At 40.3% G+C, this 124,171-nt stretch overlaps 2 protein-coding genes and 1 pseudogene across 2 annotated transcripts in view; 2 read left to right on the top strand and 1 right to left on the bottom strand.

The window, feature by feature from the left end:
- Positions 1 to 9,769: 9,769 nt before the first annotated feature.
- LOC114887517 (centrosomal protein of 78 kDa-like) lies at positions 9,770 to 71,833 on the top strand. The gene is given in 9 exon segments (XM_029209338.1): positions 9,770 to 9,828; positions 12,540 to 12,613; positions 13,671 to 14,042; positions 14,045 to 14,098; positions 17,189 to 17,367; positions 20,709 to 20,878; positions 23,089 to 23,206; positions 25,292 to 25,403; positions 71,612 to 71,833. Coding segments are annotated over 6 exon segments (855 nt in total). The 3' UTR covers positions 20,826 to 20,878; positions 23,089 to 23,206; positions 25,292 to 25,403; positions 71,612 to 71,833.
- LOC114887516 lies at positions 70,496 to 102,171 on the bottom strand (annotated as a pseudogene).
- Positions 102,172 to 119,086: 16,915 nt separating this feature from the next.
- Positions 119,087 to 124,171, top strand: part of CUL5 (cullin 5) — a 95,937-nt gene continuing 90,852 nt past the window's right edge. The window contains exon 1 of the mRNA XM_029208005.1: positions 119,087 to 119,609. Coding sequence (XP_029063838.1) covers positions 119,586 to 119,609 — 24 coding nt within the window. The 5' untranslated portion in view covers positions 119,087 to 119,585. The remainder of the gene's footprint in view (positions 119,610 to 124,171) is intronic.

Genomic DNA, 124,171 nt, shown 5'->3' with positions numbered 1-124,171 from the left:
AAATCTAAAACAACAGTTGTTTTACCAAAAAAAAAAAAAAAAAAGCAGCTAATTAGTGTCTTTCCTGTTTGAAAGAAGGGGGTAGGAAGTGGGCAGAAGACCTGATAGGACAGATAAAAAGAAAAGGAAAAGGAAAATAAAAGTTTCCAGTTTGACAATCAAGCTGTCTTCTGCATCCATTTCATCTCAAGACCACCAAGCCAATGTGGAGGCTTTTTCCTCCTTTCCTTTTCTTTTCATGAGACTGATCACAACCAGCACTGCAGTGTCCATAGAGTTAAGGAATGCTGTTGCCTACATGTGTGAATGAGCTGTGAGTAAAGTACTGAAGTAGAGGAGGCCTAAATGGAAACGTCCTCATGAATGTCCATGTGGCTGAGCAGGAAGGTAACCTGTCACAGATGTGCTAAAGAATAGTTGGGTTTTATTTTATTTACTTCTCCCTGGACTGTGTTGAATGACTGTCATCTACAAGTTCAGGCTACTTTCTGCTGAGGATTAATGCACTGGGAGAGCTGTGAGAAAAATGAATAATAGAGCTGTCTTTTTCTTGCCCATTTCACCTTACTTTCCCAAACTCAAAGTTTTTCCCTCTTTCTCCTTTTTATTGTAGTAAAATGAACATAACACAAAATTCACAATTTTGATCATTTTACAACTCACTGTACCATTCAGTGGAATTTAGCACTGTCACAATGTTGTGCAACTATCACCACTGTCCAACTACAAAACATTTTCATCACCCCAAAAGGAAACCTACACCCATTTTAAGCAGTCATTCCCTATTTACCTCTCTTCCAAACCCCTGGCAACCACTAATATATAATATTTTCTGTTTCTATGGATTTGCCACTGCTGGAGATTTCATACAAATGGAACAATACAATATGAGGCCTTTCGTGTCTGACTTCTTTCACTTACTTGCATCCACGATGTAGCATGTATCAGTAATCCATTCACTTTTATGGCTGAATTCCCTGATCCTGTTTTCTTCATACTGTTTGAATACAAACTTAAAAATATGTTGAGAATGAAGCTCTGTTTTAACGGCACATCTATTAGGCCAATTCTTTAAAGAAGGTGAAAATGGAGAGATTGTTGTGAAATGATAGTCGTTGAGAAGCCTCAGCCAATTTGATAATGGAAAGTTTGGGAAATGTTGCAAAAAATTATCTGCTTTATATTAAAAGCCTTTTAAACCAGGATTCAGGAGGTCGTCTTTTTCTTGCAGGTAACGTAAATGAGTCAGAAGAAAATAACTGCCCTTTAAAACAGATTTTGAAAGGATTCTATTTATTCTTAATAGACAAATGGGAGTACAGGTTGTTCATATCCAATATGGACTCCCTGTCCAAACACTGTTTATCATTCTAGCCACCACTATCGAATTATATTTCTTGAGAGTAATGCAGCTTAATTCCTGCATATTACTTTTTAAAATTCATCTATTAAATCCATTAATACAGTATGAACAAGAGAAGTTCATGTTTCAGTGCAGTTCAAATATCAGGTATAAAGAACCCCCCAGTAAGGAAAAGAATCCTATATTTCTTGCCAGAATGTGGTCAGCTCTGGGGTGCTTTGCTAGCTGAAAAACACTTTTATTGTTAAAAGGATAGAACTTGTTTAAGAGGGATGAGAGCCAAAACATTTTAAGTACTTGTATGTGTTTAGAACAGTGCTAGGCTATCTCATACACTGTATCAGTCAAGGCTCACTATTTTACATATCTGAAAAGCGAAGTTAAAAGTGTTGTAGTAACTTACTAAAAGGCACAGAACCAGTAAATTCGAGCAAGAATTCAATCCCCAAACTGTCACACTGAACTTTGAGCTAATACTTGAGATTAATAAAAATAGCACTAAATTAAAAGTTCAGAGATATTTTTTATTTCATACTCTTTCACTAACGCTCTTTGGAAATCAATCATTTCATTTATATGGGCCTTAGTTTTCACAACTATAATAGTTGCAAGCTTGACTAGATGATCTCTACGTAGTCTTCCAGTTCTAAAATGTTCCACTAACTTGGATTCCTAAAATAATTGCCCTTGCAATATATGCATGCTGCCACCAAGTAATGGAAGAGAGTACTAGTTCCCTTTTTATCCCTAGTAGGGAGTGCATTTTGACATCAGACATCCGTCAATCGTACAGCCTGTTAATATAACTATAAAATAACAAAATAATCTGGTATTATTTCCTGTAAAGCAGAAGCTTTACATTGTGTCTGTGAATCGTATCAGAATCACCTGTAGGTTTTTAAACATAGAGGAAATGCAGAACCCATTGAAAGAGAATCTTCAGAGATGGGACTTGGGCATCTGGATTTTGGGGCTCTCATCATTTGTGTATTTTATTTTTTGCCTATGTACTATATTTGTCACATCCTCTTGAATCTTTAACAATTTATTTTTGTTTTAAAATTTTAGAATATTCCATAATCTTCATGGACATTTCATAAGGCATTATCTGTTATGTTTATTCAATCTTGTGCTTCTCCTGGTTAAGACTTCTTATTTTCTTTCTTTCTTTCTTTCTTTCTTTCTTTCTTTTTGGGCCCTGCCTCATGGCTTGCAGCTTCTTAGTTCCTGACCGGGGATTGAACCCCAGGCCCCAAGCAGTGAAAGCGCCGAGTCCTAACCACTGAACCACCAGGGAATTCCCAAGACTTCTTTTTTAAATGACTTTTTTTCCCATTCTAATTCATTCCTGGGATCACTTTCATGTTTGAGCATTAAGCCAACCTTGCATTACTAGAATACAGCCACTTTGATTGTGATATATTACTCTTTTGCATACCATGGATACAGTTTGTGCTTTTGTTTACACATTTTGCATGCATGTTCAAAGGAGAAACTGGCCTGTGATTCTATTCTTGTAATATTCTTTTTAGTTTTCATCTGAAGCTTATGTTGGGCTTACAAAAATTTGGAGCAATATATTCTTTTCTGTTTCCCGGAAGATTTTTATGTAAGATTACCGCTATTTCTTCCCTAAATATTTGGAAGAACTTACTTGGAGAGCCATTTATCCCTGGAAATCATTTTATGTAAAGGTACTTAAGTATACAAACAACTTTCTGAGTAGATATAGATTTTTTAGATATTTTTTCTTCTTGGGTTAGTCTTGTTAGGTTGCATGTTTTAAGAATGTGTAATTTTGGATAAATTTTCAAATTTATAAACATAAAATTATCATAATTTTAACAGCTTTATTGGGATGTAATTTACATACCATAATTTCAACACTTTAATGTATACAATTCAGTGGTTCTTAGTGTAACCACTAAAAGACGTGTGTAACCATCACAACAATCCAATTGTAGATTTTTGTCCCCCCACAAAAAAATCCACTAAACATTAACAAGGTTTTTTCATTCTCCTCAACCCTCTCAGCCCTAGGCAACCACTCATCTCCTTTATGTCTCTACAGATTTGCTATTCTGGGCATTTCATATAAATGGGACCATATAATATGTGATCTTTTGTGAGTGGCTGCTTTTACTTTACATAATGCTTTCATGGTTCATCCATGTTGTAACATGGATCAATATTTCATTCCTTTTTATAGCTGAAAGCTATTCTATTGTACGGGTATTCCACATTTCGTTTATTCATTTGTCAGATTGACATTTGAATTTTTTCCACCTTTTGTTTTTAGAAATATGCTTCTGTGAGCATTCACGTACAAGCCTTTGTGCAGACAGAAGTTTTTATTTCTCTTAGGTATATATTTAGTAGTGAAACTGCTGGGTCATAGGGTAACTCTATGTGTAACACTTGGAGGGACTGTCAAGCTGTTTTGTAAAATGGCCACACCATTTGATATTCCCACCAGCAATGTATGTGGGTTTCAATCTCTTGTCTTATAGCCTAGCATGTCATCTATGCTGGAAAACGTTTCACATGTAGTTGAGAAGGATGAGTATTTTACTGTTCGGTTGAGTGCTCTGTAGACATTTATTAGGTCTTGATAATTCATAGTGTTGTCCAATTCTTCTAAATCCTTATTGATCTTCTGCCTAATTGTTCTATCCATAATTGACCGTGGAGCACTGAAGCCTCTACCTAATGTGGAATTATCTATTTCTTCCTTCAATTCTTCATGTATTTTGGTATTTTCTTCTTCATGTATTTTGGTTTTATCTTATTCAGGGCACATATAATTTTTGTGTCTTCCCTTTTTTATCATAAAATGTCCCTTTTCATATCTAGTAATTTTTTGTTTGTTTTAAAGTCTATTTTTTCTGGTATTAGTAGAGCCACTTCAGCATTCTTATGGTTGCTATTTGCATGATGTATGTTTTTTCATCCTTTTACTTTGTTCACATTAGACCTTTGAATCCAAGGAGTGTCTCCTGTAGAAAACATTTTTTTAAACCCAGTTTGACAATATATGCCTTTTGATTGTATTGTTTAATTCATTACATTTAGTTTTTATTATTGATATGGTAGAATTTATTTACGTCTAACATTTTACCTTTGGTTTTCTACATGTCTCATTTTTTTTTTGTTACTCTTGTTGTTCCTCCATTTTCCTTTTATATTAAGTGGATATTTTCTACTGTAACATTTAATTCCTTTAATGATTTTTAACCACATTTTCTGAGTAATGGCTGCTCTAGGGATTATGTAATACATCTTCTCACAATCTCTTCAGCTTTATACTAGCTTTATTCCAGTGAGAAACAGAAACTGTATTTTATAGAGCTGTATTACTTTCCCTCTTTTTTGTTTTTATTACATTTATATATGTTACATACTTAACAAAATATAATTATTACTTCACACAAGCTTATCTTTTAAAGGAGCTTAGAGAAGAAAGTAGAGCAAATAAATATTCATAGAGTTTGTTGGGTTAATCTATTTATTTACCATTTATGGCTCTCTTTCTGTCTTTCTGCGGATTCAGGTTATCATGCAGTGTCATTTTTATTCTAATACAGCTTTGTTCTCACTGCCTTCTTTGTGCCATATCATCAAATATATGATATTTCTTTATGTTATATACAGGGCAATCCAAATATAGTCATATTGTTTATGCACTTACTTTTTAAATTAGTTAAGAGGAGAAAGGAGAAGAAATTTGAAATTACATTATCTTTTATAATTCCCTACACAACTGCTCTAGTCAGCATTGTTTTGTTTTTATGGCTTGAGTTACTGCTTGCTATCATTTGAAGAACTTCCACTAGTATATCTTGTGATGCCCATCGGCTAACAATGAATTCATTCAGTTTCTGTTTCTGTGTTATGGTACAGTATTGATAATAAGTTGTGGACTGGTAGGAAAAACTAAAATGTGATGTACTGTACGATGTATGTTTTACTGAGGTGGCTTTGTCAAATTCTAATGATTTATGATAGAAATCACCTAAAGCTAGCATCACAATTCTCCAGGAATGTTCTGTAGAATGCTGATGTTAATGATGAATATGTGAATCCTAAATCTTTCATTTGTATTGACCTTATCATCATTAACTCTTCTCCCAACAATGCCATAACCAGAGTTGACTTCTAAAGTGTACCTTCCTCTTTTCCCATAGAAATTGTCCCACAATTTCAAAAAGTGCTCAAAGGTGAAAAAGTGCACACAACGTTTATCACATTTGCAAATGCCAATGAAAATGCTAAGGTAACACTGTCCAAAATGCAATATTCTTCTGTGAGAGCACCCAACTTTAAACAAATACACATATTCTAAATACAACTTAGATCTGTGACATGTTTTGACCAATGAAGTCTGAGCAGACATGATGGCCTTAAATGAGCAGCAGAGGGCTTAAATGGGCTTGTGTGGTTGGGCTCACCTCTTATGTTTCACTGGGAGTTGTGGCCTCACAGTTGGGCTCCAGAGGAAGATGTGTGGGACAGACCTCAAACTGACCCAAAACACAGAGCAAAAGCAGCCATCTAGAGGTCTAAAAGAAAGCCACTGCAGCTAGCCCATAGGTCCAAGAAAAACAAATTCTTGTTTATGTAACTGAGTTTTGGGGCAATTTGTTCCAACGCATTATCACAGCAAGAGCTGACTAATACAACATCCTCCAAAGCTTTGTTATGTACATGGCTGCCACCATGCCTATATGTAAGGCAACTGTGTACTCAAATTTTGAGAATTCTTGAACTGTTGGTGCCTCTCCAACACAATGTACATGGCTAAAGTTTCCCCAAATAACGTCACTAATATACCACAAAGATCTCTCTAAACTTTTATTAAATGTAATGCAAAGTTCTTTCTATTCATTTTCTGCTTCTACATAGTTAAAATGCTTTTTATGAATCTAAAGGGTGGAAAATTCGAACGAAACATCTTTGTGGATAGATGTTATTCACAAAGGAAAATTAAAAGCAAAATAGGCATTTCACTGAGTATAGAGCACTGATACCCCTAGTGCCTCTAAATGTCAGGTGGACAAAGGCACTTAATAAATATTGAATCCTGCTCTCTCCACTTGAGAGGGAGAGCAAGCTATTCTAAAGTGGTGGAAGGATGCTCTTAGCAGCTATTTGCAACACTCTTTGAGCCTGGACACTGTGTAGCTACGAAGAAACCTTTTGTCTAAGGAAACCAACTAAAGAAACTTGAAAGTGGAAAGAGAAAGAATGAGAGAATAAATCCCCTTCTCATGGTGACTCATTCACTTATTCATTCATTTACCAAACATTTACTATGTGTATAATAATATGCTAAGAACTGCACAGAACACAGAGATGTACCCCTGTTCTCAGGGAGGTTAGATACCACAGAGGGAGATAAGATGTAGATGCCTTATGGCAGTTCCACATACGTCTTGTTAAACTGTTACAAGTTAAGGGGAGAGAAGGGATCCATACCTTGCTTGGATTCTCAGTGAAGTTTTCCCAGAGAAAACTGGGAAGATAGATTGACTAGGAAAAAAAAACTAACGTCATAGGTAGATATGAAAGGGAGCAAAGATGCAGAGACAATTAGACCCAGTTATTTCCTAAAAAGTCTAGAAAGTGAAAATAAAGCCAAATTATGGAGGGACTTGAAGGTCAATCTTAAGAGTCTGGCTGTATTGTGATGACAATGGGTGTCATGGATGGTTTGGAAGAGGGCAATGGCATAATCCAAGAACCTTGGGAGGTGTAATAGAGGTTGTAGGGAGGAACATAGGAAGACATGCTATTCTCCGAAGCAATCATCGTAACCCAGGTGTAAAATAATAAATGGTAGAATCGGAGTAATGGCAACACAGATTGAAGGGAGGAGTAAAGAGACACTATAAAGAAAAACTGTCAGGACTTGGTCATTGACTGGATACATTCATTTCTCCATTTAACAAAGGTTATCAGTAACTTTGCTAGCCGCTGGGGATGCAAGAGTAAGCAAAACAGACATGATCTCTTTCTTACGGACCATATGGTAAACACCTATCTAAAACTGAATGTGAAATGTAATGAAGGCTATAAGCGAGAGGTACCTGGTGTTATGTGAGCTATGGTAGGGGGATGTGATGAGTTGAGTTGGTAAGGGGATACTTTTTTGACAAAGTGACACAGGAGAAGAGATGAGAAGGATGAGGAGGCATTAATCAGTTGCAAACTAAACAGAAGGACATTTCATGCAGAGGGCCAGCATGGGCAATGTGCCGTTGTAAGTATGCAGGCCTGAAAGGAGGCCACTGTGGGCTGGATGATTGAGAATGAAAGGAAGGAGGTGCAAGACGAGGCTGCAGAGATCATGCTCCATCCTGCCCAGGGGATGCCCTGCCCTGCAGACTAGCGCACCCAGAGTGCCAGTGCACAACAAGATAAGAAGCTTGCTCTAGAATGCAAGTCAACACCCTGCTTCGTTCATCAAGAAAGTCTTGCCTGTTAAACCAAACAGTATATCTAGTGGACATATGATTTACATTGTGAAGCAAGCACCTTATCTTACAGAATGGCAACAGTTCTCCACCGGCAGCCAGGCTGTGACTCCACATTTTAGACCACTGTAAAGAGGTGTGTCTTTATCCTAAGAGCAATGGACAGTCACAGAAGGATTTGAAGAGGAGGTGGTGGTGCCTGTGTCATGGAACATGGATTGGAAGGCAGCCAGAGTCAGCAGAAAGATGACGAGGAAGTGTGTGTCTGAACCCTTACTTTCCTAGAGAAAGAAGTGGTATCCTCTTCAGGTGAGAGAGCAAGGACACAGAACAGAGTCTAGTGGGACATGAAAAGAGTGGAGAGAGTCATTGTTAACAGCCATAAGTAAGCGAGTAGAAAAAAGAAATGGGCACCACATGTCAGTTAAAATAAGACAGCCTATGTTGTTGACATAGCTCTGTGACCGCATCTAACAAAACGCATTGCTCTGAAAGCAGGTCCAGAGAAGACGAATGTTAGAGATGAGCAAAAAACATCTCCACTGAGGTTCCATGGGAAGGTAAAATGGCTTGGCAGTCTAGGTATAATGTTGTCATGATGGACCAGCAGTCAAGTACAGGGAATCAGAGGTAAAATGATAAACTGTATTCTAGTCAAACTTACACTCACCAGAGCCTGGAAGGAGGAGAGCCCGTGTCTTGTACTGCCATGTCCCTCCCAGGTCAGGTACCTGCAGTGAAGCCCAGGCATCTTGTCTTGGGCCAGGCATGCACCTGGCTTGTCAGAGGGTCCCAGAGGTGCTGTGGGGAGGCAGCTTTTGCTCACTATGTTCAGGGAAGCTAGAACACACCAGATAATGAAAGGAGAACCAAAGCCACTATTAAGACATAATTCAATATAAGGAGGGAAGAGATGATCAGGCAAGCCTTGAGTGCCAGACAGAAAATAGGGAAGCTCGAGGAAAGCACATTTTATGTTAATCTGTTACATGATTAATTAATATGACAAAGCTTCCCTGAGCTTCATCTGTGGGCAGTAGCCACAAGGTGCTAGTAATGACTTATATGGAGAATAGACGAGAAAGTTCCAGGAGTCATTAATCAGCACTTCCTCTGTACCAACACTGTGCTAGGCATAGGGAATATAAGGATGAATGAGACACGGTGCCTGCCTTCAAAAGGCTTAGAGTCTATGGAAGGAAAACTATCTAAAAGGATGCTTATCATTGGAGACACTAAGTATTATGATACAGGGATGTCAGGGAGCAGAGTAGTGAGGCACTAAAGAAGCAGCAGAGGGGCTTCCCTGGTGGCGCAGTGGTTGAGAGTCCGCCTGCCGATGCAGGGGACACGGGTTCGTGCCCCGGTCCGGGAAGATCCCACATGCCGCGGAGCAGCTGGGCCCGTGAGCCATGGCCGCTGAGCCTGCACGTCCGGAGCCTGTGCTCCGGGAGAGGCCACAACAGTGAGAGGCCCACGTACCGCAAAAAAAAAAAAAAGAAGCAGGGGAGGAGAGATGAGGGTTAGGGAAAGAAGGGCTCCTAGGGAAGCTGGCCCCCAACCTGAGGCTGGGAAAGAAGCAGATGTCAGCTTACTGAAGAGCAAGCAGAAGAGGAGGGTCTTAAGTAAAGAAGCAGCATCTGTAAAGGCCCAGGCAGGAATGATAGAACATCAAAAACTACAAGCTGGTCCACATGTCTAGAGAAGACATTCAGGAAGGAATGCAGCCAGAAGGCAGACAAAAGAGGTAGTCCAATCGTGAAGGAGCTCATATGCCAAGCTGAGGAACACAGATCCGAGGACAATGAGAAATATGCAGCTTTCCAGGAGGCAGTTTGATATATGGAGACAGCTATCTTTTTTAGAAGACATCACCCTGGAGGCGGGAAGTTAAGCCTGAACAGGAAATAAGATCACCCAGAGAAACTGTGAAATGTCCGAAGGGGTGGACGCTGAGGATGGGAAACTAAAGAACATCTACATTGAAACTGGGTAAGCAAGAGACACCCAAGAGTGAGACTGAGAAGGAGGAAGTAGAGAGGGATAAAAACAATAACTTACTTGATGGAAAACACAGAAGAGGGAGCTTTAAGAAGACAGGAGACAACTACATTAAGTGATGCTGGAGACTAAAACAAATGGATACAGCAACACAGGAATCATACTCAGAAGGATTACCACTCTCACCACTTACATTCAACATAGTTTTGGAGGTCCTAGCTGCAGCAATCAGAGAAGAAAAAGAAATAAAAGGAATCCAAATTGGAAAGGAAGAAGTAAAACTGTCCCTATTTGCAGATGACATGATACTACTCAAAGAAAATCCCAAAGAGCCACCAGAAAACTACTAGAGCTCATCAATGAATTTGGTAAAGTTGCAGAATACAAAATTAATACTTAGAAATCTGTTGAATTTCTATACACTAACAATGAACTATCAGAAAGAGAAATTAAGGAAACAATCCCACTTACCATTGCATCAAAAACAATAAAACACCTAGGAATAAACCTACCTAAGGAGGCAAAAGACCTGAACTCCAAAAACTATAAGACACTAATAAAAGAAATTGAAGGTAACACAAACAGATGGAAAGATATTCCATGTTCTTGGATTGGAAGAATCAATATTGTTAACATGACCGTACTTCCCAAGGCAATCTATAGATTCAATGCAATCCTTATCAAAATGCCAATGGCATTTTTCACAGAACTACAACGAAAAATTTTTTGAATTTGTATGGAAGCACCAAAGACCCCGAATAGCCAAAACAATCTTGAGAAAGAAGAACAGAGCTGGAGGAACCATGCTCTGGTTTCAGACTATACTACAAAGTTACAGTTATCAAAACAGTATGGTCCTGGCACAAAAACAGACATATAGATCAATGGAACAGGATAGAAAGCCCAGAAATAAACCCACACACTTATGCCAATATACGACAAAGAGGGCAAAATTATGCAATGAAGAAAAGACAGTCTCTTCAATAAGTGGTGCTGGGAAAACTGGACAGCTACACGTACAAGAATGAAATTAGAACATTCTCTAACACCATATACAAAAATAAACTCAAAATGGATTAAAGAGCTAAACGTAGGACTGGGTATGATAAAACTCCTAGAAGATAACATAGGTAGAACACTCTTTGATATAAATCACAGCAATATTTTTTTGGATCCATCTCCTCAAGTAAAGGAAATGAAAGCAAAAATAAACAAATGGGACCTAATTAAAGTTAAAAGCTTTTGCAAGCAAAGGAAATTATCAACAAAATGAAAAGACAACCTACTGAATGGGAGAAAATATTTGCAATGGATAGGATCAATAAGGGATTAATATCCAACGTATATAAACAGCTCATAAAACTCAACATCAAAAAAACTAACAACCCAATTAAAAAATGGGCAGAAGAACTGAATTGACATTTTTCCAAAGAGGAAATGCAGATGGCCAACAGGCACATGAAAAGATGCTCAACACTGCTAATCATCAGGGAAATGTAAATCAAAACTACACTGAGGTATCACCTCACTCCTGTCAGAATGGCTATCATCAAGAAGAGCACAAACAACAAATGTGGGCAAGGATGTAGAGAAAAGGGAACCCTGGTACAGTGTTGGTGGGAATGTAAGTTGGTGTAGCCACTGTGGAAAACAGTATGGAGGGTTCTCAAAAAACTAAAAATAGAACTACCACATGACCCCGCAAGTCCACTCCTGGGTATATATCCGAAAAAAACAAAAACACTAATTTGAAAAGATACATGCACCCCAATGTTTGCAGCAGCAGTATTTACAATTGCCAAGATATGGAAGCAACCTAAGTTTCATCAAGAGATGAACGGATAAAGAAAATGTGGTACATGTAACCAATGGCATACTACGCAGCCATAAAAAAGAATGAAATTTTGCCACTTGCAGCGACATAGATGGACTTGGAAGGCATTATGCTAAGTGAAATAAGTCAAAGATAAACAAATACTGTAGGATATCACCTACATATGGAATCTAAAAAATACAACAAACTACTGAATATAATAAAAAAGGAGACTCACAGATATAGACAACAAACTAATGGTTGCCAGTGTGGAGGGGGAGGGGGGGCAATATAGGGGTGGGGAAGTGAGAGATGTAAACTACTGGGTATATGATAGGCTCAAGGATGTATTGTAGAACACAGGGAATATAGCCAAAATTTTGCAATAAATGTAAAGTAACCTTTAAAAATTATATAAAATTTTTTTCAAACAGAAATCATACTGATAATTGGAAACAATTTAAATGTCCATCAACAGGAAAATACACATATAAATTATTGTATTTCCCTACATGGGACTCCTACATAGCAAGGAAAGTACATGAACTACACAGATCTTTAGGTGTCAGCATGGATGAACCGAGCAAAGATAACACTAAATAAAGCAAGTAACAAGAGAAAACGTAGTAGAATACTATATGCTGTTTAAGAATACTTAAAAATGTTGTCTAAATATAAAGACATCCATGGCAGTGATGGAGACCAAGTTCAGAAGAGTAGTTACCCAGGGTCAGCTGGGGAGTAGCTGTGTTTGGGAAAGTTGTCACACCAGGCTCTTCAACAGGAATGGTAATGGTTCACTTCACACGCTGGCTGGAGGACGGAGGAGTGTCTGCGATATTATAATGTGACCACGCTGCATGTAAAAGCCATTGCTGACCACATCTAGGGGATCTGATGCGGGGGAGCTGGTAGTGGGTGGAGGCATCCAGAAGGTGGCGGTAGAAGAGGAACGTTGTACATGTAACGCCTAAGGCCTGACCAGAGGACGACCACTGTTCTAGAAACTGGACACAAGTCCAACTTCTACAGCCAATGTTAAAAGACAAACTGAGGCATATTTAAAATTTTAAGTGTTTATTTGAGCAAAAATAGATTCAATTCAGGCACCACCAAAGCGGAAGTGGTGAGGAGCACTCCAGCCACAGGAGCTGCAGAGATTTTTATTTTAAAAGGGCAGAAGCAAAGCAAGGAAATTACTGACTTGCTATAGCTTTAAAGCCTAGTTGGTGGTTTGTGACTGGTTGTCCTCAGCGGTGTTCGTCACCCTGAGGCGTTGACAGGCTTAGATTTTGGTTGGTTTACGTAGGTGGCTGCATCACTAGAGCTACCACAGGCTAACGGCTTCCTTGCAGGGTTAATTTACTAACACCAGTCGTCTGAGTCCTTCCTCTTACTCAGTCACTTCACTTCCTATGCCTCAGTTTCTCTTCTGTAAAGTGGATATTCAGTAGTAAATTCTCTGTGGAGGTGTCAGTACAAAACAAAGTGATTATTAGTAACCACGATCATGTCCTGAATGCATGGAACACGTCACCATTTGCCAACCACCGTGTCAAGTCAGTGGAAACTACAGAAATTAAGAGCTCTCCGCAGAAATTCACACAGCCGTGCACCAGGTAACTGACCATAGGCAGACTTTCACTCAACTTTTCACGTGTCCCTCACAGAGTGCACGCTCTCTCCTGGGCGGGGCGAGCACAGACACTTATCGGGAGTTTACTTTTAAAATGCGCTGATACAACCATGTCTCACTTTTGTTTGGATGAGTCAGCAAACGCTTTTTGGAAACCCCAAATTCTCCACACCTCCTACCTGTCGCACCGCCCTAGTCTCGGAGCTCCCGCCCCTGCTCCTCAGGCCGCGTCCCCTTGGGAGGCGGGGCTGCGTGGTGACGCACGGCGGGTTCGCTGACGTCCTCGAGCCCCGCCCCCACGGGGCCGCACGCAGGCTTCAATTTCAGCCCGGCGGCGTGGAGGCAGTTGAGGTCGGCGTCGACTGCAGAAGTTACGGGCTGTAGGCGGAGCTGGAGCGCGGCATCAAGGGGCGGGCCTAGCTGGGGCCGGTGGAACTGCGTCTTCTGGCTGCGACGCCGTTCCTGCGCATGCTTCTGGGCCGCAGCCGCCGGGCGGTGGGCGCCCAAGGGGCTGGGAGGCGAGCCGTGGCCCCCAGGCAGATGTGGGCATCGTATCCACAGCCAGGCCGCGTTCGGGCCATGATCACTCGGTGAAGCTGCGCCGCGACAGCGCGGCCAACTTCTGGCGCTGTGAGGACCTGTGCGCGTTGCAGGATTCGGTGCCTCTGCCCGCCGTGCGCGCCTCCGTGCGGGAGAGCCTGCTGGACTTCAACGCCGACAGCCTCCGCGGGGTTGACTGGGCGCCGCTCCTGAGCACCGTCTGCCCCTGATCTGTATCCAGAGCTTCTTCCAACCACGGCTTGGCGAGACAGGTTTGTAGTTCCCGCTTCCGTGGTCTCTCGTGTGGGCGCTGTGAAGCGGGGTTTTAGATGGTGCAAGGTGGAGGGTGGTCACTAGAACCGGCGACCAGTGCCCGGGTTTGCGTGCACTAGACAGGGCGTGCGGCCTAGGACTCCTACCAGCTCCGTGACCCCGGCCGAGTGCCCTAAAGCTTCTAGGTCTCAGTGTTGTCATCTGTATCATGGGCTTAACAGGACCCGCTCTCTGTGGCGGTTGCATGGACTCACTGTTAATGCTTGTAGACTCTACAGTGTAGAACACTTAGCACAGTTTGGAGCATCGTTAATTGTTCCACAGATGTTACCTGGTCTGTTGAATGACTTTGTCTGGTACAGACCAAAGAGATTAGGAAATGGATATATCCCAGCTTCATTTCCTGTCCGTTAGAACAGGGCTCGGGAAAAAAAATCTTTTTTTCAATAGTCTTATCATATAGTGGAAAGAGCACCGGTGTGAAGGCAGCTTAGGGTTTAAATTCCAGGGTTTATGCTCTCTGTGGCCTGGGCAGGTTACTTTTGCACTACAATCCCCACACTTGTAAAATGACATTAAAAACCACGCTTTCTGTGGGTTCTTAGAATTAATTAAGCAGGTTATGTGTGTAAAGTATCCTGGCACTTGAATGAGTTGTCAGAACCAAGGGCTGCTGGAGACGATGCTTCTGCCCTAGGTAATCTCCCCTTCTACTGGGCGGCAGGTAAACACAAGCACAGTAGTCAGTGCTCTGGAAGAAGTGAGTTCTGGTGCTACAGAGCACAGAATCTTTTTTTTTTTAATTTAATTTTTATTTTATCTTGGAGTATAGTTGATTTACAATATTGTGTTAGTTTCAGGTGTACAGAAAAGTGATTCACTTATACATATATCCATTCTTTTAAAGATTCTTTTCCCGTACAGGTTGTTACAGGATACGCAGTAGAGTTCCCTGTGTTATGCAGTAGGTCCTTGTTGATTATCTTTTTTATATATAGTCGTGTGTATATGTTAATCCCAAACTCCTAATTTATCCCTCCCCCCCACCTTTCCCCTTTGCAGAGCACAGAATCTTGGAAGGGAAAGTTCAGGGTAGGCTTCTTGGAGGAGGTGCCATCCTTTCTAAGGATATGTAGAAGCTCCTGGGGTGGCAGGAGGGAGCAGTGTGTGTCAAAGTTTGAGAAATTGTAAGAAAATACGGCAAAACTGAGGTACAGAACTGGAACTCAGGTTTTGGGACAGAAATGAGAGTTGATACTGGAAACCTAGTGGGGACAAACAGAAAGGGGCCTTGTTTGTCATGTCAGAACTTTGGATGTTTATCCTGAAGGCTGTGGGAAATACCAAAGAACAGTGAAATGGAATTCTGGTTTAGAGGCTCACTCGCACCTCCATGTGCAAGGCAGTTGATTGGGTGCAGGGTGAATTGTAAAGGTGGGACTGGATTTTGCAGATCTGAGAGAGAATGGGTGAGGCCTGGTGACCAGTTAGAAAAGGGAGGGCAGCAAGCGTGGGTGACAGTTTACAGCTGCATCTTTTTGTGAGATACAGAGCACAGTAGAAAGGGAATGGGGGTGGCGAGAGGATCTTACTTAATCTTCAGTGCTTTAGAGGGGCCTGATAGACAGGTCTGGACCCAAGGTACAGATCTGGGCTTTTGGGGAGGACAGGTGTTTGAAGGCATGGTAGAGACTTAGGTTATCCACAAGAAGGTCCAAAGAATCATAGGTCTGAGAGTTTTTTAAGTGGGTATATTTGAGGATGTTTATAAGGTGAGAGAAAGTAGCTAGCAGAGGAAGGTTGTGAAGATCTAGGAGAGGAAACGATTGTTCATTTGTTTTCAAAAAGCTGAATACTTATCGTGTGCCTGGCCCTTTTCTAGGATCCGGGGTTTACATCATCTGTTATCTCTTCTGCAAGGACAGTTCAACTCATCCCCTGGTGAAGAGAAGTCAGATTATTCTTTGCATCCCATTCAGGTGTAAGAACTGTTCTGTATCTCTGAAGGGACTTTACTTAACCAGAGTAATAAGTTAGAAATCAAAAGAAATTAGAGCTGGAAGGGACCTTAAAGGCCACTGTACTTAATTTTGCCTAATGTTTTACATTGAATGTAAGAAAAATTTATTGCAGAGCCCATTCTCTTCAGAGTTCCTTCACTGAACCTTCTTTATGTCTTGCATCCAGTGGGTCTAGCTTGTGATTTTGACCTCCTCCTAAATTTGCTTCTTCATCCATATTACATTTTGCCTGGCAGAAACTATGGCAGAAGCTCCTGGGTGGTTTCACAGCTCCTGGGCTCAGTTCCTCTAAGTTCATCTGCCTACTCGGGTTGAGCGATCTGCTAACATAAAAAGGTACGCCTAAAATAATGCTGCTAATGGCTTGCCCACACAGAGTTAGTGTATACTAGCCGCCCAGCGTGTGCTCTGCACGGAGGCGTGAGTCTGAACTGTGCTTGGCCCAGCCTCATGGGGCTTTTTGACCCTGAGGAAGGGGAGCTTTTTGTGATCACTCCCTTTATCTAATTGGTCCTTCAGCAGTGGGGCACCTTTTTCTAATCAGCGGAGGCACCCTTACTCAGCCAGTGGTAGCCCTAGGCCTCATCACCTGTGGGATACAAGCCATGCTCTCTCCCAGGCTTGCTTCGGCCAACATCTCTATTTTCATTTATGTCTCTTCTCACACTTGGACCCCTGGCCTTTAGTTATCCCCACCTGCAGTATTTACAGTGCGCAGCAGTTGTTAGGCTTGAGTGTCTTTGCACAGGTGCTCCCTCTGCAGTTAAGGCACCTCCTCCTCCAACTCTGCGTAGTCTCATCTTTCTAGATTGTACTTCAGGGTTATCATGAAGCCGTCACTTAATATAACTTTTTACCTCCATAGAAACCTCTGTGCATAAAGGTTATGGTTCTTTATCTCATGTGATTGAAATTTTTAGTTTATCCATGTCCCTCCTTAATGAAGGTGTTAAGGGCAGGAGTCATTTCTAATCCTTAGCAGAGCAGATGCTTTTTTTTTTTAGATGCTTTTTAATGATGATAAAATGTATGGTTTAAATCACTCATTTTACAATAATTTTGCTTTAGGTTCTGACAGAAATAAAGTTTACAGAAGTCGTGTTCCTGCGATAAGAAATAAAGATGTGACCTTCCAGTTGTGTAAAGCTCTTAAATGCTGTGTAAGTGTGTCGGGTGCGCTAAGGAACCTGGAGCTAAGTGGGCTAGTTCTGAGAGAGAGAGAGAGAGACTTAACTATGTTAACAAAGGTAAGCCTTCACTGTGTCCTGCCAACATTTGATAGTTGCTTTTGGGGCAAACTAAACCAGTAAAATTTTAAACTCTTCCTCCACATTAAAGGGATTGAATAGATTGGCCACTTTGGTGCACCTGTGTCCTGCGAACTGTCCAATTGGAGTTGGAGGTTTAGAAAGTGAGGTCCAATCTTGTTTAAGTCTCTTCCCATCAGGCTGGTTTCATGATTTCCTACACACCATGTTACTTCCTGTCTACCTTTTCTTGGTGGTGTTCATGCCTGGATTGTCTCCTATACCTGCTCAAACCTTGGTCCATTCTCACTTGTACCATGAAAGTTTGTCATGCTGGATACTGTCACAACTAATTTTACTTAAGTTTGTGTTAAGCCACAAACCACTCATTTTGTATATTTTCGGTTTTTTTGTGTTCATCTATATTTTTATGGTTTCTCTTCAAGAAGTATTATGGGAAGGAAAATAGCAAGATGTAAAGAGCAAAAAAGTCATCATCCTCTTTAAATTGTTAGAACATCTATCTGCAATCATAATTATGATGCACTGTGGTATGTGTTAAAATAGGAAATATATGTAACGTCCCATAGGAGCAGCATACTCAGTGGTGTTAGTAGGGGTGTATCATGGAAGTAATCACAAAGCAGGTGACTGTTGGTTAGGGTCCTGAAACATTAGTGTGTGTTCCCTGTGTCCAGTAGTGGTCTGGAGGGGTCAGGAAGCCTGCCTTTCAATTTGAGGGAACAGAGGGTTTGAGGTCCTCTCTCTTATATTGCTCTAGTATACTGCATAGCACCTAATAAAATACTGGGTTTATAGTTGACGTTTAAATCGCTGATTGATAATCAAGATTGGGGTGTATCTTTGGAAATGAAAATAGAAAGAATCTTATGCTTTTTCTTTTTATCTTTTTTTTCCTATATCTGAAAAGGTATGTAGTACTTTGCTGAGTGGTTGGGAATAAAGTTTGCAGTATTCAGTGTATTCAGTTTTAGTATCTAAATAGAATTAATCTGTTGCTGTAAACTGGAATAACACTTTGTTACTGACAAGTTTTAGAATGCATCTGTTCGTCAATTACCTGTTTGGGAAGATTGTAATGAATGATTTTAAGAATGTGGCTATAAACCTCCAATTGACTGAAGAAAAGCAAATAAGTCAAGATTGACAAATGTATAGGCTCTTCATCTTATTGTGTGTGTGGGTTTTTTTTCCCTTTAGTTATTTGTCAAGGTATAAAGAATTCTATCACACTTAAGTAAACTTCACGGGTTGTAATCTGACATGGCAGGGAGCAGATCACGTGGCCTAGATCTTAAAGGTGATTTTATGTTTAAACTTTCATGAAAACATATGTGATTGAAGCACATTAATATATTGATACAGATGGCAGTTAATTTTTGTCTTTTGATACATGTGAGTGCAGCTTTCATTTTGCTAAAAGAATATGACCAATTTTCAGTTTTGGATTCTACCATTTAGTAAAGATAGTCCACTTAATTTTAGAAATAAGAGATTTAATATATAATACATAATAATACTTTTATGTATTTTTAGTTACTGAAAACATTTATTGTAATACTGTGAAGAAGCTATGCCATTATAGTCTTCAAGACTTAAATGAATCAAGTGTTTATTAGCTGCTGTAGTTTTTAAACTAATAAAAATCAGTACATCAGCAACTTGTAAATATAGTTTTTAAAATAATGCCTTAACAACTTTACAGTGGTTATAATTACTATATTTCAGCCTAACGTTATTTAATAATTTGACATGAAGCCTTTTTAATAGTTTGCTGGTGCAGATCAGAGATAGGTAAACTATGGCTGGTGGGCCAGATCTAGCCTGTCGCCTGGTTTTGTAAAGAAAGTTTTTTTGGAACATAGTCGCACCCATTGTTTACATGGTAGTTATGGCTACTTTCACCCTACGCCGGTGGGGTAGAGTAGTTGCAACAGAAACTGTATAGCCCACAAATCTGGAAATGTTTAAATTTAGATTTTAAAAATTGAAAAATTCTTTGAACCTATACAGGGCAAGTCCATTGACCCCTGAGGTAGAAAACAGTCAAGAACTTGGGTGCCGAAGCCAAATGGCCTAGGTTCAAATTCCCTTTCTCCCATTTCATAGCTAGTGACCAGGGCAAATCACTTAACCTCTATGCCTCATTATGAGGTTTAAATGAACTCATTTGTATAAATAGTGCTTGGCACATACTAAGCACTGTGTAAGTGATTGCTGTTGATTCTGCTTGGAGCTTTTATAAGTTATTGTTAATAGAAAAATGACACTAATGATTTTCCTTTTAGAGTGTCAAAGGCACTTTGAGTCTTTTATTTTTTCAAGAATGTAATAAGACTTTTTTCATTTACAGTCAGTGTTCCCTGTTACCAAAATTTACTTTATGAATATAAAGAATTGAATGTCTTTAAGACAGTATTTGTGCTTAGATGTCAAACCATTATCTTCCCAAGGCACATCAAACTGGCTCTGCATAGTCCAGGCCTCTAAAGCTTGTGTGCATACCCTAGGTAGCATGTGAAATCCATTTTGTAAATATAGTTTTTAAAATAATGCTTGGGACTTCCCTGGCGGTCCAGCAGTTAAGACTATGCACTCCCAATGCAGGGGGCTTGGGTTCGATCCCTGCTCAAGGAACTAGATGCCACATGCATGCCGTAACTAAGAGCCCACATGCCACAACTAAAAGGTCCGGCATGCAGCAACTAAAGACCCGGCACAGCCAAACAAACAAACAAACAAATAAATAAATAATTTTTTAAAAAAATAAGTAAAATAAAATAATGCCTTAGGAGTTAGGAAAAGAAAATATTAGAACGTTTTTACCTTTGTATTATTTTCAAAAAATCTGTGTAGTTTATAATGTACATAAATTATATGTATGGAACTTTGTGTATATGATTTGTTAATAAATAAGATGCATATTAAAAAGTTTTCTTATGGTTTGCACAGTCAGGTGTTTGGAGGCCATTGGAGGACAGAATGATGAAATCAGCAAAGATAGAATTTAGAACCAATTCCCTGACTTAGAACATAATGAAAATAATTCATAGACTGTAATTGAGTTGTCCAACTTTACATAAGTGTTCAAAAACAGGACATCCAGTGGCTAGAATCTAATCACTGACCGACTAGAATCTGGGTCACTGGACTCGAAAAACCAGAACTGACTGTTTAATTTCTCAGGTTGATGCTCCTGGCATATATGCTTGATATGTGTGTGTGTAAATCTTTGACATAATAAGCCATACTCAGTAGGCACACCCTGTTTCCTTATTCAAGCATCTTAATTTCATCCCATTAAATCTTTGAAATATCAGACTATCAGAAGGCACGAAGAAACCTGGGCTGAGAGTCTTCTTTCCAGGAGACCTGATCTTGACTGTATGGCTGGTTTGAGGCGCATCACTCTGAACTGCAAACACGCTCATTGGTGACCTGGGTGCAAGTGCTTTTGCAGAATCTCTTAGTGAGGAATTATGCCTTAGAGGTAAATTCTAAAATTGAAAATATTGAATTTTTAATATGATATATGCTTAGCTTTTGGCATGATACTGTTGTGATAGGAATTATTTTAAGCCTCATTTTTCTGATAGCTTTTATGTTGCTTTTAAACTTTCTCTAAGAGTTGCATATATTCTTTACAGAAAATACAGAGTAACAAGAGAACAATTACCTATAATCTTAATACCCAGACATAATCACTGTTCATTTTGGTGTATATACTTTCAGTCTTTTTTTTTCTATAAATATATTTGTACACTTAGGGATTACAAAAATAGAATTGTAGTATACTTGCTATTTCATATTCCTGCTTTTTTCACTTAATGATGTATCATGTAGTATTCCATCGTATTGATGTCCCATAGTTTAATCAATTCTTTGCAATTAGATTTAGACAGTTTATTTTTCCCTGTCAGAAACAATGTGAATACATTGTGTATACATCTCTGTGTCCATCGGGATTACTTCTGTAGAATAAGGTACTAGAAGTGGAATGACTAAGTGTGACATATTTTTAAGACTTTTCATACACATTGCCAAATTACCACCCAGAAATACTATGCCAATTTGTAGTCCACCCCAACAGTGGATGTGAAGCCTGCCTCTCACAAACACTGGCTTGTAACACTTTTCAAAACTGTAAAACTACAAAAATGAGTACCTCTCCCTTTTTTATGCAAGTAGGATTACTCCAAATTTTGTAACTTTTTTCAGTTAATTTAGTATGAGCATCTTAGCAAGTCAGTAAATTTGCATCTACTGCATCATTTTTTGTGACTGTTCAGTGTTCCATTATATGAATATGCCACAGTACACATAGCTTATCCATTCTTGTATATAAGCTATGTCCAGTTTTTCAGTTACAAATAGTACTCTGATATATATCCTTACCTATATCTCTATTTCTTTTGGTTAAATTCTTAGAAAGAGAGTCGTTGGATCAAAAGGGTATAGACTTTTTTTTTTTTTTGGTACGTGGGCTTCTCACCACTGTGGCCTCTCCCGTTGCGAAGCACAGGCTCCGGACGCGCAGGCTCAGCGGCCATGGCCCACGGGCCCAGCCGCTCCACGGCATGTGGGATATTCCCGGACCGGGGCACGAACCCACGTCCCCTGCATCGGCAGGCGGACTCTCAACCACTGCGCCACCAGGGAAGCCCGGGTATAGACTTTTAAAGGCTTTTATTACAGAGTCTTGGCTTAATCTGATAGGAGAATAACCACATGTTGTTTTGTTTTGTATTCCTTTGATTTACTGGTGAGGTTTACTGGCTGTTTGTATTAATTTGGCTAGTTGGTTAATTATACCCTGTGTCCATTCTTCTGTAGTGAGAGTTTGTAAGGGTTGTATCATAGCCTGTCAGATCCATATGTCTGACTTTCTATTTCCGTGTGTCGTGGGGTGTTGAAAGACTCCAGTTATTTTAATGTGATGGTCCACACAACACTTAAAAAAAAAGACTCATGGTAGTTTCCTTTCATGTAATATTTTTTAATACCTGTGCTTTTGTGATGATCCCTTTTGTTTAAATGAGTGTTGCTCAGCCCCAGAACTACTAGAATTCATGATCATTTGTTCTGATTTTTGTCTGACCTTTTACAGAGAGAGTTCCTGACCATCATACTTTCATGATAGGTTTTTAGTATGTATTCTCTATTCACACATTCTTCGAATTTATTATTATTTGTATCCTCTTAGACTTGTCTTTTTTGTTCTAAAACTAACAGTTATTACATTTCTTCTATTTTTGTTTTCCCCTTTTAACTAGTTTCATGTGTGATTTGGAGCTCAATATCACGATCAAAAGAATGCAGTGCATTTCTGAGCTCCACCAGTTTTTGCTTGTAAGGTTTACACTGCCACTGCCGCCGTTGCTAATTATGAACTGAGATTCATTTTGTGATGTTTTTTGCTCATAGGTTATATACAGTAATTCTTCAGTTCTGTAATTGTAAAATATGTTGGATGATTTATTGGTACTAAAGGCAGGGTTATCATTGCACATCCAAGAAGAGGTTTTTAAATTGGATTATGCATTATGTGTGTGCATATATGTTTCTGTTTTTTTCCATACCCCAAATTACAAACCTGCCATGACTTGTCTTGTGCAGGACTCTTCCACACGTGAGAAAATGAGAGTTGTCTCTATGTTAAATCTGTATAGAGTTAGCAAGTGACCTTTTGTGTTTTATCAGCAGCACTTGATCTGCAGCAGTGTGGCCTCACCAATGAAGGAGCGAAGGCTTTACTAAAGACCCTTGAAACCAAATAGAGCTCTGCTCATTCTGGATATAAGAAAAAATCCACTTGTTGGTATGCGGTCACTTTTTTTAATTGATAAACACATAGCAAAACAAAAAGAATTTGTTCACATACTGACAATTTTTAAAACTTAATGTGTTTAACTTTCCTCATCGTATACAATTGTCCCTTGAACAACTTGGGGGTTAGGGGTGCAGACCCCCTACGCAGTTGAAAATATGGGTATAAGTTTATCATCAGTGGATTCAACCAACCTTGGATCGTGTAGGACGATAGTACATATTTACTGAAAAATATCCGTGTGTCAGTGGACCCGCGAGGGTCAAACCCACGTTGTTCAAGCATCAACTGTACTTTTCTAATGTTGCACTCCCTTATGTTTTTAGCAGATAATGTACTAATTAAAGTGAGTTATACTTGTAAATTGTTCTTATCTCTACTCTGAATAGAGGTGAACCTAGATACTAAGCCTGCTTCCACCAAGAGCATTATTTCCTTCTTGTGCAACCTCTGAATTTTTGCAAGGAATACTTTATTCATTTGTCAGTTTCACAAGTAATTTTTTTAATACCTTCTGTGTGCCAGATACGCGTTTAGGCACTAGGGATAAAGCAGTGAACCAGACAGACAAAAGTCTTGCCCTCATGGAGCTTACATTCTAATGAAGTAGTTCAGATAGAAATGAGTAAAGAGATAAGTAATATAATTTTAGACAGTAGGAAGTGCAAAAATACCTTAATGTAAGGAGAGTGAGGGGGGGCAGGTAGGACTCCATTGGATAAGTTTGTTAGGGGACAGCTTCACTGGAGAAGTGGCATTTGAATGGAGACCTGAATGAAGAGAGGAGCAAGCCGTGGAAGAACTGGAGTAAGCACATTCCAGGACAAGGAGGCAATGCGTATGCAGTCATGTAGGTGGGTGGAGTATTTAAGGGAAAGCAAGGAGGCCAACATGGCCAGAGTACTGAGTGAAGAAGAGTGTGGTATGACATGAGGTCAAGGAGCTAGCCAGGGGTCTGCTTTTGTAAAGTCTTGAAGGCCGGAGTAAAGATGTGGATTATTCTAAACAAGTAGAAGGTTTTGAAGTGGAAAAAGGCATGATCCAAATAGTATCTCAATAAGGTGACCTGGTATAGAGCATAGACTTGGGGGGATAAAGAAGAGAAACAGGGAGACCAGTTAGGAGACTCTCACAGTGGTCCAAATAAAGAGATGTTTATGGACTAGCTTAGGTTGGAAGTTTGGACCAAGTGAAAAGCAGTTTAATTCAGGTTGTATTTTGAGGGTGTAGCTAACAAGACTTGCAGACAGATTAGATGTGGGGTATGAAGGAAATAGTAACAAGGAGACAAGTCGTTGATGATTATGTGTGCAACTGGGTGGTATCACTTAGAAGAAGGGGGCTGATGGGGAGCAGCTTTTGAGGGAATATCAGGACTTTGGTTTGTTATCCTGGATGCCCTTTAGGTATCTAAGTGTCTGGACAGTGCTCAGACTATACTTTCTATCCAAAGGTGTCCAAAGCCTCTTTAGATGCAAAATGTTTAAAGTTGACCTTTGCTGCTGCCACAATAGTAGCCACTGGGTCAGTCTGCAAGGTGGTATCTTAGGTTTCTGAGGAAGAAATTAGAATACACAAAGGGGGAAATAAGTGTATAATTACATAATGTAGATTTCATATTTAATTTTATGGGAAAAGCAGTAATTAGTTGGCTTTTGGTTTTAAATGGAAATAGCCACTCATTGGGAAATAATTACTCTAACTTCAATTTATTTTACTCTAGATCATTCTGTGATAAAAGCAGTTATCAAAAAAGTCCTCCAGATGGAAGGAGTGCCAAGTCAGACGTATATAACATGTTTTAGTTCTTTCGGAAGAATTTCTCTTTAATGGCTTGTTTTTTTTTCTTTCTTAAAAGAATATTATCAAGGTACTTTCTGCCATCTTAAAACTAAGTTTTTAGTCACATGAAATGGCTTTTCTGTTTTTGAAAATGTTGTGTGATGCTTTAATTTAGGTTCCCAGAAATGCAGATTGAAAACCTTTATTAACTTAAAGTATCTTAATTTCCAATGAAGATCAAACCCTCATAGATTACCTGTGACTTAAATGGCATATTTATTATTTCTCTCTCAGTACCTGTGGATAACTTCTCCATCGGTGAAGGAACCATCTAAAGCTGCTAGACAGAAAAAGAGAACTATAATTTTGGGAAATGGTCGAAAAGGAAAAGCTACTATTAGAATTGGTAACTTTTTCTTTTTTTTAATGCTACTAGAACTTATACCCCTTGTGTTTTCCGATGTGCTAAAATTAAAATAGCCTTAACAGTTAATTATTTCCTTAATGGTAGCTGTTAATATTATTTGTGGTTCTTATGGAACACACCTAGGATGTTCCTGACACATAGTGTTTAATATGTATTAGATATTAATGATATTAATTTTAATATGATAAAGCTGTTGAAGTGATCAAATCCATATCTGAGGTCACCTTTTCTCACTCTCATGGGGGTCCAGGCCTTAGGAAAGAGAGGGAAGCATGTGATGTGTCTAGTGACAACCCCAAAATAAAATAAAATATGCAGAGCCCTTGGCGCTTTACAGATATTAATACATTTTATTATCTTCACAACCCTGTGAACAGACAGTGTTTTACAGCAGCGCAGACAGGTTAGGGTCATGTGCAGCGAGGAAGTGGGATCAGGCAGGATAAGAACATGGGGAGAGTCGGGGAACTGGTTCCAGAGCCTTTAGTAAGGAGACAATAAAAATCACAGATGATAATGACTGTTTTTTCAAAATGCGGGAATCAGTGGAAAAACTAGAAATGATCATGTTCAGAATTGTGATCGGTTATGTCTAAATATGTAAAAGTCAGTTACTTTCCCATTCTCCAGAAATAACAATAAAAAACAAGGAAAGATCCCATACGCAGTAGTCACAAAAATTAGTAAATATCTAGAAGTCAGTTCAGTGTTCACCTGAAAAAGTTAGTGCAGAAGGATAGATGAAACATTTTAAACATATACGTTAACATTAATAAAATGTAATGTTAACATATGAACTATCAACATATAAAGCCACTGGCAGGGGGAAAGACAGATTGGTGGAAAAGTCCAGCAACTGGTCCATGTTTACTTGAGAATTGCATTTTAATTTAGACAATTTTAAAGTCTGACCTGACTTTTTGTCTAATTGACTGATTGAAGTGATAATTCATTTAAACAGAAATTAGATATTTGCAGCACAGCATACACAGACCCTCCGCAGTCTGCAGTCCTGCCCCCAGCCAGGCACCCAGCACCCCAGGTGCTGCAGAGAACTTGCTGGGGTCTCATGCCTTGGCAGAGACAGTTCTCTGCCAGATGCCCTTCCTTTGTCTCCCCTGTCCTGACCCCTCCCACCTCCCTTCCTCTGAAACCTTCAACCTTCTCTCGGGCAGAGTTACTTGCTCAGCTCTGTGCTTCCACAGTGCTTGTCCTGTGGAATTTGAATTCCCTCCACAGCCATCTTGCTAGGTTGGGAGCAGCCAATTCCCCTTCAACTTTTTCTTCCTTCCCTCAGCCCCACACCAGGGACACTCTCGGGCACCGTGCAAATTTAATCTTCAGTTTCTACTTGTTACGACATTGTTGCTGTCATGGTACCACCTACGTTCACAGTAGTATGGATAAATGTGGGGGGGACGACTGTAAATACAGATTCTTTGTAAATCCAGGTTTCTAATTCTTCCCCTTTTTAATATTTTTCCCCTTAAATCACATGTCCTTTTTGCTGCTCCAGCTCTATAATTGGACTGCCGCCTGGGGAACCTGAGGCAGCAGAATATCAAAGAGGGTAGACACTAAATTTTTAATGTAAATGTCAACCAGGATACCTACTACCTGTGCAAAGGGGGTCCCAGAATTCAGGCTCAAAGCCTATTACCAGATACTTGGTTTCCCTGCTTGTGTCTCTTCTGTCAATGTGCACTTGACTCCTATCAACTTTGACAGGAATTATGTGTGTGCCCTGAGGGGCGAGCATAGCTTTTAATGGGGACTTCCTCACACTGCTTTTCTTTGTTGTTTACTTTTAATGAATCCCACCCTGTAGAAGTGGAAGAATAAAACAAGATGTGCTTGAGAAAATGGAGAGAGTTATTACATATTTTCCTTGTAATCCAGAATAGCATGTCAGCTCTTCTTCTGTTTGTCTCCTTTGGTTGTCAGTGGAAGATAATTTTGGCTTGCTTACTTTCCAAATCAGAAACTGAAGTCCAATACTAACGTATCCTAGATGAAACTTGACCCATTCATTTTTGAGAGTCTGTATGAGCCCTGTGTAAGGTGCTGAGAATGAAAAGACAAATTTATTGACTTCGGTAGATATTTACATAGCATTGAATGTGTTCCAGACGCTGTTCTGAATTCCATCAGTTATCTCCTTTTGCATCATAGAGCACTTCAAGACAGTGACTGAAAACCACAGCCATTTCTTTTGCTCAGGATTCTTTTCAGTCAGCAGGTCAGGCTGGGCTCAGTGGGGTGGTTTTTTCTGCTGGTCTCATCTGAGATCACTTATTCAACCAAAGTCATCTGGTGATCCACCTAGAGTCTAAATGGCCCCCCTCATCTGTCTGGCAGCTGGTGCTGGCTGTGGGCTGGGCCTGTTATTTCCAGCAGGCTAGCTCGGGCTTGCTTACATGGTGGTGATGTTTTAAGAGGGCAGGTATAGAAGCTGCATACCCCTTGAGGCCTCAGCTTGGAAGTTGCACAGCGTCACTCTTGTTGCAGTCTCTTGATCAAAGCAAGTCCACAAGGCCAGCCCAGATTCAAAAGGTGTGGAGCACTACAACCCACCTCTTGCTGGGAGGGCTGCAGAGAATTTGTGGCCATTTAGTCCTCATATCAGAGAGGCACAACAGAGAGATTTAGTAACCTGTTCAAGGTCGCACAGCTTGGGACAGTACAGTGTTTTAAGTGCTTTGAAAGCTGCTGCTCATTATTTTTAAATCTTACAGCCACTATTTGGACCAACTTATTTTTTTTCTCTGCAGCCTTGTAGAGAAAAGGTCATTCACATTGCTGTGTGGCTGCCATGGGTTGGAAGTTTCATATATGTTGTACCACTGAACTGTCATAACTAGTATGAAATGGAGATATTATTATTATTCCCAATGTTCAGATGAGGAAACTGAAACTTTTGGAAATTAAGTATGAGTCATATAAGAGAATGTTAACTCACTGTTCCATATGCAAGAGTAGTCTCCCTAAGTAAATTATAAATGTCCTGGCACAGATCTTTTTTTTAATCTCTTGTTTGCATCTGGAAAATGGTTTTTAAAACTTTTCTTTGTTAATGGCAGTTGCACATTGCAGAAAAATAGCTGGAACAAAAGACATGTTTTTCAGATGTCCAGTGGAGCCCCCAATAGAAGCAGGATGAATATTCCATCGTATTGGCAACACCAAAGGAGATAATGCTTTAGAAAAAAGATTTCTCGACAAAGCTCTTGAACTCAATATCATCTCCCTGAAAGGGCATGGGTGGTGAGTACTTGTCCCATCCAGAAGCTTGTCAGAGAATTGGTTTAGTTTTCAGACACTGAAGGAAACACATCTAGGAGCCTACCCATCCTGGAGTAGCAGTTATTGTAACTAGTTGGGAAAGACCATTTGTTACGGGAGTTCTCCTGCTGCTGCTTACAGACCCCTTAGCACGATTCCACGGCCGAGAGCATGGTGGGGCCACACCTTCTAGGAGCTTTGGTCAAAATTTCCTTTGAAAATCTGCTCTGACAGCACAAAGGGTGCCATCCCAGGTCTGGTGCAGCTGGCACAAGCCTGTTCAGTGTAAGAACAGACACTGTTGCTCCCCCGAACATCAGAGAGAGTAGTTAATTCTGTGAGCTCCATGAAAGATGTACGTTCTCACGCATGAGAATAGCTGCCCGCTCCCTGCCCCCTGCACAGCAGGCTCATCAAAGAGTTGAGTTAACCTAGGTTCCATGTGAGCGTGACGGTCCTTCACTGCGTTGGAAAGGAATTTTCTAATGACTGAGATGTGTGACGCTCCTGGCCACCTGCGGGGGCTTTCAGGTGGGAGGGTGGACATGATGACCTCAGGTGCCGTGACTCTCGCAGGAACTGGTGACGGGAAGGAGGGTCATCTTGATGCTCACGCAGATGCTCCTGTTCTTAACGGCTGCATTGGTGGTTCTTCTGGGTCTGTGGGAGTCATTTGGGCCTCTCTGTATAATGCTGTCACCATCGAAGATGTCCAGAAGCTGGCAGCCTTCATGAAGCATTTTTTGGAGATGCACCAGCTATGAGCACATCCTAACCAATATACACTCTGCCCTTGAACAGTGTACAAAATTGAAAGTCACTTGGGCATGACTAAAGAAACACAGTATTTTTCTCGAACGAACATGCTTATGATAGATTTTCTTCTTTTATCAGAGAACAGCAAAACATCCACAGCTATCCCAAGCTGTTGAAACTTAACCTTAATTCTGACTTGAACTGGAAGCTTTTAAAAAGTCTTCTCTTGCTTTTCTACCAAATTCCAGCTGTCTTTGCTGCTACTTTTTCTGCCTAGATCTCGTATTCAAAGCTGCCTGTGGGTTTAATTATATGCAAATTGCAGATTATTATTTTTAGAGACACACAGACACACAGCATGGAGGGTGGGTGGGGTCCTCTAGGTGCTGAATTTTGATCCTTTGCAAGATGACAGCAATGGGGTCTTCTGGATTCTTTCTTTATACGGTTATTCTCATAAAGCGATAGAAGTGACATACTATATGTTTATCTAGCAAGGTCTGTTTTTAATACCAAATACTTTATATCTGTATGCATTTATATCTCTGTGCCTTTATATTTCTAATAATACGGTTCTTGTTGGTATATGTTGAGACTTTGAGAATTTGTTAGGATCCCTGACCTTGTGCATTAGAGTGTTACGTTCTCAACAATTGTGTGCCTCCCCTTCCCCCTCCCCTTTCCCTTTTTAAGCTGCTTCGCAAGATTTGGAAGCTCCCTGATTCACCTTTACTTTCCTTTCAGTGGGTAGAAGAACGGTTGATTGATTGGTTGGTTGGTTTTGTTTTTCAGTTATGCTGTTAAACTAAAAATCTGTGTTAACTTCCCTTACCATTTGTTCACGTGACTGTTCTCTTTATGGTGTTTGACCAGTGATGCTGTGAGTTCGGGAAGATCTTTGCTGAAGAGTCTTTTCCCCTATTGCTCATCCACTGTCAGTGTTTTATGTTGACCGTGTGAAGGACATTAAAGTCCTAAAACATCTAAACCTTTGTCAGTGAATTTCTTTTCATGCTTTTTAGACATATTGTTCTTTTAAAAACTTTATTTTGGGAAAACTTGAGTCTAAAAATAGCATCTGTGAAGGGTATTTTGTTCAAAAAGGTGTAAGACTTGAGTCCTGTACATCCATGTTTTTAATGATTCAGCATACTGGTAGCTTTCTGTTGGCTTTTGGAATGGCCGTTATCAACAAACCACCTTACAACACAGCTCACGGTATAAAGTTGTATGAACTTTGTCCCACTTAGGCTGGAAACATGCCACTAGGACAGTTTTGAGCTATCTTCGTGTTTCGTTGGATTGTGTAATGAGGACTGTACTGATCTTTCGTCCCAGCTCTGCACCAATTAGTTGAGTTAGTTGGGTTTCCTGCTTAGGGCTAAGCCTTGCCAGTCTTGGTTCTCTCATCTGTAAAAAGGAGGATTGAAATAACTCCCCCACTTATCTCAGGGATGTTTGAAGAGCTTAAAACGAGGGCTCAATGCAGGATGTGACTGTTTAAACACAGTAAATTTCTTTTTGTTTTTTGGGTTTTTTTTTTTTGCGGTACACAGGCCTCTCACTGTTGTGGCCTCTCCCGTTGCGGAGCACAGGCTCCGGACGCACAGGCTTAGCGGCCATGGCTCACGGGCCCAGCCGCTCTGCAGCATGTGGGATCTTCCCGGACCGGGGCACGAACCCGTGTCCCCTTCATCAGCAGGCGGACTCTCAACCATTGCGCCACCAGGGAAGCCCTCACGGTAAATGTTTAAACAGCAAAAGCCGGCCAGTCCATGGACGCCATCCAAGTGTTCACATATAATAGTGCTCAGAGTCTATTTTGCCTCCTTCCTCATCCATTCATAGGATGGTTACAAGTCCCTGTGGTTTGTACCGGCCCCAAATCTCTTGAATCTCCACTTATTTCCATTCCTGTTGCCACAGCCAGCTCTGTCAGCCCTCAGTGGATCATTTCAGCAGCCTCATCTGCCCCCACCTTCCCCTACCAGCACAGCCAGCTGGACGATCACTTCCCCTTCATGCTCCTCCTTGGTTCATAAAAAAGCCCAGGCTTCTTAGCTCAATGGTCACAGCTTTGTGGTGTCCGGTCTGGCTTCTTCTTTCTTGTGTTTCTGGTTCTTGGAATGTGGCATGCATATATTCCCATGCTATGTCTGGTAAGCCTGGAGTTCCTGCCCCCGCTCAGCAAGACTGACGTTCCTTCAAGACACCTGCCAACCTCCTGACCTTGTTTGTGTCTCCTGCATTGGAAGGATGCGCTTTTCCTTTGTTCTTATAAGCGTGACCCTTTTATCCCATCACAGCGCCTCCATTCTGTGTTTTCCTGTGCTGAGGGTGTCTGCTTACGTGCCTTCCCCATCAAAGCAAGGAACAAGCCCTGTTTCTCCACCTCCATCACGTTGCATCCTGCCTTGCCCTTAGGAGGAGCTCAACGACTATCTGTTTAATGAATGGAAAGGCAGGGCTTCCTGAATTTCACAAACAGCCTGCAGTAAAGGCAGAGGTACAATCTCACATACGTGGATGTTTTAACTTTTCAAAAGCTTACTATGTAATTTCATTTTTTACTAAACTTTAAAATCTTGGAGGGCTCCCAGACTCTTCTTTGCTTATGTGTGAAAGTGTTTGGAAAACGGTGAGCAACTGTGTTCATACCAGGACAAAGGGTAGTCACTGTTGTCTGGAGCACAGATTGCTGGAAGATACTCATTGAGCGAAAACCTTGACCTTTGAATGTCTCAAGTGAGTGAACGGACGCCAGTCTGCTGACCACGTGGAGAGAGGGGAAGGGGAGATAAGGTTGCAGGCCCCAGGTCAACAGGCTGTGGCAGCCACAACTGGCCAGTCTTTAAGGTTAAAAGCAAGGTGGACAGACAGTTGTCTTTCAGCCCTTGGGAAACCTGTGTAAAGCTTGGTGACCTCATGTTCCTTTATATCCTCCAGAGTGTCCTTCTCTCAAGCTGATTTTGACTATTTTTCTCTTTCAAAATTTGACAACACATAATCATGTTAATACCACCTAAGTGAGGAAAAACAGATTTGTTCCCACGTTGCTTATGTTTACCTCCACACACTGCTTCATCCCCAGCACTGCGGCTCTGTTCTTTGCCTGCACAAGAAACAAAATTGTTCTGTTCCGCGGTAGTCTATGTTCATCTAAATATCTAATGCTGTCTTGTCACAACTTAGCAGATGCTGGAAGGTTTGGCAAGCCCTTAGGTGAACTATGTGATGTAACAAATAATTAGTCCCTTTTTTCCCTTTAGAGCTTAAGGAGCCACTAAGACCCCATAAAATGGACAAGACCCATTGATAGATGTCCAGCCCTGCCGAAGGCCCTTGCAGGTCTGGCCTTGTATCACTCTGGGATTAATGTTTGTTGTATCATGTTCTTTGGAAGGAAAATAAAATGAGGAAGAATTTTCTCACATTTGATCAGACTGAACATAATTAAAAAGTGAAATGCTACTGAGTCTGCAAAGAAGTCAATCACTTTAATTGCAAAGAAGATTCCCTGCCTCTGTTAGTAATTGGGCTCTTGGTAATTTAGAATCAGAATCCATGATAGTTTGTGATAAATTGGCTCCTTTTGGGCTAAAGAAGGTAAGTTCTAATTACCCCTGGATTATTCCAGAGTGGGTGGAAAAGCTTGATCAAGGAGATATTGGGAGAGAGCTGGGAAAGCTAGCAGTGAGCAAAGATTTCTTGAATTTCTTTTTAAGAAGCTTAAGAATAAAATAGTTCATTTGTTGTGACAACAAGAACCTGTGGTATTTGAAATCCCAGAGCAAATTGGATTTTCTAATAAAATAGGGAACTGGGCATATTAGAAAAAAGTCCTATAGTTACGTTACAGAAATTGGCCTTGCTTACTTGTTAGCATACGAGAATATTGACCGCCTTGGGCCTCACTTGGGGAAAAGTATGGAATTCATACTTTGAGTGTTTAAATGTATAAGTAATTGGCACTAAGTTTAAGGCAGTCCAAAATGTTTTATTCAAATGAAAGCATAATTTAAGTTAGTAGAAATGTACTCAGGGTCCTAATGAATGAATATACTGACCCAATCCCTGTTGGTATCCTAGCCTTTGTCTCTCTTCAGATTGCCTAACAATACCTGAAGAATAGGCTGGATTTTAGGCTAATGCACTTATTTTGAATGGTGTGTGTTGATTTTATATATCTATATAGATGTAGATATATAGTTATAGATATAATTTCAAACTTAAAAGCTGTAAGATTAGTACAAAGAACTCTTGTATATGCTTTACCTAGATTCACCAATTATTAATATTTAGCTTTATTTGCTTTGGCATTCACTGTCTCTCCATATACACATGTTTTTTTCTCCTGAACCCCTTAAGGGTAAGGAGACCTTGTGCCCTTTTCCCTGTAAATAGTGATTACTTCCTAAGTGAAACAACATTTTCTTACCAAACCACAGCACAGTGGTCTAAGACAAATTTAACAATGCTACTGTTGACTGATCTACTGTCCATATTCAAATTTTGCCACTTGTTCCAGTAACATCCTTAATGGCTAATGTTTTCAGCCCAGGAACCTGTCTACAATCATGCGTTGCACTTAGTTCTCGTGTCACTTTGGTCTAAATATGAAATAACTCTTCAACCTCTTTGTTCTTCATATTATTGAGAGTTTGTGAAGAGTATAGGCTGGTTGTTGTGTAGAATGATCCTCGGTCTGGGTTTGTCCTCTGTTTCCTCATGGTTGTTTCATGTTATGTGCTTTTGATGGGGTTCCACAGAGGTGACGGTGTGTCTCTCTGTGCATCCTTACAGGAGCCACCTAATGGTCATCTGTCTCATTAGTATCTTGGTTAAGGTGGTGCCCACGAAGTTTCTCCACTGTCAAGTTATTATTTGTCCCTTTGTAGTTAATAAGTAATTTATGGAGAGATATTTTGAGACTCAAAGTATTCTGTTCTTCATCAAACATTTGAATTACATATCTGGTTCATAGAACCGGTAATTCAGGTGGATTTATTTGATGGAGAAGGTGAAGTGATTCTTAATGCTTATTTTCCACTAGTATTTTTACAAGCCATCTCTCTCCCAAAGGAAAAAAAAAATCCTAAAATATAAGCAGCAGAGGTGTGCAGAACAGTTCATTGAGAAGTTAAAAGGCAACCGTTGGAGGATATATATTCCAGGAGCCCTGAGAGTAACAAACATATTTTGAGAATGTGAACAGTATGGGCAAGCGTGCTTTATGGTGAACCAGGGAAGGAGGAAAAGAATCCCCTGATCCATATGTAGCGACCAACTTGTAGACTTTTCCTTCCCTGTCTAGTCAACTTTGTTTATTTCTCAGTAGTTTTAGAAGTACAGCCCTTTGGCCACACAGACCTTTAATCTAATAACCAGATCATGAACTACAGAGTCTGATTATGCTTTGAAAGATGTGATATATATATATATAAAACAACCTAAAGTTAAAGTTGCTTCTAATGATTCTAGCCTAGCAGAATAGCCCCCAAGAGAAAACTAAAATCTTGGCTTCCATCTAGCCAGGTGAAAAGCCATAGGCATCCCGAGAAATGAAACTTGAAGTTGAAACGTAAGAAATGTAGGAAGTTACAGGTCATTCTGGGGGAAAAAAATAATGATCTTATCCAGCACAGTAAAAAGCAGACAGAGGCTGAATCATTCTTTCCTGTTCCCTTCCCCCAGTTTAAAACCATAGTTTCTTTAGGTTGAAAGTCCAGGGGTTGAAGCAGAAATCTTTAGGAGTTCTTAGGAAATGACAGGTGAGCAGGTTAATAACCTCAGGTAGCACTTATTCTGCTGTAAAACACACCGGGGAAAATGCTCCTGAATTTCTGATGCATTTAAATCTAGGTCAGTCTAACATATTTTTTAAAGAACTATGTTCAAATTAAGGCTCCAGCTGATGTTACCCAGTCACCTCCCCCATGAAGCCATCCCCAGTTCTCCCAATGGCATATTGTTCAAGATATGGTGTCTTCCATGAGCAAGGTTCTTGTGGATACAGGGGCAAGACATATCAGTTAGGATTTTGTTGGTCACAATAGATAGAAAACTTGGTCCAAACTGGCTAAAGCAAATATATATATATATATATATATATATATATATATATATGTATAGGTTGATGTAACTGAAAAGTCCAAAGACAAGGGCCAGCCCAGGTCTGGTTTACTCCAGAGGCCCATGGTGTGTATTCTTTGGAGCCACCTTTCTAGGACTCTGTGCCTTTGTCCTCCTTCATGTCATGCTTCATGATAACCACATTGGTGACATTGCGTCTTCAGAACAGGTCCGTAGCTCTGCTTTCCCCGCCAGAGTGTCCAGCCTCACTCTGCTTGGGCTGCCTTAGGTCAGGTTCTCATTCCTGTGCCAATGAGTAGGACCCGGAGGAAGGGACCTGCTACCTGGCTGGAATGCAGCTCAAACCTGCTACCTGCTACCTGTATTGCTGGAATACAATACATGCTTGGAGCCGGGTAGGTGGCCAATCCCACCTAAACCCTATGGAAGCCTGTGCAGTTTGCCAGATAAGTTCTGCTTTCTGTTGCCCTTATGGAGCTTACAGCTTAATCAGGGAGGCAGACAAACAAATAAGCAAATGGATACAAGATATGAAGTAAAGAACAGAGCTGTGAGACTGTCAGGGGGACACAGTCCAGACAGAGAAGTGGGAAGTGACATTTGAGTTGAGATCCGAATGGTCGAGCAGGAGTTAATCAAGAAAAGAGGTTAGGGAAAGACAAAAGGCAAGTGAGCATTTGGGGGGACATTTATCCCTTTACTTTCTCTTAGGAGAGTTGGTGTGTGATGCTCAAAATATTGAACAACTAGTATGGTACCCTAGAGAGGGCAAAATTACAAGTGGCCAAAGGAGGATGACTACAGGAAAGCACCAGCTCACCGTAGGTGGCCACAGATGAGTGGCCCACTGCTGGGATCTGAGGCCCACAGGGCTAGGGCTGGGGCAAAGACTGTTAACCAACTAGGATGGAAGTAGTAGATAAGTATATAAATAACTGGTATGGCTTGTACCTGCTTGTGCTGGATTTCAAGCCTGAGTGTACCCCATTCTTCTGGGCCTTCTTTCCACTATTTACTGACCACCAAACCTTCCCTATGCGATATTCAATAAACGTTGACTAAACATATAGATGACTATATTGATAGCATGGGAAAATTATCAACATTCATGCCTGATTGATAATTGATAGAAGATTTCGCCGCAGAGGAAATTAGCAAATGCTTCCCTAGATTCCGCAGAGCATCTCAGACGTTGATTTTCAACTAGAGGCTCCTGGGATTTGAATCAGCATCTGCCTGAGGTTTGCAAGTTGAGGGGAATCTCAGCCTGGAGACACATGTTGATTCCACAGTGGAGTGTTGGAAGCCCGCACAGAGTAATAAACTTACAGTTGTGTTTTGTTTGAACCACTTAATACTTATTAACTTAATGGGCACGTTAAAATCATGAGATGAAGCACTAACATCTTGATTCCTGTCTTTCCTTGAAGGGGGAGAAAATTTGGGCGTGCATATCAGCATGGAGGTTTGTCTGCAGCCAGTAGAGGCTGCCTCTTTAGATGGTATGCTCTAATTTGCCTTTCTTCCACCTTTCTCACTTTTTTCATATTTGTTACATACTTGCCCTTGGGTACCGGGTCTGAAAATAGCAAGATTTAAGCTTTCTATTAGGAAACCATCGCAAGGTAAAAAGAGTACGATGATCCTTGGCATCACCCTTCTGGCCTTTTCCACTGTTTTAACCTCAGCAGCAGGAGCATAAACTTTCCAGCTGTGTGAAGGACTCAGAACTGAGTCAGAGCAGTCCCCAAACCAACTGAAGTTAGTCTGTTAGCTTTGTGCAGGCTGAAAGCTTTAAATAATCATTTCCAGTTGTACCTTCTTGTCATTTCCCTTTAGTGTACAGTTCCCACCTCCAAATTCTTCTCTTACACCCTGAGAGCCTGGCCCAGACCTAACCTAGGAGGCTCCACTTGGGTGAGTAATTGTCATTAGCCTCCTTTTAGTCTCTTAAGCATCTCTCCTGTTTAGGTCTGAAGTCTAGTTCTATATGATTTCAAGTAAAAACTCCCATCCGCAAGCTACTGATCCATTCATCCAACCTTACCTATTTATTTAGCAAAATGGGGAATCATATTGACAAAATCATTATCCTTAAGCAATTTGGAGCCTAGTAGGGAAATTAAAATGTCAACATGCAATTGTCATACTCTGGGACAAGGGCCTATCAGGTAGAGTTGCAGATAAAATACAGGGCACCCGTTTAAACTTGGCATGGTTTATTTGTTAAATCTGATAACCCTACCACCGGGGAAAGTGTTGGGTGCAAGGGAACACACGTGAGGAGGACCAGGGAAGTCTTCCTAGAAGCACTGCCTTTGAGGCCAACACGAGAGGGTTTAAGTCAGAAGAGGTGGAGGATAGGGGAGAGCTCTGTGAAGACAGAGAATAGCATGTGTGAAGGCCCTGACTTGAGAGCCGCCCCAGGAAATTCAGGGGCCTGAGGTTCAGGATGTGGGAATGTGGAGGGTGGAGGAGTATGTCAGGGGAGCGGAGACTGGAGACGCGATGAAGTCCTGCCATGGAATGTGGACTGGATCCTAAGCACAACAGGCCAGCCATTGTAGGGCTTGAAGCCGCAGAGTGACGTAAGATACGCATTTGAGAAAAGTCCTTCTGGCTGGAGTGTAGTGACTGATTAGAAGAGGAAGTCTGGAGACAGGAGAAGGCAGAGCGGTGCTTGCTGCAGTAATGATAGTGGGTGATGGCGGCGGCTGTGAGGAAGAGAGAGGAATGGATGAGCTACTTAGAGGATGGATGGGTAGATGTGGGAGATGAGGGAAGAGAAAGGTTGTGTATGAAGATGGTTCCACTCAGTGGGACAGGAGAGGTAGGGAGAAGTGGGTACTGCAGTGCCATTTGCCTGTTTGCCTCAGACTGGCTCCCTGCCTTTCCACTGCTCTGCTCCGTGTCACAGGGCTGATCCTGCAAACCCCATCACCCAGACTTCCTCGCCAACTCTTTTCCAGGTAGGTTCAGCCAATGGAAAGCATTGGCCGGAGGTTGGAGGGCAGGGGGATGGGAGAAGCCAACGTATTTTTCCCTCGCCCTCTGCTCTCTGTTCGGGCAGCTGCAGCAGGGCTGGTGGCCGCTTTGCTCTGAGTGGCTGCCCCACCAGGAAGCCACTCCCTCTGTGCCTCCAGCTCCTGCCTGGCAGCTGTGGCAACACCACTTCCTTCTTTGCCCCCCAGCCCAGCAGTGGGGTGGGTGTGGTTTTACTCTGCTGTGACTCTCTGGGATGTTTCACCATCCCATTTAGCCTTTTAGCTTTTTCATCACCATATGAAATTTGTCGTATTGAACTGCCTGTCACGGGCTGTTTTTCTGAGTGGACATTCAGTAATACGGACGTGTTGGATTTGAGGTGCCTTATGAGACATTTAAATGGAGACGTTTAACAGGAAGTCGTATATGGATTGAAAGGTGCAGAGAGTGGTCTTAGATGGAGACAGACTTAGCTGGTAATGGAAACTAGGGGAGAGGATGAGGTCCTTCAGGGAGATGGCATAGAGGATGAAGAGCAGAGAGCCTAATACAGAGCCCTGAGAAATACCCCAAGGAAGATCAGCTCAGCAAGAGACTGGGAGGGTGCTGAGAGACAGAAAACTGTCAGGAGGGTTGGGTGGCGCAGAAACCAAGGGAGGAGGTTTTCAAGACAGAGACATTTGTTTATAAGATGTAACTTACAAGATATAAGATATAACATATCTTATATAAGTTATATCTTATAACAAGTTGTAAGATATAACTCGGCTTGGCGGTCACATAGATAAGGATTGAGAAGTAGTCCCCTGGACTTGTCAATGGAGAAATCATCGGGGGCTTCAAGGAGATCAGTTTCATGAGAGTAGTGGGGCAGAAACCAGATCGCAGTGTAGATGGGAGGGGAGCAAGGGGGGCAAGTCAAGAAATTGATGGCAAAGGGAAAGAAAGGAGGGGTGGATAGAAGGACAGGAGAATAGAATGGAGGAGGGCATTTCCTTGTGGCTCTTTAACTCTGGCTGGGAGGAGCCAACAGAGAAGGAGAGTGTGAAGATGTAGGAAGAGAGGATGGCATCCCGAGCCCAAGGAGGACTGGCCGCTGTCTTCAGCTCCCACCAGCTGGATGTTCCCTTTCTCTAGCTTTACACGTAGGCTGTGGAAGTTGCCCCTTGCCTCCTTGGATCAGCTGCCCTTGATTCGTTCATCATTTTCTTATTTCTCAGCACATCTGGGTCATACATTATGTGAAGACAAATCACTACTGATGGTTAAATTTCTTGAAAAATCCCCCAGGCAGGTACCATTTTGGAGAACTACATATTGTTTCTCAAAAAGCCGAAGTAGGGGCTTCCCTGGTGGCGCAGTGGTTGAGAGTCCGCCTGCCGATGCAGGGGACACGGGTTCGTGCCCCGGTCCGGGAAGATCCCACATGCCGCAGAGCGGCTGGGCCCGTGAGCCATGGCCGCTGAGCCTGCGCGTCCGGAGCCTGTGCTCCGCAACGGGAGAGGCCACAACAGTGAGAGGCCCGCGTACCACAAAAAAAAAAAAAAAAAAAAAAAAGCCGAATTAGCCCATTTTTCCTCTCTCATTGGGAGAGATTGCTGTTTCTTGGAGAATCCGATGAACAGGGTGACTCACACTTAGGAATAATGTTGCTTGAAAAGTGCAAAAGGTGAGGTAGTTTGGCTGTGAGGGGCCTCTGAGGCCTGAGAGATGGCAGACTCACAGCTCCCATTTCACTCTGACCCTGGGCTATGAGCTCATCAAATGAGATGGTAAATAAAGTCACTGACATGGTTTAAATGATAATTTTGTTCTCTTTTTCATTCAGAGCAAATTTAATGGAATTTGTATACAACATATGGATGAAATATCCATACGATGGGGCTTGACTATATCCTCATAATTCCCCTTTCCTTTTCTATATCTGGCCCCTTTAGCTCTGCAGACTTAACCCCACACCATCAATCCACTCAGTCGGTCCGCTGAGCGTCTCTTCCTCCTTCGCATCTGGTCGTTGTCGTCACCTAGCTCTCCACTACCGCCTCCTGCAGTAGCTGTTAGGTCCAGGGAGGTTGGTTCACGGTGAGCAAGTTAACTGTCAACTCCATGGACAGGTGGAAGTGACTTGGCAGCCGGAATGAGCCCACCCTGAGTTAATTATACCAGTGAGGATCAAGGAGGACGGGGATGCAGCTGGTCTGCAGAGCCCCTGCAGTTCTGAGACACATGCTCCTGGATCCACACGTTGCTCCATATCCAGCCTTGCCTTTCTTTGTTCTCTCTCTTGACTCCATCCAGGTTTCTGCTCTCCTTGTCCCTTTGGGAGGGAGGTCAGTACCAGCCCAGGTGTAGTCCCCAAATGCTTCCGGCTTCCAGTCCCTACGTAGGCTTGTATATCCACTTGCTTGGGTTGCTCTGGCATTCATGATAACAAGTTGAGTGGTTTCTGCCCTAGGCTATCTTTTCTGGCATCCTTCCTTGCTGAAATGTCAGAGGAGGCCATTGAGAGGGCATGACCACCAGTTGACCTGAGAGCTGGACCCGGGCAATCAGAGACTCCTCACCCCCTCCCCTGACCTTGGAATGTGCATTCTGCCCACCATTCCCACAGTGGAAACCATTTTCAAGAACTCAGCCTTGAGAGAGTAATGTGTTATTGAGACCATGTGGACAGTATATGTGACTGAACCCTGTTAAGGTCTCTGTGTAAACTCAAGATTCTCGGGGGTGGGTGCTGAGATCTATTCGTCTCTCAGCTGACCAAGGCAAACCTTGTAAGCAGGTTCCCTTTCTTGTTAAAACTGCCACTAACTAGTCTAGAGTGGGCTGCCTCTTTCTTCAGTCTCTCGTTGCCCTCTGTGTATAGGGGCCAGTTTTCACACCAGCAGATAATCTTAATGCTTTGTTTTCTTCCAAGTATGTACAAATCAAATAATGCTTTTGTGATGAAAATTATACATTATACAGAGAACCAAACATATACTTTCTATTACACCTTTGATGTACTAGTTAGTGTTAAATTGACATGTTTCTTCACCCGTGTTCTTTGGACTGTTTTTTTCGTTCATGTCTGTTTTTCTTCAGATGATTTTCTAGTAATTTATACAAATATGTGAATCTGGATAAACTAATATATTTTACTCTCAATTTCAGGTTGCATCCTTTGCTCTCCAACAATCACTGGAGTGCTGTTTTCAATATGTCCACCCAGGGATTCAAAATAACAAAAATGCTTTTGAAAAATAATGTCATAGGTTGACAGAGTGGTTTATAAATTATAGCATACGCTTATGCTCTTAATTCTTCCTCAAAACCCTGCTTATCATGGCTGGAATTGCTGCTACACCTGTGGGGTCAGCTGGGGGCTGGCTGTAGCCGGGCCGGGGGCCTGACTGGGCCACTTGCCTCTTATGCCCCAGCTAGTAACTGGGGCTTGTGCTCATGGGGGTAGCAGGGCTCCGAGAGGGAGAGTAGAAGCATCGTGGGATCTAAATCTGAACTGGCACACCATCGTTTCTGCTGCCTTCTATTGGCCATGGCAAGTCACCTAACTTCAAGGGTGGGGAAATCAACTCTGCCTCTTGATGGGAGAAGTTGGAATGTCACATTGCAAAGAGTGAGGACACAAGGAGTCAACCTGGAGCCATTTTTGCAATTTGGGATGACGCTTGGTGCCTTCCTCAAGGAGGTCGTCCAAAACCATTTTTCAAACATCCCAGGTTCCTATAAATCTCCACCTCTGGTTTGGCGGCCCCTAAAAATTCCGTCAGTTTTGGTGAGGGGTCACTTGGTGACAGTGTTGTCTTTCGAAATGAGTAGTTCTGTTATCGACATTACATTGCTCCCCATACATTATTTGTAAGGTTTCCCTGTTTGTATGTGCAAAATATTTCTGTGTATATTTTGAGAAATAAATTGTACAGGCTTCTTTTATTCTTTCACACACCCTAGAGATGTTATAGAGGCAGTAAAAGTGTCCAAATTTTTGAGAAATTAGAACAATCAAGAGTTACCTGTATGGAATGCTGTTAGCGATGGCAATTCCCGCTACAGTACCTTTCATCTGAGACACTTAGGATGTGTTAACAGATTAAAAGTAGTAAAAGACGCTGATGGAGAGAATTTTCATTATCTTGTGCTCTGAAAACGTGGATTTTCATTGGTTTGAATGGGCCTGAAAATGCATTTTTATTAGTAGGGGCATAGAAGCCTCTAGCGGTATTCTTAATAAAGCAAGGTGAGTAAGCAATCATCTGATGAGGGTAAATGTACCACACTCCATTTTAAGAAAAATACAATATAAAAGTCTTACCATGGAAGAAAATCTTTATATGATCTTTTTTTTTACATCTTTATTAGAGTATAATTACTTTACAATGGTGTGTTAGTTTCTGCTTTATAACAAAGTGAATCAGTTATACATATACATATGTTCCCATATCTTTTCCCTCTTGCATCTCCCTCCCTCCCACCCTCCCTATCCCACCCTCCCTATCCCACCCCTCTAGGTGGTCACAAAGCACAGAGCTGATCTCCCTGTGCTATGCAGCTGCTTCCTACTAGCTATCTACCTTACATTTGGTAGTGTATATATGTCCATGCCTCTCTCTCGCTTTGTCACAGCTTACCCTTCCCCTTCCCCATATCCTCAAGTCCATTCTCTATTAGGTCTGTGTCTTTATTCCTGTCTTACCCATAGGTTCTTCATGACACTTTTTTTTCTTAAATTCCATATATACATGTTAGCATACGGTATTTGTCTTTCTCTTTCTGACTTACTTCACTCTGTATGACAGATTCTAGGTGCATCCACCTCACTACAAATATCTCAATTTCGTTTCTTTTTATGGCTGAGTAATATTCCATTGTATATATGTGCCACATCTTCTTTATCCATTCATCCGATGATGGACACTTAGGTTGCTTCCATGTCCTGGCTATTGTAAATAGAGCTGCAATGAACATTTTGGTACATGATTCTTTTTGAATTATGGTTTTCTCAGGATATATGCCAAGTAGTGGGATTGCTGGGTCTGGGAAAACTGGACAGGTACATGTAAAAGTATGAAATTAGAACACTCCCTAACACCATACACAAAAATAAACTCAAAATGGATTAAAGACCTAAATGTAAGGCCAGACACTATCAAACTCTTAGAGGAAAACGTAGGCAGAACACTCTATGACATAAGTCACAGCAAGATCCTTTTTGACCCACCTTCTAGAGAAATGGAAATAAGAATAAACAAATGGGACCTAATGAAACTTAAAAGCTTTTGCACAGCAAAGGAAACCATAAACAAGACCAAAAGACAACCCTCAGAATGGGAGAAAATATTTGCAAATGAAGCATCTGTGGCCTTTTTAGAACCTAAGCTTCTAGGGCACAGAGAACTTCATCTTGACGTAGGACTGAGCAAATGCATGGAGAGGTTCTCAAAAATAGGCATTAAATTCTAAGTCCAGAAGGGGTCTTGAGATGCCCTCTCTTTACTCCTTGGTAGAACTGTTTTAGCCAGCCCAAGAAAAGATTTTTTTCTTTAAATCTCAAAACTCAGAGATTCCACACTAAGAACTTACTTCTCATATTGCCTTGTGGTCTGCTGTGGGCATCTGTCAAATGGTGTGAACTCTGCATGGGGACACTGGCCTACCCTCCAGGCCCATGGTTTGGGCTGCTGTGGTGCCATGCTGTGCTCAGGGGCCTTCTTCTTTGGAGATCTGGGCTCCAGTGAGCCTTGGTCATGTTCTTTTATGGAACCTTGGGTGCTTGACCACTCTGACCCTCAGTCTTATTTGCAGGTTCTGGGGAGGATTAAATGAGCTCATGTGATGTCCAAGTGACTGACAGAGTAGGCTCGGGATGAATCTTTGCTTCATTTTAATTAGCTACGGAGAAGAGGATGACCCTAGGGATGAGCTACTTGGACTCCAGCTTGGTGCCTCTCCAACTTTAATATGGGTATGCCTCTCCTGTGGATCTTGTTAAATGCAGGCTGGTATTCAGTAGTTCTGGGTGGGGCCTGGATTCTGTGCTTGTAACAAGCTCCTAGGTGACGGTGACGCTGAGAGCAAGGGTCCAGCTCGTGCCTTTCCCCCTTCTTTCTGGAAGAGCAGGACGTTGGCTCTCCAGTGGGAGAAAACATCCGCAACATGACTACTAGTAACCAGCTTCCCTCACAGGCAAGGGACCTGTACCACTGCTCCCAACCATTTTGTCTGAGGCGCAGCAAGCCAAAACACTGAGATAATGAGGTTTGCAGCAAAGAGGAGGTTTATTCACAAGGCAGCCAAGCAAGGAAGTGACGTGAGAATAGGTCTCAAATCCGTCTCCCCAAAGGGGGTTGGGGTACCTATGGGATAAAGAATAAAGAAGCAGGGCAGTATGAGGCATGGGGAGCATGAGGAAAGGTGATTGGAAAAAGGTGTGCTCATCATTGTTCTGAGCTGGCGTAACTAGGCTACAGGGCTCAGCACATTCTCAGGCTGGAGTTTTCGGCCCTCTGATGGCAGAAGGTCAAAAGGCACTTGCCCAGGTGGAAGATCGGTGGTTCTCTCCAGTCTTAACCAGCTCAGCCTAACTAGACACAGCTGATTCCAAGTTCCTGGACAATACCGGGGCAAACATCTTATTGCTTATGCTACATGTAACTTGGAGGACGTGCAAGTGTTCAAGCTACCTTGATGAGTGAAGACAGGATTTCACTAATCCTTACACATGGTTTCACCTCCCAGGCCAACAGAAGAGACCTGTAGGCTGAGTCTGGCTCCTGGCACCTGGAATTGGAGGCAGATGGTTTAAAAACGGGCTCTCCCACCCTCTGTGTGATCTTGGGTAGATAGACTATTGAATCTTCCTGTGTCTATTTCTCCACCAGCAGCATGGGGACACTCAGAGTCCCTCTCTTTGGGGCTGTTATGGGGGTTCAGTGAGATATAGATGCATGCACAGGCACATGGGAGACACCCAGTGTATGTTACCTTCGTGCTTATCTTTATTTGGAGACCAGTATTGTTAGAAGATTTCTGGTTTGGACAACAAATTAGATAGGTGGTCATTACCCCTGTGTGTCACTGAAAGGGGGACATCTGTAGTGTTAAGTTTAAGTGGATTTTTCTCTTGCTCACCACTGGTAGGTTAAAAATCAACAATAGTTTAGTTTGCTTCATGTTTATGTCAGTATAGCCTTTTGTCCTCTGGAGTTCAATTTCCTTCTCTTCCTCTCCCTCCTGCCTTCCAACAGTGCCTAAAACATCATAAGTACAATATGCCTCAAGGTGTTTCTAAGCTCTCAGTCACACAATCAATAGAAGCCTCTCCAATATAGACTAGCTGCTCTCTGCACTGAATCCCCTATTACCTTCCTTCTTGGTTTATTGCCTCATTTTGCTCGATTATTTCTATAAATAGCTTAAGATGTAGCACAGGAGGTAAATTTTTCAAATTTCTTTGTGTACAAAATATCTTATTCAGCCTCCGCTTATAACTGATAGTTTCGCTGGATACAAAACCCTAGGGTGAAAATTATATGCCGGAAAAACGTTGGAGGTAACTTTCTAATGCCTTCCAGCATCCATGGTGCTGATGACAACTATGATAAAGTCAGATTTTAACTTTTTTTTTTTTAGGTGACCAGTATTTTTCTCTCTGGAATGGATGTATCCTCTCAGTATTTTATTCTATTTTATTTTATTTTTTCAGTATTTTAAAACTTCACAATGAAGGGTGCCTAGGTATGAGTCTGTTTTTGTTCATCTTGCTCAAAACTTGAGTAGCTATTTTAAATCTGAGGCCTGATGTCTACTTTCAGCTGTGGGGAATTTTCTTGCCCTTTGACAGCTTCCCTCCATTTTTTGTCTGCGTCTGGAGTTTCTAATAGTAACATGTTGGATCTCCCAGATGCAGCCTCTCTAACATATTTCTATCACATTTTCCATTGTGTCTTTCTTTTTTATATACTGAGAAATTTCTAAATTCCTACTGAATTTATTTCAGCAACCATATTTTCATTTCCAAGAGACCTCTCTTGTTTCTGACCATTCTCTTTTTAATTAACACCCTAGTCTTATTTTATAGTTGCTAGCTCTTTTTAAACCTCTCTCAGGATACTAATTAGGGTTTTTCTTAAATTATTTTGTTCCCTAAATTGTCTCTAGTCCTACTAGGATATGTTTTCACTCTTTTTCCCCCTCTAACATGTTGTAAGCTTTTACTCAAGTATCAGGCAAATGACAGTTATTTTCTATTTAAGAATGAGCGCAGAAAGCTCCCTGAAGTCAACGATTGATTGGTTTCTTATGCAGGAAGAAGCGGGGAGTAACTGTAATAGGATCCCCCCGCCAACACTCTTTTCTAGGGTGTAAAAACTCACATTAACTGCCCTAGTTCTCCCCAGTTTCATTGTTTTCAAAATGAAATCATCTCATTTCAGGAGCGTGAGGGCGGGGCTGGGAGTCCACTCCTCTAAACACAACCCTTCAATGAGTTCCCCTATTTCAGTCACACTTTTAACTAACTCCACCCTCTCTCCTACATGCACATCTGAGCATGGGGATACTTCTGCAGGTGGAGTCAGAATCCTCCTCAGTTGCGGGTGGTCCCTGTGCATATTCTAGGTGATGCTTTTCCTCTGTTCTACTGCTTCAGTTTCACTCTCTTCCACTTGTCTCCGTCTTTCAAAACTATGTTGAAATCTCTTGATTGTTGTGGGCTTATATACTTAAACACTTTGATACCATCATTGTAGTGTATTGTCAAAATGGAGAAGAGCCGCAAGGGTTCTCAGTGCATTCTGAATCTGCTATTCTGTGGTCCCAGTGTTTAAACTTCTTGGTCTTCCCCAGTGTCTATCACTGGTTTTAGAAATACAATCTCCTGGTCTCCTTGTGAAGGAAATGAATACAACACATCTAAAGTGACAAGGAATGGGGGTTAGATGCTCTGGGGTCTTGTCGTACTCTGCTACTTACCAATAAACCACTTACGTACTACAAATTGGAGATGCTCATTTACAAAACGAAAGGGGGTAACTCGAACTATAGATTTCTCCTACTCTAACATTTCATAATTTTCTAAGTTCTTTTCTTAAAATTTCTCTATATTATCATTAATTTTAATTAAAAAAATAAAAATCTCACTTTCTCTTTTGAAAATCAAATAGTAATTTCCATAATCCTACAATAATGGGATAATTAGTTCTGAAACCTGTCACGTTTCATGCTTCATACGAAAAGAAAATCATATTGAATAATTTTAAAATATTAAACATGGACTTTGTAGCACAAAGACAAGGTCCCTCCAAATGGTGTTCTCTTATTTACTAGAAATCTTCAGCTCTGCTTTATAGTTGAAATAAAATAAATATATTATTTTTGAGGTGCAAAAATTTCTTATGAAAATCAATTTTTCTTTTCTGTCCATACAAACAAAAGTATGGAATGACATTAGAGGTCAGGTTTATTTGGTAATATAATGTAGCTTCTTGATATTTTTTATTTTAGGAAAGGAGAATATCAACATTGAAACTTTTTTCAGCTTTACTTTTATTTAAAATGAGACCCTATTTTCCTCTTATAAAAAGAGAGTTCAACTAGAACTGTCAATTTTCTCATCTGTAAAACAAGAGTACTGAATCAGCTGACTATATTCATTCAGAACTCAATTTCTTTACCTTATGATCACTAAGGTTCTCCCTAAATCTAATATCCTAAGGTTCTAAGGAAAGGAAAATATATTACTACCGACATGTTTTGATTTTTATTTCTTAGAGTTCAAATGTCCACCATTCACCTTGGTCTAAGCTTAAGGAACCATTCAACGGGATACAATGCAGATGGAAGGAGAAAACAGAACCCTCACACAAGCTGTGCAGGTTTTCAATCAGGCTTCCATTTGAAAAATAATCTTCTCTATAGCTTTAAAGTGATAACTTTGTACCTGCAATGCTTCTTGTTTCAAACTGATTTTCTCTGGCTCTTCCTGAACACTTTCTGAGGAATCATCGACCTCTTTGATTTCTGAGGAGGAAGGACTCTGTACTGTCAGTCACAGGAAATTCAGGTGGACCTGAGTGTCTGAAGAAGAAGATAGGAAACCACAGAGTTGTTACACTAAAGTGCAAAGAAAGAAGACAAGATTGTACAAAAGATAACACAAGCCAGATACCAAATATCCAAATATTAGAGGACGTTTAACAAAAGTGATCTGAGGTATCATTATTTATAAATGTCTTTCACTGCTCCTTAGTCTAAAACAGGCAATGACTAAGTAAAATTACAGTAACTTATTTATGCTGTGGTCTACTGTACAGACCTCTGTTGTACATGGTTAGGATTAGTAATGGGAATTGCCCATATTATTTTATGAAGTTTCTTTCACAGAAGCCAAGTGAAGATCCAAGGTAAACATTTTTTCTCAGATCAACTTTATACTGCAAATGAAAAATTTACTCTTCACCATCAGACAAAAACAGTCTGGAAGAAAATGTAGTTTTTCGGAGGAAAATACATCAGTAAAGGGACTGATGAATAAGCAGAAAGTCAACATATCTAAGCTGTGAATAATAGACGTTAGAATTTTTAAAAATAAATAACATACACATACACAACTAAAACTGACCCATCAAAAATTTCATCCTCTCATCACCCTTAAGCCAAAACCAGGGTAACAGTAATATTCTCCCGTCAAGCTTCACTGCCACTGCAATGTTGTTCCATAGGACATTTCCCGACATTTAAAACCTGACCTGGCCACAACCCCATAAAAGTCTACAGATCGTAAAGAAGTGTGCTGGGATTATATAACCACGCAGAAGACAAGTCACTAGGACATCATTTTGACAACAAACAGCAAACCCTGCAGCAAGGGAAATTCTAGCAGGAGAACGAGGCGCACACCCCTCCCTCTGGGCATGCAAGGGCAGGACTGACACCCAAGATGCTCTTCTCTCAATCTCAGCAGTGGTGCCTTTCACAGAGCAACTATGCAGTCTCCTAAGACCATCGCGGGGCTTCCCTGGTGGCGCAGTGGTTGGGAATCCGCCTGCCAGTGCAGGGGACACGGATTCGTGCCCCGGTCCGGGGGGATCCCACATGCAGCGGAGTTGCTGGACCCGTGCGCCACAGCTGCTGAGCCTGAGCTCTAGGGTCTTCGGGCCACAGCTACTGAAGCCCGCGTGCCTGGAGCCCGTGCTCCGCGGCAGGAGGCCACCGCAGTGAGAACCCTGCACACAGCAACGAAGACCCAACGCAGCCATAAATAAATTAATTAATTTTTTAAAAAGTCAAATTAATATGGGATTTGTTACTCTTCTAAATAATAAAGAACACTGACAAGAAATATCACAGTGCTGATTGCTATTATCATCTTTTCACTTTCCATTATAGTTGTTTATATTATTTTCATGGGATTTCACTGAAGTTATCAAGTTTTTTAATAGTCAAATTAAAAAACAAAATCCCTTGAAATGCCAATACAAAGAAAAATGAGTCAGAACATGAAAAATGTTTTAGACAAGTTGACAACATACATTCTTTGCTCATTTCTCTTTTTGAGACAAGTTCCATCTTATTCACAGCCACATGTACAAACACTGAATAAAATACAACTCTATCACTCTATGGTGATCAAAAAGAAAAGACAAGCTGGTTCCAGAAAATTCCTCTATTTATTCCTAGTATCTTGTTGCATCTGGCAAAAAAAGCATTTTGAAATATTCTCTAAATTTTGTATTTTATTTTATAATAATTTGCTTGTTTATCTCAATCTAAATATTAAAAATGCATGAGAAACATTTTAACATTTGGCATTTGACTATCCCTATCTATTTCCTTTGCCTCCTATGCTGATCTTTTAGGATATACTGCACATACCACTCTCATACTCCCCAGAATCTACAGCCTCATACACATGCAAAATAGCTTGTGGGGATGTGTTAAATTACACTTGGTTGAGGCAGGAAGGCTGTAGAATACATAGTTTTTACACCTCAACATTTTAAGTGTTTTTGGAAAGTAACTCTAGTTTGAGTGCAAGTTCCATCGATTTATCAAATGCATTTCAGGTATACCTAGGTATGTCCAGTAAAATGGTAAGGCTATATTACTGGGAGACTACTTACAAGAGCAAGTGAAAAGAAATCAGTGAATGAATGTATTAAAACCAAGAGTCACATATAATAGGTCAATCAAATAGAATGGGGATCCCAGAAACATATCGACACATATAAGGACAACTGACTTTTCAACAGAGGTGCAAAGCCAATTTAGAGGAGGAAGGATAGTCTTGACAAATGGTGCTGGAAGCATGTAGTACATGGATATTGTGCCTAGATAGCCATATGCAAAAGTATGAACTTTGATCCCTACTTCACACCATATAAAGAATTAACTAAATATAGATCAAAACATAAATCTCTAAAACTTGGACAAAATTTTTTGACCTTGGATTAAGCAAAGATTTCCTAGAGATGACATCAAAAACGAGATCCATAAAAGAAAAAAAGTGATAAATTGGGTTTCATCATTGGAAGCCATTATTAATAAAAGAAAAGCCACAGGTTGGAAGAAAATATTTACAAGTTATATACCTGAAAAGACTTGTGTCTATAACACATATAGAACTCTCAAGACTCAGTAATTAGAAAATTAAAAAAAATTAACAACATGGGTAAAAATATTTAAAAAGAGATCCTGCCAAGGAGGTGTATGGATGCAAATAAGCACATGAAGTTCCTCAATGTAATCCATTATTAGGTAAATGATAATTAAAGCCGCAGGAGATACCACTACACACCTATTGAATGGCTAAAATTAGAAAAGTCCAACCACACCAAGTATTGGTGAGGCAGTGTAGGAACTGGAAGTCTTTTACACTGCTAGTGGGAAGGAAAATGGTACAGTCACTTCAGAAAACAGTTTGGCTGTTTCTTTATAAGTTGAACATACACCGACCGTATGATCCAGCCTTTCTGCACCTAGATATTTATGCAAGAAGAATGAAAGCATATGTTCATACAAAGACTTGTACATGGATCATCATAGCATGTTTATTTTTAATAGACAGAATTGTAACAACCTCAAGCACCCATCAACAGGCGAATGAATAAACATACTGTGGTATACTCATACAGTGAAACACTACTAAGCAAAACAAAGTAATAAACTATTGATACCCACAGAAATATGAATTACTCTCAAAATAATTACATTGAGTGAAAGAAGCCAGACAAAAGAGTCCTCACTGTGTGAATCCATTTATATAAATTTCTAGAAAGATGCAAACACATCTATAACTATAGAAAGCGTATCAGTGGTCACCTGGGTATGTGGAGGGGTTGAATGTGAGGGGAAAAAAAGGGGCTTTATGAATGAGGCATAAAAACACTTGAAAGTGATGGATATGTTCCTTTTCTTGATTGTGTTGGCAGTTCTATGGGTATATGCATATTTCAGAACTTAAGTTGTGTTCTTTAAGTATGTGCAGTTTACTGTGTGTCAGTTATATTTTAAGAGAGACGTTATTAAAAGGCTAAGAACAGACGTTTGTCTCAACAAATAAATGTAGCAAAGAACAGAAAAGTCAAGTACAGTATGATATCTGTCCATTGAATTTTATTTCCCTCAAAAAATATATCCCAGTTCTTAAAAGAGATGGAACTCAATAAAAGGTAAAAAAAAAAACCAGCAAAGCCATCAGCAGGGTGAGCTCCAGCCAATTTTCAATTGTGAGACACTAGGTGGACGGTGCAGACATGCTAGGATGTTTGTTCTTCCTGCCCAATATTTTAGAGAGGATATTAAACACCCCCATTAAATGCCTGCAAGTGATGGCCAGAGTGGAATTTGGAGAATGATGGCTGTGATCTTTAATATGGTTGTGCCTTTGTAAAGAGTCTCACTCAGAATTTCCAGGGTAATTTTGGAGTCAACTTTTTTTTGTTTTTTGGATGATATATATGTCTAACTCACCTCAAGAATATATCCACGTACACTTAAAGTTAGGCACCAACTGGTGCAAAGTTCTGTGGTTATTTCCTGACCTAACCTTTTAGTTTCTTTTTGTTCCTTGATTGTAGTTAAGCTTCATCTTGCCTCAGGGCCGTTGTATTTGCTGTTCCCATGTTTTGGAAATATTATTTCCAGAAAATTTTTCCATAAGTGATTCCTTTCTATTCTTTGGCATTCATCTCTTAAAGATATTTTTTCCTTGATTGTCCTGCTAGCCTAACTTAGTCCCAATTTATCAGATTACCTTACTTCTTTCACAGAAAAATAATAAAAACAAATATTATCTTTGGTGTCTCTTTGTATTTAGATGAACTTCTTCCAAAAGAACTCAAGCCCCACAGTGACAGAGGTTGTTACCTTTCTTATCCCTTATTCTGTGTCTTAGAACTGTGTCTGGCATGTAGTAATCACTCCAGGTCTGTTGACTGTGTAAAGAATATATGAGTAGATGAACAGATTTGGAGTTATTTGAGGTCGCTCTTAATGATGGCTGGTGTTGGTGATTAAATTAAAATTGTAGGTTTTAGAGTTGGAAGTGATCTTGCTGAGCCTCACAGCTACGGCAAAACTCTGCTTACTGTAGCATCCCTGACAGAAGATCAAGTCTGAGCTTGAATAACTGTATATGAAAGACCCTAACCAGGGCACCCTCCTAGCTTTCTTCCAGCAGATCACAACCTTCCATGGGAGTTTGCTCCCTATTATGCAGCTGTAATTAGGAGAAAATGGTTTGATTTACCCAGAATCATCTTCTCTCAGTCTCCTTGTTTTAGTTCCTAGAGAATAGACAGGACAAAGTTTCCTCTAAATTACATCCTTTGGGTTTGCATTCCTTCTTGTAACAAAATAAGCACCATGCTATGGCAAAATTCCCCTTGATTGTCTGCCACTTGTTGCTACATTCCTTATTAGTGTTTAGAAATAATTTATCTTAATGTTCCACATTATAATTGATGGAGTACAGAAATAAAAGAGATCTCGGGGTTATGTCAGAAGCAATCAGACAGATATTTTAACTTACCCTTTTAATGTATTTCATGCTGACACTGTGAGGAATTGAGCAGTATAGTCACCACGTTATTGCCATTGCTGAAAAAATGTATTCATGGTGAAATTTATGTTAACTTTGAAAGCTTTAGCTCATGGAGGAATTGTAAGCTACATCTTAGAGGTCTGAGCATTTCTCAAAAAGTTGTGATACCAAACACCTCTGCCTTTTCTTGTATTTCTGTTATGTTCAACTACTTCACAAAAAGCATTCGTCATATTCCTGAAATAATGATGGGCTTAGTTGAGATTCTTTTGGGTCCTAAGGGACCAACATGTGTGCATAATAGTGTCGAGTTACACAGAGCCTGGATGTTTGGCTACAGACTGAAAGCCTCATGGAGTTGTTTTTTCACATCTGTTCACCAGTGTGTATGAATGGGAGAAAACCAAAGTTCTCGTTGGCTTGAACAAGGGGAGCCACACTCCTTTTACTTTTGCTGTGACAAACAAGTAAAGAGGTGTAAAATATCTGAAAAGAGCATCTTAGGGGTTGGTAGAACACTTAAGTGGGATGTAGAGAATATACAAGAAAAAGAAAAGCAAGTGAGTACTGCTGGCAAACATTTTCAAGGGCAGCTAACAAAATAATAATAGTAGTAACAACAAGAGTAAGATTGATTTTAAAAGACTGAAGAGTGGCATGGGTTCCTAACCACTCTACATGTATTAACTCCAGGCCACAGCTCTGTAAAATGGGTGAGGTTATTAACCCCTTGTTTTTCAAAGAGGAAGTGAAACACAAAGAAGTAACACTCCTGAAGTCCCACCACTAATAAGTGGTGGAGCTGGGGAAAAAAGATACAGGCAGATTAATTTTAGAGTTAGTGCTCTTAACCAGTAGGTTATGTACCACAGGTAATATTTGCACATTTTGAAATCACTTTACAAATACTATTTTTACCCCTAAAGTACACAGGGAATACCCAGGGAAATTGGCATTATAATTATTTTTATATCTTTGCAATAATCTGTTAACTTTTGGCAGTTCAGTATCCTTCCCCAACTTCTTAAAAATTCAGCCGACAATCCAAAAAATAAGGGCTAGTGAAAATAAATGTCTTGTAAATCCAGTTCAAGAGAGCAACTAAAAACTAAGGCCCCCAAGTATGTAAAAGAGAAAGCAAGGGCTTCCCTGGTGTCGCGGTCGTTGGGGGTCCACCTGCCAATGCAGGGGACGCGGGTTCGTGCCCCGGTTCGGGAGGATCCCACATGCCGCGGAGCGGCTGGGCCGTGAGCCATGGCCGCTGGGCCTGCGCGTCTGGAGCCTGTGCTCCGCAATGGGAGAGGCCGCAGCAGTGGGAGGCCCGCGTACCGCAAAAAAAAAAAAAAAAAAAAAAGAGAGAGAGAGAGAGAGAAAGCAAAAGAAGAGACAAGAAGCCCAAACCCTATGATTAAGCTCCACGTTGTTCGGTAAAGGGACATTTAATTAATGCTTCTTTAGTACCTTGTGCACAGAGGCATGGCTCTACAGAAGCCAAGGAGTCTCCCTTTCATCACTGATTCATGGTATGCTTCTGGCAGGGTCACTTCCTTCTTTGAGCCTCAAAGCTTTTCATCAGTACAGTGAGGGAATTGGAACAAGGTTAGCTCTCACAACCCAGCTCTCATGTTCTCTGTGAGTCTAGGTAAGTGCCGAATGTCTTTAACATGACAGATTATTTTTTTCTTAACCATTTCTCTTCTCCTGATTTTTACAAAATTTCTAATTCATAGTAGAATAGTAGAAAAGAAAAAATACCACACTGAAAAGTAACTGATACACTAACTTTCCATTCTCATTTCGCTGCCAATTCAGCCAAAAGCCTTCTGTAGAATTCTGATGCAGACCATGAACACACACTGTAAGTGTTCCAAAGTCTTTTCCATATTTGGTAGTCCTGTGATTACCATTGGCAGAACTATCTTGGACTGTCATCTGAAAAATCTATCAAAAAGAAATTAGTAATAGGAATTCATATCAATGGTATTGGAGAAAGAAATCCTTGAACTTACCTTACTGTGTGAACCTTCACCCACGTACAAAATCAACAAGAAAGGTTAAACTTTAAAGGCAACATATTCCCATGAATAGAAGGGAGAACATAACACAAATAATATACAATGCTAATATTATGTACATACACATATATACAAGTGGTCTTGAAATATATTCCCAGATATTAATTGGATTAAAGTTTGGGGCAATAAAGCATTTTTTCTCATAGAGAACATTATTCTTTAAGGCACATATAGAGACACATATCTGCCCTGCTGGCCTCTCACAGTTTTAGTTGATTCCAGTCATGTCCCCAGTTCATTTCCCCATATATTTATTCTTGGATTAATGATTTTTTTTTTTTTTTTTTTGCGGTATGCGGGCCTCTCGCTGTTGTGGCCTCTCCCGTTGCGGAGCACAGGCTCCGGACGCACAGGCCCAGCGGCCATGGCTCACGGGCCTAGCCGCTCTGCGGCATGTGGGATCTTCCCAGACCGGGGCACGAACCCATGTCCCCTGCATCGGCAAGCGGACTCTCAACCACTGAGCCACCAGGGAAGCCCGGATTAATGATTTTTGAACAGGTGTTCATCTCTTTAGAAATACCTGTGCCATGACCGCAGAGCACTCAGATTTCTTTTTGGCATTTGGTGCCATATCATGGGGAAAGTGACGAGTTGCATGACAGGAGAGGTATAAGGTGAACCTTAGAGTAAGTAAGACTTTATGCATAGTTCTTAATCCCAAAAGGAAAAGAGAAGGATAGCAGCGAAAGTCATTGGAATAAAGGACCTCTCAGATGAATCAGCATTAGGATAATTCATTGGTTACTGACTGTCCAGTCGGTTTAGGTTATAAAGTATTCCTGAGTGACTGCATCACTTTATGAAAGTATCTACCTAACTATAGCTTTCTTTTGCTGGAATTAGTTTATATGGCAATAATATGCATAGAGAATGGCAATTGTGAATTTCTGTCTTCCGCAAATTGAAGATACTTGTTAAGGTACAAGTTTCCCCAAGACTGCAAATGATTTATCCATACTATACTAACTAAGACTGTGTCTTACCGTTCTTGTTTGTTAAAGGAGATAACAAGGCTAACTTTGAGTAGAGTAATAGCAGGATACTTAGAAAATACTTTCAGGTTAAGTTTTGTAAACAAAGTTCAGTGTTTACCCACCAAAAGCAAATCAGCTCATTTAGTGTTTCAGGAAATGCCTTCATACTTTTTCATTGCCACTAAAGGAATTTAAAACACCTGTTGGATATATTCCCTCCTAGAATGCCATTTGTACACTTATTCCTAATAGGACCTGTTATTTTAAATGCAAACTCATAAGGCTCAGAATTGATACTCAGTATTTTTAGTGATCACATGGTTTAGGGTTCTCAGATTTGGGCTCAGACTTGCATTTCAAGCATTGCAATCTGGCCTTGTTAAATGATTTCCTTGCAACCAGGAAAAATTGTTTATCTGAATCTAAAGTCCAGTTAAAGAAATGTGATAGTGGTGATAGTGGTTGATGAAGCAGACTAGCATAGCAGCTAGGGCAATTATAGACAAGTTACATTTAACCTCTCTGTGCCTCAGTGTCTTCGTCTGAAACTGAGTTTCTTCATCAATGGTGATAAATACTGGTACCAATCTGACAGAGTTTATTTTAAGAAATGAAGGAGTTCACAGATTTCCTAAAGGCTAATGTTTGGCTTGTTGTTACTAAATGCTGGTAATTATTAGTAAAACAATATCCCTCTATTATTTATTATATCAAAATAATAATGATAAGGGCCTGTTATTTTAGTAGTTCTATTTTTTGTTCACATAGTTTAGACTAACTCATATTGTTTAAATGTGAAACCAAGAAGAAAAACAGTTTTGTTTTGTTTTTTTTAACCTGGTCAAGGAACCCAAATCACCTAATGCAGAAATGTTTCTAACTTGGCATCTGCTTTTAATCTGTCACAGCCAGAGAAAGTTTATTGTCTCAGAAAGTGACAGCCTTGTATTTGTGTAGCATAAAAAAGAAGATACATGCTAGATAAGATATATACCCCTTATCATAGTCATGCCACATATAGTGCAAAACTATTCCTGCTGGGTTCAAACGTTGTGATCCAGAGCCTGCCATTGCCTATTATCAGGAGCAGGAAAGCGTAAGAATCGTATGTGTTTGCCCTTAAGTTGGTCTGCAACACAGATACTGTCAATCAGCGTCTGATAGTACCCTCCCCGTGGACAACCTTCTGTGCTCTTCTGAGCATGCTCTGATGGAGTCGACCATCAGTGTGGTGGGAGTTCACTTCGCTTCAGGTGTGTCCAAGTTGAAGGGTGAAATTAACAAATACTAACCAAATTTGTGTTTGTCCAAACTAGGAAAATAGTTAAAGAATCCGGACATGAAGAATCAGGCAGGGCTTCCCTGGTGGCACGGTGGTTGAGAGTCTGCCTGCCGATGCAGGGGACACGGGTTCGTGCCCTGGTCCGGGAGGATCCCACGTGCCGCGGAGCAACTGGGCCCTTGAGCCATGACCCATGAGCCATGGCCGCTGGGCCTGCGCATCCGGAGCCTGTGCTCCGCAACGGGAGAGGTCACAACAGTGAGAGGCCCGCGTACCACAGGAAAAAAAAAAAAGAATCAGGCAAATACTCATTTGGCGTCAACCCAATAAAAAAGCTTCTTGGTGAGAAAAAAGTTGCCAAAGATGAAAGCCCAGAATAGTGCTACTTCAGCCTAACCACAGTGTCAAAGCAAATAATACACATACACACAAACGCAAAAGGAAGCTCTCTTCACACTAATGCCCCAAAGTCCTTTATGGGTCTTCAAATTGAGCAGATTAGGTAGGTTGATGGTTGTCCTTTATGGACTGGGTCCACCTAACAAGACTCATTACTAACAGAATATCTCTGTTTTGTCATTTAATAGACATCCCAAACTTAACATACCTTGCAATCAAATACACACATAGTCACTCATGCTTTTCCTGTAGACTTTCCAAAACAGAAAAGGGCAGCTCCATTCTTCCTGGTGCTCAGTTACAAAATGTGATTCATCTTTGACTTTTTTCTTTCTCTCTCTTTTCACATCCAATACAGAAGCAAAATGTGTCAGCCCTATCTTTGAGATAGAACCAGAATTTGACAGTTTCTCGATTTTTCCACTATTACCACTCAGGATTAAGATTTCGTTGTCTATCATCTTAATTATTATCCCTCTGAACTGTATCCTTAACACAGTGGTCGGAGAACCCTTTGAGAATCTAAGTCAGAAGAACTATGTGACTTCAGTGTCTTCTCCTTCATCATAGTTGAAGCTGAAGTTCTTAAAATGCTGGAAAGTTGCTACATGATTACCCTCCACATTATATATTTGATCTCATCTCTTCCACCTCTACTCCTTGCTCACTCTTTTCCAAACACCTTATACCCTTTAGTCCTTGACGTTCAACAAGTTTAGTAGGCAGACATTTTCACTTGCTGTTCCCTTTACCTGAATTGCTGTTCTCTTTACTATCTACAGTACTCATCCACTCACTTTTTTAGGTCTTTTCTCAAATATCACCGTCTCCATTATGAGGCCTTGCTTGCATTCCCTGTAATAACCTGCAGCCCCACTAATACACCCTACCTCCTTAGAAGCCTCCCTTCTGCTGTAGAATCTGTTGAATGAATGAATGGAGTGAGCTATGTCTAATTTCCAAAAAAATAAACATCAACCATAAACACTTGTTGAGAGACGGGTTCAGGGTATAAATAATAAAAGAAATGTAAATTCAGGCCTTACCATTCACCATCCATTCCCTCAGGGTTCTGCTATGGTGTATCTTTGAATAAAAAGCACAATTTGATAAGACTAATTAATAGCTTAAATTCATTAGAATCCCAAACCTTTTATAGTAGAAATGTGATAAAAATTGTGTCAGAGATTCTCCACAAAATGTTAGCAAATTGAAGCCAAAAAAGTATAAAAACAATTATATACCATGACCAAACGGGATTTGTGTCAGGTATGTAAGGCTGGTTCAACATTTGAAAATTAATTAATATAATCCATCCAAGACAAAAAAGGAAAAGAAAACCATATAAATACATGCGGAAGAAGCATTTGACAAAATCCAGCGTGCACTCATGAGAAAAACTCTCAGTAAACTAGGAATAGAGTGGGACTTTCTTAACTTGATAAATACGATCTACAAAAAAACCAATAGCTAACGTCATACTTCCTGGAGAGAAACTCAATGCTTTCCTATTAAGATTAAGCACAAGGCAAGGATGTCCTCCTTTATTATAACTTTTCAATATTGTGCTGCAAGTCCTTGCTAATGCAATAAGGCAAGAAAAGGAAATAAAAGGTGTACAGATTGAGAAGGAAGACATAAAGCTGTCTTTGTTCACAGGTGACATGATCATCTATGTAGAAATTCTTAAGGAGTTGACCCAAAACTCCTGTAACTAATAAGTGATTATAGCAAGGTTGCAGGATCCAAGGTTAATATACAAAAGGCAATTGCTTTCCTATATACCAATAATGAACAAGTGTAATAGGTTAAAAAAACCCCACACTATTTACAAAAGCACTGTCAAAAAGGTAATACTTCAGTGTAACTCTAATAAAATAAGTACAACCTCTATAGGAGGAAAACTACAAAACCGTGATGAATGAAGTCAAAGAATAACTAAATAAGTGGAGAGATATTGCATGTTCATGAATAGGAAGACTCGGTATTATCAAAATGTCAGTTCTTTCTGACTTAATCTGTAGAAATTCAGCGCAATCCCAATCAAAATCCCAGCAAGTTATTTTATGGATATTGGCAAACTGATTCTAAAGTCCATATGAAGAGACAAGAGACCCAGAATAGCTGTCACCTCATTGAAGAAGGACAAAGTTGAAGGAATGACACTACCCAGCTTGAAGACTTATTATGAAGGTGCAGTAATCAAGACAGGGTGGTATTGGTGAAAGAACAAATAGATCAATGGAACAGAATAAAGAGCCCCAAAATAGACCCACATAAATATAGTCAACTGATCTTTGGCAAAAGAACAAAGGCAATACATGGAGCAAATATAGTCTTTTCATCAAATAGTGCTGAAACAACTGGATGTCCATCATAAAACAAACAAACAAACACAGACTTTATATCCTTCATAAAAATTAACTCAAAATGAACCACAGACCTAAATGTAAAACACAAAACTGTAAAATTCCCAGAAGATAACATAGGAGAAAACCTAGATGACCTTGGGTATGGCAATGACTTTTAAAATATAACACCAAAGACACAATCCATGAAAGAATTGATAAGCTCGACTTCATTAAAATAGAAAATTTCTGCTCTGTGAAAATCACTGTCAAGATAATGAAAAGACAAGCCACAGAGTGGGAGAAAATATTTGTAAAAGATGCACCTTGTTAGGATAAAGTGGCAACTTTCAAGCTTCTTACATGTGCAACTGGTGTAATTTATTTTGGTATGTAGTGTCAGGTACAGACTTTAGTTTTAAATGGGTGTGCGGTTTTCTAGGCATCAATTTTAAAGATGATAACTTAACTTTATCACAAACTTCCCAGACATACTTAGAACTATTTGTGGATATTCTTTTCTGTTTAATTTGTGTATGTGTTCATTCATGTGGTAATGCTACAATGTTTGAATTGTAGTGGCTTTATAGTAAGTTATATAGCTGTCTGATAATTAACAGATACTTAACTTCTAATAAAATTTATTACTTGTACCTGAATGCCTCCAGATTATGATCTTCATTCAGACTCTTTACTATTCACTCAATATAAATTCAGAGCTGATATACATTTAAAACTGAACTAAAGCGGCTAACATTTTTTAGTTTTCATCTATATTCCTAGATTTAAAATATGAGAAAGTAATAGAATGCAACATTTTTTTTTTTTTTTTGCAGTACGCGGGCCTCTCACTGTTGTGGCTTCTCTCGCTGCGGAGCACAGGTCTGGACGCGCAAGCTCAGCGTCCATGGCTCACGGGCCCAGCCGCTTCACGGCACGTGGGATTCTCCCGGACCGGGGCACGAACCTGTGTCCTCTGCATCGGCAGGCGGACTCGCAACCACTGTGCCACCAGGGAAGGCCAGAATGTAACATTTTTTAAAACCTCTAATGACTCACATTTTCTATCTGTAATTAAAACAGAATACCCTGTGGAATATCTTTGCATGATTTACCCGGTTTCATTAATTCTGGTTACTGAAGTTAATTTAAATTCACTCTTGTAAAATGAGAGCTCAGTATAAGCTTTTAGCATACTCAGTGAGACTTACAAATAGTCATCTGCTAGGTGGTAAACAGTAAACAGTCTTATTTATTGCAAATAATCTTAGCCAATAAATGTTATTTATGCTCCATTTAAGAATAAAAATGTTAATCTGAGATCACAGAACGATCTTTTTGTGAAAGCTAAAAGCAATTCTGCTTTGATTAGTTGCAAATGCAAATATTACCCAACTTCTTTCTCCTTTGATAGTTGTATAGAAATAAAACTAAATATAAGAATGTAAGCCAAACCCACTACAAATGAAGCTGCACTACAGGCCCTGTATCTTCAGTGATTTCTACATGATTTCTATGCTCAAACCTTCATTCTATCCTCTCTTCCTAAACAGAATTGTTTTGTTGGTTTTTTTTGGTTTTGAATAACTTTTATTACACAAGGGATTCATATTCTTTATAGACAAATCATGTAATCAAATAAACCAAAAATAGATTAAAAAACAGCCATAATTCCACCTCTCAGATTTATTATCACTGTATCTATTTTATAGTAGAGCTTTCATATATATTTTTTAACATCTTTATTGGAGTATAATTGCTTTACAATGTTGTGTTAGTTTCTTCTGTATAACAAAGTGAATCAGCTCTACGTATATATATATATCCTCATATCCCCTCCCTCTTGCGTCTCCTTCCCACCCTCCCTATCCCACCCCTCTAGGTGGTCACAAATCTCCCTGCGCTATGTGGCTGCTTCCCACTAGCTATCTATTTTACATTTGGTAGTGTATATATGTCCATGCCACTCTCTCACTTCGTCCCAGCTTATCCTTCCTCCTCCCCGTGTTCCTAAACAGAATTTTAAGAAGTTAGCCAAGATAAATGAGCAACTGATTTAGACCTAGGTCCCAAATTTACAGTTTCAATGATTTAGGAAAATTCCTTGACAGCTATACCTAGCCTCAGTTTTCACATTTGTAAAAGGGTGAGGATTAAAAAAACTGATACTTCTGGACATACCTGTTATTCTGATTGGATATTTTTTAAATGTTAACTGAAATTTAAATGGATAAATTATAAAAAGAAGATGACAAAAAAGCCTATTATCATTTTATTACCCAGATAAACCCTGGTGGTCCACTGATAGGAGAAGGGGCTTCTCTAAGTAGTTTTCTTCATCCTGATTTCTGGACACTCCCTTCTTTAATCTGCTTTTGGAGGCAGGGGGTGACATTTTGGCAAGTTTTATTCAATTTCTTTATGCCTTGATTTTAGGAAAGAAGAATAGTAGCTGTGCTGAGCTCTGCCAGGTCAGATAGAATTTTGGAGTATTCTCTTTCTCTCTCTTGTAGACAGCCACTGTCATTTGGTAAGCCATAAGCCTTCCTTTGCTTTGACTGTGGTTAGTGTGTTTGCTGGATTTCTAAAATATAATTTTAGTGTTTACTTGTTTAGATTGAAAAGATTGGGCTATATTTTTTAAAGCTTATCCCTTCATTTTGGAAGGCCTTTTAAGTTGTGATATTGCATGCAAGAGAGCTAACGGAATTCTGGACTCCATATTTTCGTTTTTACCTTTTTTTTCTCAGACTTTGAACCAACAATGGCTAACAATGAAAGGAACTCAGACCCAAATATTTTTTCCCTTGTCAAGCACAGAGAATATGGGAAAAAATGAAATTGGGAAATTGTTTTGCTCCTCTTCCTCCTCCTTTCTGGTCAGTTACCTCAGTCATCCAGCTCACTCTGTATTTCTAGCCTGGCTTCAGAAAGACCTGAATTTGATGAACTACACACTGTTGGAGTAGTAGATAGCTAGAAGGAACCAAGATCCAGATGACCTTAAATGGCGGCTTCGTGGAATTATATTCAATAAGGATGGTCCAGCCAATTTCCTCACTTCCATTATGAAAGGAGCTCCCTATTCCTAAGAAAGTGGACCTATGTCCGACTGACACAGAAGATGGAGATTTATCCCAGTGCATTTATATATGTATATATATTAAAATTATATATATAATGCCTAATGGAAATATCTCAGATGGTCTAGTTTGTGTTTTTTCTTTAATTTTACTTATAAAATTGTGACCATTTTTTAACTCAAAAGAGGAGAACCTTAAAAATTAATTAAAAAGACATTCTCAGTAGTCTAAGGTTCAGAGTGACTTGGCAGAGAAAATTGCTGAATTGTTAGATAACAGTGCTGGTATGCTTGGCTATTGTAACACTTTACATTTGAGTTTCTCTTCCTTGAAATTACAAGAACTATATGACTCAAGAGAAAGATTGATAATTAGGAATATTCTGCTTGCTTTTTATATAGCCTATTGAAGAACATTTTGATTAATTATTTGGAGGTCATAGGAAGGAACCTTCATGATCTAACTTTTGAACAAGTAGTCTTGCAACACAAAGCTATGACTTAAAATTAAAAAGGAAATTTGAAATGACCTATTTCTTTTGGCATCTCAATCCAGATATCTGTCAGTAAAATGAGTCACTTTTCAGTCAAATGGGTGGTCAGCAATATAATTTTTTATTGGGAAGCTGAAAGACACCATTGCCAAACAGAGCATCTGCAGTGTTGACATCTACATTTGAGCATCTTTCGTTTTCCCAAGGGGTGCAGATGAGAAGAAGGAAGGCAGAGAAATGCACTTGAATAAATCTTTTCAAGATGGATAGAACAGAGAGCATTCCCAGAGGCAGGTCAAATTCAACCCAAGAACAACTCTCTCAGTGCTTTCACAACTAGTTAAAATACAAGACCAGTAGTAACTCAGCTCTCAAATCAGTGCTGAAATCAAGCAGAAGGTTGTTAATATTGATATGGTTAACATACATCAAATAGGATTACTGAATTTTCTGAGTCCAAAAGTTCTCCACAGTGTTGACATTTCCTTACTGAACTCCCAGGATTGTTTGGTTTCAAAGACTGTTGGGCTCAAGACGCATTTTGTTTTAAATAGTCCTTCATAAAAAGTTCAGCTTTCAGTCTAATATGATTAAAACCCAGCTTGAGTGTGTTTTATAATGCACTGAACTGGAAACACTATGGGCATTCAATTATTCAAAACATGGTAGGCAAAGGAGTGATATGTGGGGAGGAGGTGATCAAAGAAATCAGTGACACTTGATATGTCTTGTTATCTCATTTTATTTACCTTTTAGAACTCTTCCAAATATTAGAGGAAAGAAATCAATATCAATTGTCACCTGTCACGTTCCACACTTCAATTATTAATGAATGTCAAATTTGACCACAGTTTTCTGTACCACCTGCTCTGCAATAATATTTCTGAGCCTTTATTAAAAATGTAAAATTGTCATTGAATTTACAAATATGATTCTGCAGTGGCTAATTCAGCTTGTTTTATTAATAAGCAAGTTCTGATGAGTAATACTAATTTAATACGCCTGCATGTAAGGTTAAAGTGTAAATTGTTCCTGCCGAAGGTGATGAGATATGACTGCGAGGTGGTGGTAGGGCACTCACCTTCCTGAACGAACCCTGCGAGCACACAGTTCTCGGGAGAAACCAGTACTTCATATAGTAGCAAATCTGATATTATTTTCAATGTCTCCTGTAGTAGTAGAATGCACACACACACACACACACACAAACATGGGTGAAAAAACACACATGTGCACCTTAGATGCTTACATTAATTTCTGAATATAGTTCTCCAGAAAGAAAAAGCTTTACTGATGATTTGTATTTTTATAGTTTATTATTTTATCCATACTAAAACACTTCATGAAATCACTTACTGTTTTGTTGTCCATGGAATCCTTTCAATTTTGAGATGCTAAATATAAATCGAAATAATGATTATAGTCCTTGGCCATGAAAGACTAAGTTACAGAAAACCAGGTGACTGGAGGTCAGAGCTGCCATGGAATTATTCTCTGCTCCAGAGACCATTAGAATATCACTGTGTACCCACTTAAGGATAGAATGCTGCTATTGAGAAACTAGCTCTCTTTTATTTATACTAAAATGAGAGAACAGTAGGGGACCTTGGCTGTGTGAGTGTATCAGACTTTCTCTGTTTTGTACAATAAGCCAAAAACAATACATGAAATAGCCCTGGGCCTTTTGTCTTTTGTACCCAGCTCTTTCCTGTATTGCTCCTGATCAATTACACTTAAATCAACAGAGTTGCTTGAACATTTTGATAGTTATGTTCCCCATACCCTGAAGCATTTTTAAAGGGTTACTGAGATAAAGCTATTTCAAAAAATACTCCCTCCAAATTTTTCAGGGTGGCATCAATGAAAGTAACTTAGAGGAAAATAACTCCACCTTGAGTTCCTGACCTACCACTCTAAGGCCAGGCAAGCATAATCCTTCATAGCAAAACCTAAGTTTGCTCCCAGTTGAGAATTTGGTTTCCATGGTCTTATATAAAAAGTATATGGAGACTTTAATTCCCTATAAGCCCTTTCCAAAGAGTAAATACAGTTCATCATTCGTAAGAGATGATGAAATTACAATTTTGTTGAATAGGTGGAATATATATTATATATAATATATATATTTATTTTTAATATATATATAAAATATATAAAGTTACTATTCAGAGTCCTAAAACATGGATTTTTCTTACTTACCAAGAATGAAGAGTAACTTGATCTCTAAACACAATAAAGCACCTGGTCATAGCAGAATCATAACAAATATTTTATATCAGAATGAATTCACTGTTCAGGTGGAAAGAGGGAATACCTTCAGTTTTCCTCTTTCTTGCACCCAATTATTGCATCCTGGAGAGAGGGGATTTTCTTGATTTTAGTCTAAAGGAGAAATGTTCACTTTTGTTAAGATGGAAATTGACAACCTCAGTAGGCAGAGGCACTGTTTTTATTTGGCTGAATTCATGTTTCTAGTGATAATTCAAGGTTTAATAGGGTTTTCTCTGCCACTCCAAAAATCTGAAAATGATAAGCATCTCACCAGAGTTTCAGGACGGTCCATTACCTATTCTGTGGAAAGGATATTCAAAATACCATGCTTCATCAATGTCTTCTTTGACTTATTAATCAATGAACAACTACTGAGTTAAGACAGTGTCTTATCCTTGCTTCAAAAAAAAAAGAAAACCACAAACACAAAAAAGCTGTTAACAATGAAAACTTATTATTCCAGGCCTTAGTATGGCCTGACTTGGAAATTTAGTTTCAGGGGCTTTTGTGAATATACCAAGGAAAGAAGACCTAGTTGTATTTTATTCCCACAGGCTGCCAATAAATATTTGCTTAACGGAGAAAAAATTAATATATAGTATAGGAGAGAACCTGACAGATGCTTAACATTATTGAGTGATAGCAACGCCCAAACTCATCTGTGATCAAACACTATGAAGTATCCTCCTAAGGATAAACTTATTACAAATAAGAAGTGAAAATTCAATTACGGAGATACTTTCAGTTTCAGCTCTGACATGCAAAAAGCTTGGAAGTTGTCACTGTATCTTGTCCTTACAAGATAATGCTGTACAAAATGAAAATCAATGACTTTTCTCAGACGTGATTAATAAAACATGTAACTACGAAAGAATTTTAAAACTGTAATTATGTATGTGTATATATGTGTCTCTGAAAAATCTGTGTCAAAGAAAACTGAGGCTATCAGTATAAACTCATTTAATTTCTATCTCTTCTTACCTTTATTTCCTCTCAACTCGAAGGATACACGTGATTTTTATATACTGTGCAAGGTTTTTTTTTCTTATTCATATGTCCATGTTTCCCCAATTCTCTAAATTATTATCTACATCTTCAGGATCTCCTTTATCAGTTCCTTCATTTCAACATATAAAATATAAGTCCTTCTCATTCTAAAAAATTCTTTTTTGCTAATTATTTTCTCTTTTCATCCAAACTCCTTCAGAGCGGCCTATTCCCACTGTCTTCACTAGCCCCACCTGGCCCCGACAGGCAGCCCTACGCCCTCAATTTATTGCAATCTGGCTTTCTTGTCCACCACTTCACTGAACTGCTCTAAGGTCACTGGGGACCTAACTGCCCAAATCCAATGGACACTGACATTCTCTGAAGGATGACACTGTCATCTACTTCCTCCTTCTTGAAACTCTATCACCTCTCTCCTTCCCAGAATTCTTTCTCTGCTTATCACTTAAACGTTGTCAGTACTCACAATTCTCTGAAATCTCATCCATTTTCATGATTTTAATGACTGCTAATATGTGCTGATGGCATTCACATTTTTATCTTTCCATGTCTTCACATGCATGTCCAGTTATCTACCAGTCTGTCTCCTGAATTCTACAGGTGCTTTAAAATTCTACATGTGCAGAACTAAAGTCTTTTTTCCCAATTCAGTTCTTTATCCCCTATTTCCAAACTCAATGATACCACCACCCAACCTTAGTCACACAGATGGGGGTTCAGCCTCCGCCTCCTACTTCTTCCTTATTTCCCAAGATCAAGCCTTGCTTGTAATTTCCTAAATAAAATTAGAACTTATTTCCTCCCTTCATCTATACCTTATTTCAGACCCCTTTCTATTACCTGGCCTAGAAGTTACCAAATTGCTGTTTGGTGGAACCGGTTGTTAGACACTTCTACTAAAAAAGGACTCTAGAGTCAAATAGATTTGAGAATGGCTGTGTACCATATGCCTGCTGTGACGATCCAGAATGAACATTAGCCTACAGCAGCCCCGAGAAGCTGTACAGTAAAGAAACCTGATTAACTTTACTTAAGGAAGTTAATCCTTAACTTTACTTAAGGATTAACTTCCCTTCTGCCAGCCTATAAACCTTTCAGTAGGGACAGGAGAGGAGATGGCAGCATGAAAGTCCCACTCGAAAATAGAAAACACTGCTCCTCAGAACAGTGGGGCATAATTATCTCCAGGCTTCTTCAGCTTCCTCATCCATACTGACGTCAGTGGTCTAAAATGCCACCTGAACCTGTCCTTTCCATTCTTAGCTATTTTCTGGGGAAACCAGCTCCACGCACATGGATGGTTAAGGCCTGCTCTCCTCCTCCTCGCTGCCTCCTTTAGGGGCATTTGCCACTGCCTGGGGACACTTCACTGATCCTCCAGAGCCTGTGCCTGTGGCTCCGTAACACACCCCTCGCACGCTCACGACTCTGGACTTCTGCTGTCCTCTCTGCCTTGAGTGTCCTTGCCCTTCACCGGCTGACTCACCAGTTTCTCACGAGTCCTTTAAGACTTAGCTTAGGGACTACCTCTTTCGATGACTTTTTTTTCCCTCACAGCTCCCCCTCTTCTTCCACAAACACTGACTAAACGCCCTGAATATGCCTGTCACAACATGTCACGTGCAGGATGAGACATCTGCTGTGTGTCTTCCCCTCTCACTCGACTGCTAAAGGGCCAATGCTACATCTTCCTCATCGTTTCACTCCTCTAACACCCAATCCATGACTAATGGACTAACTAGTACTGTAGTAGTCCTCTTAGTAACAATCAGGCAGGACCTTTTAGAAGAAATCTGACACTCCAGCTTTTCTCTGATCTCACCTTTCAGTCTGATTGAACTAAAGACTTAGCTGTGCATGTTTTACTAGGGAGACATAATTTAATCCAGAGATGTGTCATCACATACTCTTACATACTCTGCCGTTTAAAAATTCTGCTTAGATGGGGGAAGGAGACAGGTGTGTTTTCTGACAGCCTCAATGTTTTGCACTTCTAGTGCTCACTGCTCACTGGCTTCTCTCTCGGTGCCTTCCTTAAACCCTTCTTCTCTTAACAAGGAAACAGGATAACAAAGTAATTAAGAGCCTGGGTTCTGCCTATCTGTGAAACAGAAACATAACCAAGGACATAGAGAATAGACTGGTGGTTGCCAAGGGGGAGGGGGTGGGAGAGGGTTGGATTGGGAGTTTAGGATTAGCAGATGCAAACTGGTGTATATACAGGATGGGTAAACAAAAAGGTCCTACATGGGACTTCCCTGGTGGTGCAGTGGTTAAGAATATGCCTGCCAATGCAGGGGACACGGGTTCGAGCCCTGGTCCAGGAAGATCCCACATGCCGCGGAGCAGCTAAGCCCGTGCGCCACAACTACTGAGCCTGCGCTCTAGACCCTGCGAGTCACAACTACTGAAGCCCGTGTGCCACAACTACTGAAGTCCATGCACCTAGAGCCCGTGCTCCACAACAAGAGAAGCCACCACAATGAGAAGCCCGCACACCACAAAGAAGAGTAGCCCCCGCTCACCGCAACTAGAGAAAGCCCGCGTGTAGCAACGAAGACCCAACACAGCCAAAAATAAAAAAATAAATAAATACATTTATTTTTTTAAAAGTGGATATATTTTTAAAAAACCAAAAAGGTCCTACTGTATAGCACAGGGAACTATATTCAATATCCTGTGATAAACTGTAATGGAAAAGAATATGAAAAAGAATGTATATAAATGTATAACTGAGTCACTTTCCTGTAGAGCAGTAATTAACACAACACGTAATTCTACTATATGTCAATAAAAAATAAAAATTTTAAAAACTGCCATAAAAATAATCACATAAGGGAGACTTCCCTGGTGGTCCAGTGGTTAAGACTTTGCTTTCCAATGGAGGGGGTGAGGGTTCGATCCCTGGTCAGGGAGCTAAGATCCCACATGCTTGTGGCCAAAAAACCAAAACATAAAACAGAAGCAATACTGTAACAAATTCAATAAAAACTTTAAAAATAGTCGACATCAAAAAAAATCTTTAAAAAAATCACATAAATCAGAAACAAATGAAACATAATAAAGTCCACACATTAAAAAAAAAAAAAAAGCATGGGTTCTGGTCACATCCCAGCTTCCCACTTACTTACAGCTGTGTAATTCTGGGCAACTCACATAATGTCTCCTCAGACTCCTCATCTATAAATGGGGATGGTAATAGTTCCCTACCTCATAGTGTTGCTATAATCCATAAACAAAGTTAAGTGCCTTGGTAAATGTTTGATGCTCTCTGGTTATTGTGAATTAAAATATGTCAATGGCTTCTGGCAATATGATTTATAATAGTTTGACATTTAACCAAATGGTAAAACTATTCCATTTATTATTTCCATCTCTTTTTACCCCTTACCCTGTTTTGTTGTTTATGTTTTCTCGCACCACAGAGTGTTAGTTTCAGGAGAGTAAAGGCTTTACATTGTTCACTGCTGAAAGCAATAGCACCCAGAAAAGTACAGTACATATGAAGCCCTCAGTAAACACTAGCTGAATGAATGGTGCAAAGTGCCACAAGGAAAAATACACCAAAACTTTCATTATAATAAAAAAGTATAGATAAATCTTTCTCTAATGGCTTCCAGTCAAGTATTTTAAAACACCATATACTATAATAAAAACATAAGTAATTTATTAAAATTTGAAGGCAAAAGCATAATTTTAAAAGATTTTAAAAGATTTAGACCTATGTTAGGCATGATGGAGTATGGATGCTTTCTTGAAATTCACAGTCAGATCCAAGAGTATCACTTTCAGAATGTTCTAGTAGACTGAGTTTACTTTTAGTTGTCTTTGATGAAACAGTCACTATTCTACTCTCTTTCTTAACAGAAATGTGTTTTTTCTAAGACTCACTTCTAATTGGTTCATTAAGCAAAGAATTATTTTGCCCAATTCCTTTGCTTTTCTGCTTTACAGGTGAGTCAGAGCAGGAATGCACGTCCTTCCCAGGTTGTTTCTTAGCAGAGTATGTTTTGGTGTATTCACCTGCTTTGGTCATTTTCTCTGAAGAAGACCTGCTATTTCTAGATAATTCCTCTTCTTTTCTTTGACTTCCAGTTCCAGAAATGATGTCTGCTGAAGGAGAACATGTTCTAGCAATGAAATCTTCAAAAGACTCCTGCCACTGCTCTGTGACTGGGACCCCCAGGTTGTCTTTGGAAGTTTCTAACGCCTCCTGAGTAGAGACTGGGACATGGAAGGCGTCAAGAGGCAAAGGAATCCCAGCATCACCTGTAATTTTCTGAAACTGGAGGGAAAGACAAAAGACAAGGCAAAAATTCAGTGATGAACAAAGACAACCATTAAAAAGTAGAGTTCAAAACTTCAATGTTACTCTGTGATCTTATTATTAACACAGTCAATTGATTATTCAGAAGACTTCAGAGGCATTTTTTTTCTAATTATATCTTGCCAAGTGATTCTCAACTTAACCTAGCTATATCCAAGGCTATGTCAGCTACATTTTCAGACTTTGGTGATTGGGGTAGTTATTACCCATTTCCTTTCCCTCACTAAGAATGAAACCCTACTCTGTAAGAAAAATTAATTTCTTTTCTATCCTCCAGGCACATGTAAACAATATATAGTTTGTGACCAGACTGTGTTCTCAAGCTGTCAGCTCCCAAGACCAGTCTGAGATTGGCTGAGGTGGGCAAAGGGGGCTCCAAGTAAGGTGGAGGAAAAGCTGACAGGTTTCCCCTCCCATTCCCATGACCAGGTGAGCCACTATAATATCTTACATATTAGCTATGTCAAGATTACTTTTTAAAAAAATTATATCAGTATGTGTACCTTCATTAGTGTTCCTTCATTGTATGCTGACTGCATACAAATAGAAACCTAGATAAAATATGAATAGAATAGACATTCATACAATTTAAAATTTGGAATATTTTCTGTAATGTTTTCTTTCTTCATTAAGGAGAGTTTGCTTTAACTCATAAATTTTCTAAAGAACTTCCAGTTTTCTTATGTACAACAATACAGTATCATGAAATGGGCCCACATTTACTGATCTCAGATTTGGAGAGGACTCCAGAGTCTTCTAGCTCCCGAGCATGTGAACTATTAGAGACTGACCATTATTATTTTCTCTCTGACTTGGTCATTTCCTTTTTGCTAATCACTCTTAGAATTATTAAGTGCTGTCCTGTCCACTTACTTGGAGATTTTGCGTTTGTACTGGGGCACTCTGCTTTGATTCTGATTTTTCTTCTTCAAGTGCCTTCTTTTCTTCTTTAGGTGGACTACTAACAGTAGAATTCATCTGGGGACAACCTAGTAAATGAAAATCTGACTGATCTATACCAGCCATTGTGGCCAGCTGCCCAAGCCTGGACCAAAGGAGGAAAGGAGAAAAGACAAAGGTTATTATAATCACATAAGAGCAGTTTAGATTTCCCCAGACCTACCATCATGAAATACTTCTAAAATCTTAAAAGCCAACATCCTACTCCAGACTACAAGTCTCTCTCTCCCCCAAATTCTCAGCCCTTTCCAGATTCATCCTCTAGGAGACATCCCACTGTCTCACTAGCAGCTTCAACATGTACCATGCACCCCGTCCACTGCCTGTCACACCTCCATTCCCACACTTCTTTACCACCTTTCCTCCAGTTTCCAAGAATGTGTTTGTTCCTTCCTTACCAACACAAATTCATTCACTGACAAAACACCACTCCATCAACTATCAATCTCCACTTCCCTCTTTCAGCAAAAGTGCTCCTGGTTGAGAACCACTGACCTATATCTTCCCTGCAGATTAATAATAATTTTTATGTCTAAGACAAAAATAACTTTAATTCAAACTTATCAAACAAGCAAAATAAATGAAAGATAGGAAAATTCTTATCCATTCCCGAATATTTTCAATGAAAACTGCCTTCAATTTAGTCTTTACAAAAAACTATACGCACTAATTACTCTGTCTACAGGTTACTCTTTTATAATGGGCTCCCCACTCTACCAAAGCAGGCTCCCCTATTTGCATTTCTTAAAAAATTTAATTCCTCATTTTAAAATGTCAACTATATTACCTATAATTACACTAAATTTGGCTAAATATGGCTACATAAGTGATGAAAATTGCTCCAGTTCCTCAGCAAACTACCATTATAGTCGCAAAGAGAAGAATGCCATGAAGAGAAATGAACTAACCCAGCATCTTTAAGGAGATCTAAGAAAGCATGCAACTTCTGAAAAGAATTCTCAATGCTGCCCAAAACACCTTCATCATCCAGGATCATGCTTGTCAATGAGTGGGCATGAAGGGCTTCAGACAAAGAGAAATTTATATTTCTTAACTGGGCATTTTCATGTTCCAGCTATAAAAGAAGACTGAAAATGCCTGACATGATTTTTTCTCATTGTCATCAAAAGTAGTCTTGTCTAGTTTCAAGGAACAAAACTAAAACACTCAAAATGTAATTAATCTGTAATTAACCTAACTCTCCACCAGTAAAGACAGAGACCATATCACATAATAACCAAAACCCCCAGGCACCCAGCAAAGTTTCCTGTATAACACTTAGGTGGTATATAAATAAAAGTTATCATTTTATTAATGATCTTTCACAAAAGATCACATTTCTAACTGGTTAAATTCATAATGGAGCCTCATTCCACATCAGAAAATTACCTGCTTTAAGTTTCCCTTAAATTAGAAAGTGAATTATAGAATCTGATTTGAACAAAACATATTACAACTCTGCTGAATGTTAAGAATTAACTTTAGTGAGCAAAATATCTAATGCTTACGTTTAAAAGTCCTAAATCATACCCAACCCAATTTATTAAATGTACGATCACCAAAATTGTTTTAGGATTCTTGAAAATATTCACTCCCGTGCACTCTTCCCCTTCCACTCATCACCTATGCACTTAAAACCCCCTATAAGCTCAACTCTAGTATTTCTCAGAAAAGCTGTTATGTTCATGATGCCCCTTTTGCCTTATATAAGCAGGTGCTCAACATTTATTGAATGAGTGTCCGCCAATCCAATGGATGCACTTTGGAAAATTCCTCCCTACGCTCAACCTATGATAAAGTATATTTATATAGAACTTTTTAGATTATGCCCTGCTTTCATGCACATTACCTAATGTAATTCTTATAGTATATAGTTTTATCTTTCATTGCATTCTTACAAGTTTTCCAATATCTTAAATTTATTTAAATTATTCACTTTCCTAATTTATTGCCAGGAGAGTCTCATCATGTCTTTTATGCTACTGTATATACAGTATATGCACAAAAAGTGCTTTCTTTAATCAAAGAATCATGAACATAAAATAAGCTAATGTCATATGAAAGCACACACACACACACACACACACAAAACGAGATTTTCACATTTTTAAAAACATGCTTTCTGGAATATAGATCATATGATCACTAAATACCAGTAAATGCAAAAGTCCATATGATACAACCAATTTGCAACATATTACAGTTTTAAAGTTTAAAAACTATGTGTATATGGCTTAAAATCAAATCAAAATAAAACCAAAACACTCTCAAAAGTATAAGAAATTGTTTGCCTCATTGACTCATTTATCAGCCTTAAGTCTTATTACTCTTTCCTCCTTTAACTGCTTTAGGCACTCCTCCAGTTTTTCCTAAACAGAGTAAATATTATAACTAATTCGTAGTATAATACCTAAAAGCCTTTCCAGCTATAGGTCTCATCAGGATTTAGGGGCAGAGCCAGAAGTGAACTCAGATTTTAGTCTGCTACTGGTAATATCATACCATGCTAGTGAAATGAATTATCAAAATCTATCAAATTAGCATAGTAAAGATTTATTTAAATTCCACTTTTTCCAATGGCAACCCACCATAAAAGGCATATGCGTATAACATAGCAAGTCAGAAATAAATAGTTAAGACCAAGAAAGAAAAATTCTATTTTTATTTGTGGGTCTCTTTATAGTAGGAAGTCCTATTAATGAACATGCTTAACATACCTGAATTGCATAATTGCAGATTCAAAAGCATTTTTTTTTTAAAGTAATCACTTTTAAAGCAATTTCCAGTCAAGCACTGTTCCTGGAGTTCCCTGGGCATTAAATAATCTAATCATCAAAACCCTAAGAGGGGGCTTCCCTGGTGTCACAGTGGTTAAGAATCTGCCTGCCAGTGCAGGGGACACGGGTTCGAGCCCTGGTCCGGGAAGATCCCACGTGCCCGGAGCAACTAAGCCCGTGTGCCATGACTACTGAACCTACGCTCTAGAGCCCCTGTGTCACAACCACTGAGCCCACGTGCCACAACTACTGAGCCCACGTGCCACAACTACTGAAGCCTGTGCACCTAGAGCCCGTGCTCTGCAACAAGAGAAACCACTTCAATAAGAAGCCCGCACACCACTACGAAGAGTAGCCCCCGCTCGACGCAACTAGAGAAAGCCCGTGAGCAGTATCAAACACCCAGCGCAGCCAAAAATAAATAAATAGGGCTTCCCTGGTGACGCAGTGGTTGAGAGTCCGCCTGCCGATGCAGGGGACACGGGTTCGTGCCCCGGTCCGGGAAGATCCCACATGCTGCGGAGTGGCTGGGCCCGTGAGCCATGGCTGCTGAGCCTGCATGTCCGGAGCCTGTGCTCCGCAACGGGAGAGACCACAACAGTGAGAGGCCCGTTTACCGAAAAATAAATAAATAAATAAATAAAATAAATTTATTCAAAAAACCCTACGAGGAAAGAACAATCACTAACTCCATGTTATTTTACAGATGAGGGAAACAGAGGCAGAGAAGTAGAGTAAGTAGAGCAGCACAGCCAAGGTCACACCACTAAGTAGCAGAGCCACACTGTGGACTCAGGAAGCTGGGTGCCATCCCTGTTCACAGAGGTGGTAGTCTTCCCATTCACCAAGATCAATAAAATAAAATGAACACTGATAAACTCTCTCAGGAGTTTTAGGAACTAAGACACTTCAGTCCTTGAAGTGGGGACACTGCTTGCAATGGGCAGAATTCTAACAGAGCCCCTAAGACTCCTACTTACTGAAGTACACAAACCTTCCACTTATCCAATCAAACCCTAAATCTGGGTCCTGCAGTGAAGGGATTTTGCAGATGGAATTAAGATTCAAAATCAGTTGATTTTTTAAGATAGGGAGATTATTCTAGGTGGATGTGACCTACTCAGGCACCCCATGAAAAGGACCTGAACTCTTCCTGAATTGAAGTACAAAAGGGAGGAAGGCTCTCCATTGCTGGCTCTGAAGAAGTCCAATGCTGTGGCAGGGAAGGCAAGCGAGAGGCCTCTAGGACCTGAGACTGTTCCCCCAACTGACAGCCAGCAAGGAAATGGGGACCTCTCTCCTGCAACTGCAGAATCTGAATTATGCCAACAAGCCGAAGAAGCTTGGAAGCGTTCTTTCCCAGAGCCTCTGGATGCTAACACAGCCAGACTGACATCTTGATTTCAGCTCTGTGACCCACACAAACTATGGTGAACATCCAACATTTGGAGCTCAATGTTTACACTTAAATTTCACGTGCTTTAACACTCTCAGGAGGGAACCACGTGTTTCAGTGTGTATCTGAGCAGGAAACCCAGTCACGCTGTGCCTGGACTTCTGACCTGCAGAACTGTGAGCTAGTCAAGTAGGTATTGTTTTCAGTCAGTAAGAGTGTAGTAAAAGAATTAATATTCTAATCAACCTCCAGGTTCGTGAACAAAATAAATGATTGTCATTGTTTTAGGCCGCTGTTTCGGGGTGGTTTCTTATGCAGCGATAAACAATCAGAATACCTATACTTATGAAAACAGTACGGTATATTTATACCTTTTAACTGCTCTGAACAATCACTTAAAGAATGAGGAACTCTATTATATGCCATCATTGGGAGAGGAGCTGGTATCACTTTCTGGAGAGTAGCTCTTGGTACCTAACAACAATCCTACATCAAGGGTTTACCCTAAGGAAATCAAAGATGTGGGCAAAGATTTATCTACCAACATGATGTCATAAGATTGTTTATAACCAAACCCTAGAAGAAAGCTAAGAGCCTACAAATTGGGATTGGTTTAAACAAACACAGCTCACCGTATGAAGGAATGCGCTATGAAGTCACTAAGAAAAGAATGACAACAGGTCTCAACCAGAGTTAATGAATGGGCTTCAGGAGTTCTACATTCAAAATATACCTGTGCGTTTTTCCTGGGAGATGATGCATAAGCTTAATCAAATTCTCTGGTGTAGAAGAGTATTTAGTGACATGGCAAAATATTTTTGATACTTTTTTAAGACAGAAGAGCAGATTAGGTGTGTGTACATGCAGAGGTGGCTTTTATTTCCTTCAAGAAGTTGTTCATTGTTTTCAAACATTTGCTCAACGAACATATATTTTTATATTCAGAACATGTTTAAAAAATTGAGAGTCTAAGAACTTCAAATTCTTTAATGTTTCATTACTAAAGCCAGTCAAGTTTTCAATGGGGAAAAGGGGAAAAAAATTGCAAAATTCCTCTACTTTTAATATAATGATTTAATCAATCTTCTAAAACAGATTTCAAAGAAATTCTAAACAAATAAGCAAACAAACAAAAAGCCCTCACCACAGTCAGAGGAAAGTAGACTAAAATTCCTGACTGCTTCTAAATAGCACATCAAAGTGCAGTTACATGAAATAGTTTCTCCCTCTAATGGAGGGAATTAGAAAACAGTGTTAAATTTTTGTGAAAAAGTGTACCCTCCTCCTACAAAGTATTAATAATTCATGTCCCTTACATGGAAATATGGCACCAAAAAAGTTAGAAAGTAAAATTGCTTGATATTCTATTACTTAAATAAGACTAATGATAAGGCTTTGGAATAATTTTCCTTCCTGTCATCTTCTCTCCTTCCTCCCTCTGTACACTGGCTAGGGTGATTTTTCTGGGACAAAGCTCCCATTATATTGGATAACAAATTTTATGTTCACCTTTTCTCCATTTAACATTGAAATCAATCATTTGTCATAATCAGGGGATTCATAACCTTGATTTTTTTGTGTGTGTGTGGGCTACAAAATATTCCACTGAGTGGGTTTACTGGTTAACCATGTTACACATTTAACTTCTTTCCAACTTTTCAATATTATAAGACAAAATAACCATTTTTATGCATGAAGGCTTTTTTCCATATTGAGAATAACGTTCTTACAATAAATCTATAAAAATGAGTTTGAGATCAAAGCAAATGAACATTTTTAAGGCTCTGAGGTACCTATCTCCAAACTTCTTTCCAAGATTTCTGAGATTTTATACTGCCATCAGCGATATATCACTTGATATATAACCTCTACTATAACTGTTGGCTTACTTCCTCATTTAGAGTGCAAGTTATTTGAAGATAGGCGGTGTATTTTATTAAGTGTTTATCCCCAGCACCTGTGCCTAGCACAACGTAGACGGTCAATAAATAATTGCTTAATAAGGAAAATCCCTGCCAATACAAGAAGTACGTGTGTGAAAGACAGACTGTGTGTTTTTCTCTAACTGGGTAGATGAAAACTTGTCATCTTCTTTAATGTGCAATTTTTTTGCTTATAATTAGTAATTAAATTTCTCTTTTAGATTATATTGTAAAAATTCAGATTCTCTGAGGCAAATGAGTCTGGCACTACCCATTAGCTATATAACCTTGGACAAGTTCTATAACTCTAGGCCTCAACTTCCTCATCTATAAAATGGAGATAAGCTTCCATATCACAGAGCTCTTGTGAGTATTACATGAGTTAAAACACATATAAAATTAGAAGAGTGCTTGGTGCACAGCATATGTTCAATTAATGCTGAATGAATGAACATGTGAACGCAAGCAGTAGTGAAGGGCTTAAAATGAAATAGTTCCATCCCACTCCCACATCCAGCACTCAAGAAGCAACCGGTTCTTTACTTAGTTTTTTTTTTTTTTTTTTTTGCGGTATGCGGGGCCTCTCACTGTTGCGGCCTCTCCCGTTGCGGAGCACAGGCTCCGGACGCGCAGGCTCAGCGGCCATGGCTCACGGGCCCAGCCGCTCCGCGGCATGTGGGATCCTCCCGGACCGGGGCACGAACCCGTGTCCCCTGCATTGGCAGGCGGACTCTCAACCACTGCACCACCAGGGAAGCCCTACTCAGGTTTTTAATTGTAAAATACAATATGCGTACTGAGAAGTGCACAGAACAAAACTGTCAATGTAACAAATAAAAAGAGAATACTTACATAACCAATACTCGAATCTGAAAGTATTGATACTTGTCAGCATCTCAAAAACCCCCATATCCTTTTCTCATCACAATCTCCTTCCCTCTTCCCGGTTAAACACCATCCTCATTTCTCCACAATCATTTCCTTTAACCTGCATGCATCCCTAACAAAAGAGTTTAGTTTTGTCAACATCTAACTTTATGTAGAGGATCATAGTTTATGAATTCTTTTCTATCTTATTTCTTTCACTCAACATTGGTTTAAAAAATTCATCCACGATGCTGCCTGTTGCTCTAGTTCATTCAATTTTATTGCTTGATAGTTTTCCCACTGTACGAATACACATAATTTATTTAATTTTTGACTCTTGATGGACATCTGGTTTGTTTTCGGTTTGTGCTAATGCAAATCATGGACAGGAATCCTGCTGTACCGGTTATTCTGGTGCATTTACACAGGGCGGGGGTGAGGGCTGCTGGGTCACAGGCTATTTATATACCTTCAGTTGATGGAGAGTGCTAAATGCTTTCCAAAGTTGTGTCGATTTATACTCCAGTATAAGCAGGGTAGAAGATTCCCATAGTACTCCAGGTCTACAATACCTGATACTACCAGACTTTATGTATTTGTCAATCTGATTGGCATGTAGTTTCATTGGTTTGGACTCACTTTTCTCTTATTACATAATGAAGTTGTACACTTTTCTGTGTTTACTGGCTGTTTGGATTTCCTTTTTTATGAGGTTTGCGTCAACTATTGGTATTTTTTAATTCTTATTTTATTATTCTTATTTATTTATTTTTGGCCGTTTTGGGTCTTCATTGCTGTGTGCAGCCTTTCTCTAGTTGCAGCGAGTGGGGGCTACTCTTCATTGCAGTGGCTTCTCATGTCGTGGAGCACAGGATCTAGGCACACGGGCTTCAGTAGTTGTGGCATGTGGGCTCAGTAGTTGTGGCTCGCAGGCTCTAGAGCACAGGCTCCGTAGTTGTGGCGCATGGGCTTCATTGCTCCGTGGCGTGTGGGATCATCCCGGACCAGGGCTCGAACCCGTGTCCCCTGCCTTGGCAGGCAGATTCTTAACCACTGCACCACCAGGGAGGTCCAACTATTGTTAGTTTGAATTCTTCTCCATTTCCAGGTAATACTCTTATATGACTATTTTCTGACTAAATTTGAGGCATTATCTGTTCACTTTCTAATTTACTAAGTAAGGGTTTAGTTCCTTTACACTCTTTCCTATGTCCACACTACTCAGTAAAGTTATGTCATCATTAGTTATTCCACTGCTCATGATCTCTTTGACTTGTAGTGATATACTTAAAAACTTAAATTGTTGATCAACTATAAACTCTCTCAATGTCATGCTTTGTAAAATGAGGACATTCATACCATTTTGCCTTTTTCTACCTCTTGTCTACCTTCCAAACCTAGCTTTTACGTTGTCAAAGCTGAAATTTATATTCTGTTATATGTGCAGTTAATTCTTCTGTTATTTGAGAGTCAGTAGGGAGTAAGGTTTAAGAGAACAGGCAGAGAGCCTAAACTCAAAGCCTCAATCCAACCCTAAATTACGTACAGCCTGGGCAAGTTCCTTCTCTGTCTTAGCTTCCTTTTCTCAAAAGTGGGAATGATATTAGCACCAATCTCATAAGGCTATTCAGAGGATTAAATGAGTTAATATATGCAAAAACACTTAGAGCCTAATATATACTTAGTACATACTGGTACACAATGCATTTCAGTACATACCAAGTTAATGCAAATACATACTAAGTATAGTTTATGTTAGTTATTTGTTATTACATGCAAGTTGACAATAAAAGCTGCAAACCAAGACAGTATTGCCATTATTACAAGTAAATTAATATTGCCAACTGCAGATGTACTGTGTCTCTGTGTATAGACTACACCTTGTTCTATACTGTGTCAGTGTCACTGCCCTTGTGCAGGGTGACCACATACCCTAAGCCTCCTTGGGCTGTTCCAGTTTATACATGTTGTCCTGATGTTACAGCATTAGAGCGCCTCCTTACACTATTGAAGTGTAAGGAGTTTGGACAAGTTCTGGTTTCGACAACAAATTAGATAGGTGGTCATTACCCCTGTATGTCACTGAAAAGGGGGACATCTATAGAGTCAAGTTCAAGTGGATTCTTCTCTTCCTCATCAATAGTAGGTTAAAAATCAACCATAGCTTAGTTTGCTTCATGTTTATGTCAGTATAGCCTTTTCTCCTCTGGAGTTCAAGTTCCTTCTCCTCTTCCTCTCCCTCCTCCCTTCCAACTGTGCCTAATACCTAGTAAGTACAATATGCCTCGAGGTGTTTCTAAGCTCTCAGTCACACAATCAACAGAAGCCTCTCCAATCTAGACCAGCTGCTCTCTGCACTGAATCCCCTATTACCTTCCTTCTTGGTTTATTGCCTCATTTTGCGCGATTATTTCTATAAATAGCTTAAGATGTAGCACAGGAGGTAAAATTTTCAAATTTCTTTGTGTACAAAATATCTTATTCAGCCTCCACTTATGACTGATAGTTTGACTGGATACAAACCCCTAGGGTGAAAATTATGAGGCTGAAAAACTTTGGAGGTATCTTTCTAACACCTTCCAGGATTCGTGGTGCTGATGACAACTATGATAAAGTCAGATTTTAACTCTTTTTTTTTAGGTGACCAGTATTTTTCTCTCTGGAATGGATGTATCCTCTCAGTATTTTATTCTATTTTAATTTATTTTTTCAGTATTTTAAAGTTTCACAATGAAGCGTGCCTAGGTATGTCTATTCTTGTTCACCTTGCTCAAAACTTGAGTAACTATTTTAAATCTGAGGCCTGATGTCCACTTTCAGCTGTGGGGGATTTTCTTGCCCTTTTGACAGCTTCCCTCCATTTTTTTTTTCTGGGTCTGGAGTTTCTAATAGTAACATGTTGGATCTCCCAGATGCAGCCTCTCTAACATATTTCTATCATATTTTCCATTGTGTCTTTCTTTTTTATATACTGAGAAATTTTTAATATTCCTACTGAATTTATTTCAGCAACCATATTTTCATTTCCAAGACACCTCTCTTGTTTCTGACCATTCTCTTTTTTTTTTTTTTTCTGACCATTCTCTTTTTAATTAACACCCTAGTCTTATTTTATAGTTGCTAGCTCTTTTAAACCTCTCTCAGGATACTAATTAAGGTATTTTCTTAAATTATTTTGTTCCCAAAATTGTCCCCGGTCCTACCAGGATATGTTTTCACTCTTTTTCCCCCTCTCTCATGTTGTAAGCTTTACTCAACTATCAGGCAAATGGCAGTTATTTCCTATTTAAGAATGAGCACAGAAAGCTCCCTGAAGTCAACGATTGATTGGCTTCTTATGCAGGAAGAAGCAGGGAGTAACTGTAATAGGATCCCCCCAAACACAGTTTTCTAGGGTGTAAAAACTCATACTAGCTGCCCTAGTTCTCGCCAGTTTCACTGTTTTCAAAATGAAATCATCTCGGGCTTCCCTGGTGGCACAGTGGTTGAGAGTCCGCCTGCCGATGCAGGGGACACGGGTTGTGCCCCGGTCCGGGAAGATCCCACATGCCGCGGAGCGGCTGGGCCCATGAGCCATGGCCGCTGAGCCTGCGCGTCCAGAGCCTGTGCTCCGCAACAGGAGAGGCCACAACAGTGAGAGGCCCGCGTACCAGAAAAAAAAAAAAAAAAGAAATCATCTCATTTCAGGAGCGTGAGGGCGGGGCTGGGAGTCCACTCCTCCAGACACAACCCTTCAATGAGCTCCCCTATTTCAGTCACACTTTTAACTAACTCCACCCTCTCTCCTACATGCACATCTGAGCATGGGGATACTTCTGCAGGTGGGGTCAGAATCCTCCTCAGTTGCGGGTGGTCCCTGTGCATATTCTAGGTGATGCTTTTCCTCTGTTCTACTGCTTCAGTTTCACTCTCTTCCACTTGTCTCCGTCTTTCAAAACTATGTTGAAATCTCTTGATTGTTGTGGGCTTACACATACTTAAACACTTTGATACCATCATTGTAGTGTATTGTCAAAACAGAGAAGAGCTGCGAGGGTTCTCAGTGCATTCTGAATCTGCTATTCTGTGGTCCCAGTGTTTAAACTTCTTAGGCTTCTCCAGTGTATATCATTGTTTTTAGAAATACAATCTCCTGGTCTACTCGTGAAGGAAATGAATACAACGCATCTAAAATGACAAGGAATGCAGGTTAGATGCTCTAGGGTCTTGTCGTACTCTGCCATTTACTAATAAACCACTTATGTGCTACAAATTGTAGGTGCTCATTTATAAAATGAAAGGGGGTAACTCTACATGAACTATAGATTTCTCCTACTCTAACATTTCATAATTTTCTAAGTTCTTTTCTTAAAATTTCTCTATATTATCATTAATTTTAATTAAAAAAATAAAAATCTAACTTTCTTTTTTGAACATCAAAGAGTAATTCCCATAGTCCTACAATAATGGGATAATTAGTTTTGAAACCTTTCACGTTTCATGTTTCATACGAAAATAAAATCATGTTAAATAATTTTTTAAAATTAAACATGGACTTTGTAGCACAAAGACAAGGTCCCCCCAAATGGTGTTCCTTTATTTACTAGAAATATTCAGCTCTGCTTTATAGTTGAAATAAAATAAATATATTATTTTTGAGGTGCAAAAATTTCTTATGAAAATCAATTTTTCTTTTCTGTCCATACAAACAAAAGTATGGAATGACATTAGAGGTCAGGTTTATTTGGTAATATAATGTAGCTTCTTGATATTTTTTATTTTAGGAAAGGAGAATATCAACATTGAAACTTTTTTCAGCTTTACTTTTATTTAAAATGAGACCCTATTTTCCTCTTATAAAAAGAGAGTTCAACTAGAACTGTCAATTTTCTCATCTGTAAAACAAGAGTACTGAATCAGCTGACTATATTCATTCAGAACTCAATTTCTTTACCTTATGATCACTAAGGTTCTCCCTAAATCTAATATCCTAAGGTTCTAAGGAAAGGAAAATATATTATTACCGACATGTTTTGATTTTTATTACTTAGAGTTCAAATGTCCACCATTCACCAATGTCCACCATTCACCTTGGTCTAAGCTTTAGGGAACCATTCAAGGGGATACAATGCAGATGGGAGGAGAACACAGAACCCTCACACAAGCTGTGCTGTGTTGCAATCAGGCTTCCGTTTGAAAAATAATCTTCTCTATAGCTTTAAAGTGATAACTTTGTACCGGCAATGCTTCTTGTTTCAAACTGATTTTCTCTGGCTCTTCCTGAACACTTTCTGAGGAATCATTGACCTCTTTGATTTCTGAGGAGGAAGGACTCTCTACTCTCACAATCACAGGAAATTCAGGTGGACCTGAGTGTCTGAAGAAGAAGATAGGAAATCACAAAGTTGTTACACTAAAGTGCAAAGAAAGAAGACAACTTTGTATAAAAGACAACACAAGCCAGATACCAAATATCCAAATATTAGAGGACGTTTAACAAAAGTGATCTGAGGTATCATTATTCATAAATGTCTCTCACTGCTCCTTAGTCTAAAACAGGCAATGACTAAGTAAAAGTACGTAACTTATTTTTGCTATGTTACTGTACAGACCTCTGTTGTACATGGTTAGGATTAGTAATGGGAATTGCCCATATTATTTTATGAAGTTTCTTTCACAGAAGCCAAGTGAAGATCCAAGGTAAACATTTTTTCTCAGTATACTGCAAATGAAAATTTTATTTTTCACTATCAGACAAAAACTGGAAGAAAATGTAGTTTTTTGGAAGAAAATACATCAGTAAAGGGACTGATAAAGAATCAGAAAAATAATCAGAAAGTCAATATATCTAAGCTGTGTATAATAGATGTTAGAATTTAAAAAAATTAATCACATAACCATGACAAATAACATACAAGGGAACTCCCATAAGGTTAACAGCTGATTTTTCAGCAGAAATTCTACAAGCGAGAAGGGAGTGGCATGATATACTTAAAGTGATGAAAGGGAAGAACCTACAACCAAGATTACCCTACCCGGCAAGGATCTCATTCAGATTTGATGGAGAAATCAAAAGCTTTACAGACAAGCAAAAACTAAGAGAATTCAGCACCACCAAAGCAGCTCTGCAACAAATGCTAAAGGAACTTCTCTAAGTGGGAAACACAAGAGAAGAAAAGGACCTACAAAAACAAACCCAAAACAATTAAGAAAATGGTCATAGGAACATACATATCGATAATTACCTTAAACATGAATGGATTAAATGCTCCAACCAAAAGATGCAGGCTTGCTGAATGGATACAAAAACAAGACCCATATATATGCTGTCTACAAGAGACCCACTTCAGACCTAGGGACACATACAGACTGAAAGTGAGGGGATGGTAAAAGATATTCCATGCAAATGGAAATCATAAGAAAACTGGAGTAGCAATACTCATATCAGATAAAATAGACTTTAAAATAAAGAATGTTGGGCTTCCCTGGTAGCGAAGTGGTTGAGAGTCCACCTGCTGATGCAGGGGACATGGGTTCGTGCCCCGGCCTGGGAAGATCCCGCATGCCATGGCGTGGCTAGGCCTGTGAGCCATGGCCGCTGATCCTGTGCGTCCGGAGCCTGTGCTCCGCAATGGGAGAGGCCACAACAGTGAGAGGTCCACGAACTGCAAAAAAAAAAAAAGAAAAAAATAGAATGTTACAAGAGACAAGGAAGGACACTACCTAATGATCAAGGGATCAATCCAAGAAGAAGACATAACAGTTATAAATATATATGCACCCAACATAGGAGCACCTCAATACATAAGACAACTGCTAACAGCTCTAAAGGAGGAAACCGACAGTAACACAGTAATAGCGGGGGACTTTAACACCTCACTTACACCAATGGACAAATCATCCAAAATGAAAATAAATAAGGAAACAGAAACTTTAAATGACACAATAGACCAGATAGATTTAATTGATATTTATAGGACATTCCATCCAAAAACAGCAGATTACACTTTCTTCTCAAGTGTACAGGGAACATTATCCAGGATAGATCACATCTTGGGTCACAAATCAAGCCTCAGTAAATTTAAGAAAATTGAAATCATATCAAGCATCTTTTCTGACCACAACGATACAAGATTAGAAATGAATTGCAGGGAAAAAAATGTAAAAAATACAAACACATGGAGGTTAAACAATATGTTACTAAATAAACAAGAGATCACTGAAGAAATCAAAGAGGAAATCAAAAAATAACTAGAGACAAATGACAATGAAAACACAGCGATCCAAAACCTATGGGATGCAGCAAAAGAAGTTCTAAGAGGGCACTTTATAGCTATACAAGCCTACCTCAAGAAATAAGAAAAATCTCAAATAAACAATTTAACCTTACACCTAAAGGAACTAGAGAAAGAAGAACAAACAAAACCCAAAGTTAGAAGAAGGAAAGAAATCATAAAGATCAGAGCAGAAATAAGTGAAATAGAAACAAAGAAAACAATACCAAAGATCAATAAAACTAAAAGCTGATACTTTGAGAAGATAAACAAAATTGATAAACCATTAGCCAGACTCATCAAGAAAAAGAGGGAGAGGGCTCAAATCAATAAAATTAGAAATGAAAAAGGAGAAGTTACAACTGACACCACAGAAATACAAAGCATCTTAAGAGACTAGTACAAGCAACTCTATGCCAAAAAAATGGACAACCTGGAAGAAATGGACAAATTCTTAGAAAGGTATAACCTTCCAAGACTGAACCAAGAAGAAATAGAAAATATGAACAGACCAATCACAAGTAATGAAATTGAAACGGTGATTAAAAATCTTCCAACAAACAAAAGTCCAGGACCAGATGGCTTCAAGGTGAATTCTATCAAACATTTAGAGAAGAGCTAACACCCATTCTTCTCAAACTCTTCCAGAAAATTGCAGAGGAAGGAACACTCCTAAACTCATTCTATGAGGCCACCATCACCCTGACACCAAAACCAGACAAAGATACTACAAAAAAAGAAAATTACAACCAATTGCCAACAAACACACAAAAGAATGCTCAACATCATTAATCATTAGAGAAATGCAAATCAAAACTACAATGTGATATCATCTCACACTGGTCAGAATGGCCATCATAAAAAAATCTAGAAACAATAAATGCTGGAGAGGGTGTGGAGAAAAGGGAACCCTCATACACTGTTGGTGGGAACGTAAATTGATAAAACCACTATGGAGAACAGTATGGAGGTTCCTTAAAAAACTAAAAATAGAACTACCACACAACTCAGCAATCCCACTACAGGGCATATACCCTGAGAAAACCATAATTCAAAAAGAGTCACGTACCACAATGTTCATTGCAGCTCTATCTACAATAGCCAGGACATGAAATCAACCTAAGTGTCCATCGACAGATGAATGGATAAAAAAGATGCGGCACATATATATACAATGGAATATTACTCAGCCATAAAAAGAAACGAAATTGAGTTATTATTTGTGAGGTGGATGGACCTAGAGTGTGTCATACAGAGCGAAGTAAGTCATAAAGAGAAAAACAAATACCATACCCTAACACATATATATGGAATCTAAAAAAAAAAAAAAAAAAGATGGTCATGAAGAACCTAGGGACAAGATGGGAATAAAGACGCAGACCTACTAGAGAATGAACTTGAGGACACAGGGAGGGAGAAGGGCAAGCTGGGACAAAGTGTGGGAGTGGTAGTGTAAATATGGACATATATACACTGCCAAATGTAAAATAGATAGCTAGTAGGAAGCAGTTGCATAACACATGGAGATCAGCTCTGTGCTTTGTGACCAGCTAGAAGGGTGGGATAGGGAGGGTGGGAGGGAGGGAGATGCAAGAAAGAAGAGATACTGGGATATATGTATATGTATAACTGATTCACTTTGTTATAAAGCAGAAACTAACACACCATTGTAAAGCAACTATACTCCAATAAAAAAGTTAAAAGAAAAGAAAAGAAAAATACAGACCAATATCACTGATGAATATAGATGCAAAAATCCTCAACAAAATACTAGCAAACAGAATCCAACAACACATTAAAAGGATCATACACCATGATCAAGTGGGATTTATCCCAGGGATGCAAGGATTCTTCAATATACACAAATCAATCAATGTGATATGCCATATTAACATATTGAAGAATAAAAGCCATATGATCATCTCAGTAGATGCAGAAAAAGCTTTTGACAAAATTCAACACCAATTTATGATAAAAGCTCTCCAGAAAGTGGACATAGAGGGAACCTAGCTCAACGTAATAAAGACCATATATGACAAACCCACAGCAAACATCATTCTCAATGGTGAAAAACTGAAACCATTTCCTCTAAGATCAGGAACAAGACAAGGACGTCGGGCTTCCCTGGTGGCGCAGTCATTGAGAGCCCACCTGCTGATGCAGGGGACGTGGGTTCATGTCCCAGTCCGGGAAGATCTCACATGCTGCAGAGCAGCTGGGCCCGTGAGCCATGGTTGCTGAGCCTGTGCGTCCGGAGCCTGTGCTCCACAATGGGAGAGGCCACAACTGTAAGAGGCCCGTGCAAAAAAAAAAAAAAAAAGACAAGGACGTCCACTCTCACCACTATTATTCAACATAGTTTTGGAAGTCCTAGCCACGGCATCAGAGAAGAAAAAGAAAGAAAAGGAATAAAAACTGGAAAAGAAGAAGTAAAACAGTCACTGTTTGCAGATGACATGATACTATACATAGAGAATCCTAAAGATGCTACCAGAAAACTACTAGAGCTAATCAATGAATTTGGTAAAGTTGCAGGATACAAAACACAGAAATCTCTTGCATTCCTATACACTAATGATGAAAAATCTGAAAGAGAAATTAAGGAAACACTCCCATTTACCACTGCAACAAAAAGAATAAAATACCTAGGAATAAACCTACCTAGGGAGACAAAAGACCTGTATGCAGAAAACTATAAGACACTGTTGAAAGAAATTAAAGATGACACCAACAGAAGGAGAGATATACCATGTTCTTGGATTGGAAGAATCAGTATTGTGAAAGTGACTATACTACCCAAAGCCATCTACAGATTCAATGCAATCCCTATCAAATTACCAATGGCATTTTTTACAGAACTAGAACAAAAAATCTTAAAATTTGTATGGAAACACAAAAGACCCCAAATAGCCAAAGCAGTCTTGAGGGAAAAAAAATGGAACTGGAGGAATCAGACTCCCTGACTTCAGACTATACTACAAAGCTACAGTAATCAAGACAATATGGTACTGGCACAAAAACAGAAACATAGATCAATGGAACAAGATAGAAAGCCCAGAGATAAACCCACTCACCTATGGTCAACTAATCTATGACAAAGGAGGCAAGGATATACAATGGAGAAAAGACAGTCTCTTCAATAAGTGGTGCTGGGAAAACTGGACAGCTACATGTAAAAGAATGAAATTAGAGCACTCCCTAACACCATACACAAAAATAAACTCAAAATGGATTTGAACCCTAAATGTAAGACGGGACACTATAAAACTCTTAGAGGAAAACATAGGAAGAACACTCTTTGACATAAATCACAGCAAGATCTTTTTTGATCCACCTCCTAGAGTAATGGAAATAGAAACAAAAATAAACAAATGGGACCTAATGAAACTTAAGAGCTTTTGCACAGCAAAGGAAACCATAAACAAGAAGAAAAGACAACCCTCAGAATGGGAGAAAATATTTGCAAACGAATCAATGGACAAAGGATTAATCTCCAAACTATATAAACAGCTCATGCAGCTCAGTATTAAAGAAACAAACAACCTAATCCAAAAATGGGCAGAAGACCTAAATAGACATTTCTCCAAAGAAGACATACAGATGGCCAAGAAGCATATGAAAAGCTGCTCAACATCACTAATTATTAGAGAAATGCAAATCAAAACTACAGTGAGGTATCACCTCACACCAGTTAGAAATGCCCATCATCAGAAAATCTACAAACAGCAAATGCTGGAGAGGGTGTGGAGAAAAGGGAACCCTCTTGCACTGTTGGTGGGAATGTAATTTGATACAGCCACTATGGAGAACAGTATGGAGGTTCCTTAAAAAACTAAAAATAGAATTACAATATGGTCCAGCAATCCCACTACTGGGCATATACCCAGAGATAACCATAATTCAAAAAGACACATGCACCCCAATGTTCATTGCAGCACTATTTACAATAGCCAGGTCATGGAAGCCACTTAAATGCCCATTGACAGATGAATGGATAAAGAAGATGTGGTACATATATACAATGGAATATTACTCAGCCAGAAAAAGGAATGAAATTGGGTCATTGGTGGAGACGTGGTTTGATCTAGACACTGTCATACAGAGTGAAGTAAGTCAGAAAGAGAAATATCGTATATTAACTCATGTATGTGGATCCTAGAAAAATGGTACAGATGAACCAGTTTGCAGGGCAGAAGTTGAGACACAGATGTAGAGGAGAAACATATGGACACCAAGGGGGGAAAGCCATGGGGAGTGGGGATGGTGGTGTGCTGAATTGGGCGATTGGGTTTGACATGTATACACTGATATGTATAAAATTGATGACCAATAAGAACCTGCTGTATAAAAAAATAAATTAAATTAAATTTAAAAAAAAAGGAATTCTTCAGTCTGGCAATCCTCCAAGTGCTGTAAGATCCACACATCCTGCCTAACTCTTTTCAGGCCTACACACCTATATCGTAGGTGTGATTTCAGGATTTACAGCCTGAACATTGTAAAAAAAAAAAAAAAAAAAAGATGAAACATGAGGGGAGGGGGCAGGGCACAACATTTAAAAGAATGACATAGCCTGAGGACAAGACATAAACTGATTAGAATCAAATAGGTCCAAGATGGTGGACAAGTCGACTTCCACTAGACCTTAAGCCTCAGTATGCCCCATCGTAACACATCAGCAAGCTAAATGACATTTCCAAAGCCAACCAAAAAGTGGGCAGTGACCCAATTTCTGGAAATCCCCACCTGTTCCCCACAACAGTTAGCATACTCCTCCCTCTCATTAGCCTATGAAATTACCCACTCCTATAAAAACTGACAACCCCATACCCTGGTGCCTTTCTCACCTTCTGAGATGGTCCACACTCTGTCTGTGGAGTGTTTCTCTCTAAATAAATCCGTTTCTTACCTATCACCTTGTCTCTCACTGACTTTTTTCTGAAATGAGACATCAGCAACCTGGGCTTCATTAAGTCCTGAAACCAGGCGTGTGATCTCAGTTAAAAGACCATGGGCTTTGGACGGGTTTGAGGCCTGGCCGCATGGGTTGAAGTCCCAACCTGGTTTAGGCTGGGTTCGAGTTCCGGCATGTGAGTTTGGGTCCCAATCTGAGGTTCATGGTTTCAAGTTACTAACAAAATGTACAGCAGGACCCATTTATTGTACTGTAATTACTAGGTTGCTTTGGCACAGCAGGAATCCTATGACAATTCTCTTCATATATAATTCAATTAAAGAATTGAGTTTCAGGTAGAAGGTATCTTTTAAATTTGATTACTAAAATATTACTTTCATAGTCCATCCTTATCTTGTAAATTGTCTAAATTGAGAATTTAAAAACAAGGATTTTAGGGCTTCCCTGGTGGTGCAGTGGTTGAGAGTCCGCCTGCCGATGCAGGGGACACAGGTTCGTGCCCCAGTCCGGGAAGATCCCACATGCCGTGGATCGGCTGGGCCCGTGAGCCATGGCCGCTGAGCCTGTGCGTCTGGAGCCTGTGCTCCGCAACGGGAGAGGCCACAACAGTGAGAGGCCCACGTACTGCAAAAAAAAAATAATAATAAAAAAATAAAAACAAGGATTTTAAAAGATAGTTCCTTAAATTAAAAGTATTATATAATTTAAAAATAAAATTGTAATTAGACAAGTCAGAGTCAAGATGGCAGAGTAGGAGGACATGGAGTTTGTGTCTCCTCTCAACTAGGGCACCAACCAGGTGCTGGTGAGGGACCTCAGGCACCAAAGGGGACGGGAGGAATCCCTGCACAACGAGGTAGGATGTGGGGGGAAAGGGGAGGGAGGAAAAGTGGAGGTGGGATGGGACGAGCAACCCTGAGGGGTGGCTGGGAGAGGGGAGGGATTCTCATGATCGGAGGTGCTAATGCACTGCGAGGGGATCAGCGGGGATGGGGAAAGACCTTTGGGGTATTTGGGGATCAGAGGGGAATGTGGTAAGTGTCTCCCCTGGTCGCTCAAGCCCTGGTGAGGCTGCTGGGGCACTGGGTCTGATCCTCAGCCCTCCAGGACCCCCTCCAGCCATGCGGGTCCTGAACCTAAGCTTCCCTCACCCCCATGCCCCAAGCCCAACTGCCACCCACCCCACCCACACCCTACCTCCCCTGAGCCTAACCCCGGCCCCCCAGGGCCTTTTCCATCCTGAACCTAAGCCCTGCCCCTCCCTAGCAGGGCCTTTTTCAGCTCACACAGATCCTGGGCCTAAGCCACTCCCCCAGATCCTCTTCCAGCCTCAAGGGTCCCGAGGGTCTCAGGCCTGAGACCCGCCCCCCCCCCCCCGCCAAGGCCTTTTCCAGCTTTTTTTTTTCTTTCTTTAATTTTTTTCTGCTGTTGTGGTTCTGCTTTGCTTTGTTGTTGTTCTTACAGTTTTATCTTTTCTAATATATTTTTTATTTTTCTAATTTTATTTTATTTTTTATTCTTTGTTATTGTTCTGCTCATTTTGGTTTGTTGCCTTGTTTTTTTTTTGGCCGTGCTGCATGGCTTGCTGAGTCTTGGTCCCCAGGCTGGGGGTCAGGCCTGAGCTCCTGTTGTGGGAGTGCCAACTCCAAACCAGGGAACCTCAGACCCCAGGGAATATTAATCAGTGTTAGCTCTCCTGGAGGGCTTCATCTCAGCACCAAGACGAGGTTCCACCCAACAGTCTGCAAACTCCAGTGCTGGACACCTCAGGCCAAACAACCAGCAAAACAGGAACACAGCCCCAATGATCAAAAAAATGAGATGACAAAAAAATATGGTACAGACGAAGGAGCAAAGTAAAAACCTACAAGACCAAATAAATGAAGAGGAAATAAGCAACCTACCTGAAAGAGAATACAGAGTACTGGTAGTAAAGATGATCCAAAATCTTGGAAATAGAATGGAGGCACAGATCGAGAAAATACAAGAAATGGTTAACAAGGACCTAGAAGAATTAAGGAACTAACCGAGATGAACAACACAATAACTGAAATGAAGAATACACTAAAAGGAATCAATAGCAGAATAACTGAAGCAGAAGAACGAATAAGTAAGCTGGAAGATAGAATGGTGGAAATGACAGCTGAGAAGCAGAATAAAGAAAAAAGAATAAAAAGAAATGAGAACAGCCTCAGAGACCTCTGGGACAACATTAAATGCACCAACATTTGAATTGTAGGGGTCTCAGAAAAAGAAGAGAAAGAGAGGACTTCCCTGGTGGTCCAGTGGCTAAGAGTATGTGCTCCCAATGCAGGGGTCCTGGGTTTGATTCTTGGTCAGGGAACTAGATTCCACATGCCACAACTAAGAGTTCACATGTCATAACTAAAGAACCTGCGTGCCACAATGAAGATCCTGCACATGGCAACGAAGATCCCACGTGCTGCAACTAAGACCTGGTGGAGCCAAATAAGTAAATAAATAAATGTTTTTTAAAAAAAACCGACAGGGCTTCCCTGGTGGTGCAGTGGTTGAGAGTCCGCCTGCCGATGCAGGGGACACGGGCTCGTGTCCTGGTCCGGGAAGATTCCACATGCTGCGGAGCAGCTGGGCCCGTGAGCCATGGCTGCTGAGCCTGCGTGTCCGGAGCGTGTGCTCGGCAACAGGAGAGGCCACAACAGTGAGGGGCCCGAGTACCGCAAAAAAAAAAAAAAGGAAGACAAAGAGAAAGGTTCTGAGAAAATATTTAAAGAGATTATAGTGGAAAACTTCCCTAAACTAGGAAAGGAAATAGCCACCCAGGTCCAGGAAGTGCAGAGAGTCCATACAGGATAAACCCAAGAAGAAACATGCCGAGACACATATTAATCAAACTAACAAAAATTAAATACAAAGAAAAAAATATTAAAAGCAGCAAGGGAAAAGCAACAAATAACATACAAGGGAATCCCCATAAGGTTATCAGCTGGTTTTTAGCAGAAATTCTGCAGGCCAGAAGGCAGTGGCAGGATATATTTAAAGTGATGAAAAGGAAAAACCTACAACCAAGATTACTCTACCCAGCAAGGATCTCATTCGGATTCGATGGAGAAATCAAAAGCTTTACAGACAAGCAAAAGTTAAGAGAATTCAGCACCACAAAACCAGCTTTACAACAAATGCTAAAGGAACTTTTCTAAGCAGGAAATACAAGAAAAGAAAAAGACCCACAAAAACAAAACAATCAAGAAAATGGTCATAGGAACATACATATCGATAATTACCTTGAATGTAAATGGATTAAATGCTCCAACCAAAAGACACACTGGCTGAATGGATACAAAAACAAGACTCATATATATGCTGTCTACAAGAGACCCACTTCAGACCTAGGGACACATACAGAATGAAAGTGAGGTGATCGAAGAAAGCTGGAGTAGCAATACTCATATCAGATTTTAAAAAGTCTAAAGTCTTAAAAATAAAGACTGTTACAAGAGACAAGGAAGATCACTACATAATGATCAAGGGATCAATCCAAGAAAAAGATTATAAATAATTATGCACCCAACATAGGAGCACCACAGTACATAAGGCAAATGCTAAAAGGGAAAATCAACAGTAACACCATAATGGTGGGGGACTTTGACGCCCCACTTACACCAATGGACAGATCATCCAGACAGAAAGTAAATAAGGAGGGACTTCCCTGGTGGCACAGTGGTTAAGAATTTGCCTGCCAATGCAGAGGACATGGATTCAATCCCTGGTTTGGGAAGATCCCACATGCCATGGAGCAACTAAGCCCATGTACAACAACTACTGACCCTGCGCCGCTCTAGAGCCTGTAAGCCACAACTACTGAGGCCGTGTGCTGCAACTGCTGAAGCCCGCACACCTAGAGCCCATGCTCCACAACAAGAGAAGCCACTGCAATGAGAAAGAAGCCCGCACACCGAAACGAAGAGTAGCCCCCACTTGCCTCAACTAGGGAAAGCCTGTGTGAGCAGCAACAAAGACCCAATGCAGCCAAAAAAAAAAAAAAGTAAATAAGGAAACACAAGCTTTAAATGACACAATACACCATATAGATTTAACTGATATTTATAGGACATTCCACCTGAAAGTGACAGAATACAAGTTCTTCTCAAGTGCACACGGAACATTCTCCAGGATAGATCACATCTTGGGCCAAAAATCAAGCCTCAGGAAATTTAAGAAAATACAAATTTTATCAAGCATCTTTTCCTACCACAATGCTATGAGATTAGAAATCAATCACAGGAAAAAACTATAAAAAACACAAACATGGGCTTCCCTGGTGGCGCAGTGGTTGAGAATCTGCCTGCTAATGCAGGGGACACAGGTTCGAGCCCTGGTCTGGGACGACGCCACACACCACGGAGCAACTAGGCCCGTGAGCCACAACTACTGAGCCTGCGCGTCTGGAGCCTGTGCTCTGCAAGAAGAGAGGCCGCGATAGTGAGAGGCCCGCGCACCGCGATGAAAAGTGGCCCCCGCTTGCCACAACTAGAGAAAAGCCCTTGCACAGAAACAAAGACCCAACACAGCCAAAAATAAATAAATTAATTAATTAATTAAAATGTGAAAAAAAAACCCCACAAACACATGGAGGCTAAACAATACACTACTAAATAACTAAGAGATCACTGAAGAAATCAAAGAGGAAATCAAAAAATACCTAGAAACAAATGACAATGAAAACACAATGACCCAAAATCTATGCGATGCAGCAAAAGCAGTTCTAAGAGGGAAGTTTATAGCAATTCAATCTCACCTCAAGAAACAGGAAAAATCTCAAACAAACAATCTAACCTTGCACCTAAAGCAACTAGAGAAAGAAGAACAAAGAAAACCCAAAGTCAGCAGAAGGAAAGAAATCATAAAGATCAGACCAGAAATAAATGAAATAGAAACAAAGAAAACAATAGCAGACATCAATAAAAGTAAAAGTTGGTTCTTTGAGAAGATAAATAAAATTGATAAACCTTTAGCCAGACTCATTAAGAAAACAGGGAGAGGATTCAAATCAATAAAATTAGAAATGACAAAGGAGAAATTACAACTGACACTGCAGAAATACAAAGGATCATAAGAGATTATTACAGGCAACTATATGCCAATTATATAGACAACCTGGAAGAAATGGACAAATTCTTAGAAAGGTACAACCTTCCAAGACTGAACCAGGAAGAAATAGAAAATATGAACAGACCAATCACAGGTAATGAAACTGAAACTGTAATTAAAAATCTTCCAACAAACAAAAGCCCAGGACCAGATGGCTTCATGGGCAAAGTCTATCAAACATTTAGAGAAGAGTTAATACATATCCTTCTCAAACTCTTCCAAAAAATTGCAGAGGGAGGAACACTTCCAAGCTTGTTCTACAAGGCCACCATCACCCTGATACCAAAACCAGACAAAGATATCCCCAAAAAAGAAAATTACAGACCAGTATCACCTTAACACCACACACAAAAAACCTCAACAAAATATTAGCAAACAAAATAAAACAACACATTAAAAGGACCATACATCATGATTACGTGGGATTTATCCCAGGGATGCAAGGATTCTTCAATATGTGCAAATCAATCAATGTGATACTCCATATTAACAAATTGAAGAATAAAAACCATATGATCATCTCAATAGATGCAGAAAAGCTATTGACAAAATTCAACACCCATTTATGATAAAAACTCTCCAGAAAGTGGGCATAGAGGGAACCTACCTCAACATAATAAAGGCCATACACTACAAACCCAAAGCAAAAATCATTCTCAATGGTGAAAAACTGAAACCGTTTCCTCTAAGGTCAGGAAAAAGACTAGGATGTCCACTCTCACCACTATCATTGAAAATAGTTTTGGAAGTCCTAGCCACAGCAATCAGAGAAGAAAAAGAAATAGAAGGAGTACAAATTGGATAAGAAGAAATAAAATTGTCACTGTTTGCAGATGACATCATACTATACATAGAAAATCCTAAAGATGCCACCAAAAAACTACTAGAGCTAATCAATGAATTTGGTAAAGTTGCAGGATACAAAATTCACGCACAGAAATCTCTTGCATTCCTATACACTAACAATGAAAAATCAGAAAGAGAAATTAAGGTAACACTCCCATTTACCATTGCAACAAAAAGAATAAAATACCTAGAAATAAACCTACTTAAGGAGGCAAAAGATCTGTACTCAGAAAACTATAAAACACTGATGAAAGAAATCAAAGATTACACAAACAGATGGAGAGATACACAATGTTCTCGGATCGGAAGACTCAATATTGTGAAAATGACTATACTAACCAAAGCAGTCTAGATTCAATACAATCCCTATCAAATTACCAATGGCATTTTTCACAGAACTAGAACAAAAACTTTTACAATTTGTATGGAAACACAAAAGACCCCGAATAGCCAAAGCAATCTTGAGAAAGAAAAACGGAGTTGGGGGAATTAAGCTCCTCAACTTCAGGAGACACTACAAAGCTACACTAATCAAGACAGTATGGTACTGGCACAAAAATAGAAATATAGATCAATGGTATGGGATAGAAAGCCCAGAGATAAACCCACACACCTATGGTAACCTAATCTATGACAAAGAGGGGAAGAATATACAATGGAGAAAAAACAGCCTCTTCAATAAGTGGTGTGGGGAAAACTGGACAGCTACATTTAAAAGAATGAAATTAGAACACCCCTTAACACCACACACAAAAATAAACTCAAAATGGATTAAAGACCTAAATGTAACACCAGACACTCTAAAAGTCTTAGAGGAAAACATAGGAAAATCACTCTTTGACATAAATCACATCAAGATCTTTTTTGACCCACCTCCTAGAGTAATGAAAATAAAGACAAAAATAAAGAAATGGGACCTAATTAAACGTAAAAGCTTCTGCACCGCAAAGGAAACCATAAACAAGACAAAAAGACAACCCTCAGAATGAGAGAAAATATTTGCAAATGAAGCAACTGACAGAGAATTAATCTCCAAAATATATAAGCAGCTCATGCAGCTCAATATCAAAACAACAAACAACCCAATCAAAAAAATGGGCGGGGCTTCCCTGGTGGCGCAGTGGTTGAGAGTCCGCCTGCCGATACAGGGGACGTGGGTTTGTGCCCCGGTCTGGGATATCCCACATGCCATGGAGCGGCTGGGCCCATGAGCCATGGCCACTGGGCCTGCACGTCCAGAGCCTGTGCTCCACAACGGGAGAGGCCACAACAGTGAGAGGCCCACGTACCGCAAAGAAAAAAAAAAAAAAAAATGGGTGGAAGACTTAAATAGACATTTCTCCAGAGAAGATATACAGATTGCCAACAGACATATGAAAGGATGCTCAACATCACTAATCATTAGAGAAATGCAAATCAAAACTATAGTGAGGTACCACCTCACACCAGTCAGAATGTCCATCATCAAAAGATCTACAAACAATAAATGCTAGAGATGTTGTTGAGAAAAGGGAACCCTCTTGCACTGCTGTTGGGAATGTAAGTTGATACAGCCACTATGGAGAACAGTATGGAGGTTCCTTAAAAAACTAAAAATAGAACTACCATATGACCCAGCAATCCTGCTACTGGGCATATACCCTGAGAAAACCATAACTCAAAAAGTTACATGTACCCCAATGTTCATTGCAGCACTATTTACAATAGCCAGGACATGGAAGCAACCTAAGTGTCCGTCGACAGATGAATGGATAAAGAAGATGTGGCACATATATACAATGGAATATTATTCAGCCATAAAAAAGTAACAAAATTGGGTTATTTGTAGAGATGTGGATGGCCATAGAGTCTGTCATACAGGGTGAAGTAAGTCAGAAAGAGAAAAACAATATCGTATATTAACACATGTATATGGAATCTAAAAAAATGGTACAGATGGGCCTATTTGTAGGGCAGAAATAGAGACACAGATGTAGAGAACGGACATGCGGACACAGGGTGGGGAAGGGGAGGGTGGGATGAATTGGGAGATTAGCATTGACATATATACACTACCAGGAGTAAAATAGGTAACTAGTGGGAAGCTGCTGTACAGTACAAGGAGCTCAGCTCGGTGCTCTGTAATGACCTAGATGGGTGGGATTGGGAGAGGGAAGTGGGAGGGATGTCCAAGAGGTAGGGGATATATGTGTACATATAGCTGATTCATTTTGGTGTACAGCAGAAACTAACAGAACATTGTAAAGCAATTATACTCCAATAAAAAAAATTCTAATTAGATGATGTCTCCAAGTGATAGCATGAATAAAGTGTTATACCTGGCCAAAAACTGCTAATTTTTGTTCTACTTAGCACTTCATTAGGCAAGGTAAAGTTTTTTCCTGGTATTGGGAAAGTGAATAATTGTGTAATGATAGATAATGAAACAAGTATTAGAAGTGATTACGTGCCTGTACATGTTTCTTTCAGGATCTTTTACATCCCCCTTAAGCCAAAAAGTCAATGTGACCTCAGATGGCAGCTCCTGCCACTGTAGCTAACTGACATGCCACTTGGGGGGAGCTAGTGAGATGCTGTTTTGAACACTTTCCATCACAGCTGCCGCAAGACCAACGGTGGTCGCTGGAGGGCTCCAGAATGCAAGGTTAAGGATCCCGGAGTTAAAACCTCTGACTTGTCTTCTCTCTTCATGAAGAAGTGTTTCCAACTGCTGGTGAATCTACTCACTGGGAGAGTAAGAGAGAAAGAATGAGCTTGATTTGGGCACTGGAGCAAAGAGGTCCAGAGGATATGCAAACGGGTCTAGCAAAAAAGTCCAAAAATCTGCAGTCATCTGGTTTAATCCCTCCTCTCCTATGTGAAGAGAGTTAGGGTACATCATGAGAGTAACACAGGGGAGATTCACTGCTGTGGACAGGGGGCAAGAGGAACTAGAGTTTGAGTTTTCAGTGAGGCAGCCTCAGAGGAGATAAGAATCAGGTCCAGGAGTGTAAGTTCAGCCTCACAGAACAAGCAAAACGTGCCTTGAGTATTTGTCTGTTTTGTTTTTTTCTGAAACCATCCTTAAGACAAGAAAAACTTTAAATCACAAATCTGAAGACTTGAATCTAGTCCCAGTTCTGTCAATCAACAAAACTAGCTGATATTGTGGAATATAATTTGACCCACAGGATAGAAGTTGGTCAACCCCACACATTGGTTAAAATATCTATTTGTTCCAGAAATCACGTACCTAATCACTGGTTTTTCAAGAATTGATAATCGTGGGGACTTACAGTATTGTTTTGCAATATATTTTTTTTTGTTTCTTGTTTGTTTGTTTGTTTTGTTTTTTTTTGCGGTATGCTGGGCCTCTCACTGTTGTGGCCTCTCCCGTTGCGGAGCACAGGCTCCGGACGCGCAGGCTCAGCAGCCATGGCTCACGGGCCCAGCCGCTCCAAGGCATGTGGGATCTTCCCGGACCGGGGCACGAACCCGTGTCCCCTGCATCGGCAGGTGGACTCTCAGCCACTGCGCCACCAGGGAAGCCCTGCAATATTTTTAACCTTTGGACACTTCTGCTATTTTTTGGCTTTTGGGGGATTTTCTGTAATACAAATAGAATATCATAAGCCCATATTATTTAATTCATCCTTGTCTAGAAAATATAATTGAGGCATAAGCTTCAGGCATTAGTTAACAATTGTTAATGAAAGATATTAAAAGGACAGGTGACTATTCACCAGTTGCTTTGAGAAGACTAGCCACAAACAAGTTATTCAAATTTGTTCTCCAGGGAATTCCCTGGCAGTCCAGTGGTTAAGACATCTCACTTCCAAAGCAGGGCGGGGCATGGGTTTGATCCCTGGTCAGGGAACTAAGATCCCACAAGCCTTGTGGCACGACCAAAAATAATTTTTTTTTGTTCTCCAGAATTCTCAGTACCTCAGATAAGCCCATGTCTCTCCGCGGTTCCCTGCCCCCTCTAGTAAAGGTCAAGAGAATTCCCAAGAACCCTGTGTATTTGAGTGAAGTAGAAGCGGCCCTTCCCAGCTTCTGCACTTTCAACTGCAGCAGAGAAGGGGACCCTAGAGCTCTGTGTGTTTCTGGCAAGGTCCCTACCCTTCCCTACTGCCTGACACACCCCTATTTTCTGCCCTTCCACCATTAAAACCAATCTCATTATGCCTTTAGCTTTGTTATGTCAGTCTCCACAAGGAACCCCAACATCTAGGGTTACCGCTTATCCAGATACACCTCAGCACTTACCCTTCTGATTCCATCTCCCCTTTGCCCAACCTGCAAGCCTCTGGACAGGCAGTAAAATCCTCCGTAGCCTCAAACTTTTCTCTTAATAGTCTTTTACTTTCTTATTCTAAGTGAAACTTGATTCTCCTCTGAAGTCAGTGCTTCTCCTGCATCTCTCTCAAGTTATGGCTGACATACCACTGAGTCTGAGCTCGTGTGCTGGTCTTCTTTTCTCCCCATTGCCACTTCCAAATCATCCTCCTCCCCTCCTCCCTAAAAGCACTCAGCTTTGAGTTTGGTGTCAATGGACTATCCATCCATTAACCCTCTGTCACAATCATGTGCTGAACCCCGCCCCCAGGTCATACTCCCTCATTCCTTAATTTAGGTCCTGACTCACTATCATTCTCTCCAACATGACTCCTGTCATAATTTTTAGTGATTTCAATATTCACAGAAGATTATGAGTACCCTGATGTTTTAGTAAGGTTTCTCCTGAAAGTACACCCTGAAACAAGGGCTTTGGATACAAGTGGTTTATTTGGGAGGTAACCCAGGAAGCAGGAAGCAGGGAGCAAGGAGAGTAAGATATAAGGAAAGAGGAAAAGCCTCTGTAAAGGTGTGGCATCAAGGTCACCACTATGAAAAAAAGGGGTGGGGGAGGGTAGTCAAGTCCAGTGAGACCTCCAGGAAGCATCCTGAGTGTCTCACAAAATTGTCTGTCAAAGGACCAGAGGCTGGGGCACTTATTCACTGACTTCTGACCCTACTGGCTGAGGGTTGTTCCCTGAAGCATATCTTCCTCATACTAGCTGTACTTTGTTCTTGCCTGTAAACCTAGCAGGCTCCTGGGCTTTCAGAGAAGACCTTGAGGTGAAAGCAGAAGAGGTGCCCTTTTCAGGTGGGAAGATGTCAGGGGGAGTCTGAAATGTCTTCTACCATAGCTGTTGCTGAAACCAGAAGTAGGTCAAGGAGATATGACTAGGACATCAAAAGCATCTGGAATGCCTGGCTTCTCAGTTCTCTTACCTCTTGTTTTCTAGTGATCCTGTCCTCTGCCCTACCTCAACTATTCTCCCCCTTGATCATAATTTAGCCATTGTCATTACCAATTTCACCCTCCAGATGCTTCCTTCTATCTCTCAACTTGGTCCCTCTTGTATCTTTTTTCTTTTTTTTGGTATTTTTAAAATATTTTATTTTTATTTTTTAAATAAATTTATTTATTTATTTATGTCTGCATTGGGTCTTCGTTGCTGTGCATGGCTTTCTCTAGTTGCAGTGAGTGGGGGCTACTCTTCATTGTGGTGCATGGGCACGGGCTGTGGGTGTGCGGGCTACAGTTGTGGCTCAAGGGCTCTAGAGCACAGTAGTTGTGGCTCGAGGGCTCTAGAGCGCAGGCTTAGTAGTTGTGGCACAAGGGCTTAGTTGCTCCGCGGCATGTGGGATCTTCCCAGACCAGGGCTCAAACCTGTGTCTCCTGAATTGGCAGGCAGATTCTTAACCACTGCGCCACTAGGGAAGTCCCCCCTCTTGTATCTTGACTCCAACAATCCTTAGACTCTTACCCAGACATACAGTACTTTGATCCTATTATCTTACACTGTTCTTCACCCTCCAAATTCAACTTTAATCCTATGGTCAATCATCATACTCACTCTTTTACATCTATGATCACCTCCCTCAGCAAAATCCCAACCTAGGTTACATTCTATTCTATACCTATTCAGTGTTTGTGCCTGAGCAGCTGAATGTGGTTTTAGAACCAAATAGGTTTTGCCACTCATGAGCTGTGAGACCTTAGGCACATTACTTAACTCTGCTGAATCTTAGTTTCCTTAGCTATGCTGAGTAGTCTCAAAAAAAATTCAGGATCACTAGTCTCAAGTGCGTCCTTGGGCTGCCTAGGAATCATAATGCATTTCCTTAGTCCCTTCACTCTCCCTCCATCAAAAATATCTTCTTCTTTTTTCCTTTCTTCTTAAACCTCACAACATCCTAACTATCAGCTAGCTTCCAACTTCAGCCAGAGAAGAGGAGCAATCAGAAGAGAACTTTCACTTCCAACAGCCCATCTGCTGCACTGTAGCCATTCCACTTCTATGTGTGATTGTCCATGCTCCTAGCAAAGGCCAACCCCTCTCCATTTGTGCAGTAGGTGCCATCCCCTTTCTTTATCAAGAAAATGATTCTGGAAAATTTCCCCCTTCTATCTTCTGCATCATCATTTTTTTCCTTTTAGTGTATCACTCCTATTGGCCACTTTTGACTCCTCCTTTTCTAAGATGTAAAGTTTAAATGGTACTTAAGGTCTCCACAAGGAGGAATTTAATTCCAGCATTAAATGTGCATAGAACAGTGCATAGAAGAGTGCCTGACATACAGTAAGCGTTATATAGAACAGTGCCTGACATACAGTAAGCGTTATATAAGTATTAGGTCTTATTACATTTATTGAGTGCTTTCATGTGTAATACATTATACTATATTATATTTTACATGTATTATCATATTTAATCCCTACAATAACTATGATGCAGATGCTACTATTTCTATCCTAATTTTACAGGTAAGGAAACTAAGACCCAGCAGGGTTAGTAATGCACCCAAAGTCTCTCACAGCTCGTATATGGCAGGACTTGTTGGGTTCTAAAGCACATGCTCTTAAGGGTTCTCAATCATTAATACATATAAAAATCACCTGGGATACTTGGAATAGGCAGATTTGGGACCTAATTCCTGACCTGTGAAATCAGAATCTTCACAGGTTGGAGCCTGGAAGTCTGCCTTTTTAATAAACACTCTAGGTTATTTTAATGTAACTAATATATCCACCACATTTGAGAAACTCCTTCATATATCCTTTAATGTATACACAGAAAACAGAGGAGAATAAAGCAAACTGTTAACAGTGGATTTCTAGGAGGTGGCAGAGAGGAGAACATAAAGAACTTTCATTTTCTAATGTATGATTTAACATGATGTTTAGATTTTCTTCAATGAGCAGGTGAGTTTTAAAATATTTTAAATGAATAAAAAGTAAAAATTATCCCATTTTCTACCAAACGCATTCAAGCACCGATAACATTTTGAAAATTTTCTTCCAGTTTTTTCCCCTACTCAGAGTAGGAGATAAAATTATAGTTTTTTTTCAAAGTTAGAATTTTAGTACATATGTGGAATTTTGCATCTTCTATTTTCATGTATTATATTCTGAGTATTCTCCCATGTAATTAGCCTTATATGAGTTTTAATAACTTAAAAATTGTCATATATCTGTAAGAATTATTTGACGATTGCTGTGCTGTTATATTTTTATGTTGTTTATACTTTCTGCTCTTATTGATAATGCTAGGATGAAAGTGCTCATACCAAAATTTGAGGATTTATTAAGATAAATGGTTATGAACATTTTTAAGAAACTTGAACCCACAGATTGAAATGCTTTTTATTGACATTAATGTTCCTTTGCTCCTATCCTACCTCTTCATACTTGTGTGGCTTTGAACCTGAGCACTAGATTTTATTTTCTTTCCTTACTAGATATTTTCACATTAGCTCATTATTACAGCCAGGTGAGATTTTTGGATTCTGATTCTTTTCTTCAGACATATTAGATATCTTTACCAGCCTCATATCATCTGGAAGTTAATATATGAACAAAAATTCAAGAAAGAGTGGAGTCCCAACTCCTAAATGAGACCACAATCAGACTGACATTGATTGGACATCCATTATGTTTAACAGAAAATGTTCGTAGAAAATTCTACTTTGGGGATTTCCCCAGTGGTGCAGTGGTTAACACTCCATGCCCCCAATGCAGGGGGCCCGGGTTCAATCCCTCATCAGGGAACTAGATCTCACATGCATGCTGCAACTAAGAGTTTGCATGCCGCAACTAAGGAACCCACCTGCTGCAACTAATACCGAGAGCAACCAAATAAATATTTTTTTTAAAAAAGAAAATTCTACTTTTTTCCTTAATATTCAGCAGCTGGAAAACACTTTCCATACCTAAAGCAGAGAATAATTATTTTATTATTCCCCTATATACATTTCATAGAATCTTAATATCATAGTAATAAAGTGCTAGTACATTTACTCTTAGTAAATAGGTCATAAAAATTTTCAACAAGGTTGTGGTTCCCGAGATTTGAAGATGGCAGAATAAGAAGTCCCAGCACTCACCTCCACCCATAGGCACAAGAAAATTACAACTATTTACCAAGCAACTAATGATGAGAAAAACTGGAAGGCTATCAGAAAATATCTTCTATAACTAAAGATATAAAGAAGGAACCACAAGATCAGTAGGAAGATGGAGAGGCGTTATAGTCAAAACCTATACCCCTGGGTAGGCAATCCACAAATGGGAAGAAAATTACAACTGCAGAGGTTCTCCCCAAGGAGTGAGGGGTCTAAACCCCACATTGGGCTCCTCAGCCTGGGAGTCCTGCACCAAGAAGATGAGTCCTCAGAACGTTTGGGTTTGAAGGGCAGCAGGATTTACTTTCAGGAGAGCTAGAGGGCTGTGGGAAATGAGACTCTACTCTTAAAGGGTGCACACAAAATCTCACATGCTTTGGGAACCAGGGCAGAAGCAGTTATTTGAAAGGAGCCTAGGTCAGACCCACTTGCTGATCTTGGAGAGTCTCCTGAAGGGGCAGGAGGCAACTAGAGCTCAACCTGGGGCCACAGACACTGGTGGCAGCCAATTTTTGGGAGCTCATTCTACCACAAGAACACCGGTGCTGGCAAGGGCAATTTTGGAATCCTCCCTGGAGCTTATTAGCACTGAGACCTGACCCAACCCACCAGTGTGTCAGCACCAGTACTGGGATGCCTCAGGCCAGGCAACTAGCTGGGCAGTAACACAGCCTCACCTACCAACAGGACTACTACCTTAAGACCCCCTGAGACCACAGCCACTTCAGACCAGCCCTGTCCACCAGAAGGCTCAGGACCTGGCCCCACACACCAGGGCACTGGCACTAGCAGTGGGGTCCCTCAGGCCATGCAGCCAGAGACCCTGGGCCCAGATCCAACTGCCAGTGGGCCAGCGCTAGCCCCAGGACCAGCCTAATGCACCAGTAGTTAGACACCAGCCACAGGAGTCCCTGGACCCTGGTCCCATCCACCATCAGACCAAAACACCAACTCCAGGATGCCAGGGTCCTACAGCCAGAGACCTCAGGTCCCAGCTCCACCCACCAGTAGACCAGCACTAGCCCCAGGACTTGACCTCACTCATCAGTGGGCAGACAACAGTCCCAGAATCCCTTGGGCTCCAGTCTTGCCCACCAGCAGGCCACCACCAGGTCCAGGACTCCCAAGGCCCTGCAGCCAGATACCCGGGAACCTGGCTCCACCTACCAGCAGGCCAGTATTAGCTCTGACATACTTTGGCCCCCTCAGCCAGCTGCCCCAGGATGCAGCCACACTCACCAAAACCTGCCAAGAACCAGCTTTGGGGCACCTTGGACCCTGCAGCCAGTCAGGAACTTGCCCCATCTATCAGCAGGCCGACACTAGATCCTGGACCCCTACCCAACTACCGCCCACTCCAGGAACCAGCTCTGCACACCACTGGGCCAGCTCTAGCCCTTGGGTCCCTCAAGTCCCCTTAGCCAGCAGCCTTGTGACTCGGGCCCTCCAACCAGTGGCCAGCAGGCTCTGTACAAAGCAGGACCTGGCAACTAACTGGATCAGGGCCAGCCATAATTACCAGACTGCCCACAGTAGTCAATCCACCACAACAGAAGGACCCATGGAGCCCAAATATGAGGCACCCCCATACTATATAGCTCTGGTAACCAGAGAGAGTGCATTGCTGGGACCATAGGACATCTCCAAGGACTCAAAGGCCACTTCTCCAAGGTAGGGAAATGTAACCAACCTACTAGAAATAAAAACAACAAATAGGGGGCTTCCCTGGTGGCACAGTGGTTGAGAGTCCGCCTGCCGATGCAGGGGACATGGGTTCGTGTCCCGGTCCGGGAAGATCCCACATGCCACGGAGCGGCTGGGCCCGTGAGCCATGGCCGCTGAGCCTGCACGTCGGAGCCTGTGCTCCACAACAGGAGAGGCCACAACAGTGAGAGGCCCAAGTACTGCAAAAACAAACAAACAAACAAACAAAACCCAACAAATAGGCAAATTGAGGCAACAGAGGAATATCTTCCAAACAAACAGGAAAAACGCCCAGAAGAATTGTGAAGTAGAGATAGGCAACCTACCCTATAGAGAGTTCAAGGAAATGATTGTAACTCAGGAGAGGAATGGATGAACAGAATGAGAAGTTAGAAGCTTTGTTTGTTTGTTTGTTTTTTAATCTTCAGTAGTTTTTATTCCTTTACACTATATTTTGAATATTTTCCCAACTTTGAAAGTATTTTAATGTTTTTCATTGAATTTTTATCTTTATTTATAAATTTATTTATTTATTTTTGGCCACATTGGGTCTTCGTTGCTGCACATGGGCTTTCTTTACTTGCGGTGAGCAGGGGCTACTCTTCGTTGCTGTGCGTGGGCTTCTCATTGCAGTGGCTTCTCTTGTTGCAGAACACAGGCTCTAGGCACATGGGTTTCAGTAGCTGTGGCACTCGGCTCAGTAGTTGTGGCTCGCGGGCTGTAAAGTGCAGGCTCAGTAGTTGCGGTGCACGGGCTTAGTTGCTCCCCAGTATGTGCGATCTTCCCAGACCAGGGATTGTACCCATGTCTCCTGCATTGGCAGGTGGATTCTTAACCACTGTGCCACCAGGTAAGTCCTCATTCGATTTTTAAAAATCATACAAGTGAAGACATACAGATGGCCAAGAAGCACATGAAAAGCTGCTCAACATCACTGATTATTAGAGAAATGCAAATCAAAACTACAATGAGGTATCACCTCACACCGGTTAGAATGGGCATCATCAGAAAATCTACAAACAACAAATGCTGGAGAGGGTGTGGAGAAAAGGGAACCCTCTTGCACTGTTGGTGGTAATGAAAATTGATACAGCCACTATGGAGAACAGTATGGAGGTTCCTTAAAAAATTAAAAATAGAATTAGCATATGACCCAGCAATCCCAGTACTGGGCATATACCCAGAGAAAACCATAATTCAAAAAGACACATGCACCCCAATGTTCATTGCAGCACTAGCCAGGTCATGGAAGCAACCTAAATGACCATTGACAGACGAATGGATAAAGATGTGGTACATATATACAATGGAATATTTCTCAGCCATAAAAAGGAATGAAATTGGGTCATTTGTAGAGACGTGGATGCATCTAGAGACTGTCATACAGAGTGAAGTAAGTCAGAAAGAGAAAAACAAATATCGTATATTAATGCATATGTGTGGGACCTAGAAAAATGGTACAGATGAACCAGTTTGCAGGGCGGAAATAGAGTTACAGATGTAGAGAACAAACATATGACACTAAAGGGGGAAAGTGGCAGGGGGGTGGTGGTGGTGGGATGAACTGGGAGATTGGGATTGACATATATACACTAATATGTATAAAAGAGATAACTAATAAGAACCTGCTGTATAAAAAAGTAAATTAAATAAAATTCAAAAAAAAATCATATAGCTGGCTGTAGCAGCCAGTAGATTAAATAACACAGAGGAACGGATCAGTGAACTGAAGACAGAGGTAGTGGAAATCACTGATGCTGAACAGACAAAAGAATAAAAAAGAAATGAGGACAGTTTAAAAGACCTCTGAGAGAACATCAAATGTACTTACATTCACATTATAGGGGTCCTAGAAGGAGAAAAGAAAGAGAGAACAGGGACAGAGAGCATATTTGAAGATTTCAGAGCTAAAATCTTCCCTAACCTGGGGAAGGAAACAGATATCCAGGTCCAGGTAGCACAAAGAGTTTCAAACAGGATCAACCAAAAGAGGACCACAAGACACATTGTAATTAAAGTGGCAAAAATTAAAGGTAAAGAGAATATTAAAAGCAGCAAGGGAAAAGCAACAAGTTACCTTCAAGAGAACTCCCATAAGGCTATCAGCTCTCTTTTCAGCAGAAACTCTGCAGGCCATAACGGAGTGGCACAATATACTTAAAGTGATGAAAGGGAAAAACCTACAACCAAGAATACTCTACCTGGCAATGCTTTCATTCAGATTTGACAGAGACATCAAAAGTTTTACAGACAAGCAAAAGCTAAAAGTGTTCAGCACCATCAAACCAGCTTCAAACAAAATGCTACAGTTGTCTCAGCAAAAAAGAAAAGGCTACAAATAGAAACATAAAAATTATGAAAGGGGACTTCCCTGGTGTTGCAGTGGTTAAGAATCCACCTACAAATGCAGGGGACACAGGTTTGAGCCCTGGTCCAGGAAGATCTCACATGCGGTGGAGCAACTAAGTCCATGTGCCACAACTACTGGGCCTGCACTCTAGAGCCCATGAGCCACAGCTACTGAGCCGACGTGCCACAACTACTGAAGCCCACGTGCCCAGAGCCCTTGCTCCGCAACAAGAGAAGCCACCACAATGAGAAGCCTGCACACCACAACAAAGAGTAGCCCCTGCTCGCCACAACTAGAGAAAGCCCGTGTGTAGCAATGAAGACACAATGCAGCCAAAAATTAAAAAAGGATGGGGCTTCCCTGGCAGTCCAATGGTTAGGACTCTGCGTTTCCAATGCAGGAGACTCAGGTTCGATCCCTGGTCAGGGAACTAAGATCCCACATGTGGTGTGATGTGGCCAAAAAAAAAAAAAGTATAAAAATTATAAAAGGAAAAGTCTCATTGGTAAAGGCAAATATATAGTAAAGGTAGTACATCAGCCATTTATAAAGGTAGTGGGAAGATCAAAAGACCAAAGTAGTAAAATTATCTATACCTACAATAAGTAGTTAAGGGATACACAAAACCAAAAGATGTAAAATATGATGTCAAAAGCAATAAATGGTGGGCAGGGTGGAGTGGGGAGTGAAAAGTGCAATACTGTTAAAATGCATCTGAACTTAAGAGAGAAGCAACTTAAAATAATCACATATTGCTATGTACAGTGTGGGGGATATAGTAAATAACTATGTAATATCTTCTTATTGGGACATATAAACTTATTGTGGTGATCATTTAAAAATGTATAGAAATACCAAATTGTGTAATAGGGACTAACATAACTCATATAAAAATATACCAGGGACTTCCCTGGTGATGTGTGCCACAACTACTGAGCCCACGAGCCACAACTACTGAGCCCACATGCCACAACTACTGAAGCCCGCACGCCTAGAGCCCCTGCTCCACAATAAGAGAAGCCACTGCAGAGAGAAGCCCGCGTACCACACCGAAGAGCAGCCCCCGTTCACTGCAAGCTATGCAGCAATGAAGACCCAATTCAGCCAAAAATAAATAAATAAGTAAGAAAAATATATCAGATTTGTGTTTACCAGAGGCAAGGTGTTAGGGTAGTGGGAATTGGATGAAGGTGGCCGAAAGGCACAAACTTCCAGTTAATAGATGAATAAGTTCTAGGGATGTAAAGTACAACATGATAAATATAATTAACCCTGCTGTATGTTGTATATGAAAGTTGTTGAGAGTAAATCCTGAGTTCTCATCACAAGAAAAACATTTTTTTCTATTTCTTTAATTTTGTATCTATGTGAGATGATGGATGTTCACTAAACTTACTGTGATAATCATTTCATGGTGTATGTAAGTCAAATCATTATGCTGTACATCTTAAACTTATACAATGCTGTATGTCAATTATATCTCAATAAAACTGGAAGGAAAAAAATGTCAACAATGTTGTGAATTATCCTTTCTCTGAAATTTAAAACTAACTCCTCACTGATCAAAAGGATTGTCCAGTACTTTAGACACCCCAAAAAGATATTTGTGAACTTCTTTTCTCTGCTGAATAAAAATGAGATTCAATAATGATTAAAAAATAAAGCAAATTAGCAAAGTGCTAACTGATTCATATGATTTACAAAGGAGACAGGATAATGGAGATAAACATTTTTCTCACAAGGAATATATAGAATTTTATTTTAAAATAATAAAGTAATTATCGGAAAGAATAATCTTTTAGTACCCCAAATTAAGTATAATTTGGTAGCCTTACAACATATCAGATGGTCACTAATTCTTCCATCTGCTCCATTCCACATCTACTACATAGAGAATGAATTAGAGAAGCGTATTTAGGGATCTGTTGAAGTTATCCTGGCTTGTAATAAGGTGATGGCAGTGGTTATAGAGTGAAAATGGACAGATTCAAATTATGTTTTGGAAACAGAATCAAGAGGATTTGCTGATGCATTGGTTGTAGGGGATAGGGAAAAGGAGGAATGATGATGCCAAGGTTTTGGGCCTGAACAACTGGGTGGAGGGTGGTTGTTTAAACTGAGATGAGGACGCCTTGGGGAGGTGAGAGAGAAACTCTTTTGGACGAGCAAAAGGCATGGAAATGGCTGTTAAAGGAGAGAGAAGATCGGAAGTTATGTTTTGCATATTGTCGAAGGTAAAAATGTTACTGAGTCCAAGCTTGCTCTGCTTGCCGCACGACAGGCCAATAAATCAGGAGACGAGGTGTTGAGGCAAAGAATACGATTTTATTCAGAAAGTTGGAAGACCGAGAAGACGGCAGAGTAATGTCTCTAAAAAACCATCTTATTGGGGCTTGGATGCCAGTTTCTTTTATAGAACAGAGAGGGGGAGGAGGTGGGGAACTAAAGTAAAAAGGCCATAACTCTTGCAAATATCTCTTAGAATGGCCAGCCTCGGGGAGGGGATGTGTTAATTTCTTCTTTCTTGCAGCCATCCACAGGTGGACAGGGTCAGGATACTTCCCTGAACAAAGGCACTTTGGTTTAACATTCAAGCAGAGGGGCAGGGTTCCCTGAGGCAGGCCATTATGTATCATTATAATAACAAAAGCAACGAAAAGCAAAGGTTAAAGTCAAAAAACAGACCCAACATGGAGTCAAAATTGGCTCTTCCCTGTTACAGGGTGATTTTGTAACTGAACAGAACCCTATGAGGCCTTCCCAGAACAAAACCCTTCCCCTATATCCTCTGCTTTAGCTCTTCTCTGAAGTGTCTAGATAATAGTATCTGATGTACATTTCCAGAGTTGTTTTACAGATGCTAAAACCCTCACCAAATGGAAAAAGTTAACTACTTGATGACATGAGCATGTAGCCCCCAGGCCTACTGCCGGCTACCGATTGATAATATTAACCCTTGTGACACCACCCTGTTACCATCAACCAATCAGAGAATTGTGCCTGAGCTGATCGCATACCCTGGGACACCCCTCCCTCACCTTGCCTTTAAAATGCTTTGCTGAAACTCATCCAGGAGTTCGGGCTTTTTGAGCACTAGCTGTCCCTAACTCCTTGCTTGGTGCCCTGAAATAAATGCTGCGATTTCTTCATCACAACCTAGTGCCAGTAGATTGGTTTTACTGCTGCAGGTGAGCAGACCCAAGTTTGGTTCTGTAACAGTTTTACTGTTGGGGTTGTTTTTATAATCAGGGAATCTCTATGTCTAGAGATTAGTTCAGCTAATCATTTATGAGACCAAGAATGTGAATTTGGAGGGTCTGTGTCTGGCCTTATCACAGGTAAATGATAGAGTCACTTGTGAGTGACTCTTCAGGGAGTCATGAGAAAGAATGGACAATCTAAGTCATAGGAGAAGGGTCTTTCTTTGTAGTAAGCTGTTTCTGGAAAACAAAGTTTGGTAAGGGGGATTACCTGTCACTGTTTTCTAGGAGCACAGGGCTCATGTAAAGTCAACACTGTCAGTATGTTATACTTGAGATATTTGTGAGATCCCAAGTAGAGATGGCAAGCAGGTAGTTGGATATATGAGTCAGGAATCTGGGAGAGAGGTCCAAGGCTGGAAATATATATTTGAAAGTTCTCAACATTATAGGTGATATTTAACACTATGGGACTTGGTATGATCACTAAAGGAGAAATTGTATATAGAGAAAAGAGGGTCTAAGATAGAGCTCCAAGGAACTATAACCATAAACGTTAAGTAGAGGAGAAGGGCACAATATGAGAGAGATATAACCATGATGTGGTAAACAGGAGAGTTTGGTGTCATGGAGGCCAAGAGAGGAGAGCCTTTCAGGAAAGGGAAAGTGGAGAAGTGCACTGAAAGATGTGGAGAATTAAAATCAGGGCAGTGACCATTAAAACTGATGAGGAAATTAAAGGAAGGATTCTTTTAAGATGAAAGATGCTTCTGAACATGTTTTTTATGCTGATGGGAATAAAATAGGAGAGAGGGTAAAAAAACTGATGATACAAAAGAGGTGGGTGATGGCTAGTTCTTGAGATGGGATCCAGAATATAAGTAGAAGTACTGGGCTGGAGGAGGGGCCTGGCCAATAATACAGTAAGAGAAAGGAATTAAAAGATGGAAGGACAGAAGTCTGAAGATTTCATGGGAGAAGAAAGGAAAGATGCCATTTATTTTTGCAATGAAGTATGGATGGAGGTAATCCACTGGAGGAGGAAGGGGAGTAAGAGGTTATGAAATGAAACAAGTGTACAAGGGAATGCAGTGGAAGAGCAAGCCCAACAGAGAAAAATAGGACAGGATTGTTGGGTAGTGTTAAGTTCCCATTTGAGGTCTGAGTTTGAGTTTAAAGAGAAACCACTCAACCTGGTTTTGGGCTTTTGTCCAGCAATGTTCAGCTACTTGGGTGTAGGCATGAAGAAGACTGAGAGGGTTTATTGAAGGTTGTGATTTTATTACTTATGTACAACAGAGGAAAAGGGGCTAGGTTGTAGATATTTTCAAGAAAGTGATTACATAACATGTATATCCTGACCTTGTCCTATGGGTGGAAACCTTAGGATGGTTCTCTTCAGTTTAATTAAGTTGCTAGTAGGGATTTCACTTCCTTATCTCCCCATCCCCCAGTCACCCATCTTGTCCAGGGTCCCACTTTCTGGAGATGGAAGTGGAGCTTAGGAGTGTTTGGGGCCATGGAAGAGGAAGTCATCCAAATATAGTCCCATGGGCTGAGCAGACTTAAGGTGATTGCTTTTATGCAATATGGAGAAGGCAGCTGCCTCTAAGATACCCTCTCCCAAGAAAGGCAAGTAATACACCCGTCATCACTGGCAAGGTGTGGCATCCTCCTTCACAGCAAAGTAGGATCTTCTGGATTAGGAATAAGGATAGAAATTGATATAGGGATACAGTTCAATTCCAGTTACAGTTAGGCTTAGGGTTGGGTTTAGGGCTGGATTTGTGGGTCTTCCTGGTGCCAGGCAATGGTACAGTCTTTCGAGGTGAACTCTTCTTTTTCTCCATGTAGTACCCAAAGGTCTAGGAAGCCCCAATAGCCATCTTCCTCCCTCTCCCACTCCAAAATCTTGAAAACCCTTGATGCCCCATCTAGTTTTTCACCAGTTCTTTGTTTATTGATTAAACTTTACATACTACCTTTATATGCACAAAGCTTTGTTTTTTGCTTCTTACAAATGAAAAGCTTTGACTTTATAGCTATTGTGTCAAAAATGGACTTCAAGAGCCTATTTTGGAAGTAACAATCCCAAACATCCTGGAAGCAACAGGTGCTTTAGGGTCTGCTAGTCTTGTTTGGATTTCTATAATGAAGTGTGAAAAAAATAAGCACAAACATATTTTTCAGAGATTTATATCATACAGCTGAGTGGGGAAAAAAAGATGTTAAAGAGTATGTTTTTTTGTTTGTTTTACCGGTACGCGGGCCTCTCACTGCTATGGCCTCTCCCGTTGTGGAGCACAGGCTCCGGATGCGCAGGCTCAGCAGCCATGGCTCACGGGCCCAGCCGCTCCGCGGCATGTGGGATCTTCCCAGACCGGGGCACGAACCCGTGTCCCCTGCATCGGCAGGCGGACTCTCAACCACTGCGCCACCAGGGAAGCCCTGTTTTTTTTTTTAATGTTTTAATTCACAAGAAATTTATTATAATTGTGGTTGTCTCTGATTAAGGGAGAATGGATGCCTGAGGGACTGTGGAGGAAGGGGGCCTATTAAAATAAATTTCCTACAACACTTCATTATGAAAAATTTCAAACATGTAGACAAGCTGAAAGATTTTACATAGAGAACACTAGTAAACTCACCCCCACATTCTGTCATTAACATTTTTGCTAACTTGCTTTGTCCCCTTTCTATGCAACCATCAATCCATCTTATTAGGACCTCCCAGGTGGTCCAGCCGTTAAGACTCCGCACTCCCAATGCAGGGGGCTCAGGTTCAATCCCTGGTCAGGGAACTAGCCTGCATGCCGCATCTAAAGATCCTGCGTGCCACAACTAAAGCTCTAGCCTGCATGCCATAACTAAAGATCCTGCGTACTGCAACTAAGACCCGGCTCAGCCAAATAAATAAAATAATTAAATAAATATTTTTAAAAATCCATCTTTTTTGGATACATTTCAAAGCAAATAGTAAACATAAGTTATCCCTAAATTCTTCAGCATGAATATCATTAACTAAACTCAAATTTTGTTTACTCTTTTTTCTTTTGAATGAGATGCAAAAATCTTAAGGGTACACTGGCTGAGTTCTGACAAATGCATACACTTGAATAACCCAAATACCTACCACAACACAGAACATTCCATTACCCCAGGAAGAGGAAGGAGGCTTTTAACTGTATTCCTTTTAGCACCTTCTGAATTTTATATTATGTGCTTCTGTTCTCTATCTTTAAATAAATATTTAAGCATTTAAAATATTTAAACATTTTAATAATGATGGTTTATAGAGTCTAAACTGGATGAGGAAGAAAGTGAAGACAGGAGGGGATGATAGGTAACAAGGAAGTGGTGGGGTAAATGGAAAGAAGAACTCATTTGAGATCAGACTTTTGTAGCCGTGGTGTTTCCAGAACAAGCGAGTTGGGAGAAAGGAATGTCTTGTTAGACAGTGGGATATTTGAAACTGTTTTCAAAAGTAGTCATAAGTTCAGAGCGTGATCATAGGAATAGTACTGTCATAGGATAGTAGCCCCCTCCAAACCATATGCTCTGAACTGCACATTGTATTTTACCCTTGCAGTATTTACCACAACTCCAATTAAGCAACATTTGGTTTGTATAACTATGCTTAATATCTAGCTCCCTTATTAGACTATAAACTCCAAGAGGGCAGAGGTCTTGTCTGTCTCATTTAATCCTATATTTCCAGTGCCTAGTACATAATAGGTACTCAAACAAGTATTAAATACTTAATTGGATTCTTTAAGCAGGGTCATTAATTTATGAATTAATTCAATTGTTATATCACAGTTTGTCACCTAACTTTTTTTTTATGGTACATAAAGTTGGTTATAATTCAATCAACTTACACTTTAAATTAAGCAGTAGAGTTGGACTAGGGTTGAAGACAACCCAGTTTCACTGGAAAAGGGAACCATAATTATATAAAGTTTATTCCGGACTAGGCCTTTTCTCTGACCCAGCTGTGACCTTGACCAGAGAGGAGCCTCCATTTTCCCATCTGTAGAACAAAGATGACCTCTAAGAGTCATCCCTATGTTGACAATCTGGCAGGACATTACAGGCCTAGTGGCTCTGAATCCTTGTTCTACCACATAGTCATTGTTTAATCATGCCTAGATTACTCTCTAATATAATCACTGTAAAATGTGGGGTAACTAAGTGGCATGATTGTGCTGATTTAATGAGATAGTACAAAAGTTTTCTAAATTACCCTTCTCCTTCTATTCACTACACAGTAGTCAGAATGATCATGTTGGAATGGGAGTTTGATCATACCACTCCCTCTTCACAAGCCTGCAATGAGAAGCCTGCAATGATTGCCCATCTCACTCAGAATAAAAGCCTGTCTTTACTGTGGTCCACGAGGCCCTATAAGCCCTTATGCTCTTCTTACTCTCTGCTCTGAACATACCAACCTTCTTACTGTTCCTCTGACACTCCGGGCAACTTGCCACCTGTGTTTCCCCCTATTTGGAATGCTCTTCTCCTGCATATGTCCTGGTCTTCTCCCTTATCTCTTTCAAGTCTTTTTGCTCAAATGCCATCTTCTCAGTGAGACCTACTTGGATCCCTCTATTTAAAACTGCAAACTAGGGACTTCCCTAGTGGCGTGGTGGTTAAGAATCCGCCTGCCATTGCAACGGACATGGTTTGATCCCTGGTCCGGGAAGATCCCACATGCCTTGCAGCAACTAAGCCCATGTGCCACAACTACTGAGCCTGTGCTCTAGAGCCCTCGGGCCACAACTACTGAGCCCACGTGCTACAACTACTGAAGCCCACGTGCCTAGAGCGCGTGCTCTGCAACAAGAGGAGCCACTGCAATGAGAAACCCGCGCACCGCAATGAAAAGTAGTCCCTGCTCGCCGCAACTAGAGAAAGACCGCATGCAGCAACGAAGACCCAATGCAGCCAAAAAAAAAAAAAAAACACTGCAAACGTCATTACCTTTGCCTGCTTTATTTTACCCTATAGCTCTTATTTATCTCTGTACTTCTCTTATTTATTTCTAACATATTATGTGTCAATGAACACAGTTTGGAAACGTGTATAATACTAGATATATTCTATATCTATATAGGTTCTATATATAGAGTATATTCTCTTTCTTCTCCCAGTGGTTTGAGGTCTGAAGGGATAAAGCTTAGGGGTTTATGGCTTAGGATATTCTAGGATAATGTGCCTTCAGTTAATCCAAGATTTATATTCATTACCTGAATAACCTCTTATAGATTATTTCACTGCCAGGCACTCTTGAGTAGAAATATTAATAGTTAACACTTTCGTGCATGCATTCATTCATTCATGCAAACAAATATTTAGTGGGTGCCTTCTATGTGCCCTTTCTTCTTGAAGACAGCTATTACAAGCATTTCATTCGGGAATCCCCCGAGGCGGGGGATGAGGGAATACGTCTAGTCCCGCCAGCAGAGGGCGTGCTTTCGCACTCTCCGCAGCCTCCCGGCCCACGAGGCTTTCAGGCTCCCACGCTCGCTCCCTAGCGCGGCCCCGCCCGCCGCATCACGTGACTCGGCCACCGAACCAGAGCTGCAGGGCCCAAGCCGGGCTAAGTTCGTTGCCGGTGGCCTCTGCGGGTGCAACCACAAAGGGTAATCCGAAAGAGTGGAGGGGGGCTCGCGAAGTCGATGCTTCCTCTTCCAATTCAGGTCGGCTCCCGTTACCTTCTCACTATTCACCGTTGCTATCTTCCTGAGCGTTTGCATGAGCCCTTTCGTCTGGGGAGGCTCCGGTGACCATGTAGGGGGGAAAAGTGAGGAAGCTCCAGGTGCCTGGGACGAGGTCACCGCTGTTGGCACGCCGCCCCGGCTCCCCCCACATCTCCATTGCGGGCCGGTGGCCCCGTCAGCCCAGGTGAAAACTCCGGCCTGCAGTTGTGGCCTGGCAAGGAGCGCCACGAAATCTCGCGCCGTCTCGCGAGAGTCTAAGTTGAAGGAACATGGCGACGTCTAATCTGTTAAAGGTAAGACCCTCAGTCCAGCTTGGTTTTTACCCTGGGGGCGCTGGGTTCAGCTCTTAGGGAATGGCTCGGCCCAGGTTCAGCGGCAAAATGTGGGAGTGTTCAGGGGTTGCCTACCGGAAGGGAAGCCAGGGAGGCTGCCGCCGAGGACCGGAACGCGGGTCTCCGGCCTTGGGGTGGAGAGGCTCTGGTTGTCCCTCTTGCCGGTTGACCGGTGTGTGAAAGGCCCTGCCGAGGGCTGGAGGGGAGCAGTGCTTTCAAGGGACCAGCTCTGGCCTGGGGCTGCAGAAGAAGAGTGGTGCCGGGTCCTGAAGGATAGGGCAGTTAGTATTCTCGGCGTCTCAGTTTCTTCTGAAGCGAGAGCCTAAGGCGCAAAGAAGGAAAATCCAAGAAAATGTTCCATAACAGGTTTTAATGACTGGACCCCCACCTCCTCAATTTCTGTTCTCATTCTGCCTGCATGAAACTACAAGTCAGACAGCAGTGCCTGTCACCCCACTCCCTCCCTTATCTGCATGCTACTCCTTCCCTCCTATCCTCCCTTTCTTAAGTTCATATTTTACCCTTTTTTTCCTTAGGAAACTGTTCCTCAACCCCATTACAGCACACAACCAGATGATTACTGTGGAAGCACTACCATCGTTTTATGGGTTAGGATAGTTGCCTTATCAAAGAAAATGGTTAAACTTAGTTTTATGTATTTGGGATAGCAAGGGAGATGTAGGCCCAGAGAGGCAGATTCTCTACCATCAGTTAAAAAGTTTGGAGGAGAAGAAGGAAGACATGGCGTTAGTTTCTGCTATGCTGTCTTTGTAATAGGAACCTTTTGCCTTAAAAGTATTGACTGAAATGGGGGTAGTGATTAGCTCAGGGAACATAAATACAAAGGATGAACTACTCCTCCCTCAAACCCATCATTAGGCCTTCAGACAGTGTGGATTGATAATAGAAAATAATAGAACAGAAAATATATTAAAATTTACTGTAACCTCACTCATATCTTCTTTAGACTACTACACTGTTAGCTACACTGTTAACTGTTTAATACATGGGACTGTCTCCTAAAATGTAGACCTAATTTTACTAATTTAAGAGGCAATATATCTTTTAAAAGGGGGAGGGACCTCGAACTTGACTGAATTTCTGCCACTTAGAAGCTGTATGACTTTGGGCAAGTTTCTAAACCTCTCCGTGCCTGAGCTTCTTCAATACAGTGGCATTATCAATAGCACCTATTTCATAGGAGCATTGTGAAGATTGAGTTAATATATGTAAAATCTTAAAACAGTGACTGGAACTTAATTAGCACCCAATAAACATAAATTGCTAGAGTTACTATTTCTGCTGCTTCTTTAAGAAAACAAATTCATGGGAATTGAGTAACCCACTCTCTACTCTTCTTTTATAACAATATAGCAAAGCTCTAATGTGTTAATTCAGAAAGAAAACTTTAACTTGTTAATTCAGAAAGACTCCTGTTAATGCATCCGTGTATTTACATAAGCAGTAGTGTATGTTATTAATTGAAATGTGTTTAAGAAGTAATTGAATTCCTTATTCTTTGTGAATTTTTGACTTGTTGATTACCTGGATATAAAGCAAGGTCTTTTTTCCTCCCAGATTTCTCTCTCAGAAAAGAGTGAGTCACTTTATTCTACTCCATACAAAGCCTTACAAAGGATTGTTTGGAGGAGATATAAGTCTGAAGCTACTTCAGTCAATACTAGTAAGTGGTTACCTTGTAGAGATTGTGAATCGACATCTATAGCACACAACTACCTATAGAATGAAAAAAATGCCTGAATGTCTAGAAATCGGCACTTAGGACTTAGGTTAAAAAGATCGTAATTCAAACAGTTCTGTAACTCAAATAACTTTTATAAATGAAAGGAAAGTGATAATACTTTGACAAACTGGTAAAAGACTCAGTCTCTTTAGTGAACATGAAGAGATGCCAAAGATACACTGGAAAATTTTCAGCAAAATTATTTAATGAAGTGTTAAAAAGGGGGAAAAAGAATTTCTAAATATTTTATATAGTATGTGATTTTAAATGTGTACGGCTAACATAATAAAATGGATATTATAAGTAGACATTTGATTCTTTTATCTGTATCACCAAAAGTTTATGTATTCAAGGTGACCAGAAAACCTTTTGTTTTTCTTTTTTCTCTCATTGCGGGGGTGGGAGGCTGGAGGGGAATTGCCTTGTGTTTATACATTTAGAAGTAGTTAATTAAAAAGTGGGGAAGTTTGTCTTCTTGGAGAAATGCAGTAAGATCCTAACAGAATTCATAGGATCATTTAAATTCAAGTCTGGAGGAGGGTGTGTGAGAGGAATGGAGTGGGAGTTTGGGGTTAGCAGATGCAAACTAGTATATAGAGAATGGATAAACAGCAAGGTGCTACTATATAGCACAGGAAACTATTCAATATCCTGTGATAAACCATAATGGAAAAGAATATGAAAAAGAATGTGTGTGTGTATGTGTCTGTGTGTGTGTGTGTGTGTGTGTGTGTGTATGTATATATATATATAAAAGTGAATCACTTTGCTGTACAGTAGAAATGAACACATTGTAAATCAACTGTACTTCAATTTAAATAAATAAATAAATAAATTCGAGTCTGGTAGTACCTTGAATAGAGATAGAGCTGGCTGGGGAGTGGCCAACTTAGCCTCATTTCCTTTTTTGACAGGATTAATAGGTTAGTTCATTAGACAAATGCCTTAGACATTGCGCGGTTAGATTTCATCAGAGCATATTTGACAGAATTATCATGTCTTATGGTCAAAATGGAGGGATGTGGGCTAGATGAGAATACAGTTTGAATTTGATTATCAGGTAAACAGCTGTACCTGAAGAATGATGAGTAATAAATCATCAACCCTGAAGGGAGGCCTTTAGTATCCTGCTGAAAAAATATGTCCTCTTCCTGTGTACCAGTAACCTGGTTGGAGTTAAGTTTATTGAATTTGTGGATGAAGAGTTCGAAGGGATAGCTAATAAGTTTATGAAAGATAACAAGGTTCAGAACTTTGCTGTGAAACTTGAAAGTCAGAACACAATGCGATAAAAACCACCTACTTATTTCATATTGGAATTTGATTGTAATAATAATTATATTTACTAACGTAAGTGGGCTATTGCTGGGTTTTGGAAATCTTTTGGATATACAAATATTTGTGTTGTACAATTTTACATATACAGTTATCAGTTGCTTGGGGGTTTATATCTCCCCAAACCTTTCAATATTACTACTTTAAGTTTGCTGTTGTAACATATAATTCTCCTTATTCCTTTACTTTTGCCGTTACCACCTAGGCCTTCAGTGCACATTTTCTTCATTTCCAAGTGATTATCCTATTCCAAATAGCTATTGTTGAAATCTTATTTTGTTAAACCTAACCCTGTTTAATTCTTAGCACATTACTTTATCCAGCTGTTTGAATGCCCTTAACTTTCTTGGTCAATAATACCACAACCTTTTCTAGTTTCCCCTATATTCTCCTCTTTTCCAAGGCACCTGCTACATTGCCTGCTTCCACTTGTTCTTGTTCAGCCTTCTTTTTCCCCCCAGGACTTAGCAGCATGCCTCCTGTTATTTTGTTTCAGTCTCCTTTATTCTCACTTCTATGAGGATAAGAAAGTTCACCTATCCCCCTCATATAAACTTAACCTGTACTCTGCTTTGGCTTCAAACCTCTGCCCTTTTCTCTCTTTCCATTCACTGTCATAGTTCTTAGAAAAGCAGCCCCCAATTGCTTCTTTTATAATTCTTTACCTTTTTCCTTAATTTATTATGACTTGGCTCTCCCCATACCCCCACCCAATTATATTAAAACTGTCAGTCTCAGGATCACTAGCAACCTCCTGATTGCCAAAGGAGATTCTCCCTGGATACATTCATCCTCTATTCTGATATTGTTGCTTGCTTGCTACTTAATGCTTCCCTTTTGGTTTTATGCCATTCTCTGCTTGGTTTCCTATCTCTCAAATCTCATGTGTTTTTCACCTCTCCTCCCCAGTATAATTATTTCTCAGGATTTAATCTTCATCCTTTTTCTGTCTTTGTACTTTTTTTTTTCTGGGTCAGTCTTAACTCCCATGATTTCACTGTTTTTATCTCTTAACTCTGATCTGAGGACTAGACCAAAACACAGTGCTGACCATATCACTTTCCAGCTCATTTTTTAAAAAACTATTTATTTATTTGGTTGTGCCGGGTCTAAATTGCAGCAGGCAGGCTCGCTCCTTAGTTGCGGCTCCAGGGCTCCTTAATTGCAGCTTGCCGGCTCTTTAGTTGCAGCACGTGGGCTCCTTAGTTGCGGCATGCATGTGGGATCTAGTTCCCTGACCAGGGATCGAACCTGGGCCCCCTGCATTCAGAGTGGATTCTTATCCACTGCGCCACCAGGGAAGTCCCGCTCATATACCTTTGATAGTTCAAGTTCTTTGAGATCTTTCTAGCTGTGTCTTCTCCCTAATACCTCTCTCCTCCCTCTCCCCCACTCCTTTCTCTCTCTCTCTCTCTCTCTCTCTCTCTCTCTCTCTCTCTCTCTC

This window comes from Monodon monoceros, unplaced genomic scaffold, assembly GCF_005190385.1.
Source record: "Monodon monoceros isolate NGI ecotype Baffin Bay Population unplaced genomic scaffold, NGI_Narwhal_1 Super_Scaffold_7, whole genome shotgun sequence".
Lineage (NCBI taxonomy): Eukaryota > Metazoa > Chordata > Mammalia > Artiodactyla > Monodontidae > Monodon > Monodon monoceros.
The sequence above is the reverse complement of the archived record's forward strand: the minus strand, read 5'-3'. Positions and strand labels throughout refer to the sequence as shown.